Source organism: Thalassophryne amazonica, chromosome 4 (assembly GCF_902500255.1).
Source record: "Thalassophryne amazonica chromosome 4, fThaAma1.1, whole genome shotgun sequence".
In the NCBI taxonomy this organism is placed as follows: domain Eukaryota; kingdom Metazoa; phylum Chordata; class Actinopteri; order Batrachoidiformes; family Batrachoididae; genus Thalassophryne; species Thalassophryne amazonica.
In genome coordinates, this window is record NC_047106.1 from 133,911,909 (window position 1) to 134,056,087 (window position 144,179).

At 43.1% G+C, this 144,179-nt stretch overlaps 1 protein-coding gene and 1 pseudogene across 1 annotated transcript; both read left to right on the plus strand.

The window, feature by feature from the left end:
* Positions 1 to 50,577: 50,577 nt before the first annotated feature.
* wsb1 (WD repeat and SOCS box containing 1) lies at positions 50,578 to 74,332 on the plus strand. The gene is made up of 9 exons (XM_034168616.1): positions 50,578 to 50,902; positions 54,489 to 54,657; positions 57,174 to 57,457; positions 59,052 to 59,183; positions 61,099 to 61,199; positions 69,285 to 69,457; positions 69,580 to 69,693; positions 72,520 to 72,627; positions 73,253 to 74,332. The coding sequence occupies exons 1-9, from the start codon at positions 50,863 to 50,865 to the stop codon at positions 73,413 to 73,415; spliced, it is 1,284 nt and encodes a 427-aa protein (XP_034024507.1). The 5' UTR covers positions 50,578 to 50,862; the 3' UTR covers positions 73,416 to 74,332.
* Positions 74,333 to 76,710: 2,378 nt separating this feature from the next.
* On the plus strand, positions 76,711 to 113,196 carry LOC117509046 (annotated as a pseudogene).
* Positions 113,197 to 144,179: the final 30,983 nt, after the last annotated feature.

The following is a 144,179-nucleotide window of genomic DNA, read 5'->3' on the forward strand; positions in this document are numbered from 1 at the left end:
CCTGTGCCAGTGCTGCTAATTTAGCTTCAATCATTGTTTGACAGTGGTCTTTCTGTCTCTACAATTAAAGTTTATGTTGCTGCTGTCTGTGCTTGCCACGTTATGGTAGGTGGTCGATCAATAGGATCGCACCCTCTGATATGTCGTTTTTAATAGGTGCTCTTTGTCTTCGGCTTCCGAAGATTGCACGTGTACCATCCTGGGATCTTCAATTGGTTCTTGAGGGTTTATGCTCTTCACCGTTTGAGCCACTGGGTCCCAGTGACCTCAGATGGTTGTCAATTAAGACTGCAGTCCTCTTTGCTATTTTATCCGCAAAGCTTGTTGGAGAGCTCTATGCCTTATTGATTGCTGACAACTGCATGCCCTGGAATTCTGATGGGTCAGGGTTTACTCTATGGCCAAACCCCTCCATTTTACCAAAGACTATTTTACCATTCCATGCTAACCAGCCGGTTACCTTGGCTGTCTTTACCCCACAATCTACTGCAGAAGCTAATTCTAGCCTGTTGTGCCCTGTTCGTGCACTTAGATGTATATTGAATTGACAGCTGTGTTTCGCAAAAATGATGCTCTGTTTGTCTGCTATGGGAGCCCCAAGAAGGGCTGCACCTTGCCCAACCAAAGACTGGCGCAGTGAGTTGTTAAAGCTATATTGCAAGCTTACAGGAACGGCGACCGTCAACCTCCTCCAGTGAAATGTCATTGAACTCGAGGCATATCCACCTTCTGGGCTGCCCTGTGAGGTGTGTCACTGACTGACATCTGTACTGCAGCAACATGGGCTTCCTCCTCTACTTTTGCCCGCTTGTACAGAGTGAATTTAGCTGCTCCTCACCCTGTGGTGACGGCCACATTATCGGCCTCCTCGAACTGCAGCTGAGGTTGGTATAAGGTCATCCAGGTCCTAAAGCACCACCCTCTGGCGGTTAGGAGGAAGAGATTCAAGATTCAACGCTTTTATTGTCATATGCACAGTAGAGGCTGACATTTTTTCATGAATCCCACAGGTCACGGGATTCCCATGGGATTCCCACGGGATGGGACTCAACTTTGCTATTTATCACGTGATTGGGACGGTACGGAATTAAAAGTTCACGGGAGCAGACGGGCAGCTTTGCTTAAAGCCGTCTAAAATTAGGACTGGCTTCAATCGCTGCAGCCGTCTGTGTGTTTGTGCAGTGGGCTTGCTGCGAGTGGGGGTGAGAGCCGCTTCAGTCAGTGCAGAGTGAGAGCACGCGCGCTGAGAGCAGAGAGCAACAAATAAAACTGACAATACGTCCTGTTCACACCATGTGCGTGTGACGGTGAGATTAAATAAATGGTCAAAATTCCTTAAAAATAACAATATAGGAATGAACGTTATAAAATTCACACACACGTGTGTTGAAAAAAAAACCTGATGTGGAAAAATTCTGCAGTGATGTTCAGAAGCAGAAATCACATAAAGCAGCTGAGAACTCTGAACTTTAACAGGCTGTTATTTTCCAAAGATATTTATTTTAGATGACTTAATGTAGTTTTCTGTTCAAGCACAAAATGTGATTGAGGAGGAGAAAAAAGAGGAAATAAACTCTAGTCAGAAAAAAATATAAGCTGTTGATTTTTACGAGGTCTGTTAGAAAAGTATCGTACCTTTTTATTTTTTTCAAAAACTATATGGATTTGATTCATATGTTTTTACGTCAGCCAAGCTTGAACCTTCGTGCGCATGCGTGAGTTTTTCCACGCCTGTCGGTTGCGTCATTCACCTGTGGGCAGGCTTTGAGTGAACACTGCTCCACCCCTCTCGTCGTTGTTTCATTGCGAGGAAATGGCAGAATGATTTGGGCTTTTTTTTCATCACAATTTTTTCAGAAACTGTTAGAGACTCGAAAAATTTATCTGGCTTTCAGTGAAAATTTTACGGGCTTCAATAACACTCCGAAACGGAGGTGTTCCTTTGTCTCGCTTTATCAGCGAATCGGTCGTGACGCGAAGCCTCCGCGCGGCTTTCCATGACAAAATCTCTTGTTAAAAGTGAAATCTGCCGGACAATGGCTGATGTCCAGCTCTTGTGATAACCAGAGAAATTGCACACGACAGTCCCAGCTCCACACAGCCATCCGTTTAGAAATGATCTGGTGGTTTCTGCCTCTCGATGGCGGCTCGGAGCGCAGCGAGCCGTGCACCACTGTGGGCCGTCCTTAAAGCTGTAGTAACACTCCTTATTCTCTGTGAAGCCCGTAAAATTTTCACCGAAAGCCAGATAAATTTTTCAAATGGTTTCCAGCTGCCTGTCTCTAACAGTTTCTGAAAAAATTCTGATGGAAAAAAAGCCCAAATCATTCCGCCATTTCCTCGCAATGAAACAATGATGAGAGGGGTGGACCAGTGTTCACTCAAAGCCTGCCCACAGGCGAATGACGAAACCGACAGGCGTGGAAAAACTCACGCATGCACACGAAGGTTCAAGCTTGGCTGACGTAAAAACATATGAATCAAATCCATATAGTTTTTGAAAAAATAAAAAGGTACGAGACTTTTCTAACAGACCTCATAAATTAAATGCAGAACTGCAGCCTAATAACTTTGAAAAATAACATACGAGGTCTGTTAGAAAAGTATCGGACCTTTTTATTTTTTGCAAAAACCTGATGGATTAGAATCACATGTGCTTGCATGAGCAAACCTTGAACCTTCGTGCGCATGCGTGAACTTTTTCACGCCTGTCGATTGCATCATTTCCTGGTAAGCAGCCTTTGTGTGAGGACATGTGTAGTGCGCTTGATGGATTTTCATTTCAAGGAAAAAGAATGACTGGAGCAGCGCTACTGCATCAAATTTTGCCAGAAACTGGGGGACAGCCAGGTGGAAACTATTCGGAAAATTCAGACGGCTTTCAGTGATGATCCTATGGGCATCACACAGATTAAGGAGCGGTACAACCGGTTTAAAGACGGCCGCACAACGGTGGAGACCAGACCAGATCATTCCAAAGTGAACGCTGTGGTGATGCAGGACCGTCGTGTGACTGTCATTGCGGAAGAGGTGGATATCAGCACTTTTTTGGTACATTCCACTGTGACAGAAGATTTGGCCATGAAAAGAGTGGCAGTGAAATTCATGCTGCTGCTGACGGCGCAGCAAAAGCGCCTCCGTGTTGAAGTCTCACAGGACATGCTGTGACATGCCCACCTCTTCCACAATTTCTCGGATAGTCACACGACTGAAAAGTCACCGAAAGCCGTCTGTTGACGTCTTTCGGTGACTTTTCAGTGGAAGAGGTGGGCATCATTTTGCAGAGTCCAGCATGTCCTGTGAGACTTCAGCACGAAGGTGCTTTTGCTGCGCCGTCAGCTTTGGCATGAATTTCACCGCCACTCTTTTCATGGCCAAATCTTCTGTCACAGTGGAATGTGCTGAAAAAGTGCTGATGTCCACCTCTTCCGCAATTTCTCGGATAGTCACACGACAGTCCCGCATCACCACAGCGTTCACTTTGGAAATGACCTAGTCATTTCAGCATGTTGATGGCCGACCGGAGCGCGGCTCGCTCTCCACCGTTGTGCGGACGTCTTTAAACCGGTTGTACCACTCCTTAATCTGTGTGATGCCCATAGCATCGTCACCGAAAGCCGTGTGAATCTTCCGAATGGTTTCCACCTGGCTGTCACCCAGTTTCTGGCAAAATTTGATGCAGTTGCGCTGCTCCAGTCGTTCCGTCTTTTTCCTTGCAATGAAAATCTGACAAGAGCACAACACACATCCTCACACAAAGGCTGCTTGCCAGCAAATGACGCAATCGACAGGCGTGAAAAAATTCACGCATGCGCACGAAGGTTCAAGGTTTGCTCGTGCAAGCACACGTGACTCAAATCCATCAGGTTTTAGCAAAAAAAAAAAAAAAAGGTTCGATACTTTTGTAACAGACCTCTTAATGACTCCAAGTATAACATATCTAAGTGGAAAAAAGTGAAATAACACAAAATAAGCATGCTGGTAAGAACAATAGAATATAAAAAAGCAATGTAATACAAGAGAAATATGAAGTATAAGAAGGGAAATATAAAGTATACTTGTGTAATGGCCTATGTACATAATAGTGCAGTGTGCAACATTCACTGTTTTGTGCAACATTCAGCAATAAATGGTTTAGTGCAATTGAGCCAATGGATTCAAGTTAACAGGTATTCTAATGCAATAGAATAAAGTGACCGTAATATACTAAAGTGTCCAATGGAAGATAAAGTGACCAGTGATGGGGAGCTCTGTCCTTAAGGGGGGGGGGTCGTTCAGCTGTTTGACAGTCTAATGGCTGTGGGAAAGAAGGAGTTCTTGAAGCTGGTGGTTCTGCATCTAACAGTCCTGAACCTGCGGCCTGAGGGGAGGAGTGTGATTAGACCACGTTGGGGTGAGTGGGGTCTTTGATGATGAAGACAGCTCTCCTGTGGACTCTGCGGTCCCCCATGTTGGTGGTGATGATGGCTGATGTCCTTCTCCTGATCCTGACAGACTGTGGCCAGGAAGTTGAAAAGCCAGTCACAGAGGGAGGGGTGAAGTCTGAGGGCTAACAGCTTGTGGGTGAGTTTGTGGGGGACGACCGTGTTGAAGGCGGAGCTGTAGTCGATAAAGAGCATCCTAATGTAGGAGTCTTTATTTTCCAGATGGGAGAGGGAGATGTGAAGGGCAGTGGCGATGGCGTCGGATGTAGACTGGTTGTGCCTGGGTCGGTGGTGTCTGGGATGCTGTTATGAATGTGAGACAGTATCACTCTCTCAAAGCACCTCATAATGACTGAAGTTAGTGCTACTGGCCGGAAGTCATTCAGACAGGATGGGGAGTTCTTCTTGGAGAGGGGGACAGTGGTGGTGGTCTTGTAGCATCTCAGGACGTTGCATTGCCTGAGGTAAGGTTAAAGATGTCCAGAAGATCATGGGTTCAAATCCCCGCCTGACTGGAAATCACTAAGGGCCCTTGGGCAAGGCCTTTAATCCCCTACTGCTCCCGGTGTGTAGTGAGCGCCTTGTATGGCAGCACCCTGACATCGGGGTGAATGTGAGGCATAATTGTAAAGAGCTTTGAGAGTCTGATGTAGATGGAAAAGCACTATATAAATGCAGTCCATTTACCATTTAAGATGGAGGTGACAACATCAGCCAGCTCGATAGCACATACTCTGAGGGCGCGCCCTGGTACACTGTCTGGCCCGGCAGTCTTCCGGGGGCAGAAGCTCCTCAAAGCTTTGTGTACCTGGGCTGATGTGACAACTGGTGGGGGGAAGGGGGGTTGAGTGGCTGGGGTGTGTCTGTATTCTGTAGGGGTGGTGGGGTTGGGACTCTCAAAGCGGGTCTAGAAGACACCGAGGTCGAACGGCAGGCTGTCTGACAAGATGATGGTATTGGTTCTGGAGCTGGTCCTGAAGCCTGTAATGTGATCCAGACATTGCCATATTCTCCTGGGGTCAGCGTTAGAGTAGAAGTCCTCCGTCTTCTCTCTGTGCTGTCTCTTGGCCGCTCTTATAGCCTCCTCCAGTCTGTACTGTGCAGCCTTGTACTCAGCTTTGCTGCCAGATCTAAAAGTAGTAGCAGGCCCGGCGCCAGAAAAAAATATTAAGGCGGCGATGAGTTTATCACAGGGGGCGGGGTCGCCCCCCCCCCCCCCAAAAAAAGTGCGCACCGGAGGGTACCTGCCTCTGAGCATGCGTAATGAATTGGGTGCGCTCCTAGAAAGCTCGTGTATTTAGGCTACACCGTTGTAAGAGACTGACTAAGAGTAAGAGTAAAGAGTGATGACAGTATTTTTTTAATTATTATTTGAACTTATAGACCCTCGGTCAAGTGATCTCCTGCATACCACAAAACCAAACCAACAACTGATCTGAGAACAACATGAGACAGTAGATTAACCCCACAAACAGCCCTCCATCACAAGTGCAAACACAGCGCAATTGGGCATGACAGTCACACAACGGGTCAAAGATAAACCTTTCATGTAGATATACAGTGGTCCCTCGTTTATCGCGGGAGTTACGTTCTAAAAATAGCCCGCAATACGCGAAATCCGCGATGTAGACAGCATTATTTTTTACAATTATTATAGACATTTTAAGGCTGTAAAACCCCTCACTACACACTTTATACACTTTTCTCAAACAGGCATTAACATTTTCTCACTTTTCTCTCGTGTGTAAACACTCTCAAAGTTCAAACCTTAGTAGAAAAATAAGACCAACCTGTTTTCAGGCCCAAACATTTGTTTGAGAAATAAAAATAGAACATTTTCCTATAAATAATTATGATGGCTTTTAGAACTAACAAATTTAATTTTAACGATCAACCTACGAGGTTGGACACATAAGAAATTATTAATAGTGACTGACCAGTATTTCACAGTTCCTCTGATCGCGCCTCTTCGTCGTGGCGCCGCTCCGCTGAAGGCCTCGCTGCAGGTGTCTTTTTCCGAGTGAAGAACACAGTTATGGGTAGTTGTTGGCGCTCTTTTTTCTTCTGGGCGAGAAGATTCTTATAAACAGACACGCAGAACACAATGCACGTGCTCTCCCTTCGTGGTGCCGCAACAGGTGTCCCATCATCTTGACAGAACACCGGCCTGCCTGATGAGGACGCAGAGCACAATGCGCTGTAAAAAAAAAAAAGCATGCAAAATTGGACTAAAAAAATCTGCGAAACTGCGAGGCGCTATATTTTCCAGTATTTCTTTTTCTTTCTTTTTTATTTTTATTTTTGATAACTCACATCCAAGGGGGCGAGGTTGATGACGTGAGGGGGGCGTCGCCCCCAAACGCCCCCTCGTGGCACCGGCTCCGAGCAGTAGTGTGAGCACGCAGCAAGTGCAACACCTCTCTGTTTACCCAGGGCTTCTGGTTGGGGAACGTCCTCACTTGTATGGTAGGTATGATGTTCTCAACACAAATGCTGATGTACCCAGTCACATACTCAGCATAGTCTTCTACGCTGACGGAGGAGTCCTCTTGGGTGGCTGCAGTTCTAAAAACATCCCAGTCAGTTGTGGCAAAGCAGTCCTGTAGAGTGCTCTCAGCCTCTGGTGTTCATAGTTTGACCTGTCTGGTGACAGGGTTTGACTGCTTGAGTGCTTGTCTGTAGGCCAGGTACAGAAACAGAGATGTGATCTGGTCTCCAAAGGGGAGGAATGAAACAGAATGAGAGTTACGTATGCAACTACGGTTCTATGAATTCCGGACGACCGCCAGAGTTGGTTGTCACTCGGAGTCTAGGCGATAGATTCTAAAAGAACCGAATGCTGGGTAACGCGCACTCATATACTGTTGCTGACGTCACCCAGGTCACACCTACTGCCGTGACTTTGTTAGTATAAGACGTGACCTCTGCGCATGTGCGCATGGAATAATCCAGGTGCTAATGCACCGCCCTCTAGCAGTCATCCGGAATTCATAGAACCATATTTACATACGTAAATCTCGTTTTTTAATAACAGAACCTGTAGCCCATAATCTCACGCACGCCACTAGTTTATGGCAAGCTAAAAGTGGACACTCTCGTTTTGGCCCAACAACTATACATTTTTTTTTATATTCTGTTAGTATGCGCCTGCGGCCGACATGCCTGATGAATTCCTGTGCAAAACGTAGTTCCCAAACAATGCTGTATTTGCGATGACAGTGCGTTTTCATGGGTAACAAATCATAAGGAGTATATTTGGCACAAGAACTTGTGTATCTCTTGTGTTTTTAAGCCTAAATGATCATAAGTCAATACTCACACTCATCCAGCAGCATCTTCTCATGTCGGCACATTCAGGTGAAAGTAGTCCGGCGAACTATCCCACAATGCCAAAATAGTAGAGATATCGCTCCAACGAGAGCAGCACCCTGAACAGCGTGCCTGCAGCCACCACACATTGCTTTTCACTTTTTGTACCGTTCACATCACAACACAGTCCTCAGTAACACCGCCCTCATGTGGAAACGTAATTACAACTGATACGAGGTCTGTTAGAAAAGTTTCTGACCTTTTTATTTTTTTCTAAAGCTATATGGATTTGAATCATGTGCGCTTGCATCAACCAAGCTTGAACCTTCGTGCGCATGCGTGAGTTTTTTCACACCTGTCGGTTGCATCATTCGCCTGTGGGCAGGCTTTGAGTGAGCACTGGTCCAGCCCCCTCGTCGGATTTTCATTGTCAGGGAATGGCTGAGCGACTGCCGCTTTGCTCCATGAAAATTCTTTCAGAAACTGTGTGAGACAGCCAGGTGGAAACCATTCGGAAAATTCAGATGGCTTTCGGTGAAGATTCTATCGGCGTCACACAAATTAAGGAGGATTACAACCGGATTAAAGACGGCCCACAGCGGCGGAGGGTGCGCCGCGCTTCGAGTGGCCATCGACAGGCTGAAACGACCAGATCATTTCCAAAGTGAAAAAACTCACGCATGCGCACAAAGGTTCAAGCTTGGCTGATGCAAGCGCACATGATTCAAATCCATATCGTTTTTGAAAAAAATAAAAAGGTCGGATACTTTTCTAACAGACCTCGTAATCATATCCCCCTAAAGGACAAGTCTCACTTTTTTAACGTGCAGAAGCCCATCAGGACAAATTAGAGTCAGATCCATGTTTGGTGAAAACGTGAAAAGAAAAGCCTGTAAATGTGATTGAGGATACAGACTTAAGTGACACTTTGTTGTTGGTGTTAAGCAAATCCATTTTGTTATGAGTACAAACTTTATTGGCTCCGATATGTGAGAAAGTCCAGTTATATGGCAGATTTAAATGTTGGTGGTCCTGCAACCCTGTTGTCCATTTGGAGAATAATTTGGAGACTATTGGATGGGCTGCAGTATGAAACCTTAGCACTAGATGTCAGCAAAACCACATTTAACATTAGCATCCCCTTAAAGATGTCTTTTATGTTTGAACTTCTTGGATCATCTCAAGAATTGCAAGTTATCAAAAAATACAGACTGTAAAGGTGCAGTCAGATCCATAATTGTCTGAACAGTGACATTTTCTGTAACTTTGCCTCTGTACATCTCCACAATCACATTGACATGAAACAGGAAACTTCCTGCTTTAATCCCAGGGATTTAACAAAAATATCACATTAACTATTTAGGAATTGCAGCCATTAAAGTCTTTCCAGTTTCAGGGGCCATAAGTAAATGGACAGAAGAAATATAAGAATTGTTTCCTGGTTGCCAACATTTGAAAATTTTTGGTAACCCTAACCCTAATTAAAAAAAGAGGAAAAAAAAACAGCCCTCGTTTACTAATAAAAAATAATAATAGAAAGGGAACTGTGTTTGATTCCTCTCTTCTCCACATCCATCCTCCTTTTTTCCAAAATATTTCAGCAAGTTCATCTACAGGCATGTGAGAGACAAAGAAAAATGTTAAAATGGCTGGTGGTCAGGATGGTCCTGGTTGGGGGGGGTCTGCCCCCCGAAGCTGAAGGGTTTTTGCCATGTTAATGTTCCAGAATTTGCAAGGAGAGAGAGGGAGACAGCTATTTATCCAACTCTTTACAAGTTGGACAAAATCTGCATTCTTATGACACCAACTTCTGTGCTGTGTGAGTCTTCTCTCCAAAACTGGAAAGGAGGACTCAAGACTCAAGCCAGGAGGAAGACTCAAGCCTAAGACCACTGAAATGATCTTGTTTGAAATAAAAAAAAAAAAAAAAGCTTTGAAGCCTCCAAATCCCCTTCATTTTGTATTTCACAATTTATATCTCTGTTATAATATGGTAAATGGACTGCATTTATATAGCGCTTTTCCACCTGTATCAGACGCTCAAAGCGCTTTACAATAATGCCTCACATTCACCCCAATGTCAGGGTGCTGCCATACAAGGCGCTCACTACACACCGGGAGCAACTAGGGGATTAAGGACCTTGCCCAAGGGCCGTTAGTGATTTTCCAGTCAGGCTGGGATTTGAACTGAGGATCTTCTGGTCTCAAGCCCAACGCCTTAACCACTAGACCATCCCCTCCCCTGTTATATACAGTATTTTATGATGGCACAATCACATTATAACACAAGTATATTATTAATGTCTTTAAATGAAAATATAGTCAAAATTTTAAAATGAACATCAAACCTTTATTATTTAACATCCATAACAGTGCCTAATTGTTCAATGCAAGTGCTATGTTAAGGAATGGCCAGCAGATGTCGCCATATCAAATGCTTCAAATACTGAACCATTTCAACACAATTGCTTCTTCTTTCAGTGTTCAAAATACTTGGGTTTCTCCTTCACTAATAATTAGCAATAAAATACTTCAGTGACCACACGTTTTCAGCGCATGTGCACAGATAGACTTACAATCAGGAATTCTTGCTAACGAGGACATTTACCTGTTACATCTGTAGCCTACTGTGTCAACACACTGATTAGGCTATGTCTGACATCAGGGTGAATGTGAGGCATTGTTGTAAAGCGCTGTGAGCGTCTGATGCAGCTGGAAAAGCGCTATATAAATGCAGTCCATTTGCCATTTTCCTTCTTCCACAGTCACTCAGCTTTTGAGAACTGTCTACTCCACATAGATTTACCATAGAGTGCCATACTGTTTGTATTTCTTCATAACTGATGTAAATAAAGTCCAAGACATATTCAATGACTTGGAAATGTTCATGTATCCATCCCCTGACTTGTCTGAAGAAAACTGTCAATAAAACCTATTTTATTGTCACCTGATTATTTACAAGTGTGCCATTACTTATGCAAATCATCATCTTGGCTTTTAAATTTTTAATTAATTTATATCAAGTTGTAGAGATTTGGTTTGAGTTTGAGTTTAAGGACAAAAATTTTACAAATTTTAAATTTTTTGTAGTTTTTGTATTTCTTGTATTTTAAATAGCATAAACAAATTAAAATATGTGAAATACCAAGGGGCCAAATAATTTTGGACTGAACTGTATATGTCTGTCCAAAAAGTAACGGACCTTTTTTATTTTTTTCAAAAACTATATGGATTTGAATCATGTGCGCTTGCATCAGCCAAGCTTGAACCTTCGTGCGCATGCGTGAGTTTTTTCACGCCTGTCGGTTGCGTCATTCGCCTGTGGGCAGGCTTTGAGTGAGCACTAGTCCACCCCCCTCGTCGGCTTTTCATTGTCAGGGAAATGGCTGAATGATTTGGAGCTTTGCTGCATCAAATTTTTCCAGAAACTGTGAGAGACAGCCAGGTGGACACCATTCGCTAAATTCAGATGGCTTTTAGGGATGATTTTATGGGGATCACACAGATTGAGGAGTGTTACAGCCGGTTTAAAGACCGCCCACAGCGGCTGAGAGCACGCCGCATTTCGAGCGGCGATCGACAGGCTCAAACGACCAGATCATTTCCAAACTGAACACTGTGTTGATCCGGGACGTCGTCTGACTACCACAGAAATGGCAGAAGATGTGGACATCAAGACTTTTTCGGCACATTCCACTGTTACAGGAGTTTTTGTCATGGAAAGAGGATCGGAGGAATGCGCCACCGTACCGCGAATGGTGCAGGACAAAACCACAGGAATTTGCGCGTCAGGACGGAGCCGCATGGCGCAAAGCAACGCCGTGATGAAGCCTCACAGGACATGTTCTGGCATGTCCAGCTCGTCCACAATTTCTTGGATAGTCACACGACTGAAAAGCCACCGAAAGCCGTCCTGTGAGACCAACACAGAGGTGGTTTTGTGCCGCGCCATTCGCGGCACGGTGGCGCATTCCTCCGCTTCTCTTTCCATGAAAAAAACTCCTGTAACAGTGGAATGTGCCGAAAAAGTCTTGATGTCCACGTCTTCTGCCATTTCTGTGGTAGTCAGACGACGTCCCGGATCAACACAGCGTTCAGTTTGCAAATGATCTGGTCTTTGAGCCTGTCAATCGCCGCTCGGAACGCGGTGCGCTATCAGGCGCTGTGGGCGGTCTTTAAACCGGCTGTAACACTCCTCAATCTGTGTGATCCCCATAAAATCGTCCCTGAAAGCCATCTGAATTTAGCAAATGGTGTCCACCTGGCTGTTTCTCACAGTTTCTGGAAAAATTTGATGCAGCAAAGCTCCAAATCATTCAGCCATTTCCCTGACAATGAAAATCCGACGAGGGGGGTGGACTAGTGCTCACTCAAAGCCTGCCCACAGGCGAATGACGCAACCGACAGGCGTGAAAAAACTCACGCATGCGCACGAAGGTTCAAGCTTGGCTGATGCAAGCGCACATGATTCAAATCCATATGGTTTTTGAAAAAAATAAAAAGGTCTGTTACTTTTTGGACAGACCTCGTATTTGTAAAGATATTCATGTGCCCATTAAAGGATTTTTTTTCCCTTCTCTCTGCTAAAAATTCTTTTTGTCTCCTGTACTTTCTGTGTGTATATGTAGATGGAGGGGACTAATTTTTGGGGGGAGATACAAATATTTTAAACCTCCATGACTCAATCGTCCAGTAATAGTTAATGCTGAAGTGATACTATGATCATATAAAAACATCTTATGAAGCACTTTTATTTTTTTTGTGAGGTTAATGACCTGAAATAAGGTAACACAACCTCACAACAGACTGTGTTAACCAGCCAACTGTCCACGTGGGGAAACCAAGCACGTGTTCAGTGACATGGTTTAGTAATTTGGGTAAACATTATGTGATTGGTAATGATTGATGTGAAGCTTTTCCTGTCAAACATGCTGGAATTTAGCCTCTGATGCAGCTTTCAATAGCACAGGTCAAAACGTCATGGAAACTACAAAGTAATATAAAGTGGGAAATATGACGGGATGAGGAACAAATGGTTTTTAGGGATGAGCAGAGTGGATACCACCACCAACTGAGGAGTGTTGTTCACGTCCATGTCCAGCCCAGTCTCATTTTTTTTTTTTTCCCTTCATGTGCCCGTCACGAAATGAGTCAAATTTTCGTGAGTTACTTCTCCCAAAAAGGGCACCCGTCTGCAAAATTATTCCCAAAATAATTTAAAAGAAACACAGTAGGATATTTAACTTATATACTTATTTTTTGTTAACACAAACATTGCACATCTCATTACATAACTCAAATGATCAAATTTCCTAAATAAATTAAAAACAGGCAAAAAGAAGGCCATATTTTGCACGCTTTTTAATAACCAACCCATACATTAAATAATCATCAAAAAACATTCTAAGGTAAAACTATATATAAAAATAAATAAATAAATAAACCTGTGGTCTGAATAAATTAAATAAATGAAAATACTAAGGAGGTGAGGCTCTCTGCTGAGGTGACGGGAACAGGATGGTTCCAGTAGCATGTACATTAAGTAGATGCTTCACAGGAGTATCCTCCTTGGTGCTGTGATCTCTTGGAAGACTTTTATGACTTGACCGGGGTTTATTTGTATGTCTTGCTCAATGGCAGGCAGGATTAGGTCAGAGAGTCCGTCTTCCCCACAGAGACCCCTGAGTCTAAGATCTTCAGTTTTGAATATGATCTTTCCACTCAAGCTGTTGTCACTGGCAGTGTTGCATAGATTTTTACCAAGGATTTCTTGCAGGTTCTTCAAAGGAAAGCTGGAATGGAACACCTCTGTCTTCAGGTGGTCCTCATTTTCCTTCTCAGAGAACATGGATTTGGGGTGCTTGTCCAGTTGGCCCACACTGTTAGCTAGTGGAAGGAGTGCATGATTGTGCCAGCTGGACTTCCAGTGATGCTCCCCTGGAATCTTATCTTAGGGACCTCATAGTACCATATCACCCCAATAGAGCGCTTCGCTCTCAGACTGCAGGCTTACTTGTAGTTCCTAGGGTTTGTAAGAGTAGAATGGGAGGCAGAGCCTTCAGCTTTCAGGCTCCTCTCCTGTGGAACCAGCTCCCAATTCAGATCAGGGAGACAGACACCCTCTCTACTTTTAAGATTAGGCTTAAAACTTTCCTTTTTGCTAAAGCTTATAGTTAGGGCTGGATCAGGTGACCCTGAACCATCCCTTAGTTATGCTGCTATAGACTTAGACTGCTGGGGGGTTCCCATGATGCACTGAGTGTTTCTTTCTCTTTTTGCTCTGTATGCACCACTCTGCATTTAATCATTAGTGATTGATCTCTGCTCCTCTCCACAGCATGTCTTTTTCCTGGTTCTCTCCCTCAGCCCCAACCAGTCCCAGCAGAAGACTGCCCCTCCCTGAGCCTGGTTCTGCTGGAGGTTTCTTCCTGTTAAAAGGGAGTTTTTCCTTCCCACTGTAGCCAAGTGCTTGCTCACAGGGGGTCGTTTTGACCGTTGGGGTTTTTCTGTAATTATTGTATGGCCTTGCCTTACAATATAAAGCGCCTTGGGGCAACTGTTTGTTGTGATTTGGCGCTATATAAATAAAACTGATGATGATGATGAATCTCCTGTTGAGTTCTGCAGTGAAGGTGTCAATAAATGTGTAGCACACATTTGTCCTGTAGTATGACTCCACAGAGTTGACCTCATCACTCACTTGCGATGCAGTTGTGCTGTGTTTGAAACACACTGGCACTTTCCGTTTCCGTTCCTGACCAGGCACCACAGCAGGTAACGGAATGTTGAGAGTCTGCCTTCTCTGACACACCTTGAAATATCTCAGCAAGCATCTCCTCAGCCCTCAATGCTTGTATTGTGTGAAGTACACCATCAATGAGCTTGTCGGTTGTGGAGAGGTCCAGGCTTTCTTCTTGCAGAGAGTATGAGGTAAGAGCAGTGACTTTGAATGCCAGGGTGGTGATTTCCATGCAGAGGATGAATGAGAAGTTAATTGCATTTTTGAACATTTTGCATCCTCTCAGGCAGGTCAGGTGGACCTCTTTCACAGATCTCATTAAGGAGAATCATTATATCTTTCAGATTTCTGTGAAGGGCCTTCAGTGCTTGTTCCCTGCGAGCCCAACAGGTATCTGACAACCTTTTAAGTTCCACACTGTGTTCTTCTGCATTCAGTGACTGCTGCAGTCTAACTAAAGCAGCATGGCGCTTCGGGGAGCTGCTCCAAAAGGCACACAGCTTCTCCATGAGGTTGAAGAAGGTTACAAAGTGCTTATTTGACTTATTTGACTTTCAGGCTTGAAGTCCTTTGTGCCGCTTGTGTTGGCTGCTGCACACACACATTCTTCAGCTCCAGACCATTCTTCTGTGGAAAGGAGACAACATTATTAGCCCGCTCCTGACCTGTTGTTGCATCAATGTTGCAAAAATCTCTCCTTTATATGCATTTAATGTAGATATTACAGCTGTTCTTTGTGGGAAACAAAGACTTTGTGGGACCTGCTTGGATTTCTCTTTGGATCTCCCTCCTGATCTATGTACCCACTGAACTTGTCTAGTTTGTAAAAGAGTAAAACTGCCTTATCTGTCTGTCTGTTTGTCTGCAGTTTGCCCCCCCCCCCCCCCCCCCACATTAAACATGACAAACGTCATTAAACAGCTGGACAACGCTTTGAATCACATATGTCATGACTCATGAGGACAAAATGTGTAAGCTTTGCATGGATGCTTTCCACACACATTTATTCAAAACACACAGCAAACTATAATAAACAACTGTTTTGACACTTTATAAAGGTAATTTGAGGTCTTGTGTGAAAGACTGTACAAAAAAAAAAGTTCAAACAATAAACACAAATGCACATTTTGAACAATATATAGAAAATGGTCTATGCGTTTTGTTGTCCATTGATATGGTAAACAGTGATTTATGTCGAGAAAGCAACAGAGTTATCCAGTAACATTCACATGCAAAGTAGTGGAGCAATCCTGATAGTTACACACTCTTTGTTTGAGCACGTGAGATTGTCATCAGAGGATCTCGTCTGCTCCTGCTTTCACTGATCGCTGTGCGTAATGGCGTAGGGCACACTGGATGTACTCATTGGAGCACCCAGGGGGCTATTCAAACGGGCCAACTAGTAACATATCACTCCTGAAAACGATCTTTGGTTTTTCACGTGAGGTAAATCTGCCCTACGATTGGATTTTGGAAAACCATATGACGGTGAACCAATTCCAATTGGACACTCACATTGCGCATGTCATCACACAGCTTCTATGAGGAGTACAAAGATGGCCGATGACTGGCTTGAACGTCTGCGGAGTTAACTTTTCAGCAAAAAAAAGTACATTTCTATTTCATATCATTAAAAAATTATTTATAATTTAGTAAAGCTTGGTCTTAGTCGTCGTGTACGACGGAGTCAGCCCCAGAGGGATAAATTTGGTGGTTAATTTTGGACCAGGGATTGCAAAGACACTGACCTGTCTGTCTGATGCTGCGGCTCAGAGCGCTTTGACCTCTGGCCCTCAGCACTGCTAGAGTGGAGGAGATTGGGGCAGAATTCTCACAAGAACTCAAATAAATACCCGTCAGATATCAAAACATACTTTTTTGGGGGGGGCGGGGTGATGACAGAGAGGGTAATTTTTATTTTTGAATATTGCTAATTAAAAAAAGGGCTCCAGAAAGAGTGCTTTTCTCGTCCAGGGCAAAAGGGCAGGTGCTTGAACGCCACACGTTTTTTTTTTTTTTTTTTTGGTGCCCCCGTCATAAAAAGCGCCCCATTTTCATGACATGGTTTTTTATTTTGCTATTTATAATCCTCCCCTTCTCCTAACTCTAACCATAACCATAGCATAAGTGTCTACCCTTCCCTAACCCTAACCATAACACCCCCGGATCCCCCGTCACCCCACATTTCGTGCACCTGTCACAAAATGAATTTGTGCCATCGCAGTGGCGGTTTTTAGTACAAGCCATACAGGTTGGGGCGGCACCATGGGCACGAACACTGAAAAATTAAAAAATAATCTCCACTGCAAAATGTTTTTCTTGTCACTGTGTGAAGGTGAAAGAAACGGGGAGGGGCGCGCGGTGGACAGTTCACCTCTTTGTAATTGAAGGGATTGTGCTAAAGTCAGTTACACTTCAACTTTCTTCCAAATAACACACATATCATTCATAAGATTATAAATACAGGTCTATAATTCCTGGACGTTTTTTTTTTAATTGTGTGAAATGTCCTGCCGCACACGGAGAGAGAGGATTCGGTCCTCTCCGTGTGCGGCAGAACCCGGGGACAGGCGCTCTCCTGCCACACGGTCCGCGGATCATCCAGCAAAAACGAGGCAGGCAGTCTTTGAAAGCAGACAGACAAGGTGTAAGAACAGGTTTGAATGTCACCAGAGAAAACAAACTGCCCACTTGTGGAAAAAAAAAGTTTGCAGAAAGGAGAGTCTGCCTGTTTATAAAGACGGAACTTATGCTGTGTTCACATTACTAGCTGAAGTGACTGAATCTGACCCTTTTTGTGTGCCTGCAAGTGTGTGTTTTTACAATAATTTTCCAGCAACTGGCAACTCTTTTTAATGTCATGTACACTGACATAATAATAATAATAATAATAATAATAATAATAATAATAATGTTCAAAATGAGGCTTAGTTTCATAATTAATTGGTTTATTTGAGGGAGAAAAAGAATCACATTTGATTTCATTGGCATGGAAATGCTAGTAAGATTTCAGTTTAGAATTTCTTTTGACCCACAGATGAAGAGCAAAAATTAGGGAGAAAAAAGGCAAATACTACATGATCCAATTTCTGTCAAACCTAAAACGTTAGCAGATTAGTTAATGTTAAGTATTTACATATTTAGCCTAATATTTACAAACATCAAGCTAAATATTTAGCTAAATGTTGAGACGAATGTGCACCTTAATAAAAGACCTAATTGTTCTTCCCTGAAAGACAGATTTAAATAAAGTGTCTAATGACAGACATTTAACATGTAAGGGTGTGTTTATTGAAATTTGCAACTCATGGATGTTTTGAAATGGTAAATGGACTGCATTTATATAGCGCTTTTCCATCTGCATCAGACGCTTTACAGTGCTTTACAATTATGCCTCACATTCACCCCTTTTGAGCTCACCTCCTTTTGAGCTATTTTGTAGCCTACAGTCTTTTAATATCAATTTCAATTGAAGGGTCACTTGTAAAATATTAATAATAAAATAATAATTTTAAAAAATGGTTGTTTGTGCAAAATTTTGTGGTGGGGGAATGGGGGAGGCGCTCAGTGGGGGTCTTGCCCAAGGAGTAATTCAGTGTAGAACCGCCACTGTGCCTCCGTCACGAACCTGTAGATTAATGTGCTTTGCATAATGCCACCACAAACTGACGTGAGACTGGGTTGATCTTTACACGTGCCTGGGTGCGCATGTTACGGGTGAAACACTGAATAAACTAAACTTTAGCATCAAACAAATCTGTTACGACAAACAGATCAATGAACTATACCTGATCAACAGGATAAACATCCTGCACACACACACGCGCGCGCACACACACACAGAAATGGGAGTGTATGTTAATGGGCCGTGACTGACAGCGAGGCCCACACTGAGTTTGTGTTGCACAACTGCAGAAGATGTGAGGTGTTCAGGTCTAGCTGGGAGATATGAACGCAGAACCGTGCTGTGACTTTGTGGCCCCAAATATGAGGAACAAGTCTCACACATCTCATCTTTTTGATGCACAACAGCATCAAAAACAACACAAGTTCAGCATTCACACACAAACAGAAAAATTAAATTTCAGCACTCATCACTTGTTTTCATAGATGGTAAATCTTAAAAAATTAAGACATTTACTGTTAAACTTCATTAAAATGTTTTCTATTAAAAGATTGTTCACTGTTAATGTTAAAAGATTATTTCATTTTTCTGGTGAACTTAATGTTGTTATGCTTCTGTTTAGATACTTTTAATCGTAGTGACCTTGATTGTTCTCTTCAAAGTCTAAATACAACTACAGGCCGAGGATGTACATGGCCACCGGGTGGTCCTGTCTACCATGATGAGAATGTGCATGAAACCCAAAGAGGGGGGTAGGGCCAACGAGGTCCACATTAACATGATCAAACCTCCGCTCCAAGACCGGGAAGGGAGCCAGGGGAGCTTTAACATAGTGGTGGATCTTGGAGCACTAACAGTCGCCACAAGAGTCCACTCAGACACTAACATCCTTCTTGAGCCCATGCCAGACCAACTTGGCTACCACCAGCTTGTGTGATGGTTTCCTCCCTAGGTGGGAAAGACCATGCACAGCTTTAAAGGCACGCTGCTTCCATACGGCAGGGACAACGAGCTGTGGCCACCCCGTGAAGATGTCGCAGAGCAGCTTGGTGCCGCTCTTACCAAAGGTGATGTCTGTCCGATGTAATCCATTGTGTGCAGATCTGAGTGACTGCACCTCTGGCTCAGGAGAGGCAGTCAACAATGAAGTTTGTCTTGCCGGCGACATGCTGTAGGTCTGTGGTGAACTCTAAGATGTAAGCGAGCTGCCATTGCTGGTGGACGGAACAAGGTTCTAACACTTTGGCCATGGCAAAAGTCAGTGGTTTGTGGTCAACGAAAGCTTTAAAAAGCCAGCCCTCCAGTACTATGCGGAAGTGTTGGGCGGGAAGGTGAAGGGCGACCAGCTCCCAGTCAAATGTGCTATATTTTGCGTCGCAGGGGTTTAACTGCCAACTGAAGAAAGGAGTAGTGCCAGGCTCCATTTACCCACTGTTCATGTAACACACCCACCGCATAGTCCAATGCATCTGTAGTGATGGCTATGGGGGCGTTCAGCAATGAATGAGCCATATGACTGACATTAAATGTTGGATGGATGTGCATAGACCTGGAGAGATGGAGACGAACAGAGACAGGATTAATGATTTTGGAAACCGGGACGGGACCAAAGAACCTGGGAGCCAATTTCTTGGGCTATCCTCTTTGTGTAAGGTGGCATGTGGAGAGCTAAACTTTCTGTCCGGGAGTATATGGTGGCGCAGTGGACTTCCTTCAGTCAGCAGCAGTTTTGTAGACCACCATGGAATGTAACAAAGCCTTCCTAGCCCGCTCCCAGGTTCGTTGGCAATGGAGAATCAGGCTAAGAGCTGAGGAACAGAGGAGGTATGGTTAACAGGTGGAAACAATGAGGGTTGATGACCATAAATTACGTGAAAAGGAGAGTAACCGAAGGATGCTGAGGGTAAACTATTATGTGCTAACTCTATCCAGGGAAGTTGAGATGACCATGATGCTGGGTGTTGTGAGGCAAGAACCCGGAGACCCTTTTAAAGCTCTTGATTAAGCCGCTCAGTTTGCCCATTGGCCTGTGGAAGGTAGCCCAGAGTTAAACTGGACATGACCCTGAGAAGATGGCAGAACTCCCTCCAGAAATTAGAAACAGATTGCGGCCCATGATCATATATAATGTCTTGCGGTAACCCGTGCATTTTAAACACCTGTGACAGCATCGCCTCTGCTGTTTCTTTAGCAGATGGCAGACTTGGCAAGGGAATGAAATGACATCATCGTCAACAACCTGTCTACAACGGTCAAAACCACAGTATGACCCGTAAAGGACGGAAAACTGGCTACAAAGTCTAAAGAGCTGTGAGTCCACAGGCGAGTTGGTAGAGAAAGCGGCATTAAAGTGCCTGCGGGCGGGTGGTGGATGACGTATGCATTGTACATACATGGCAAGCATTAACATAGTCCAGGGGTAGGCAACCTGTTCCAGAAAGAGCCATGAGGGTGCAGGTTTTCTTTGCAGCCACTGACTCCACCAGGTGATTTTACTGATTAATATCACTTTGAGCAGATGGAATCAGTTAATCAGTGAAATCACCTGGTGGAGTCAGTGGCTGCAAAGAAAACCTGCACCCTCATGGCTCTTTCTGGAACAGGTTGCCTACCCCTGACATAGTCAGTGACATCTTTACATAACCATGGCCACCAGAATCTTTGCTGCACAATGAACATGGTCTTCTTGATCCCTGGGTGTCACGAAAATCGGCTATCATGGCACCAGTGAATCATGTCCCCCCTGAGAGCTACAGGAACATAGAGTTTTCCCTGCGTGCAACCATCGGGAACCCAGACCCAATTTAACCCTTGACTCTATATCCCATGTTAAAGCTGACACAAAGCATGATGCGGTAAAATGGTAATGGTAATGGTAAAATGGTCCCCAGATCAGCAGATGCATCAACCGGGTCTCCCTGATGAGACAACACATCCGGCTTACCGTTTTTGGTGCCCAGTCGGTAAGACAACACAAAATCAAAATGGCTGAAAAATATAGCCCATCTGGCCTGTTGGGAATTTAGACATTTGCAGTGCGTAAGTACGCTAGATTTCTGTGGTCAGTTTAGACAAGGAATGGAATTTGTGCACCCTCTAGCCAGTGCCGCCACTCATCCAAGGCCACTTTACCAGCCAACAGCTCGCGGTTGCCGATGCCATAATTACGCTCAGCAGCGCTCAGTCTTTTCAACAAAAAAGTATATGGATACAGCCTGTTGTCTGAAGGAAGTCTCTGTGATAGGACTGCTCCTGCACCCACATTAGAAGCATCGACCTCAACCACGGACTGATGAGCAGGGTCAGGAAGGAGCAGCACGGGGGCTGCGGTAAAGCGATCTTTTATGACTCTGAATGCCTCGTCACACTCCGGCGTCCATACGAACGGATGGAGGGACGAGATGATTTCATGCAGAGGAGCTGCGGACATGCTGAAGTTGCATATGAACTTACGATAAAAGTTAGCATAACTCAGGAATCTTTGTACTTCTTTACGGAAAGTGGGAACGGCCCAGTCCCACACCGCCGCTACCTTTTCCGGATCCATCTTAATTTCCCCCTCCGCAATAACAAAGCCCAGGAAGGACTATAGTCTATGGAATTCGCACTTCTCAGCTTTTACGAAGTCATTTTGTAGTAAAGTTTGCAGAACAGTGCATACATGCCGGGTGTGAGTCGCCAGATTGGGGAAAAAGATTAAGATGTCGTCTAAGTACAGAAACAAATTTGTTAAGGTACTCCTGTAACACATCATTCACTACATTCTGGAACACAGCAGGTGTGTTCATGAGTCCAAACAGCTTGGCTAAGTATTCGTAATGCCCAGTAGGCGTATTAAAGGCTGTCTTCCTTACATTTTTCTGTTTAATCTGGACTAAATGATAAGCGTTGAGTAAGTCGAGTTTAGTAAATATCGTGGCTCCTTCTAATAACTCGAAAGCAGAAGAGATAAGCAGCAGCAGATAACGGTTCTAACAGTGACATTTTTTAAGCCACGGTAATCTATGCAGGGGCGGAGGGACTTATCCTTCTTATCCACAAAAAAGAACCCCACCCCTGCTGGTGATGACGATGGTCTGATCAAACCGGCAGCTAGCGTCTCTTGGATGTATTCATTCAGAGCGTGGCATTCAGGGACTGACAGAGAAAAGACTTTTCCCTGAGGCAGACTCACACTGGGGAGGAGCTCAATGGCATAGTCGTATTCACAATGGGATGGTAAAGTTTTAGCTTTAGCTTTGCTGATTACGAGTGCAAGGTCATGGTAACATGTCGGTACCCCTACAAGGTCCGGGTTCAAACCTAGTGAAGGGCATTCAGATTTAGCTAAGCAAACATTAGTGCAAGCCGGTCTCCAGGAAATAATTTCACCCTTAGTCCAATGAAAATTGGGCCCGTAACGTTGTAACCAACTCACACTGTGTAATAAATGGTCTGACATCACCAGTCTCGCCAGAGAAGCGTGCTGGTTGTGACAACTGCTTGCAGATCACAGGTGCAGGTATGGAAGCCGATGAGGCTGCTAACAGCCCCGGTGGTGGTACACTGGAATTACCGGTGGCTGTGTCCGATGTAGCCCGAGGATTAAATCTTGACAGTAGTTGACTCATCTGTGCGCTTACTAATGACATGAAAGAGTCCTGGTGTTTAGCTAGCTCGCTAAACCCAGTGCTGAGTGCAGTGAGCTGGTCTTCCTGCTGTGTTATCTGCCGGCTGTGATGGCATACCACCAGCTGGAACGGGTCTGAGCCTGCTGTGTCCACTGTTGGCCAGATTGATCTGACAGGTGGGTTGGTCAAACGCGGTTGGACACAAATGCAAGGCTCACACAAACAACTGTGGTTAGTAAAAGGTTTTAGTGGTGTGGATAGCAGAGGCCAATACACGAGTAGGCAGTCCAAGAAACACAGCAGGACAAAAATCATCAGGCTTAAGGCGTGGTCATACAAACGGACAGGAGGTCAGGAAAAAACGAGGCAGGGAGGACTATGGAACACAAGAAACAGAGCTGGAAAGAAGGCATGAGGCGTATCAATCTGGCGAGGATCGACAGCACCCAGTGAGCTTATATAGCCCCAGGTGATGAGCAGCAAATTAGGAACAAGTGTGCGTGGAAAGCACCAGAACAAGGGTGTGGCCAGAGAGAGAGAAACGCCCACCACCAAGAACCCAGGGACAGACAAGAGAGATAGAGACAGACAGACCCAAGCAGAAAACCCAGCAAGAGAATGAACACACAGAAAACCAGTGAATCAAAGAAAATAACAAAACAGACCAAAAACAAAAAAACAGAAAACCAGAAACAAAGATTCAAACCCTGAAAGCTGGGTAACGTTCTTAAGACCAAACAACATTTTCAGAAGAGTCCAAAAGGCGTGATCATGCCAGTCGTGGGGTTATCCCTTGGGTGAACTAGCACTTGGTGGTAAAGTCCACCTTTGAGAAAATGACTGTGCCCGCCAGGTGCACTGAAAAGTCCTGGATGTGGGGCACTGGGGAGTCATTCGGTGTTGTGGTGTCAATAAGTCGGTGGTAATCGCCGCAAGGACATCATCCGCCGCCAGGCTTGGGTACCATGTGAAGGGGCAACGGCCATGGGCCTGCCGGAGCAGCAGATAATGCCAAGTTGTTCCATGCTGTCGAACTCCGCTTTGACAATTCTGAGCCTGGCTGTGTCAAGATGCATCGCCTGGGCATACACTGGCGGGCCCATGGTGGTGATGTGGTGCCCCATTCCGTGCTTGGCAGTGGAGGCTGAGAAGGTCCGGCTGTGGGAGTGCGAGGAATTCCCCAAGTAGGTAGTGAAACATGTCAGCTTGTAACAGCACACCAGACAGCCTAATGGAGTCCACGCTGATAAAGGTGCAGCCGTATGAGCAAAAGGTGGTGGCATTGATCAAACGCCAGCTCTTGACATCCACCAGCAGTCCGTACAAGCACAGAAAGTCCACACCCAGGAGGAGGACGGCAACATTAGCCGTGGTGAAGTCCCAGCTAAAACTCTGTCCACTGAAACACAAGTCCACGTGTCATGTGCCGTACACTGCATCTGCACATGTGCTGAAGAGTACATTGCGTGGGCTACAAATGCAATAATAATCACTCACTCATCTGATCCAGGTGTGAAAAATATCTGTGGGCGCCAACTGGTGGAGAAGCTAACACATGACACTGGTTAAAAAGACAGAGCTAAAACCAGGATCCAGGGAAAATCCTGACATTACCCCCCTCAACGGGAGCCCCCTGGCACCTTCCAATGGCTTATCCGGATGATGCCGGTAGAAATCCCTCAGGAGAGAAGGGTCCAGGATAAGGTTCCTCTTTACCCAGGAGTGCTCCTCTGGTTCATAACCCTCCAGGTCCACCAGATATTGGTAGCCCCAACCCCTGCATCGGACGTCCAGGATTTTAGTGACAGACCAGGCAGGTTGGCCATCAATGATCCAGGCAGGAGGAGTAACAGGTCAAGGACGACAGAGGTCACTGGAATGGACAGGCTTGAGTTGTGAAACATGAAAGACTGGATAAATCCTGAGGAACGGAGGCAGACGGAGCAGCATAGCAGTGGGATTTACTACCTTGTCAATGACAAATGGGCCAGTATACCTGGGAGACAATTTAGGAGACTCAGTTTGCAAGGGAATGTCACGGGAAGATAATCACACCTCCTGTCCGGGTTGGTAGTCAGGGGCCAGGGTTCTCCTCCGGTCTGCATGGCGGTGGGTCTGAACCTGTGTTTCCTTGAGTACTGACTGAGTTCGTTTCCATAGTTGGCAGTTGAAGGTGGTCCTGAACTGAAGGGACCGAGAGTTCCTCTTCTTGCTCTGGGAAGTGCGGGGTTTGATAACCGATCAAGGCCTCAAAAGGTGACAGACCAGTGGCAGAGGACACTTGGCAACTATGGGCATATTCAACCCAGGGAAGGTATGAGCTCCAGTCAGAGGGATGGTCAGCGGACACGCACTGTAGGACGGATTCAAGGTCCTGGTTGGTTCTTTCCGTTTTTCCATTCGTCTCTGGGTGGAAACCGGAAGATAAGCTGACCGAGGCCCCCAGGGCATCACAGAAGCACCTCCACACCTGCGAGGTAAACTGAGGGCCTCTGTCGGACACTATGTCCTGGGGTATGCCATGCAGCCGGAGGACGTGTTGAACCAGGAGGTCAGCAGTCTCCTGGGCTGAAGGTAGTTTCTCCAGGGCAATAAAGTGCACAGCTTTTGAAAACCGGTCTATGACTGTGAGAACCACGGTTTTCCCTTGGGAGGCCAGGAATCCGGTTATGAAATCAAGCCCTATGTGGGACCAAGGGCAGGCTGGAAGCAGAAGAGGTTGGAGCATGCTGGTGAGGGGCCGGTGAAGTGTCTTCCCACGGGCACAGACTGTACAGGCTTGAACGAAACTCCATACATTGGCTTGACAGGACAGCCACCAGTAGCGGCAGTGGATAAGGTGTACAGTCTTATGAATCCCTGGGTGGCATGCCAACTTGGAGGTATGAAAGAACTGGATTACAGCTGATCGGGCCTCAGGGAGCATGAAGATACGGCCAGGAGGTCCCCGGCCGGGCTCAGGATGGTGAGACAGAGCCTCTTGGACAGCTTTATCCACCTCCCACATCAGGGCTCCCTACAACTGTAGACTGTGGGACAATGGAGCCTGGAGTTTCTGAAGTTGTGGAGGTAGTGGGCAGGTAAATCCGGGACAGGGTGTCTGGTTTGCCTTTCCTTTTGCCTGGACCAAAGGTAATTGTGAACTGAAACCGGGTGAAGAACAGCACCCATGTGGCTTGTCGGGTTTTAAGTGTTTTGCTGTTCTGATGTATTTCAGGTTCTTTTGATCCATCCATACAATGAATGGGACTGCAGCTCCTTCCAGCCAGTGCCTGCATACTGACAGGACTTCTTTAACAGCTAACAAGTCCCAATTGCCTACATTGTAATTTTTCTCATCCAGTGTTAGGCAATGGGAGAAAAAGGCACATGGGTGCATCCAATTGTCCTCCACAGTCCTCTAGGACAACACTGCACCCACCCCTAGCTCTGAGGCATCAACAAAAAAATGTTTCTCAGGGTCAGGTTGAGCGAGTATTGGTGCTGTGGAGAAGTGGTGTTTGAGTGTATGGAATGTGTCTGCTGCAGGTGTCCGGTGGAAGGAGACTTTGGTGAGGTTAAGGCGGTGAGTCAAGTGTAGACACCCATGGTAGCACACTTCGCTCCACTGACTAACTGACTTGGACAACCAATTAGTGAAGCAAATAACTGAAACAATACTTCACATGGTGATACAAGCACCAAATCCAGCACAAATTCTCCTTAGACATTGCTTTTTTGAAAAACCGACGGGCCACTTGAACTCTATAGAATTCAGTCATAGATAGTCCAAAGTGTACCTTTTTGGAATCTTTACAATCAGATAAATAATGTGGTATAATTTTCAATATGACTGAAGCATTTTTATATTTTGACCCCTATGTAATTCTTCAATTGACCCCTACATGGCCGCCTATTGAAAATTCAAGTGGCCCCGTCGGTTTTTTCAAATGAGTAATATCTAAGGTGTACTTTTGCCAAATTTGGTGCTTGTATCACCATTTGAAGGATTCCTCTGTAAATATTCTGTTATTTGCTGTACTAAATCAATCCGGGAATTGTGTTACGGTCGGAGAACCGGGTTTGGATGGTTGACCCATATGCAGGAGCAGTAAGGCAGACAAAGAGGTTTAAACAGTGGAAGGACTAAAGGAGGATGGACCATGAGGACTTGACTGACAGGACAGACAGGGCAAAGAGACACTGACTGGAACCACAGAAGCAAACCTGCGTTGTTGCTGGGACTGGATAAACTGTGGGGGAGAATGAGAGGGCAGGTGAGATCGTGAAGGTACATTTGGGCACACATCTAGAAATGAAAAGTCAAAGCTAAACTCAATAATTAATTCTGAGGTTCAGTTCATTCAGGCTTTCAGTTCAGAATCAAAATCTCAGTTCATTCCGGATTGGAGTTTAGGTCAAAGTCCAATTCATTCAGGAGTCCAGTTCAGATCAAAGCTCAGGATTGAAGTCTTTGTTCATACAGGAATTCAGTTCTACATGACACACCCTAAAGGTGGGCACACGTGGCAGACAGGCGGAGTCAGGTGACAGCCCCCAAGTTCCAGGCATTGGTGCATGCAGCAATTTAGCAGAGCTAAAACTCTCTGGGTAACTGCACTCAGAGAAAACCACAGTTACATTAACTCAGGAACTTAGCAGCTGTGTGTGGATCACTCCAGACTGTCAGCAGATCAGATCACAAAATAACTTAACAGTACAGTCAGTAGAAAAACTGGATCACTGTGCACACTGTTCCTAAAACAGTGGAGACGCACACACACTCTGATCACTGAATAACCGCTGGTCACTAAGCAGAACGGACGGTGATAATAGTTGCTGATTAATGTGAGACATGGCAGGTGAAAAGACACGCCAGGCAGCTGACATATTACGTGAGAGTTTAAGCAGAAGGCAGGTGGGCGTGACCGTGGAAAACGCACAAATGATAATACAGAATAATATTTAGAGCTGTAACTTACAGAGCAACACGTGATAGGTGACTTTATCATTAAAGCCCAAAACCTTACACAGAAACACACGGGCAGTGGTGTCTGAACCAGGAATATTTGCAGAGGAAATAAAGATTGTAAATTAATCCTGATAGTTTAACAGGAGAAATCACCTTTAAGTTCAAGCCAAGGAAGCGCCACTCGGCAGGTTACTCACTAAAGCCTGGAAAATCCTGAGAGGAAAAACACGGTGGGTTACATACTGCGCCTGGAAGCGACAGTGGAAAAACAGTCAGATACTTTCATGGACATGGGAGCCCATAGTGGAAAAATACAGCAGGAAAAGTTAATGAGCTTAGAGGCTCACAGCGGAAAAAACTCAGGAAGTGACATTAGCTCTATCTGTGGTGGTAGGACACCAAACAAAGAACACTAAAACAAAACATAAGACCAGGTTACAAGCTGGGAGCGATGGCATGGCACAACTGGGATCCCAGACCCAGAGGAACGCGGAGGTTCTTCAGGGGGAAAGCAGCAGATGTAAGCTGTGGATTCTGGTCCCGAACCCATGACAGGTCTGGGGTTAAATCTGGAATGGTGAATAGACGAGATGAACATCAGCTGACAACATCCACTCAGTGGCAATCCTGATCAGCCATGAGACGCCGCTCAAACAATGCCACATGCTGTCTTGACAGATGGGGCGGAGCCCAAGTGCAGCTTGACAGCCGGGAGCAGAGCCCTGATGTCACACACAGCAGACGCACCAAGCCACCAGCAAATTCACCCAGGAGCTCCACCTCAGCTTCACCTGAAAACACAGACAACAACAGAAGCCAGCAGGTCAGGGAGGACCAGGGGCAAACCACAATAGATTGTGCTCAACAATCCAGGGGTGTCCCAGAACCACAGGTGAGGTGGAAGGAATTACAAAGAACTGTATTGGTTCTCGATGATTACCTGATACGGTAAGTGTGACCGATTCAGTCTGATGCGTGATGGATGGAAGTGGGGTTCCATCTAGACACGAGACAGATAAAGGTTCAGACAGAGGAAGTGTAGGAATGCGGGCCTTAGTAACGATCTTATCACTAAGGAAGTTACCCTCAGCCCCAGTGTCCACCAGTGCTGGAAACGAGACAGACGAGGTCCCGAACAGGATCGTCGTCGGGAGTTGGATGCGACCAGATAACCCACCCGTGAATTTAGCTTGACTCACCCATACCCCAGCATCTATGGATAAGCCTTCCCCTTTGGTCGAACCGGGCAGTGAATGCAGACATGTCCCTCAGTACCACAATAGAGACACTCTCCGGCTGCCAGTCTCCAAGCTCGCTGATCAGCGGTCAATTTTGCCCTTGCCATGCTCCATAGGCTCGTCAGCAGGGGGAGCTGGCAAGCCAGAGCGGGGAGACTCAGCGGAGCGTGGAGCAGATGGCCCTGGACAAGTATGGGGCGGAGTCCAAGTGGAACCGGACCTATCTGACCCACGACTTTTTTCTCTGCGTCTCTCTCAACCGGGTATCTAAACAGATTAACAAGGAAATGAATTTGTTGAGATCCTCAGGAACATCACGGGTGGCTGATTCATCCTTGAGAGGATCCGAGAGCCCCCTAACAAAAATACTCAGAAGAGCAGCCGAGTCCCATCCCACCTCTGCAGCGAGGATGCGGAAGTCGACTACAAACTCAGTCGCACTCCGGCGTTCCTGACAAAGACATAACAGACGTTGAGCTGCCTGTGTAAGCTTTGGTGGGATGGCCGAATACGAGGCAGAGCTCATGAGAGAAATTTTCAAAAACTGGAGATTTACTGCTCCACAGAGCAGTGGCCCAAGCACGAGCGTCACCACGCAGCAGATTCGTCACGTAAGCAATTCAGCTGCTGTCGGAGGCGTACTGCGAGGGTCGCTGGGAAAACACTAGCAAACACTGCATCATAAAGGCAGCACAGGTTTCAACACAGCCTGCGAATGGTTCTGGATGACACATGAATAGCTTGGGAGCTGAAGCTACACCTGCGGATGAAGGAACTATTTGCGGTGTGGAGGAATCTACTGAAGCTCTGTTGGCGGAAGCATCTGTGAGATGTGCGGCTAGCTGTGTGAGCTGAGTGATGCATGTGTCTACCTGTGTGACCTGAGCAGAAAGCTGAGAAATCAGGGTGTCTGGGTGCGTGACCTGAGAGAGTCTGGACTTGGGTTCCCATGACATCCATAGTTTGTTGGATTTTTTCCAAGGAATTGTCCTTGGTGATTGAGTGCCTGCTGGATGGGGTCTCCCGCTGGTTCCATCTTGTGGCCAGATACTTCTGTTATGGTTAGGGGTTCGGATGGAACCGGACCGTTTCAGGCAATGGACCCAAATGCAGGGAGCTGGATGCGGGAAGGAGTACAAAGGAAAAAAAATATATATAAACAATAAATAAAAGGTGCTGCACTGGGGTGCCTGCAGTATGGGGAGATGGCCCGGATCCTGGCGGTGAAAATAGGGAGCTGCAGTATCCCGAGCCAGTCTTGAAGGAGAATGATTACCAAGGTTCAAGGATGAGGACCAGGTGGAACACTCGCCTCCTATGGGGAATAAAGACACACAGGGTGAGTGAATGTACTCGTAATGCTGGAGCATCAACACTGTCAAAGTTCACAAAAGGCTTAACACACGTTGCTTCGGCGGTGAGGAAATAATGTTCTCTTCTTAAGAAATAAGGTTTACTGTTCAGGAATTGTTCACAGTTCATAAATTGTATCCAGAGGTCAAGTGCTGTGTGTTGTGATGCAGTTCCAATTAAGCAGGACTTGATACAGCTGGGTTCTTAATTGTTTGATATCAGAGTTCATGCAGTTCTTAGGGCCCTGTCCCACTGGCGTTTAGGAGGATTTGCGGATGGAATGCGCACAAAAGTGGCCCACATCCGCCAAACAACCGCAATAACCGTGTAACATTCCTGTATGAGTCGGCCGCCATCCGAACACGTCCATGATCATCCGCAGAGGCACACATGTCCGCAGCCAGGATTTTTGAGCGGCTCAAAAATCCTGCTGCGGATGAGATCCGCATCACTGCCTGAACACATACTGAAAACATACGCAGGATATACACAACCAACGCGCCGCATATCCCCTGTCATCCGCTGATATCCGCAACCGACGTGTTGCCGTGGCTTGGCGGCAGACCGGGACAGCGTGCAAAACAGGTATGACGCGTGCCCAGCACGGCCACATCACGGTCGCAAATGGTATGGCGCGCATGCAGACAGAGTGGGCACGGATGAAGCGAGTGCATCATGGCCGGTGTGCCCCTCATGGGGGTGCCTCCGCGGTCGCCTTCGCTTCTGTTCCCTGTTATATCCGCTTTTCTTCCTCATGTATTCGCTGATCCACCCCGGAACATTTGTCATTTCCGCCCACCTTTGTTGCGGACGCTCAGCTTTTGTCTCCTCAATTCATGTGCAAATCCTCCTAAATGGGACAGGGCCCTTAGGAAGAGTTCTTGGAACAGTTCTTTATCATAGCTGCAGTCACAAACAGGTACGAGTGAGAACGGGATCCCACTAAGACGAGGAGGAACTTAACTGGCGTGTAGCAGAGTCGTGCACTGAGCAGAGAGTCGAGGAGTTACAAAGTGACATAGCTGTGCAGTTAGCCAGAAACCAGGAGCCAGGGCAGCATGGGAGCCATGCAGGAATTGTCTGGAACACCAGGAAAGACAGTTTGCTCTAATACGGGAATTAGAGGGGAGGCCAGGTTACCTGTTTAGCTGTGGGAAGCTCTCTCTGGTGTCTTAAGCACACAACAGGAAGACGGGGTCAAGGTCACAGAGAGGCAATTAGATTTGGTCCTCTTGGTAACAGTCTGGATCATGGATCGTGGCTCTGGAAGAACCTGGAAGGTCTGCAATAATCTGGCAAAGTCTGGCAATGCTCACAAGCATCTGGCAACTACTGAACAGAAAGTCAGGGTTTAAATAATCCATCAGAGAAATCCTGACACAAAACATTTTTAATAGTATCAGGTTTTCTAGAGTTAAAATCCTGACAGCTGCAGATTTAAAGCATGTGTTATGGAGGCCAGCAGGAGTCTTGTGCATATGGTAGTCAATAAGTTTCACTCCCTTGACAGCCAGAGGAATCCTCACATTTTTGGTTGACTGGTCAGAGCACCCGCCAACCATGTCAGAGGTCGTGAGTCCTGAGGGGAGTGAGTGGGAGGAGTCGAACACACTGCACAAAGCAGAGCAAGCTGCTACACACACAGGAACGGTAAAGGCTACAAGAGACATATGAGCAATTTTCAGCACAGTGGATCCAAGTGAAAACCAGAAGTCTGTAAACAGTATAGTTGGGAACAGATCAAAAAGGCAAGCAGTATTTTTTTCTGTATTATTCAGTTTGCCACAGCACACCAAGCAAGATGGTGTCAAAATCAGTAAATGTCAGTTTTCTATCTGCAGTAAAGTCTACTTCAGCCATAGGATCATTCAGTCTGATGAAAAAATAGCTGGGATATAAGAAATCTTGGGCTGTAAATGGAGAACAGCTTATAGTTGTCTTTGAAAAAGTTAGGCCACAGTGTCAAACAGGAATTTTGGATTATGCTCATTTTTATGAATTAAATCAGAATAATAAGCCCATATTGCATTGCCATTTACATTCCAGACTCCGACATTTATGCTTGGGACATTGTAGGTTCATGTTAAACCAAGGTGATTAGTTAGTCTTTACTCTCCTCTTCTTGGTACGTCCTGTCCTGGTATTTGCAATTTTGTGTTCAGAATGTCCTTCATGTGCTGGCTTATATGTGGAAGGCTCAGTTATCCATTAATCTGTCCAGTTTGCTATATCATTAACTCAGAGTGTCTAGCCTTTAAGCCAGGAGCTTAGAAACTGGCACCTCAGTATACTGTTGGTACTGCACGTTCTCAGCGTTCCTGTTTTCTGGGAATGGTGGATTTTTCCCTCAGAAAGGAACTGTGTTTTTGCTGTTTGCTGGGGGTTCACACACCCACTGTAACCTGTTTGTTCTTCCTGCCAGCAGTACCGGATCTGACAGCTGGAGGCAGTGGCCACCTGGGGACTCAGGACTTGGCGGCTCCGGTGTGTTGCAGGTCTCCGTTGGCAGTGGAACCGTGTGGGGCCCGGCTCTTCTCTGGACAGGCGTCTCCTATCCTCGAGCCTGCCCACACGTCACCTTTGACATTGATTGACTGTTCTTAAATGCAGCATTTGTATTCAGTTGTGCACCTTTTCACAACATTAAATTGTTACCTTTTGGCATCTCCATTGTCCGTTCATTTACGCCCCCTGTTGTGGGTCCGTGTCATTCACTTTCCCAACAGACATAATCTACTAAAAAAAAAAAAAATCCAGAAATCACAATGTATGATTTATTAAAATAATTTATTTGTATGTTACTGCTGCAAATAAGTATTTGAACACCTACCAACCAGCAAGAATTCTGGCTCACACAGACCTGTTAATTTTTCTTTAAGAAGCCATCTTATTCTGCACTCTTTACCTGTATTAATTGCACCTGTTTGAACTTGTTACCTGTATAAAAGACACCTGTTCACACACTCAATCAATCACACTCCAACCTGTCCACATAGCCAAGACCAAAGAGCTGTCTAAGGACACCAGGGACAAAAATGTAGACCTGCACAAGGCTGGGATGGACTACAGGACAGCAGGTAAGCAGCTTGGTAGAAGACAACAACTGTTATGATTATTTATTAGAAAGTGGAAGAAACACTGCCAATCTCCCTTGGTCTGGGATTCCATGCAAGATCTCACTTTGTGGGGTAAGGATGATTCTGAGAAAGCTCAGAACTACACAAGGAGGACCTGGTCAATGACCTGAAGAGAGCTGGGACCACAGTCACAAAGATTACATTAGTAACACATGATGCTGTCATGGTTTAAAATCCTGCAGGGCAGCAAGGTCCCCCTGCTCAAGCCAACACATGTCCAGGCCCGTTTGAAGTTCACCAGTGCCCATCTGGATGATCCAGAGGAAGCATGGGAGAAGGTCATGTGGTCAGATGAGACCAGAATAGAGCTTTTTGGAATCAACTCCACTTACCATGTTTAGAGGATGAGAACAACCCCAAGAAAACCATCCCAACCCTGAAGCATGGGGGTGGAAACATCATACTCTGGGGGTGCTCTTCTGCAAAGGGGACAGGACGACTGCACCGTACTGAAGGGGGGATGGATGGGGTCATGTATTGTATGCCTCAGTAAGAGCATTGAAGATGGGTCATGGCTGGGTCTTCCAGCATGACAATGACCCCAAACACACACACTGCCGTACGTACAGTAGTGTTCAGAATAATAGTGTTCAAATACTTATTTTCCTCACTGTATACGAGGTCTATTAGAAAAGTATCCGACCTGTGGCCGGGGAAAAAAAACTGGCTTACCTAATCACCCTCGAAGTACACTCCTTGGGATTCCACACACTTCTCCCAGCGGTGTCGCTACTGTTGGAAGCATTCCAAAAACGCCTCTTTCGGGATGGCGCGCAGCTCCGCCGTTGTTGCATCCATGATGTCCTCCCTCGTCTCAATACGCATTCCTTTTAATGGTCTTTTAATTTTGGGGAACAGCCAGAAGTCGCAAGGGGCCATGTCAGGAGAGTAAGGAGCTGTGGAACCACAGGAATTTGGTTTTAGACAAATAAGTCCGAATCAAGTTGGATGAATGAGCTGGCGTGTTGTCGTGGTGGAGGCGCCAATTTCCTGTGGCCCACAACTCCGGTCTCTTGCGCCGTACAGCTTCACGGAGGCGACGGAGGACATCCCTGTAATACTCCTTCGTTATTGTTTGACCCTGTGGTGCGTACTCGTGGTGTACCACAATGCAGGAGTAAAAAAAAACAGCATCACCTTAATGTTGCCGCACACTTGGCGCGCCTTCTTCGGTCGTGGAGACGTGGAATGCTTCCATTGTGACGACTGGAATTTTGTTTCCGGGTCGTACCGTACACCCAGGACTCATCCCCAGTGACAATGGTGTCCATAAAGCTGGGATCAGTGTGAATGGAGTCCAGCATGTCCTGTGAGACTTCCACACGGACGTGCTTTTGCTCCGCCGTTAGCAGCCTTGGCACGAACTTCGCAGCCACACGCTTCATGCCCAAATCCTGTGTCACGATGGAATGTGCTGAAAAAGTACTAATGTCCACTTTCTCGGCAATTTCTTGGATGGTCACTTGACGGTCCCGCATCACCACAGTGTTCACTTTGGAAATGATCTCGTCTTTTCGGCACATCGATGGTCGGCTGGAGTGCGGCTCGCTCTCCACCATTACGCGTCCATCTTTAAACCGGCTGTACCACTCCTTAATCTGTGTGGCACCCATAGCTTCATCCCCAAAAGCCGTCTTTATTTTTCGGATGGTTTCCTTTTGGCTGTCACCAAGTTTCTGGCAAAATTTGATACAATAGCGCTGCTCCAATTGTTCCGCCATTTTCTTTGCAAAAAAAATCCGCCGAGCGCACAGACCCACTCCTCACACAATGGCTGCTAAAAGGCGAATGAGGCAGCCGACAGGCGGGACAAAACTCACGCATGTGCACTAAGGTTCAAGGTTGGATGACGCAATCTCACGTGACTCAGATCCATAAAGTTTTTTTAAAAAATAAAACGGCCGATTACTTTTATAAAAGACCTCGTGTGTGTATATATATATATATATATATATACACAGTGCCACTGGACAATGGCTTCTAAGGGTGAGGTTGCTACAGTGCAACAGTTTCCTCACCTTAATCCAAGTAACAGCACAGGTTTGTTCTGCTACTCTCATGTCAAAAGCTCAGCGGTGATAGGGGAGGGACGAAGCAATAGGTAGTGGTTACTACTGGTAGTCGTAGCCCCAATCCTGCACGTTGGCGGCCTGGAACCGATGGTCGTTCTTTTGTCCACAGGGCACAGACGAAGTCCGGCAGCATTCCAGGTGTCTGAGCAGCCCTATTCAGGAACGCACTGCTCACCCTCGAAAAAGGGAAGGGACTAGAAAAGGTGTCCTAAACATTGTGTGCCCTACCCCAAACTGGCCAGCTAGCCGCGGCTGGCAGTTAACCCTCTTTGCGGTAAGAATCAATCAATTCAATCAATTTTTTTATATAGCGCCAAATCACAACAAACAGTTGCCCCAAGGCGCTTTATATTGTAAGGCAAGGCCATACAATAATTATGTAAAACCCCAACAGTCAAAACGACCCCCTGTGAGCAAGCACTTGGCTACAGTGGGAAGGAAAAACTCCCTTTTAACAGGAAGAAACCTCCAGCAGAACCAGGCTCAGGGAGGGGCAGTCTTCTGCTGGGACTGGTTGGGGCTGAGGGAGAGAACCAGGAAAAGACATGCTGTGGAGGGAGCAGAGATCGATCACTAATGATTAAATGCAGAGTGGTGCATACAGAGCAACAAGAGAAAGAAACAGTGCAGCTGGGATAGGGTGTCTGTCTCCCTGATCGAATTGGGAGCTGGTTCCACAGGAGAGGAGCCTGAAAGCTGAAGGCTCTGCCTCCCATTCTACTCTTACAAACCTAGGAACTACAAGTAAGCCTGCAGTCTGAGAGCGAAGCGCTCTATTGGGGTGATATGGTACTACGAGGTCCCTAAGATAAGATGGGACCTGATTATTCAAACCTTATAAGTAAGAAGAAGAATTTTTAATTCTATTCTAGAATTAACAGGAAGCCAATGAAGAGAGGCCAATATGGGTGAGATATGCTCTCTCCTTCTAGTCCCCATCAGTACTCTAGCTGCAGCATTTTGAATTAACTGAAGGCTTTTTAGGGAACTTTTAGGACAACCTGATAATAATGAATTACAATAGTCCAGCCTAGAGGAAATAAATGCATGAATTAGTTTTTCAGCATCACTCTGAGACAAGACCTTTCTGATTTTAGAGATATTGCGTAAATGCAAAAAAGCAGTCCTACATATTTGTTTAATATGCGCTTTGAATGACATATCCTGATCAAAAATGACTCCAAGATTTCTCACAGTATTACTAGAGGTCAGGGTAATGCCATCCAGAGTAAGGATCTGGTTAGACACCATGTTTCTAAGATTTGTGGGGCCAAGTACAATAACTTCAGTTTTATGTGAGTTTAAAAGCAGGAAATTAGAGGTCATCCATGTCTTTATGTCTGTAAGACGATCCTGCAGTTTAGCTAATTGGTGTGTGTCCTCTGGCTTCATGGATAGATAAAGCTGGGTATCATCTGCGTAACAATAAAAATTTAAGCAATACCGTCTAATAATACTGCCTAAGGGAAGCATGTATAAAGTGAATAAAATTGGTCCTAGCACAGAACCTTGTGGAACTCCATAATTAACTTTAGTCTGTGAAGAAGATTCCCCATTTACATGAACAAATTGTAATCTATTAGACAAATATGATTCAAACCACCGCAGCGCAGTGCCTTTAATACCTATGGCATGCTCTAATCTCTGTAATAAAATTTTATGGTCAACAGTATCAAAAGCAGCACTGAGGTCTAACAGAACAAGCACAGAGATGAGTCCACTGTCCGAGGCCATAAGAAGATCATTTGTAACCTTCACTAATGCTGTTTCTGTACTATGATGAATTCTAAAACCTGACTGAAACTCTTCAAATAGACCATTCCTCTGCAGATGATCAGTTAGCTGTTTTACAACTACCCTTTCAAGAATTTTTGAGAGAAAAGGAAGGTTGGAGATTGGCCTATAATTAGCTAAGATAGCTGGGTCAAGTGATGGCTTTTAAGTAATGGTTTAATTACTGCCACCTTAAAAGCCTCTGGTACATAGCCAACTAACAAGATAGATTGATCATATTTAAGATCGAAGCATTAAATAATGGTAGGGCTTCCTTGAGCAGCCTGGTAGGAATGGGGTCTAATAACATGTTGATGGTTTGGATGAAGTAACTAATGAAAATAACTCAGACAGAACAATCGGAGAGAAAGAGTCTAACCAAATACCGGCATCACTGAAAGCAGCCAAAGATAACGATACGTCTTTGGGATGGTTATGAGTAATTTTTTCTCTAATAGTTAAAATTTTGTTAGCAAAGAAAGTCATGAAGTCATTACTAGTTAAAGTTAATGGAATACTCAGCTCAATAGAGCTCTGACTCTGTCAGCCTGGCTACAGTGCTGAAAAGAAACCTGGGGTTGTTCTTATTTTCTTCAATTAGTGATGAGTAGAAAGATGTCCTAGCTTTACGGAGGGCTTTTTTATAGAGCAACAGACTCTTTTTCCAGGCTAAGTGAAGATCTTCTAAATTAGTGAGATGCCATTTCCTCTCCAACTTACGGGTTATCTGCTTTAAGCTAAGAGTTTGTGAGTTATACCACGGAGTCAGACACTTCTGATTTAAAGCTCTCTTTTTCAGAGGAGCTACAGCATCCAAAGTTGTCTTCAATGAGGATGTAAAACTATTGACGAGATACTCTATCTCCCTTACAGCGTTTAGGTAGCTACTCTGCACTGTGTTGGTATATGGCATTAGAGAACATAAAGAAGGAATCAGATCCTTAAACCTAGTTACAGCGCTTTCTGAAAGACTTCTAGTGTAATGAAACTGACTTCCCCACTGCTGGGTAGTCCATCAGAGTAAATGTAAATGTTATTACAGAAATTATCAGACAGAGGGGATTTTTCAGGGAATACTGTTAAGTCTTCTATGTCCATACCATAAGTCAGAACAAGATTCTAAGATATGATTAAAGTGGGTGGGTGGACTCATTACTTTTGGCAGCAAAGCCAATAGAGTCTAATAATAGATTAAATTGCAGTGTTTGAGGCTGTCATTCTCAGCATCTGTGTGGAATGTTTAAAATCGCCCACTATAATTATCTTATCTGAGCTAAGCACTAAGTCAGACCAAAAGGTCTGAAAATTCACAGAGAAACTCACAGTAACGACCAGGTGGACGATAGATAATAACCAACATAAAACTGGTTTTTGGGACTTCCAATTGGATGGACAAGACTAAGAGACAAGCTTTCAAATGAATTAAAGCTCTGTCTGGGTTTTTGATTAATTAATAAGCTGGAATGGAAGATTGCTGCCTAATCCTCCGCCCCGGCCCGGGCTACGAGCATTCTGACAGTGTGACTCGGGGGTGTTGACTTCATTTAAACTAACATATTCATCCTGCTGTAACCAGGTTTCTTTAGGCAGAATAAATCAATATGTTGATCAGTTATTATATCATTTACTAACAGGGACTTAGAAGAGAGAGACCTAATGTTTAATAGACCACATTTAACTGTTTTAGTCTGTGGTGCAGTTGAAGGTGCTATATTATTTTTTCTTTTTGAATTTTTATGCTTAAATAGATTTTTTGCTGGTTATTGGTGGTCTGGGAGCAGGCACCGTCTCTACGGGGGATGGGGTAATGAGGGGATGGCAGGGGGTAGAGAAGCTGCAGAGGAGGTGTGTAAGACTACAACTCTGCTTCCTGGTCCCAACCCTGGATAGTCACGGTTTGGGAGGATTTAAGAAAATTGGACAGATTTCTAGCACTTGAGAGCTGCTCCATCCAAAGTGGGATGGATGCCGTCTCTCCTAACAAGAACCAGGTTTCCCAGAAGCTTTGCAATTATCTATGAAGCCCCACCTCATAATAAGAATAAAAGAATCTTTTGACTCTTGGTGCGTGGAATGTACGCACCCTCCTTTGACAGGGGGAAAATACAGTTAGACCACACAGAACGGACAGCGCTGATAGCAAGGAGAGCTTGAGTGCTATGGAATCGACATCGCTGCCTTAAGTGAGACAAGGCTTGCTGACGAGGGTTCCATCTGTGAACCCAACGGAGGATACACCTTCTTCTGGAAAGGTAAAGAACAACAGGATGACAGAATTCACGGTGTTGGCTTTGCCATTCGCAATACCCTTCTCTCAAAGCTCCCTGAAGTCCCAGTGGGTATCAATGAACGCCTGATAAAGCTCCGTATCCCGTTGTCTCATGCTCGTCACCTAACCATCATCAGTGCATACGCCCCCACACTAAACAGCTCAGAAGATGATAAAGAGTCATTTTATGAAAACCTTGACTCCATTGTGAAAGCCACACCCCAAGAGGACAAACTGATCATCCTCGGAGACGTTAACCGCAAGAGTGGGGCAAGACCACGGAGAGCTGGGAGGACGTACACCGAACCCAGAGTGTTGGAAAAATGAACAGCAATGGTCTTCTTCTTCTGACCATGTGTGCAGAGAACAGACTTACGATCACAAACACACTATTTAGGCTTCCGACCAAGTACAAAACCTCGTGGATGCATCCCCGGTCCAAGCAATGGCACCTTATTGATTATGTCATTGTTTGAAAGTAAGGCATCAGGGACGTTCACATCACAAGAGCCATGAGGGGAGCTGAGTGTTGGATGGACCATCGACTTATCAGGTCCACATTCTGCCTGCACATCGTACCAGTGCATCGCAAAAAAACGAAGTCTGTAAGAACAAACAAACATACCTCCAAGCTTAAGCAGCTGGCTGTCAAAGAGCAATTCCAGTTAGAACTCGAGAATGCTGTATCTGCCCATGGACCACTTACTGGAACTCCAGCAGATAAGTGGAACCAACTCAGAGTCATGTTTACTGAGGCGGCTGAGCACATTCTTGAACCCCAAACAAGATGGCTTTAAAAATCTGCAGAGTAAAGTTCAAAGGGAGCTACGCAGAATGCAAGACGCCTGGTGGGACAACAAAGCCGATGAGGTTCAACACTATGTTGACACAAACACTCTAAAGAGCTGTATAGATCGCTAAAGCATATACGGTCCTCAGAGGCCAACTACCATCCCATTACTCACATCTGATGGTACAACCCTACTCAAGGACAGTGAAAGTATCACAGAGCGTTGGAGAGAGCACTTTGTGAACCTCCTAAACAGGCCTTCTACCGTCGACTCCACTGCTCTTGATAGAATCCCACAGAAACCCATTCTGGCAGAGTTAGAACTTCCCCCATCCTTCAGGAAATGAAGAAGGCGGTGGAGGAGACCAGTGTTGAAAGAGCTGCTGGTGCAGACAACATTCCAGCTGAGCTCTTTAAGGCCGCAGGCCCAGAGGCGTTAATTGCATTCCATGGTGTATTAACTAGCATCTGGGTGGAAGAAACTATGCCTGAAGAGTTCCGTGATGCCACCATTATATCATTTTTCAAAAACAAAGGCAGCAAAGCAGACTGTGGGAACTATCGTGGAATCTCCCTCCTGTCAATCGCCGGTAAGATACTTGCCCTGATCATTTTAAATCGTCTAATTACCACCATATCTGAAGAGACACTTCCTGAAACGCAATGTGGTTTTAGGCCTAACCGAAGTACCGTGGACATGATCTTCTCGATAAGACAGATACAGGAGAAATGCACCGAGCAGCACCTTGACCTGTACATGGTCTTCATTGACCTTACTAAAGCATTCGACACTGTCAACAGAAAAGCCCTTTGGCTAATCCTAGAGAAGCTCGACTGCCCGAACAAGATGATCCGCATCATCCGCCTCTTTCATGATGGCATGGTCGGCTCTGTTTTAACCAGAGGCGGTACCTCAGCCCCGTTCGCAATATCTAACGGGGTAAAGCAGGGCTATGTCTTTGCCCCAGTGCTGTTTATCCTCTTCTTCTCCTGCGTTTTAAGCCGCGCCCACTGTGATCTCAATAATGGGGTGTATCTAAGGTACAGGTTGGATGGATCCCTCTTCAATTTATGAAGACTGGGGGCCAGCACGAAGACTACTACCAAGCTGATACAAGAAGCCCTCTTTGCGGATGACTGCGCTTTGATGGCGTATACAGAATCAGACCTACAAACCCTAACTGAGAGCTTCTCCCACGCTGCATGCCTGTTTGGTCTAACCGTCAGCCTTTCCAAGACCAAAGCTCTTCACCAACCTGCGCCCGGATCGACAGCCCCTTCACGATAATCACCATTTGATGGCCATAAACTAAAGGCTGTCGACCAGTTTTACATACCTAGGGAGTGTAATCTCAGCTGATGGATCCCTAGATAAGGAAATAGCGGCCAGAATCAGCAAGGCCAGTCAATCCTTCGGACGCCTCTCGATCCCGTGTGTTAGCCAACCGAAACATTAAAATGCCACACCAAAATCAAAGTGTACAGTGTCATCGTCCTATCCAGTCTCGTGTATGGTTGTGAGTCCTGGACCCTCTACAAGAGGCACCTGAAGCAGCTTGAGCGATTCCATATGAAATCGTTGCGAACTCTGCTTGGAGTAAAATGGCAAGACAAAGTGACCAACCTTGAAGTCCTGGAACGGACTGGCCTCGTCAGTATTGAGGCCATGGTCCTTAAGGCTCAGCTCCACTGGACAGGCCACGTCCTCCGAATGGACAGCTCAGGGCTTCCACGCCAGCTTCTTTATGGTGAGCTTGCACAAGGAACACGATCAGACAGACGCCCAAAGAAACGGTTTAAGGACGCCGTAAAGGACTACCTGAAACTGTGCAGCCTGGCTCCAAATGAACTTGAAGCCTATGCTTCAAATAGAACTGAATGGAGGTCCTTTGTAGAGAGGGCCCATGCAAACTGTGAGACTGCACGATGGGACCGTATTGCCAGCGCCAGGAGTAGGCGAAAAGCAGGGACTCCTAGACCTGACTCTCAACTATTCCAATGCCCTTTGTGCTCTAGAGTCTGTGCATCAAGAATTGGAATGAACAGCCACACAAGGGCCCACCAGAGAAAGAACTGACATCATCGATGACGATGGTCAACCGACCATATATATATATATATATATATATATATATATATATATATATATATATATATATATATATATATATATACTCAACAAAAATATAAACGCAACACTTTTGGTTTTGCTCCCATTTTGTATGAGATGAACTCAGAGATCTAAAACTTTTTCCACATACACAATATCACCATTTCCCTCAAATATTGTTCACAAACCAGTCTAAATCTGTGATAGTGAGCACTTCTCCATTGCTGAGATAATCTATCCCACCTCACAGGTGTGCCATATCAAGATGCTGATTAGACACCATGATTAGTGTACAGGTGTGCCTTAGACTGTCCCCAATAAAGGCCACTCTGAAAGGTGCAGTTTTATCACACAGCACAATGCCACAGATGTCGCAAGATTTGAGGGAGCGTGCAATTGGCATGCTGACAGCAGGAATGTCAACCAGAGCTGTTGCTCGTGTATTGAATGTTCATTTCTCTACCATAAGCCGTCTCCAAAGGCGTTTCAGAGAATTTGGCAGTACATCCAACCAGCCTCACAACCACAGACCACGTGTAACCACACCAGCCCAGGACCTCCACATCCAGCATGTTCACCTCCAAGATCGTCTGAGACCAGCCACTCGGACAGCTGCTGAAACAATCGGTTTGCATAACCAAAGAATTTCTGCACAAACTGTCAGAAACCGTTTCAGGCAAGCTCATCTGCATGCTCGTCGTCCTCATCGGGGTCTCGACCTGACTCCAGTTCATTGTCGTAACCGACTTGAGTGGGCAAATGCTCACATTCGCTGGTGTTTGGCACGTTGGAGAGGTGTTCTCTTCACGGTATGGACGAAGAACACAGGTGCGTTTTATTGATGGCATTTTGAATGCACAGAGATACCGTGACGAGATCCTGAGGCCCATTGTTGTGCCATCCAAGAACATCACCTCATGTTGCAGCAGGATAATGCATGGCCCCATGTTGCAAGGATCTGTACACAATTCTTGGAAGCTGAAAATGTCCCAGTTCTTGCATGGCCGGCATACTCACCGGACATGTCACCCATTGAGCATGTTTGGGATGCTCTGGACCAGCGTATACGACAGCGTGTACCAGTTCCTGCCAATATCTTGGAGTCATTTTTGATCAGGACATGTCATTCAAAGCGCATATTAAACAAATATGTAGGACTGCTTTTTTGCATTTATGCAATATCTCTAAAATCAGAAAGGTCTTGTCTCAGAGTGATGCTGGAAAAAACTAATTCATGCATTTATTTCCTCTAGGCTGGACTATTGTAATTCATTATTATCAGGTTGTCCTAAAAGTTCCCTAAAAAGCCTTCAGTTAATTCAAAATGCTGCAGCTAGAGTACTGACGGGGACTAGAAGGAGAGAGCATATCTCACCCATATTGGCCTCTCTTCATTGGCTTCCCGTTAATTCTAGATAGAATTTAAAATTCTTCTTCTTACTTATAAGGTTTTGAATAATCAGGTCCCATCTTATCTTAGGGACCTCGTAGTACCATATCACCCCAATAGAGCACTTCGCTCTCAGACTGCAGGCTTACTTGTAGTTCCTAGGGTTTGTAAGAGTAGAATGGGAGGCAGAGCCTTCAGCTTTCAGGCTCCTCTCCTGTGGAACCAGCTCCAATTCAGATCAGGGAGACAGGACACCCTCTCTACTTTTAAGATTAGCTTAAAACTTTCCTTTTTGCTAAAGCTTATAGTTAGGGCTGGATCAGGTGACCCTAAACCATCCCTTAGTTATGCTGCTATAGACGTAGACCTGCTGGGGGGTTCCCATGATGCACTGTTTCTTTTCTCCTTTTGCTCTGTATGCACCACTCTGCATTTAATCATTAGTGATCGATCTCTCTGCTCCCCTCCACAGCATGTCTTTTTCCTGGTTCTCTCCCTCAGCCCCAACCAGTCCCAGCAGAAGACTGCCCCTCCCTGAGCCTGGTTCTGCTGGAGGTTTCTTCCTGTTAAAAGGGAGTTTTTCCTTCCCACTGTAGCCAAGTGCTTGCTCACAGGGGGTCGTTTTGACCGTTGGGGTTTTACATAATTGTTGTGTGGCCTTGCCTTACAATGTGGAGCGCCTTGGGGCAACTGTTTGTTGTGATTTGGCGCTATATAAAAAAATTGATTGATTGAATATCCAGCAACTTCGCACAGCCATTGAAGAGGAGTGGACCAACATTCCACAGGCCACAATTGACAACCTGATCAACTCTATGCGAAGGAGATGTGTTGCACTGCATGAGGCAAATGGTGGTCACACCAGATACTGACTGGTATCCCCCCCCCCCCCCCCAATAAAACAAAACTGCACCTTTCAGAGTGGCCTTTTATTGCGGGCAGTCTAAGGCACACCTGTGCACTAATCATGGTGTCTAATCAGCATCTTAGTATGGCACACCTGTGAGGTGGGATGGATTATCTCAGCAAAGGAGAAGTGCTCACTATCACAGATTTAGACTGGTTTGTGAACAATATTTGAGGGAAATGGTGATATTGTGTATGTGGAAAAAGTTTTAGATCTTTGAGTTCATCTCATACAAAATGGGAGCAAAACCAAAAGTGTTGCGTTTATATTTTTGTTGAGTGTATATATACACAGTAGTGTTCAGAATAATAGTAGTGCTATGTGACTAAAAAGATTAATCCAGGTTTTGAGTATATTTCTTATTGTTACATGGGAAACAAGGTACCAGTAGATCCAGTAGATTCTCACAAATCCAACAAGACAAAGCATTCATGATATGCACACTCTTAAAGATATGAAATTGGGATATTAGTAAAAAAAAAAAAGTAGAAAAGGGGTATTCACAATAATAGTAGCATCTGCTGTTGATGCTATAAACTCAAAACTGTTATGTTCAAACTGCTTTTTTAGCAATCTCGTGAATCACTAAACTAGTATTTAGTTGTATAACCACAGTTTTTCATGATTTCTTCACATCTCCGAGACATTAATTTTGTTGGTTTGGAACCAAGATTTTGCTCGTTTACTAGTGTGCTTGGGGTCATTGTCTTGTTGAAACACCCATTTCAAGGGCATGTCCTCTTTAGCATAAGGCAACATGACCTATTCAAGTATTTTGACATATCCAAACTGATCCATGATACCTGGTATGCAATATATAGGCCCAACACCATAGTAGGAGAAACATGCCCATATCATGATGCTTGCACCACCATGCTTCACTGTCATCACTGTGAACTGTGGCTTAAATTCAGAGTTTGGGGGTCGTCTCACAAACTGTCTGCAGCCCTTGGACCCAAAAAGAACAATTTTACTCTCATCAGTCCACAAAATATTCCTCCATTTCTCTTTAGGCCAGTTGATGTGTTCTTTGGCAAATTGTAACCTCTTCTGCACGTCTTTTATTTAACAGAGGGACTTTGCGGGGATTCTTGCAAATAAATTAGCTTCACACAGGCGTCTTCTAACTGTCACAGCACTTACAGGTAACTCCAGTCTGTCTTTGATCATCCTGGAGCTGATCAATGGGTGAGCCTTTGCCATTCTGGTTATTCTTCTATCCATTTTGATGGTTGTTTTCTGTTTTCTTCCACGGGTCTCTGTTTTTTTTTTTTGTTGTTTTTTGTCCATTTTAAAGCATTGGAGATCATTGTAGATGAACAACCTATAATTTTTTTGCACCTGCGTATAAGTTTTCCCTCTCCAATCAACTTTTTAATCAAACTACACTGTTCTTCTGAACAATGTCTTGAACGTCCCATTTTCCTCAGGCTTTCAAAGAGAAAAGCATGTTCAACAGGTGTTGGCTTCATCCTTAAATAGGGGATACCTGATTCACACCTGTTTGTTCCACAAAATTGACGAACTCACTGACTGAATGCCACACTATTATTATTGTGAACACCCCCTTTTCTACTTTTTTTTTTTACTAATAGCCCAATTTCATAGCCTTAAGAGTGTGCATATCATGAATGCTTGGTCTTTTTGGATTTGTGAGAATCTACTGAATCTACTGGTACCTTGTTTCCCATGTAACAATAAGAAATACGAGGCTGTCAATAAACTATCGGTCCTTTTATTTTTTTTCAAAAACTATATGGATTTCATTCATATGTTTTTACGTCAGAAATGCTTGAACTCTCGTGCGCATGCGTGAGTTTTCCATGCCTGTCGGTGACGTCATTCGCCTGTGAGCACTCCTTGTGGGAGGAGTCGTCCAGCCCCTCGTCGGAATTCCTTTGTCTGAGAAGTTGCTGAGAGACTGGCGCTTTGTTTGATCAAAATTTTTTCTAAACCTGTGAGGCACATCGAAGTGGACACGGTTCGAAAAATTAAGCTGGTTTTCTGTGAAAATTTTAACTACTGATGAGAGATTTTGAGGTGATACTGTCGCTTTAAGGACTTCCCACGGTGCGAGACGTCGCGCAGCTGTCCCAGGCGCCATCGTCAGCCTGTTTCAAGCTGAAAACCTCCACATTTCAGGCTCTATTGATCCAGGACGTCGTGAGAGAACAGAGACGTTTCAGAAGAAGTCGGTTTCAGCATTTTATCCGGATATTCCACTGTTAAAGGAGATTTTTTTAATGAAAGACGTGCGGACGGGTCCGCGCGTCGGGACGCAGCCGGCGCGGTGCGGCAGCACAGGAAAACACCTCCGTGTGATAACCATTTGTAAAATCCAGGCGGCTTTTTGATGTGGCTTTCAGTGGAGTGAGTATATGAGAAATTGTTTAACAGCTGGACATGTTCCAACTTGTCCTTAAGGCTTCCACAGAGGGTGTTTTTCCTGTGGCGGGTAGCGTCGCAGCGGCGGCGAACCGACGCTGCAATCCGTCCGCACATCTTCATTAAAAAAAAATCTTTAACAGTGGAATATCCGGATAAACATGCTTGAAACCGACTTCTTCTGAAACTTCTCTGTTCTCTCAAGACGTCCTGGATCGACAGAGCCTGAAATGTGGAGGTTTTCAGCTTGAAACAGGCTGACGACGGTGCCTGAGAGCGCTGCGCGACGTCTCGCACCGTGGGAGAGGTCCTTAAAGCGACAGTATCACCTCAAATCTCTCATCAGCCGTTAAAATTTTTCACCAAAAACCAGCTTAATTTTTTGAACCATGTCCACTTCGATGTTGTCTCAAAGGTTTAGAAAAATTTTGATCAAACAAAGCGCCAGTCCTCTCAGCAACTTCTCAGACAAAGGAATTCTGACGAGGGGCTGGACGACTCCTCCACAAGGAGTGCTCACAGGTGGAATGACGTCACCGACAGGCATGGAAAAACTCACGCATGCGCACGAGGGTTCAAGCATGTCTGACGTAAAAACATATGAATGAAATCCATATAGTTTTTGAAAAAAATAAAAAGGACCTATACTTTATTGACAGACCTCGTATACTCAAAACCTGGATTAATCTTTTTAGTCACATAGCACTACTATTATTCTGAACACTACTGCATGTATGTATGTATATATATATATATATATATATATATATATGTGTGTGTGTGTGTGTGTGTACACATGTAAGTCGCTTTGGAATGTAACTGGCAGAACCTCCCAAACTAGTAAGAAGAAGAAGAAAAAACATGACATCTTCTCCAGAAAATACTGAACATTAATTAACATAGATGTCCATAAATTACACGTTTCTAACATTAAAGGGATAATTCAGTGATGGTTTAGGTAAATAAAATCACTGTGTCTGTGCAGGCATAAAAGATCTTTCTCATTGTTTTTGTTTTTTTTAATAAATGTTGAATTTCCTCAGTACATTAAGGTTTACTATTTTTAATTAATTTTTAAACTATGGATCATTGCATAATGTGAACAAAATTATCAATGTGAACCAAGTACAAGATCTTCTGAAGAAGACCAATTCAAGTCACCCGTCCCCAGTGAAACTCAACCAAGAATACTTAAAGATGCATGGATGCACAACCCTAAATCAGAAAAATGTTGGACAATATGGAAACTGCAATAAATACATAGAATGCAGTGATTGTTACATTTACTTTTTCTCTTTCATTGCAGACCATTTGAAATCCAAAATATATTTTGTCACCTTCATTTCATTTGTCAATGTAATCCATTCCTACATTTAAGGCCTGCACCACATTCCAAAAAAATGGTAGAAAGGGGCAGTTTCTTTTAAATATAAGGATTAAACCATCACTTTTACAGCCAGTCATCGTGTGACCAGTCATGAACATTTCCAAGTAACTGAATCTGATTCTGTCACTGAATCAGTGTTGGACTTCATCAATCACTGAGAAATATAAATATAAATAAATCTGTGTCAAGTAGGTTGTTCTCAAAAACTGAAGGCATATGCTGGAAGGAGAATTGTGAGGGAAGCCACCAAGATATCCGTGACAACTCAAAAGGAATTATAAACTTCTGTGGATGTGAATGGAGAAACTGGGAATGGCGCAACATTTCCCTATTGCACCCCCACTCACAGCTGTATGTCTGCGTGGAGTACAGAAAGACTATAAAACAGGAAAACTGATCAAATCTAAGTGTTATGTGTCGACGCGGGTTGAGGAGCGGACCTGCGTCTGACGGAACCCAGCGCTAAAATAACCAGAAAGCGGTTCCAATAACAAAACAATTTATTTTTTCACCCTCTGGTGCATAACAAAGTGTATGAACAAAAGATGCGTCAGTCTGGTGGAGTGAAGACTGGCACGCTCTCCAGTGCCTAAAAGGATCGAAGCCCGGCGCTTCTGGACTCACTTTACCGCCAAACACCCCCCAGGTGGACACGACAAACCGACTCTCTGCGAAGGATAGAAAAGGTGAGGTAAATCAGCAGCTACAATCAATATCCTTCAAAAGGCGCACACTATCAGCAACACATTCAGGTCTATATTTAAGCTTTATGTAAATGAGCAGCTTCTCACAACAGGTGGAGGATTACCACTCCGCACGCCACGGCAGTGAGAAGCGAGCTGCACAATTCTCATCACAATTCAAATCTACTGCGTAACAAAATACCAAGTTACTATCAACAATTAGTCAAACAATTAATCACCTCAGATGTGTGCTGACAGCATGTGTCCCTCACCCTTCTTCCTTCACAGGCACGATGTGTCAAACCCAGACGCGGTCCTCAGCGTCTCACAAACGAACATCACAAGGTCGAGTTCCCGGCAATTCTGCTTGAATCACACATGGCTTAAATGCAGAACGCCATCTAATTATCTGCTTCAGCTGAAAGTCTTTAAGGTTGCACGTGAGCACCATCCACAGGTGCTGCACATAACGTTGATGAGGGTGAAGGACTCTTCAGCCAGCACCTTCTCCACAGACAAATCAGTTTTCATACCACCTGGAGAGCAAAGAAAAGAAAAGAACACCAAAATGTCCAGCCAAACCCCCCAACACACAACACTAAGCTCGGGTTTCCCATGTGCCTTCTGACATAGTAAATGTAATAGTCACTGTGTTTTTGTTTTTTACATTTTCCATATTGTACCAACTTTTTCTGATTTGGGATTGTACATGGTTGTATTTCATCAGCTATTGATGATTTGACTAGACTCATCTTTTTCAGATCTTCAGCTTGATTCCTCTGTACTGTAGCAGGGAAAGGCTCGACAAATTATCTTAGTCCTATATTCATATTTTGTACACGGTGTAATTTTTCCCTGGAAAGGTTAAAAAAAAATTTTTCTTAATTTATTTAACTAGATAAAATTCCATTGAGATCGAGACCTCTTTTCCAACGGTGACCTGGAAAAGAAAGGTAGCAGCATACGTCATAATAGGCAGGTTAACGTCATCAAAAATAAATTACAATCCAATCATCTTGGTCATTGTGAGATGTAAAGATGTGTGTGTGTGTGTGTGGGGGGGGGGGGGGTAGATTAGAATTTAAAGACAGGCATTGTGCAAAAGAATTCCATTCATGATTTCTTAAAACAGAGTGGAAAAATACCTCATGAGTACCTCGTTGCTGTTGTAAAAATTAAAATCAGACACGTTTAAAGCCACACCCGGGGTAGAGCAGGGGAGGAGGGAGGAGTCGTGGGGCAAAATTTAAATAATATAATAATAAAAAATTAAAAGGGTGGTGGGGGCGGTGTCGAAGGCTGTTACCATAGAAATAGAGCTGACATCAAAGCTCCGCCCACATTTGGGGTGGACGCTGTGGGCGGACCCTCCTCTCGCTTTAAGTAGCAGATCAGAAACATTTTTACTTACACTCGTAAAGCGTTTCTTATCATTGATACTATTTCATTTGCCATATTAGTAGAGAGCGATCATTGAGATAATTTTTTTTTTTAGGTCTACTATCCACCAAAGATCCATTTTTTTTTGTCGAGGAGGTAAAAGGAAACCTTTCAACAGGGACTATTTTTTACCCTGTAGGACAAGACTATACGCCGAATTTGGCGGAAGGATTGGATCTGTTTGTGCATCGTGTGATTGTCTTCATTATTCCATTTTTTTCTTTCCACGACGTTCGACCTTTTTTCTCTTCGGATTCTGTCTTTATTTAGATGGCAAGCTTTCCAGATTCTGTAAACGAAAATGATTTAGGTAAGTAAAACTTACACGGCAAAAATAACTCAAGAGTAGACTGTAATTTGTTCGTTTATCTCTAACGATGCAAATAAAATATCCAAAACTTATACCCAAAGCTGACTGCCTGCCAAGTGCTAAATAAACGCAACAATTAATTTCAGCAAATATGGTTTAACGCATTGTGTGTGGTAATGTTTGTTTTGCAGTTGCATCCGTTAATGGTTAGCTCGGTGTATATGCTCTTAATGAAGTCGGGCTCACATTGTGTCTACACGGCGTTATTTAATGACGCTAATAAAATTAAGCCGAAATAATACAGTGGCGCGAGTAGTAGACAGTAGATTAGACTGTGTGTGGGTGTGTATATATATATATATATATATATATATAAAATGTATGTAGTGTTGGCTGGGTCGTAAACCTTCCCTCCCCCACCCTGAATGGCGGTCTGGCTCTTGCGTACGTGCGCGCGCCGTCATTGTGAGATGGCTGCGTGGCGCTGCGTCCATCCGGTTAACACTTCTCCAGGTTTATGTGTCCGTATTATCTCGCGTTTATGTTCGCAGTACAGACATGCGAAAACTTGACGATGGAAAAAGGCTAATGTCAGTCTTCTGACTTAAAACCAGAAAAAGTTAATTTTGCTTAAAAAAAAATTCTTGGGTGAAAACGACAAACTGTCAAACTTTTTTTATGGAATTTCCTTTTCAAAGGCCAAATGTTGAATAATTCTATTTGAAATAAAACTGACATACGAGAAAAATGCATTGCTGGGTCTCAAGGGGATAATACAAAACTTTATTTGTACATAGTGCTTCTGTGGTGGTTTGAATCATATTTATCTAATAGATTACAATTTGTTCATGTAAATGGGGAATCTTCTTCACAGACTAAGGTTAATTATGGAGTTCCACAAGGTTCTGTGCTAGACCAATTTTATTCACTTATACATGCTTCCTTAGGCAGTATTATTAGACGGTATTGCTTAAATTTTCATTGTTACGCAGATGATACCCAGCTTTATCTATCCATGAAGCCAGAGGACACACACCAATTAGCTAAACTGCAGGATTGTCTTACAGACATAAAGACATGGATGACCTCTAATTTCCTGCTTTTAAACTCAGATAAAACTGAAGTTATTGTACTTGGCCCCACAAATCTTAGAAACATGGTGTCTAACCAGATCCTTACTCTGGATGGCATTACCCTGACCTCTAGTAATACTGTGAGAAATCTTGGAGTCATTTTTGATCAGGATATGTCATTCAAAGCGCATATTAAACAAATATGTAAGACTGCTTTTTTGCATTTACGCAATATCTCTAAAATTAGAAAGGTCTTGTCTCAGAGTGATGCTGAAAAACTAATTCATGCATTTATTTCCTCTAGGCTGGACTATTGTAATTCATTATTATCAGGTTGTCCTAAAAGTTCCCTGAAAAGCCTTCAGTTAATTCAAAATGCTGCAGCTAGAGTACTGACGGGGACTAGAAGGAGAGAGCATATCTCACCCATATTGGCCTCTCTTCATTGGCTTCCTGTTAATTCTAGAATAGAATTTAAAATTCTTCTTCTTACTTATAAGGTTTTGAATAATCAGGTCCCTTCTTATCTTAGGGACCTCATAGTACCATATCACCCCAATAGAGCGCTTCGCTCTCAGACTACAGGCTTACTTGTAGTTCCTAGGGTTTGTAAGAGTAGAATGGGAGGCAGAGCCTTCAGCTTTCAGGCTCCTCTTCTGTGGAACCAGCTCCCAATTCGGATCAGGGAGACAGACACCCTCTCTACTTTTAAGATTAGGCTTAAAACTTTCCTTTTTGCTAAAGCTTATAGTTAGGGCTGGATCAGGTGACCCTGAACCATCCCTTAGTTATGCTGCTATAGACTTAGACTGCTGGGGGGTTCCCATGATGCACTGAGTGTTTCTTTCTCTTTTTGCTCTGTATACACCACTCTGCATTTAATCATTAGTGATTGATCTCTGCTCCCCTCCACAGCATGTCTTTTTCCTGGTTCTCTCCCTCAGCCCCAACCAGTCCCAGCAGAAGACTGCCCCTCCCTGAGCCTGGTTCTGCTAGAGGTTTCTTCCTGTTAAAAGGGAGTTTTTCCTTCCCACTGTCGCCAAGTGCTTGCTCACAGGGGGTCGTTTTGACCATTGGGGTTTTTTACGTAATTATTGTATGGCCTTGCCTTACAATATAAAGCGTCTTGGGGCAACTGTTTGTTGTGATTTGGCGCTATATAAATAAAATTGATTGATTGATTCTGTCTACGTCATGTGATTTTTTTTTTTTTTTTTTTTTTTTTTTTTTTTTTTTAAATAAACCACCAAGTGGTAAGCTTCAATGGTCTCATGTGAAGCCCACCTGGCAGAAAGCTAAAAACTGATTGGTGGTGATATTTTTTTAACACCTTTGTTCGTCATACACAGAGTAACTCCGGTTCCACATCTTTATCCGTTTATGGTTTTGCCGTGACCTACAGTTCAGTCCAAAAGTATTTGCTCATTTGGTATTAGATAAGGCAAAGAACCAACACAACTCTAAATTGACGGAAATTCTTCTTTATGTAACGAGAAAGACCATTTTGGATTTCTGGTGACAGCCCTACAATTGAAGACTGGTACGCAGATGTTCTGAAGATGATCTCGCTTGAGACACTCGTATATTCTTCATGACAACATCAATAGACTTTTGGACATTTGGCAACTGGTTCTAAGCGAAACACATTTCACATAAACTAAAATGCCCTCTGACTTGTTCATATTCCTGTGATTTTGGACTGTGGTGGACCTAAATTGTCAGTCTGCAACAGTGGCGTCTCACTGTGCATGTAAACAATAACTAACGAGGACGTGGATGGTGCCGGGCCAGCGAGTTCGTTGGCGATGATGATGATGATACGTTCTCTAAGTTGAGAGGGTTATCTAGAGGAGGTGTAGCCCCTGTGATGGACTTCTACCATGCCCCGATGTTGTCTTGTTGTCCACACTTCACAACATTTCTTTACATTGCACCCTGAACCGGAACTCTGCTTAAACTGATCCGTCACGTGAGTCACGGACCGCTAGATGGCGCGAGTTTCACAACTGTGAAATGCCAAATTTTTTTTCCGAACTCTCCATCTTCTGGCTGTAACATAGGCAGTTAGCATGGCTACAGCCAGCAGCTAAAAAAAAACAAAACAAAACAGACACCCACAGTGAGCTTAAAAAAAAATACCACGTTGCTGTTTTTGCTACATTCCATTTGATTGTGGCAGGTCACAAACACTTTGTCCTGCCTCAGTTTGACAGTGAGCCAAAAATAATTTTCCATTCTTGTAAAAGATTTCTAACATTGTGCATCAGCAAAGTGTCTCTTAAGCCTCTTGTGCAGATGAAGTGGATTATTATACATCAGAAGTGGTATTTGGGAAGTGTTGTTGAAATTTGATATGTAACAATCTGATATTTGCAGAATTATTAAATTATCTCAGTCCCTTCACTAATGCTGTATGTTCTGCTGCCTGTTCCGAAAAAGTGTATATAACATACCAAGCTAACGTCAACTAATTAGCATTTTATTTTACTATCTCCCCCCCCCCCCCCCCCCAGGTAAGGCTAAGTTCATTGGTGAACTCCTAGTCCCTGCTGCTCCCTTTGACCGGAAGTCTGCACAGGAGACATGGACTGTGGCTTTTGCTCCTGATGGTTCCTACTTCGCTTGGTCTCAAGGGCATTGCATTGTCAAGCTCATTCCCTGGTCAAAATGTCTGAAGAACTTGTAAGTTTTATTTGAAGGGGAAATGCACTCTCTTGCTGTAGTGTTTCCACTCTGCTACAGTGTTGCTACAGTGAGTGTTGTCACTGTTGTTAAACTAAAAACACAGTTTCAGACCTGCGATGCATAACAGACACTGCCCCCCCCCCCCCCCCCAAAAAAAAGTGCCTAAAATCTCTTTTAGAGGATGGCATGAAATAAAGGCGCTGATAAAACCCTTTTTCCTTTCAGTCACATCATGTTTTCCACATAAATACACATTCTTAATTGTTCTGCTCAGAGACTGCAAATGTGAACCGGGGCAAATCCAAAGGGAAAGAGGGTGCTGTTGGGGAGATGTGCCAGGCTCCATAACACCCTTTGATTAAAGGTCCACTTTTGAAGACATTTTTCATACTACTAGTAATAGTGATTATTAATTTTAACAACTAAAATGTTTCAATCAGTAAAACTCTGGGCCTAAGCTTTACTATAGTTCTGGGCCAAGTTGAACCATATAAAAATAAGATTACTTACTTCGCATTACTGGGTCAGTTAGGATGAGGGAAGCCAAAAGTATAAAAATGATTATGGCTCTTGTGGTTAGTAATCTTATCAAACATGTAAGTAGGTTGTGATGACAATTTTGGTTAAAGGCAAAGAAAAGGTGAAAATGTGCAAAAGAAAATACAGATACAACACACATTAAGCAGTATAACTAATTTGGGGGCAGGGGTGCATAATGATGAACATTTTCTGGAAATTACCAGAAATCTTTTTTTTTTTTTTATAACTCAAGTGGTGAATGTTTCTGGGTTATTTTTGGTAGCATACGTCAGAATCCATTCATTCAGTTCCACGACCAAACAGGTGGTGGCAGTAATGCACAATGTTGGTTTGCAAGCTGCCAATCTCAAAAGAAGTGTTATTTTGTTTTGGGAGTTTTTAAGTTGTTTTTGTGGACTGCACAGTGATTCTCCTAACAGTTTATTTTGTTGTGGACATCAATTATGAGCTGCGTATGTCTTCCAGTAATGATACATTAAGTGCAGCTAATCAGCAAAGCTTCCAGCTGCTAAAAAGGCTAATACTGATAGTATTTGGACGAGAGTTTAACTGTCTGCGAGTCAAAAAGCACAACATTGAGTTTGAGCAATTGGCAAAAATTTGTCTGAGGTGAGTGAGTAATTGAAAATAATCTGTGACGTTGGTGCCCTGCAGAAGTTTATAAGCTAATGTTAGCCTTTTAGCTGCAGGAAGTTAAATCAATCACTGTCGAGCTGAGTGAACGTTTTATATATTTGACCTATTTTTATTTTTACCAAATAAAGCTACACAGTTTAATTGTTACTGCCATAACTGCAAGAAAAGTCTCAACTTTAAATAACTTGGATTTTTTAAATGTTTTTTTGTACCTATCAAGTAATCAAAGAAAATAGCACAGTGCTGTTTTGTATTTTTATTTCATGTACTCATTATTTTTCATACCATTTTTTATGGCAGTCCAAAGCTAGTGCACAGTATCACAATTTGGACTTTAGCAGCGGTGGAACACCAAAGTGTAAGTCCCTTTTCTGTTTTATAAAGTAATAAAATATCAAATGACAAGGATCTATTTTAGCCGTTATATAAAACAAATAATGAATGTTTTTACATTTTTTCAATGGAACGAATATTTAATTCGGTGAGAGCTGGCACATTGAATGCTGTGTTTCAGCTTTCACCTCATGAAATATTTGTACCATTGAACTCATAAACATTCATTATTTTTATATTAATTTACAGACAAGTTTTCTGTAGAATCTTTTTTATTATTAGAACATTTAAAAAATGTACAGTAATCAGAAATTAATCTTGAAGTAAAAACACAAGGCTTTTAAGGTGGCCAAGAATTTGAAAATAAAGATTAGTAGCTCCAAAGCTCCTGCCAAAACTAGGAAAACTGAGAAGTGAGTCAAGGTTTGAACAAGTTGATGCATTAATGTGCCATAAATACTCCAGTTGTTGCATTTGAATTGATACCCATGATCAGGGGAGGTGATGGTCTAGTGGATAAGTGTTGGGTGTGAGACCAGAGGATCCTCTGTTCAAATCCCAGCCTGACCGGAAAATCATTAAGGGTGTGTAGCGAGTACCTTGTATGGCAGCACCGACATCAGGGTGTGTAGCGAGTACCTTGTATGGCAGCACCGACATCAGGGTGAATGTGAGGCATTAGTGTAAACTGCTTTGAGTGTCTGATGCAGATGGAAAAGCGCTATATAAATGCAGTCCATTTATACGTAAACTTATTATTTTTGAGTTCTTTGAATTGTCACTGTACTTTTCTGAACCACTGTTTTTTTTTTTTTTTTTTTTTTAAGGCTGGTTACACAATACAAATTGTATGAAAAGATGGGTGGAAAACTTGACCTGACCCAACAAAAAATGTAAACATTTTTTGAGATTGAGATTTAACCAAAAAAGACTATATGCAATATGTACACCTATAATACTTCAGTTGTTTCATGTCTTTCTTCGTCTGTTTACCAATTTTGCAGCTCTTTAGGCCAAGCAGGAGAGAGTCCAAATGCTTCAGGTCCACGCCACATGTCCAATCAGATCAATGATGGCAGCCAACTTATTTCAGTGGCCACTGAACCACCTGAACACACCATAGACTGTGGTGCCATCGTATGGGGCCTGGCCTTTGGCTCATCTGTGCCAGAGAAACAGAGTCGTTGCGTGAACATTGAGTGGCACCGGTTCAAATTTGGCCAGGACCAGCTGTTACTTGCAACCGGACTCAACAATGGTCGCATCAAGATCTGGGATGTTTACACTGGTGAGGATAAATTCTGTTCAAAAGGCTGACATGTATGAAATGTACACACAATTTGAAAAGATGCTCTTTGCATAGTACTTTGAACAGTAAATTTTCCATTATTAAATGTAAATGAAGGGAGAACAAATTTAGGAACTCTGTGTATACACAGACATCTTGACAAGTTCAACACTGGGTATATTTTCATTCAAATTATAGCCACCTCAGGGCAGACCCAAAGATGGGGTCGGATTCCCCTCCTTTGGCGGCAGGGGTCTGTGAATTTTACACCCGGTGTTTCCAAGTGATCTCCCAGCCAAGTGCTAATCAGGACCTACTCTGCTGCACTTCTGAGATCTAATAAAATCAGGTTCACACAAAGCAGCATGGATGTGCACCCCCTCTTCAAAGTTGAACTCCAGGCACCCTGCTGAATCAGGTCAAAAGTGTCCTGTAGGCTGCAAATTGGCAACCCTGTTTTGCAGTAGTAACGAGTTAACGATTCTCTGTCACTGTCAGAACAAAAGTAGAGCGCTGTTCACATTAACAAATTGCCTTCAGCAACAGCAATCTAGTGTGCAACAGGTGTTATTGAAAAGCCCTTTCACCAGCACTAAAGGATTACACACCCCATGAGGGAGCATTTCATGAGAAAGGGGGTTTGCAGTGCAACATGTATTCCAGGAAGGAGGTGGTGTGGGTCACTCATATCAAAATTCTGTTGAGTAGGTGTCAGGTTCTGAAGTGTGATAGTCTGACTGCCAAATTGAATTGGTTTTGGACAGTAGGCTGCTTAACTGGAGTTATTTATCATGGTTATCAAATTGAACCAGTAATATTAGCCACCTGGAATGTAGTCATAATATTCTTTGAAATATGTAGGGAGGAGGAGGGGGGGCCCCGGGGAAGACCCAGGACACGCTGGAGGGACTACATCTCTCGGCTGGCTTGGGAACACCTTGGGGTCCCCCCGGAGGAGCTGGGGGAGGTGTGTGTGGATTGGGAGGTCTGGGCAGCTTTGCTTGAGCTGCTGCCCCCGCGTCCCGACTCCGGATAAAGAAGAAAATGGATGGATGGATGGATGGATGGATGGATGGATATGTAGCATTTCATCTTAACCAATACTTGGGTATCAAGATAAAATTTAATGCTGGCCCACTGAATGGCATGATGAATGACCTCTGCCTGTGGCCTGGACGCCTGCATGGACTTCTCATCAAATTCATCTTTTGTTCTGTTTTGTAAAACTTTACAGCATCTTGTAACTTAAAATGGCCTAAGCAGTGGGTCACCCCTCTGATTTGGCACTATATAAACTAAATAAATTCAATGCTGCAAGGAATTCAGTGGAGGCGAGTGTCATGTTCAAGTTTCACTTAATTCATCCATAAAAAGGAAATTTAGTGTGCAGCAGGATGTACAACAAAGCACCACCAGACGCCGACAGCAATTGTACACACAAGACTCAATGTGTAGGTCGTATGTACATGTATAGGTCGTACGTACACAATGGCATGCACCTTTTTATCTAAATTCTGGGGTCTAATTTGCAGTGCATTAGACACTTAAAGTGGTTCCATCCTACAAACCAGATTGTTTTGTTGTCTTGTTACAGGAAGGTTGTTGCTGAATCTGATGGATCATACTGATGTAGTGAGAGACCTGAATTTTGCTCCTGATGGCAGCCTCATGCTGGTCTCTGCATCACGAGATAAGACCCTCCGTGTGTGGGACCTTAAAGATGATGGTATGTGGAGGTGTCCTTAATGGACAAATGTTTTCCTTAACACTCTAGGGGCCAGGGGTATTTTCTTGTTTTTACTATACATTCAGTAATTCCCCCTCAGTGTACTTTAAGTATAATGCTTGTATCAAAAAATGTTCACAACAGTCTGACTTCAGAATGTCGCGTATTTGTCTAGAACTCAATCTGTTGAAGTAATTTGGCCTAAAGATGACAACTTGAAATGTTCTTAGAAAATTTGGTCTTCATTTTGCACGTCCACTTTGAGCTTGTTTGCTGTTAATTCCTCCAATTCAAACCATCAGTGTAATAAAATTCGCTCAGAGAATGGCCGCGCATAATTTCTTCACTTTGTTTTGTTTTATTTCGCATAGTGAAAATTGTGAACAAAGTCGCAAATCTGATATGCAGTGTGGACCATTTGTCTGATATGGGAAAATATCAGACCGGAAATTGGCCAGCGTGCGCGTACTGTCGTAACCATACGAGGTCTGTTAGAAAAGTATCAGACCTTTTTTTTTTTTTTTTTTTTTTTTTTTTTTTTTTTTTTTTTTCCAAAAACCTGATGGATTTGAATCACGTGTGCTTGCAGGAGCCAACCTTGAACCTTCGTGCGCATGCATGATTTTTTTCACGCCTGTCGGTTGCGTCATTTGTCTATGAGCAGGCTTTTGAGTGAGCACTGGTCCACCCCCCTCGTCTGATTTTCATTGCGAGGAAAATGTCTGAACGATTGGAGCAGCGCTGAATCAAATTTTTCCAGAAACTGTGAGAGACAGCCAGGTGGAAACCATTCGGAAGATTCAGACGGCTTTCGGTGGCTTTTCAGTCGAGTGAGTATCCGAGAAATTGTGTAAGAGCTGGACATGTCACGTGTCCTGTGAGACTTCCAACACGGAGGTGCTTTTTGTTCTGCGCCATTAGTGGCTCCATCCCGACGCGCGAACCCTCCGCCTGTCTTTCATTACAAAATCTTTCACAGTGGAATGTGCCGAAAAAGTTCTGATGTCCACCTCTTCTGCAATTTCTCTGGTAGTCAGACGACGTCCCGGATCAACACAGCGTTCACTTTGGAAATGATCTGGTCGTTTCAGCCTGTCGATGGCCTCCGCCATTGTGCGCCATCTTTAAACTGGTTGTAACACTCCTTAATCTGTGTGATGCCCATAGGATCGTCACCGAAAGCCGTCTGAATCTTCCCAATGGTTTCCACCTGGCTGTCTCTCACAGTTTCGGGAAAAATTTGATCCTTTCCTTGCAATGAAAATCCAACGAGGGGGGAGGACCAGTGCTCACACAAAGCCTGCTCACAGGCAAATGACGCAACCGACAGGCGTGAAAAAATCACGCATGCACACGAAGGTTCAATGTTGGCTCATGCAAGCACACATGATTCAAATCCATCAGGTTTTTGAAAAAAAAAAATAAGGTCTGATACTTTTCTAACAGACCTCATATAGTAAATATGTGTATAGTATTTGGTTGTAACCCTTTTAAAAAGGTGTTTTTAGACCATTCTTCAGTAGAGCATAGAGTTAATTGAAACTCTGGTGTTATGTGCACGTATTTTGGAACATCTCACATCATCTGAAAGCACAAGCACGTAATGCAATTCTTTGTTTTAGAGTTGGATTATATTTCATATTTCCTGACAACATTTTAAACAATATACATGTAGAGGTCCAGTCTTGCAGCCACACCACATGGAAAATGTATAATGCATAACTAAATCACAGATTTCTCTAAATGATCGTACTGTTTTCAGTTGTGTGTTACTATTTCAAGTTTGGCTAAAATCAGCTGTCACTAACAGGTCTTAACAAATCAGAAAAATACTTCACTGTGTTGCTCGGTTTTTGTGTATGTGTGTGAGAAGACTGCATGGTATATTGCCTTGTTAAGAGTCATTTGTTTGTAGGTAACATGGTGAAGGTATTGCGGGGGCACCAACACTGGGTGTACTGCAGCGCCTTCTCCCCCGACTCCTCCATTTTGTGCTCTGTTGGTGCTGGCAAAGCGGTATGTAAATGTTTCTTTAAACTCCTTTTTGGGATTTTTATAGCCAAACTTTGTGTGATTGCATGTGCCTAATTATCTTCAATGAACCATTCAAGTAAAACACTTTCCATCTGCCCTGCTCTACCATTTCCACCTTACAAGAAACTTTGCTCGGTGTCATGATAAGACATGCTACCTGTGTCTGTTTGGTTTGTTTGCAGTGTTCTGATATTTGCACGCAAGAAGCAAAAAATGTTAATCATTTGTTTTTCAAATGAGCTGTAATATATTCATGTTTTAGACTGGGGGTCAGTCAGATTTAAAATGAAAGTTTAATTGCTGCAAGCAAATATTAAATTCACCACTTGACAAATTTTGCCCATTGACTTAAAGTGAAGTTGGTGGTGGTAGCTTTGTTAGGTTGTGTGTGTCCCTACAGTGTATGTCTTGCTTTTCCTGTCACAGGTGGTGGCAGAGCTCTCTGTGTGTGGTTGGTATTGAAGGGAGCGCCGCGCTGATAGTTTGAGCAGCCGGTGTAAACCAGGGACGCCCAGTGCTCTGGCCAGGGTCCCCCTGGCACCTGACCTGCAAGGTCATTCAGTACGTAGGTGCGGCTCTGTGTCTGTCTACCTCTGCTGTTGCAGTTGCTCTATTTTTATATACATTTCATTTTAAACATAATAAAATGTTCTTTCATCCCTCTTCATCTTCCCTCCACCTTGAACCCACCTACACCTCTCCCCCACCCACCCTCGACTCAGATTGGCACAGTCCACTGAACAGAAAAGCTTTGATTAGGATTTCCATTTGGCACACATTGTATCCAGGGATGTCATGGTCTTTGTCTTCACAATCCTGATCAGATACACTATCATGTTTGTTTATTTATTTTAAAGCTTGTTTTTCTTCGCTGTAAAGCTGTACTGAATAGTTCCTGCATAAAATTTGTAAAGTTATTTATAAATATTTGAAAACTGAATTCCTCCACATAAGAGAAATTAAGCATGCATCGTTCCTTTTGTTCACTCTTTTGCGGTTTTATTTAATATCGACTTGTGATATGTGGCATTTACTGTAGGGCTGAAACCACTGAGAAGAGTTGTTACAAATAACTAATGAATTTCATTATTTAATCTGTTCGCTGATATCTAAAATAGAGCATCACGGGGGGGGGCAAAAGGCGCTTGAAGCGTGACTGTAGCTAAAATTGGATGCTTTTTAGCTCTGTTGTGATTTGATTAATCATGTTGAACTAGTTAATGAAAAAGGCAGTGTGACGAACCAGAGATTTGAGGAAATTGAGTTCACGAACTGAGATTTTTTTTTTTTAATTAATTTTTTTTATTTACTAGGAGTACTGTAGCCTGTACGACTGTACTCTTCCAAAAAAAAAATTTAGGAGCACATGCAAAAAATGTAGGGGGACACGTTAGTTCTGTTGGAAACATTTTCTTACCCATTTTGCAAAACCAGGGTTTTCTGAATCAGATTTGTTTGCTCCTCTTCCCCCCAACCTCTTTGACCTCAAGGGTTTGTTGCTGTAGAGCCTGTAGGCCTGGCTCTGGTACAGCAGGAACTGTATTTGAGAAAATGAGTCACTTCATTTCGCTATTGTTGACTGTGATGCTCAAAGCAATGACTGCAAGGCACTCAGATTACAGTTGTCACCCGTGCAGTTGACTCATCACTCTCGCACACATTAAGCCATGGCTGTGCTATATGGAAAAAAAACTTCATAAGGACATGTCATTTCATATATTCAGTTGGAATTTAAACAGTAAAAACTGAGACAAACTGCTGTGAGGAAGAAAGACAGAATTAGTGTCTGAGGCATGGGAGGGGGAGACTATTCAGTGAATTCTACTTATTTTCTCAATGTTTCACGGCTGTTGGTTTCAGCCCTTGTAAGAAGCGTCTGTTTTTTTTTCTTTTGGTAAAGCGATGTCTGAAGGTTACAATGGCGTTCATGGCTTCACTTGCTGTTTTCGGAGAGAGAGCCCCAGTGACAGTTTGCTGTGGCATATCAGAACAGCAGCGCTCTGAAATTTGACACTGACGAGTGATGCAGAGAGATCCTCCCTGTTCCTAACAACCTTCTGTCAGTTAAAAAAAAAAACTCAGAAAAGGTCAACATTCATTATTTGACAGTTTCTCATTTTGAACATTTAAAGCTTCTATATAATCTCTAAAATGGGACCTAATGATTTTACATTTTAATATTTTATTAATATATATACTTAATGCAAATGATTTATTAAAAAAAAAAATTGCAATCAGTAACTGAGTAATCAGTTGCCACCCTAGTATTTATTGTAGCTAGTGGAAAGAAGGCGTGTGGAACCCTTTTGGTTTGGACAGCCTCTTTGTTAATCATTTCTGTAAGCCACACCATGACCTTTTGTCCCACTGTAACACATCTCAGAAACTGTGTGCAAAGAACAGAGCTATAGATTTTACATAACTAATACAGAGCTGTCGTGAAGGGCCCAGATAGTGACTTACAGAGTAACTCAACCTGGTTATTCTTGACTCGTTTTCATTAAACCAAAGAATTCCAAATATTTTCCCAATTACTTTTGCTTCTTACATTCTTTAAATGGTACATGGCCTGAAATAAAAAATGGACAAACCTGGTATTAATGTTTTTTTTTTTTTTTTTTAAAGCACTTGGTAGGGCTGAAGTATTAATTTTGTAATTTTAAAATGGCAATTTGAAATTATGTAATTTCAAAATGTCACAAGACAAATTTTTAGGTTTAATATAATAAAATATAAAGAGGCATATTGCTATACAGATTGATCATACTTAAGACTGTTTGGTCTTCTTGATCATGTAGACAAAGTACAATGTTATTGAATGAAATTTTAAAATTGTTTGCTAGTTTTAATATCTTTGGAGGTTTTTGATTGGTCAAGAGGTTGACCAGTTTAATTCAGGTATTTCATTACAAAAGATTTACTACCACTGACGTATAGAATAAACTTTGTCTGTCCCACAAAGGTCACAGAAATTCTTCAACAACTGGCTCCTAAAACACACAAAATACTCACACAAAACTTCACTGAAAAAAATAATAATAATAATTGATTGATTGACAGTACAAACATCATAATACATGAAAGTAACTAGTATGGCAGAACATTTTGTCAGCTCAGCTTCCTTGTGTTTTTTGGAGTAACAGGTACATGGTGAATTGGATCTTCAAATGAGAAACGAATAAAATATTGCCTGCCACAGGCATATGCTTAATTTTAGGGATGCAAGACGACTCAAAATAGTCGACTACGACTAGCTAACATCCAACTAGTTTAATTTTTTATTAGTTGACTAGTTAAGCCATTTATGAAGTTCATTTAACCCTTAAAAGAATAGACCTGCTGGAGCTACCAGGTGAATTAGTCAGCTCAAACAGGTAGTCTATGCCTAGTAAATTAATGTAGGTATGGTCTTCAACCTAATGCTCTTTTTTTATATTTGTGATTTTGTGCTTATATTTGTTAAAATAAATGTCACATTTGAGTTTTACCAAGAAGATTTGAAATTGGCTCAATTCATTCAATGTCAAATTTAGTTGCAGACTAGTCTATAACTAATGGTACCCGACTAGTCAACTAATGATTTTCATTAGATGTCCCAATCCCACTTAATTTGCCATCTCACCACATGCATTTCAAAACCACGCCCCTCCACAGTTATTAACAGTATTGGGATGCTGTTTAGAACCTTGAATGTCTGAAATGCATTTAGTTATGTGGTGTAATGATTTAGTTCATTCACAGTGACTTCAGTCTGTAGCAGTAGGCCATGCAGCAGCACTAGATTCTAAATGGAATTGGTTAAAATTTTAAATATGTGAAAGGGTGCACATTTCTTCAGTTTCATTTTCCCAAATGTTTAAAGAAACTACTCCCCTATTGGGAGAACACTGGCTGCAGGCACTTGTGCACCCTTAGCTGTATTTAATTCAATTTCAATTTTCAATTTTTTTTTATATATAGCGCCAAATCACAACAAACAGTTGCCCCAAGGCGCTTTATATTGTAAGGCAAGGCCATACAATAATTATGTAAAACCCCAACGGTCAAAACGACCCCCTGTGAGCAAGCACTTGGCTACAGTGGGAAGGAAAAACTCCCTTTTAACAGGAAAGAAACCTCTAGCAGAACCAGGCTCAGGGAGGGGCAGTCTTCTGCTGGGACTGGTTGGGGCTGAGGGAGAGAACCAGGAAAAAGACATGCTGTGGAGGGGAGCAGAGTTTGATCACTAATGATTAAATGCAGAGTGGTGCATACAGAGCAAAAAGAGAAAGAAACAGTGTATCATGGGAACCCCCCAGCAGTCTACGTCTATAGCAGCATAACTAAGGGATGGTTCAGGGTCACCTGATCCAGCCCTAACTATAAGATTTAGCAAAAAGGAAAGTTTTAAGCCTAATCTTAAAAGTAGAGAGGGTGGTCTGTCTCCCTGATCAGAATTGGGAGCTGGTTCCACAGGAGAGGAGCCTGAAAGCTGAAGGCTCTGCCTCCCATTCTACTCTTACAAACCCTAGGAACTACAAGTAAGCCTGCAGTCTGAGAGCGAAGCGCTCTATTGGGGTGATATGGTACTACGAGGTCCCTAAGATGGGACCTGATTATTCAAAACCTTATAAGTAAGAAGAAGAATTTTAAATTCTATTCTAGAATTAACAGGAAGCCAATGAAGAGAGGCCAATATGGGTGAGATATGCTCTCTCCTTCTAGTCCCCGTTAGTACTCTAGCTGCAGCATTTTGAATTAACTGAAGGCTTTTTAGGGAACTTTTAGGACAACCTGATAATAATGAATTACAATAGTCCAGCCTAGAGGAAATAAATGCATGAATTAGTTTTTCAGCATCACTGAGACAAGACCTTTCTAATTTAGAGATATTGCGTAAATGCAAAAAAGCAGTCCTACATATTGTTTAATATGCGCTTTGAATGACATATCCTGATCAAAAATGACTTCAAGATTTCTCACAGTATTACTAGAGGTCAGGGTAATTAGTACAACTAAAGCAGTATTTAGACTGCTTTAGTTGTATATGGGGAGAGAAAAACATGACAGGAAACTCATTTTTATGGCCAGTTTACACCGGGTATGAAATACTTGTGTAAATGACATTTGCCTGGCTTCCCAATAAATTGGCTTGATGCACTGCTGTCACCCCTCAAAAACCACCAGGACCCTACACATTTTTTCTTTCCCCCTCTGTAATATGCGTTTTCCACTGTGCTGTCTGTGTGCCATGTGAACGTGCTAAAGCAGAGCAGCTGGTCTTCAGACCTCGCATGCAAATAGTGTCTAACAAATTGCCTCTTCAAGTGCTTTGATACTGTGGAAAGTTCCTTTTCTGTAGGATATGACAGAATATTGACAGGTGTCTAGTTGCATGGGATAAGTGTAACTGGAGATAATTTCTCAAGATTGTTTTAGAAGGTTAAAGTTGCTGAAATCTTTACTGATCCAAGAGAGTGCACTCTAAAAATTTAATTAAAAACTAGTCAACTCCAAAAAGAGTTTGGGTTAGTTTTAACACCACCTAATTGAGTTTAGTGAGGATAAGCGTAATTTTTTTTTTTTTTTCAGTTCTGATGTTTGGAAAGACTGTGCTGTTCCAGTGCAGGAACAAGTGTTTTCCTGAGGGATCAGTGCTGCAGCGAAATGTGCACTATGGGCAAAACAAAGAGCAACCAGAATAAGCGAAGTGCGCATCTCAGGCCGCGTGGTGCATTATGGGCAGGCTAAAGTTTTCAGCTACCAACCCACAAGCTATGGCGGCGAAAAGCAGCGAGGAGTGCTGTGATTTGGATCATTTCAGCCGCTGGAAAGTTGACGATTTAAAGCATTTTTGTAAGCGCCGCGGATTGCCTGTTACAACCAGGACTGCGTATGGCAGTGGACAGAAATGGAAAGAGCTGGTTGTGCTTGCGTGTGCTGCATCTGTACAAAAAGTATCGTTAGTGCCAACAAAGGAGGAAGAGCGCGCTGCTGTCGAAAATGACCCGTGCTTGTTGATAGTTGGAGAAAAACAAATTTCTAACCCCTTGAAGGCAACTGACGGATGGTTAGACGAAGTCCAGAGGACTGAATCTGTGGATATTGCAGAATATTTGCTAAGCAGGGATGAGAAATCGCAACTCCGCCGGCTTCATAATGACGACAATGACGGTGAGTCTCACATATAACCTCTTTGGTGTCACGTTTGTTTTGATAAGTTGACAGACATACAATGATATGTGCATGCATGCAGTTTGTTTATAGAACATGTCAATTTTACAATATTACGCGCCACGTCATGGTGCGAGATTAGTCATACGCCGATGCACAAAAACAGCGGCATGGTTTCAGGATATTGACAAAATGTGTGTAAGAAACTTACAGTTTTAGTCCGACTTTTACGTCCGTCTGGATCTTTCTTTTCTGTGGCGAAATTGTGTAATGAACGGAGGTTTACGACCACATTTCTTCTTCTTTCCGTCTTTGTTTGGACTCGGTGGAGGTTTGCAATCATGTGTTTTCAGCCAACTTTCAAGCCTATAAATTCTGTTCAAGCATTTGAAAACGGCACAATGCGCCCCTGTCATTATTGTATGTGTCGCTTAAGACTTAAAGCCTTTGAAACAATCCCTGTAAAAGCCTTAACTTTTACAGTCCGCTAATGCTACTCTATACGAAATTCAATGGGAGCAGTGTGAGTTTGGTAGCTGGGATTTTTTGCCGCAGTTTGACCTACGCATGCGCAGGTGCGATGTGCACTTCGCTTATTCTTCATGTTGAAAAGGTTTGGGGCGGGGGTCATGTATAAATGGTTGAGTTGACTACGTGATGATTAACACAGGTGTAGCTGAGGCTAACATAGGTCCAGGACTTTGTCCTCTGTAAAGCTAATGTTAGCTCATCCCGTCAGTGTTTGATGTAATGGTGGACTTTTCTACTAAAGCACGGCAATGTGACGCCACTGTATTGGGCAACACACTCTGCTCTACTCAACACTCAGACTTAATTTATCATCCATTTAATAGATTTAATCTTTAAATAAAACACCACTTTCCAGTGTTAGCGATGGTTGACTTTTCTCTAACAGATTAAAAAAAACATGTTTAAGCACCTCATTGCATCTTTTTTTTTTTTTAATGGAACCAAAAGTTTGCTCATGCCACAGATGCTCTTCTTTAAAATAAATAAAATACACACACTGTTCAGCCTTACCCAGTGGCCCAAAAATACATCAAGTATATGTTCAGTTTTCCGTGTCCAGTTCTTATGTGGCTGTGCCAATGACATTCAGTGTTTCTGCTGTTCAGTAGTGGGGAAGGTAGAAAAAGAGGGAACGAACTGGTGCAAGGCAGAAGAATGCAGCGCAAACTAACATTAGCATTTCTGTGAATGGTGTGACACACAGTAGGGGGCAGGAGTGATGATTGTACATTTTGTCTTTTGATAATTGTATGCTGTTAAAACATAGTTATATGGTGTGTGTGTAAATGTGTTATGCATATTTGTGCTTTGCCAGAGGTATCAACCCTTTGGCCATAAAATATTCTTTTCTCTTGCAGTATCTGTGTCTCTTCGTAGGCTTCTGCCGGAGGTGGGAGCCTATTGTAAACACAGTGAACTAAAACTGAAAGGGGAACCAGTGGAGTAACATTATGTTACCTTAAGTTACTGTTTATTTTTCTCTTTGTGTAGACTTTTTTTATTTTTGTTGATGTTAAAAGAATTCAAGTATTCATTCCAAAAGCTATGTAGCATAATTAAAGTATAGAAATGTAATGTATAATAATGTGTAATAATTTTGACATAGTTTAGACCATGTTAGTTACAATGTTCAGGTGAAGTGTTGTATTTTGCCATAGCACTGCTGCTTGTGTAGCATGCACTCATTTCTTTGTGTGGCCTGGTTTAAGATTAGAAAGCCTTACAATGACACTGAGCAGAACTTTCTCTATTAATTCAGGTGTAATTGCTCAATTAAATTTCTAAACATGATGTGTGTAGATTAGTGTTAATTCTTAAATTACACATTTAATCTCTCACTAGGCCGCTACACAAGCTATAACGAAGCCTCTTGTCACTTTGCAGGTGTTCCTATGGAACATGGATAAGTATACATTGATTCGGAAGCTGGAAGGGCACCACAATGATGTAGTGTCTTGTGAGTTTTCACCAGATGGGGCGCTGCTGGCTACCGCCTCTTATGACACTCGAGTTCTTGTATGGGATCATCACAAAGCCACCATTTTGCTGGAGCTAGGGTGAGACTGAAGAACTAGTAGCAGGACCTGTCACCCAGTCCCCAACAGTTATGTTCATAACTTGTTAGTGAATGTTTTGACTGACGTTTAACATTTAAATACTCTTTGTGACTCTTTTGCAGGCACCTCTTCCCCCCTCCATCACCCATTTTTGCTGGAGGATCTAATGACCGATGGGTTCGTTATGTGAGCTTCTGCCCCAACGGTCGCCATATTGCCAGTATTACAGACGACAGGTAAACACTTATGAAGCCCTAAACTCTATCTGTATGTATCCATTCAGTCATTCCAGACATTCTGGTTGTCGGCAGAACCAGATTTTCTTCCATGGCAACATCTCTGAAGGAATTGAAAAATTTTGAAAGCTGTTTTCTGTGTCAGTCTTGAAAAGTCCCTCATTTAAAACAGAGATTGTGCTTTAGTATAGTGGGACAAATTTTTAATTCTAGAATGTTCTTCCAAAGTTTGAAAATTAGGGTGTAATGATGCATCGTGAATAGCCATATCAGACCCGTGTTGAATTGTGTGTGGGTGTTTTTTGAGTATCGTGATACCATGAAAGTCAACTATGTCGCAGAAGAAATGATCACCTCTTGCAGAAGAATCATAAACTATTTATAAAATATACAAATAAATTACAGTTTATATTTCAGAATAGTGTGTTATTGCATCCCTATTGGAAGTGTTCAGCCATATGAGCCACTTGTACTTACACATCATTGACAGTACTTTAGTTTCAAACTTGTGACCTCAGTCAGTGTCAGTATCCGTCTTCACAACTGATCATTTTATTAATTCTCTAAAGCCAAATCTTCTTCTGGCTAGTCAAAATTGGAGTAAAAAGGAGAAAGGTGTCACTGCTTTCTGCGGTTTGTTTTTCCACCAAGTCTTACTGGAAGTCATGGGTTTAATTTGGGCGTGAGTAAAGAACTAATGTTTGCAGAGCTACGTGGCTGTCACAAGGGAGCTATTAATGTGGCTTTCCAGTTGAATAGCAAATACAGCATGACAGTGGGAGCCAGATACTGGTGCTGTTTCTCTTTCCCTCACAAGATACGATAGCATAAAGCAGGGCTGTGAAGGATCCGCGGAATTTGGCACGTTTTGTTGGGGGTGGGCGGTGTTGTATTCTGCCAATGGTCTGTAATCATGATAGTCAGTTAGTTTTGCTTATCATGCATAATTTGAGGCTTGTTTGGCTTTGACTGTGGTACCCCCCCCCCCCCCCTTTTTGCTGTAGCGCTCTAAGCTGCTCAGTCATCCTTTGAGAGAGAGAGAAATATCTGAATGCCATCTTGTTTTACAGTGCATCCAGAAAGTATTCACAACACTTAGCTTTTTCCACATTTTATTATAGCCTTACTCCAAAATGGAGCAAATTCATTTTTCCCCTCAAAATTTTACGCAAAATACCCCATAATGACAAGAAAAAAGGGTTTTTTGAAATTTTTGCAAATTTATTAAAAATAAAAAAACTAAAATCACATGTACACAAGTATTCACACACTTTGCTCAATACTTTGCTGATGCACCTTTGGCAACAATTACAGCATCAAGTCTTCTTGAAAATGATCCTACACACTTGGTGCACCTATCTTTGGGCTGTTTTGTTCATTCCTCTTTGCAGCACCTCTCAAGCTCCATCAGGTTGGATGTGAAGTGTCGGTGCACAGCCATTTTCAGATCTCTTCAGAGATGTTCAATCAGATTCAAGTCTGGGCTCTGGCTGGTCCACTCAAGGACACATTCACAGAGTTGTCCTGAAGCCACTCCTTTGATATCTTGGCTGTGTGCTTTGGGCCATTGTCTTGCTGAAAGATGAACTGTCGCCCCAGTCTGAGGTCAAGAGCGCTCTGGAGCAGGTTTTCATCCAGGATGTCTCTTTACATTGCTGTATTCATCTTTCCTTCAATCCTGACTAGTCTCCCAGTTCCTGCCACTGACAAACATCCCCACAGCATGATGCTGCCACCACCATGCTCACTGTGGTGTCTGTTTTTTTTGTTTGTTTGTTTTTTCCCCCAAACATGCCGCCTGAAATTTACACCAAAGAGTTCAAGCTTAGTGTCGTCAAACCAGAGAATTTTGTTTCTCATGGTCTGAGAGTCCTTCAGGTGCCTTTTGCAAAACTCCAGGTGGGGTGCCATGTGCCTTTACTAAGGAGTGGCTTCCATCTGCCACTCTACCATACAGGCCTGATTGGTGGATTGCTGCAGCGATGGTTATCCTTCTGGAAGGTTCTCTCTCCACAGGGGAATGCTGGAACTCTGACCAAGTGACCATCAGGTTCTCGGTCACCTCCCTGACTTAGGTCGTGCTGAATTTAGACCGGCAAACCAGATCATGGAGGCCACTTTGCTCATTGCGACCTTCAAAGCATCAGAAATGTTTCTGTACCCTTCCCCAGATTTGTGTCTCGAGACAATCCCATGTCAGAGGTTTGCAGACAATTCCTTTGACTTCATGCTTGGTTTGTGCTCTGACATATTGTCAACTGTGGGACCTTATATGTAGACAGGTGTGTGTCTTTCCAAATCATGTCCCGTCAACTAAATTGACCCCAGTTGGACTCCCAGTACGCTGTAGAAATATCTGAAGGATGATCAGTGGAAACAGGATGCACCTGAGCTTCATGGCAAAGACCGTGAATACTTATGTACCTGTGAAGTCTTAGTGTTTTTTTTTTGTTGTTGTTTTTTTTTTTGTTTAATTTTATTTAAAAAAAAATTTGCAAAAATCTCAAAACAACTTTTTTCACATTGTCATTATATGGAGTATTGTGTGTAAAATGTTCAGAGAGAAAAAATTTTTTTTATCCATTTTGGAATAAGGCTGAAACATAAAATGTGAAAAAAGTGAAGCACTGTGAATACTTTCCGGATGCATTGCATCTGGCAAGAAAGACTTAATGATAATATGATAATGATAATTTGTAAATGGATGAACAAAGACAAAAGAAATGGCAGAAGAAAGGGAGTTAGTTGCACTGTTTTTTTTTTTTTGTTTTTTTTTGTATGTTGAGCAGTGAAATTGTGTGACAGCGTTGTTCTGTTTGTGTTCAGGCTGGTGCGTTTCTGGAGCATTGAGGAAAGAGCTCCTGAGGCCATCGGTCCTCTTAACGATGGCCTCTGTTGTGCCTTCTCTGCTGATGGAAGTGTTCTCGCTGCCGGGTAAGTCCACATGTCCACTCAGGTGCAGGTACTCGTGTTGTTTGCTTGTTTGGTCAGTTATTCTGGAGTTGGGTTGATCCATCTGGGAAAAGAAACCAGTTGTGTGCTCTTTTTTTTTTTTTTTTTATTCCACTAGTCAAAACAATTTTTCTTGCATCGAGTTTTTCCAATGGATTTTTGGGTAATTTAGGGCCCCTGAATCTGGGGTTAGTTCTTGCCAATCACATCATGTTTTTGAGATATGAAAACATATTTCTTGTATCCAAGCACTGAAGCAAAAGCTGCAGTCTGGCACACCTCTGCGGCTCCATAAATATTACTTTTGTTCACATTTTGCGAACCTGTTTTGCAACACTATGCAACCAGCTCTGTCTCAGAGGACAGCGAGCAGTTTTTAATTTATGTCAGTAACAGCGCAGCAGCTAGCACAGGGGTTCCACTCAAATTTGAACAGCCAAATTCTGAAGAACTGTGCTGAAGTGGCAGGACAAAAAGATTAATTAGTTCTGGACAACACAGAAACATCAATCAAAAGTTCTGCATTCTCACCCACCCCACCCCCCACCCACTTCGGTATGACTAATATGGATGTGTGAGGTGATTGTGTCTGCCTGTTTTTTGGTAGGACTCGCGATGGCAGTGTGCATTTCTACGAGTGTCCTCGTAGCGTTGCCACTCTGCAGCACATGTGCAGGATGGCTCTCCGCAGAGTGATGACCACCCAGCAGGTGGAGGCGCTGCCCATTCCCAGCCCTCTCTGTGACTTCCTGACCTACAAAGTGATCTAAGCCACAGACACACCCACACCTACTGCATACTGGAAAACCAGCACGTCTTCTTTCCAAAAGACATTTTCAACAGAAGCCTCTTAGGGGGAAATGTTTGTTTTGTTTTGTTTTTTTTATCAGAGCTGTGTTCTTACACCACACTGACCAGAACTCTCCTGCTGACACGTGTGTGTGTGTGTGTGTGCGCTATGTGCTGGTGTTCTGTTAAACCAGTTTTGGTTCACACTTCTCTCTGCTTTTACTCTGACTTAAATCAGCTGTTGCACTTAGGAGACATTTGGTAAAAGTGTGTTTTAAGTGGATGACAATAAGGGAAGAGAGGCTTTCAATGTGTGGATAAAATTGTTCCCGAGTGGTGACCCTGTAATCCAAATAGAGTATTTACCAAGCATAGCCTTTCTTTGGTAGTTTTAATCAGCTTTTAATGACATGCTATTGAGCAAATGGAAAATTTTTAAATGTTATTTAGGACACAAGAACATCCTCAGCTTCCCCCCAAAAATGAAACGCGATACTCATCCTAAGGCATAGGGAAGCTGCTTTTTGTTTTGTGTACTCTTGGCTAAAGTTAACTATTAATTACGTTTTGGTATTTCTATGAAGCTTTTCCCTTTCAGCTCAAAGTTGCAGTAGTTTTTGGATTTGTGATCAATATGAGTCTTTCTCCATAATGAAAATGGCGTATTATTTAAAGTTCACATAACATCACAAAACTAATCGGTAATCTTGCAGTATCATGACTCCTTAAAATGTTTGCTGCGTTCATGTGGTTACAGTATGAACCAGTGAAACTGTTGAGAAGCGAAGGCTTGGTGTAATTTGTTAAATTGCTCTACAAAAAAAAACTAAAACGTGCCACACATTCTACCATAGGTAGTGCAGCTCAGCAGTGTGTAAATGGTTAATGTCCCCACTTTTGGAAAACCCACATCTCATTCAGCAGTCACTGGTGGGAGTGGGTCTTGACAGTGTAGCACACCCAAGTTTCACCCACCAAATCTCCAGTAGGCAACACAATCGGCAGCAGATTGTCTGTGTGTGTGTTTGTGCCTGCGGGGCAGTATGATGCCTTAAACAGTGTTTCAAATGTCGTGCTGATGAAAAGCATCTCTGCTGCTTCTCTGTATTGTACATTAAGAAATATTTCATGTCATATTTGTAATATGTCTATAAACTTGATACTTTTGTTTTTGTTCATTCAGTGCTTTGTTTAAACATTTGTGTTTATGTATTCTCTACTTTCAATGTGAAACAAGCTGTGCTATTGATCAGAGCAGAGTGAAGATGTTACTTATAAATTGTTGGCGTTTCAAATAGTGCTTGTGTGCTGTCAGTCAAAAATGCTGCGGTAATTCACCTTCTCCCAGCCTCCAATCTCAATGTTCTCAGACTGATAAAATATGCACTCAGCTATCCAAACAGGACTCAGCATTTTCTATCGTGCTTCAGCAGATGTTCAGGTTGTGTATTTGAGTTTGTGTGCGCCTGACGGAAGTCCAAAGGGAAAGTGAACTTTGACTATTTAAGCAGTATTTGTGTCAAAGTTTTGGCTGTTATTCTTTGCAATAAGGTCTGCGACAACTGCTGCTGCTGATGCCAAAGTTTGCCCTGTTTATTGGAAGTGTTTGAATCGTGCAGTGTTTTAAACCGTGGTGGCTGGATTGTTTGTGTACCTGGAAGCATTGTAATTGCTTAAAGCACGGTTCTGCTTCATTTAGAAGTAGTATAAAGTGGTCAATATTAAATATATATGAATGTATAAAGTTTTTGCAATTTTATTGGAATATTTTCTTTTTGTAATTTCAATAAAGGCTTTTTGAAAATAAGTGAACTAGTGTCATGTTTCCGGAGAACTGGTACCACTTGATGGTCTGAGGTTTTTCTTCCAAAGTTCATGCATCAGTGTAACCAACCATGTGTGTAACATCTACACGGACCTGGCTTTTAAGAGTAGTCAACAAATTTTCAACAGGGTTGATGGGGCTTTGGGGAGACCATTCCAGAAGCTGGTCTGGTTTATTTAACCCACAACCTGTTTTGATGTGAGTTGGGATCGTCTTGTTGGAACACCCAGTTGTGGCCAAGTTTTTAAACTAGCTGTTGATTTAAGGTGACGTAGAAGAATTTGGATGTAGTCGTCCACCTTCATTATTCCACTTTGTGCAATGCACCAGTACCACTGCCAGGAAAACAGCCCCCAGAGCATGATGCTGCCACCACCATGCACAATAGTTGGTACAGTGTTCTTAGGTTTGAAAGTCTCACCTTGACTCCTCATCATTGTGGACAAATGGCTCAATCTTTCTCATTTGACCATGAAATCTTGGGCATAGGAAAATTCTCTTTTACAAAAAATGAGAAAGTAAAACAAAACTCAGATTACCCAATTTAGTGTGGCCGAAAGGGTGTGGGCTGAAGCAGAAGCTTATAACGTCCACTCCTTAAACCAGTTACGACACATGAAAATACACTCATAGCAACAAATACCAATCAGTGAAATAAAACGTCTGAACACAGTGAAACCAACAGTAATACAACAGACACAGAAAAATAGCCACAAAGTGTTAGAGCACCATATACAGGCCTGGTTTATATAGTATATTGTTTTCACTGAATTCATGTGTACGTACAGTAGTGTTCAGAATAATAGTAGTGTTATGTGACTAAATTCTTCAGGTCACAATACCCCATCTGAGTCCAGACATTGTCACAAGATGAGAAAATAAAGCAGGAAAAGTTTCTTGCTGGATGTCCACACAACCAGACTTTACGTGTGACCTGCTCCATTTGAAAAGAGCAGGTCTTCTGTACGATTTCTAGACGGCCTGCTCCACTGCCGACCTGCACTGACCGAGCTGCTCCACTTTCTAGGACGACCCGCTCCACTTCTCAGTTGAAAGAATCACTTATTTAACGATATAACACTTACTAACCAACATGACTGAGTGAACATGACATTGTGCACTGCAGATGACGTTTTTATATAATTTAACGTTTGTATATAAGAAAATGGCGAATTTTGCTAATGCACTAATTTCTTCTCGGTGCTCTGAGATTATTTTCTTTGTTAGCAGCTGTTTCAGAAACCTCAGCTGTTGTACGTTTTGCGATAACTTCGTCCTTTCTCCCGTTTGCTATCGTTTTTGTCGCTCGACACCATTTAAGAAACATTTCAGGCGTTTACAGAGTGAATTTTAACTTATTTCTAGTCGTTTTCAACCTTTCCAGCTAACTAGCGGTCCGCTTCAGAGGAAACTCACTCCCCTTCCCAGGATGACTTGCTCCAATATCTAGGATGACCCGCTCCGCTTTGCGAGTGGAGCGGGTCATGCAGAAAACCGGAGCGAGTCGGCCAGCGTGGGTCGGCAGTGGAGCAGGTTGACCACACACCTTCTGTACCACAGTCTGAAGCAAACCTTTCAGTTCCAGTGTCGGTCTTCCTTAATTATTACCTCCTGCTTCGAGTGAAAGTCCAGTTTAGAAAATTGTTTCAATTTGGATATGTAATCCCTCCATTCTGAAGTAAAGTCCAGGCGAGAGGAAAAAATAAATGAACGGCTGCTCTTGTACCTTGCTGTCACTTATTCTGCAGCTGAGGAGTTGTTGCAAGAAGAATCCCTGGGCTCATTAGTGCCCCTTACCATGAGGCAGGAGAACTGCATGCCTCACCTAGTGCCTTTTTCCAGTTGTTTTATGATTGCTACAAAGCAAAGACAAAATGAGGGCTTACTAAAAAAATTATTTGCATACAAGTCTCTGATAGCTCTACCAGTGTCATTATCTTGGCAAATTTGATCTATAACGTCCTCCTCCACAGCCATTCTTGGGGGCCTTTCGTGTCTCAGGCAGGAGATGTTGTGAAGCACTACACAGGTAACAGTGATGTCGCAGGCCCTTTGTGGTATCACCTGAAGGTGCTTCAGGCACTGGAACCTCGACTTGATCAGCCCAAATGCCATCTCAATATGGGCCCTGATGTGAGTGTGTGCAACGTTGTAATTACGCTGTGTGTCTGTCTTGGGGGAGTCCTTGATATGGCGTGAGGAGATGAGGCAGGCAGGCATATCCCTTGTCTCCAAACAAAACCCCAGAATACAGACTATAGGCCTGGCCAAAATGAAAAGAAAAAGCCAATTGACCAGGGTCTATTTGTAATGTTAACATCAGGCTGTTTCTAATAGTACAAACCTACCTGATGAAAGGCAGCTGATGGGAAATTGAGCTCTGAAATATTTCACTCGTGCACAGAGCTAGGCCACTTTGCTTCCAAATTTATCATGCACTATGCATCACAGGTCATCTGAAAAAATGAACAATGTACGTCATTAGACTGGAATGGAAATGCCTTAACAGGGTGATGTGGGCTGCTTGAAACAACTGATCAAACTGATTAAAATGTGGCTCAAGATTGAAGTGCTTCAATCACTAATGAGAGGTGATGCCGGTAACATGTTATTCTAATCTGAACGCTTTTTCCAGTAATGAGTAATATAACGCGTTAATCTTTCCAAATCAGTAATCAGATTAAAGTTACTTCTCCAAGTCACTGTACGTTACTATTATTTTTGCACTGCAGGTTGATCGCAGCGTTAAACTTGTCCCGTGGACAGGGGGTCGGGGTGTGACTGAACTGACTACTTTTCAGCGAGCTGCGAGCTTTTCCTCCGCAGTTTTCTGCAGCAGCTCCAAGTTGAAAAAACAGTCGTCATCTCTCAAAGTGTGGCAACGACGGCACACCTGCGCTGAGCTTTAAGACTCGTTCCCACCTGTTAGGTTCTTTTATCACGGTGAGATCTCCAAAAATAATTGGACAGGAAACAGACTTCAAAGATTAGATGTTGTATTGTAAAGAGTTGTTACACTGATACAGAGTTATCTCAGCACTGGGATCTTGAAACCGGCCGCACGCAAACACCTGGAACAAAGGACCCAGATTTTCTTCTTCACTACTTTTTGTTCTTTCAGCCTAAGCCACCCCATATGGGCGTCCTTACCCTGGCTTGAATCAGTGTCTATGTGAGATGGCTGCAAAGTGTAGTGAAAATAGGTGCAGTCTGTTCGTGGTGCGTTCATGTTGTTATGAAAAAAATCTTATAGTTTACATATGTATGTAGTGTAATGTCACGCAATAAAACATCATGCTGATTGGTTTTATCAATTAAACATCTATAAAAGATCAGATGGTTTTATCAGTTAGACAGCTTTGAAAGGATCTGATAGTTTTACCAAATACAAGGACAGTTTTGTGCATCAGCCATTTTGTGTTATGCATCATGGAAACACTCTTACACACCGAATAATAAGCCATGAATAATGAGCCACGCATGGGTGTGTCAGCAATTATTTGAAGAATGATCTACGTTTTAAGCCATCATGTATCTGCTACTAAGGCACCTCTATGTGCCTCCCTGTACCTCGCATGTGCCACGTATCAGCCTTTAGTGAGCCATGAATGACCTATCATTTGAGCCCTGTCCAGCCTCGAGTGGCTCGTGTTGCCTCCATATGATCCACGTCAAGCCACATATGATCCGTGTAGCGTCATGTAACGCGACGTTGGTGCACATTAAAGCATGGGTTTGGTCCAAACCTTCAGCCCTCCCACACTTGGTTTTCAATTCACAGCATTCATTCAAGATGTCACATTTTTAAAACGCAGTCCAACCCGTGTGCGCATCTGTGCGTCAGGTGTTCCAGAGTCATTAAATGCAGCAATTCTGTGTGTTCACCCAGCTCTCTGTGACCAAAAAACAATGACACCACAATGTGTCATTTTGACACCGGTGATCCAACTTTTAACTTGTGTCATCCATTATTGTCTGCAAAATTGCTCTTTTGCACACTGCCATTCTGTGTAAATGTCATCTGAGCGCGAGTCAGAGCTCATCTGATCGATTATAACAAGATGTTAAATCTATCATAAACATACTTTTACAGCTGCTTATAAAGAAAGAATGAACATGCAACTGTTTTACCAAGCTGTTACAATATAAACATTACAAATAATTAGCTTTTAAGCTATTCCAAATATGTTCTCCACCTCAGTGCACGGGAGAGAGAGAGAGAGAGAGGGAAAAAAGCTCCAAATGTCCTCTGTGATTCCAGAAGCAATTACAGGTGTTTTCAACATCCAAACTGACAGAAAATGATTAATCCACTAAAAAAAAATTATTCATATACAGTGTCCGGTGCACAATGCAGATGGGATTGTCATGATGAAGTACATGAGACGGTGGAGCCAAAATAGCCTGTCCTGTCCTCGTAGCCACCAGGTGCTCGGTATGGGCTTTTACAGCCTCGTCCTCACTACAAATATGCCTGTAAAATCCTTGTTTGTCCTCGTAGTAGTTTGTACACAACTATTCATCCTTCATATTCGGTGGGACCAGGGCTTTACAAAGATATTTTAACACTTTTTTCCCTTTATTTAAAACTGAGAGCTGAGTCGCTCTGTGTGTCCCTCACTAAAAACAGCTGATCCGCAACGCGTGAATTAACACTTTTTTCCACCCAAATGCAACTAAACTCTTTCTGATGGCGATGTAAAAATGCAGAGTAAAACTTTCGTACCTGTCAATCTGGTTGTTTTTTCTGCATGAATAAATGTTATCTATTCTTCCTGCTCAAACAACCAAAGCAGTTGCAAATCCAGACAGAAAGGGGGCATAGGGCAGGGCAGGGACGTGGCCCCCCACAACACCCCTAGATTAAAGGTCCACTTTTGAAGCCTTTTTTAGTACTACTACTAATACTACTTATACGAGCTTTGTGCCGTTGCGTGGTGCAAAGCTGAGGCTTGGTCAAACAAAAAGGCTAAGGTCAAAATACAAGGCGTGGTGGCAATCAGAGTCAAAGACGTGGTCGAGGGCAAAACGAGGTCAAATACCGGCAGGCTGAACAAAAGGCAAAACAAGACAGGACATGAGGGCTGGAAAGTGTAATAATTTAACAATCTGGTGAGGGACTGTGAGACCTGTGAGGGCTTAATGCTAGTGGACTAATCAGGGTATGAAATGAAGGTGTGCAGAAGGTTCTGGAAGGGGTGTGGCTGACAAATACAAAGGCGGGTGCAAGATAGTGCAGTGGGATGGAAAGCAAAGCAAACTGTGGCAAGATGATCATTGACAGAAAAAAAAAAATCAACAGTGAAGAAATGTGACATGCCCAACAAACAATAATTAACATGAACAAAACAAAAGGGGAAACTGGGAAATGATGTGACTAATCAAAATACAAGAGGACAAGAGGAGAAACAAGAGGATCAAAGATTATAATAGAAACTAGAACTGGACTGACCCAGATCAAAGTATAAAATAAATGCAACAACTGATAAGCAGAAAATAAATTACATAAACCAAAACCAGTGACCAGACAACACAAAATAAATGATAAACAGAGAATGCAATAAATACTAAAAGGAACACAACTGAACAAAAACAATGAAGATAAATACTAAACAAAACCAGTAACTAAAGCATAATAAAGCAACACAAAATAAATGACAGAATGCAATAATACTAAATGGAACACAACCAGAACAGGAAAACCTTGAAGGTAAATAATAACCCAAACCTGTGACCAAAGCTAATACACAAAATGTGATAAACAGAAACTAAACTAACTACAGCAACTTAAGAGTGAACAAATACAAGGATGATGAACAGAAACAAAACCACTGATAACATGAGCATGGAAACCTGACATGAACATGAAACAAGACACCAACATAACCTAAGGATGAGTATGATACATGGCGTGACATGCTAAAAAAAAAAAAGGCTCAGAGCACAAATGTGGAAAAAAGTTCAGAATCATAACAGCTCCAGTCCAAAGGGCTGGATCATGACACCACCGGGACTCATCCCAGAGCTGGCCGCCCGTCTGAACTGAGCGATTGGCGGAGAAGGGCCTTAGTCAGGGAGGTGACCAAGAACCTGATAGTCACGCTGTCAGAGCTCCAGCATTCCTGTGTGGAGAGAGGAGAACCATCCAGAAGGGCAAAAATCCTGCAGCAATCCACCAATCAGGCCTGCATGGTAAAGTGGCCACATGGAAGCCCCTCCTTAGTAAAAGGCACATGGCAGTGCGCCTGGAGTTTGCCTAAACTTATTTTCCCTTTCATATGGCTAGCATACTGGTATAGTTTGTTTTACGCTTTTTACTCTTTTAATTCATTTTATTAGGCCTCAACTTTACCTAAATTGTGGCTAGTGGCCGGCGATCACTGTAGTATTTCCTGTTTTCTTGTTTAATGCTGGCAAATTATACAGTATTTCTTGTCTTTCTGATGCCTGATTCTGTTTTTTCTCTCTGTTTAAGGTGCAGCTCCATCCAGAGATGGGAGTTGTATTTGTGTTGGCGACCCTCCTGTCCTGTGCACCAACAGCATTTCCTGTATATTTGTTTTGTGAATTGTTTCTGTGAATTGTTCTGTAATTTATGTCTGTAGCATGGCCCAAGCAGAGGGTCACCCCTTTGAGTCTGGTCTGCTTGCGGTTTCTTCCTCAGAGGGAGTTTATCCTTACCACTGTTGCTCTGGGGTTTGGTAAGATTAGACCTTACTTGTGTGAAGCGCCTTGAGACAACTCTGTTGTGATTTGGTGCTATATAAATGAAAATAAATTGAAAAATTGAAAATTAAAGACACCTGAAGGACTGTGTTGCCACATCAGTTCATAGTGCAGCAGATAGGCAAAATAATTGTGCATTTTTGTGAATATAGCATGAAATTTGGCACACATATTCTAAATTAATGAATTTCAGTTTATTTTCAGATGTGGAGGTATCCTGGAGCTGACCTCTAATGACCTACAGGGGTCAGTGAAGAATTACAAAAGGTCAATTTAAAAATGTTCCAGTCATATTGAAAGGTTTACCATATTATTTGTCTGATCATAACGATTCCAAAAAAGGTATAGTTTAGATCAGGGGTGCTCAAGTTCGGTCCTCGAGAGCTACCTTCCTGACACTCTTAGTTGTCTCCCTGCTCCAACACACCTGAATCCATTGAAAGACTCATTAAAAGCCTCCTAACGAGTCTTTCATTGGATTCAGGTGTGTTGGAGCAGGGAGACAACTAAGAGTGTCAGGAAGGTAGCTCTCGAGGACCGAACTTGAGCACCCCTGTGTTGTGGGCTGGGGTGTTTGGCTGGCTTGGTTTTTGTTTTCTGTTTCTCCCACCAGGTGGTATGCATTCAGGACTGAGTGGCTGAGCATTAGGACCTCACCCTGAACACCTGAGGCTTGTTTTCACGTGCAGGTCATCAGGACTCACAGCTGTGGTGTATTTTGTCTTGATCAGAGATTGCTGCATTTAAACCTTGAATGCACAGTGTGTGATTGCCAGAGACTCGACCTTGTGAGCAGACGTGTGAGATCGACGTCAGGAGAACAATCTCACCATTACGGATGCAGAGGACCGCTCCAGGTTTGACGCCACAGTCTGTGAAGGAGGATTGGGTGAGGTCTCACGCTCTTCAGCACACTTCCTGAGGTAATTTGGTTTTGGTGACTTTTATGAAGTAATGGACAGTGGATTTGGTGTCCGTCACACCTTGTGTTATTGAGCCTGTCACGTTATGCTAATTGTCTAATCAGCTTCTGCTGCAGTGGAGATTTGAACTGAGTTGTTCCGTGCCTGCAGGGTGAGAAGCTGATGTATAGATTTAAGCCAGGAAGTGTTTGCTGATTGCGTGCACCTTTGAGTTGTGTCTCTCTGTGTGGAGTTGGACTCACCTCCATGTTTTCTTCTTCACAGACTTGGTTTGTCGCGGCCACCTGGGGGGTGTCGGCAGGGTCCCTGGGTCCGAACTGCTGTGGCTCCGGACCGTTTGCGCTGTTGAGAGCGCGCCGTGTTTCCACCTCACCAGACCGCGGACTTTTTAGTTGTTTAGCACTTCACCCACTGTTATGTTTATTAAATTCTGTTACCTTTTGAACCGTGCTCTGCTTATTTTATGCTGGGTCCTTTCAACGCTGGGGTCGGTGCTCCAACCGCGTCCGAAACATAACACCCTGGTTTAGATTATTATTTGATCAAATGTTATGGAGTTACAGGGTAAAAACAGCAAAAAAAACCAGTGACAAAGGTCAATTTCAGTTGGGGTCAAAAGTTAAAGTTGCTCCAGTTTTGGTAAAAAAAAAAAAAGTGGTGCAAATTATTGGTCATGCTAATAGGATTATAAATGGAATAGGTTTGTCTGTGTTGAAGGTTTGGTCTCCAAAGTAAAGGTCAAACAAGGTCAACGTCCATTGGATTGTATGACATACGAGGTCTATTAGAAAAGTATCCGACCTTATTATTTTTTTCAAAAACCATATGGATTTGAATCACATGTGATTACATCAGACATGCTTGAACCCTCGTGGGCATGCGAGAGTTTTTTCACGCCTGTCGGTTACGTCATTCGCCTGTGGGCAGTCTTTGAGTGAGGAGTCGCCCGCCCTCTCGTCAATTTTTCCATTGTTTAGGAATGGCTCAGAGACTGCTGCTTTGTTTGATCAAAATTTTTTCAAAACTGTAAGGCACAACTGAGTGGACACCATTCGATAAGTTCAGCTGGTTTTCGGTAAAAATTTTAACGGCTGATGAGAGATTTTGGTCTGGTAGTGTCGCTTTAAGGACGGCCCACGGCGCCTGATGGCGAGCTGCGCTTCGAGGCGGCAGCGTCTCACCGTTTCAAGTTGAAAACTTCCACATTTCAGGCTCTGTTGATCCAGGAAGTCGTCAGAGAACAGAGAACTTTCAGAAGAAGTCAGCATGAGGAGTTTATTCGGACATTCCGTTGTTAATGGACATTTTGTAATGAAAGAACGTGTGGACAGAGTCGCATGTCGGGCCGGACCCGACCGCGGGGGGTCGTGACAGGAAAAACACCTCCGTTGGAAACCTTAACGGGCAAGTTGGAGCATGCCCAAGCTGTTAAACAATTTCTCAGTTACTCACTTGTTGAAAGCCATCAAAAGCTGCCTGAATTTTACAAATGGTTTTCAACACCGAGGTGTTTTTCCTGTCGCGGCGCACACAGATTTGCCGAGTCGTCACGGAAACAACTCGGCGAATTTGCGCGCACCTCTTTCATTAAAAAATGTCAAACAGTGGAATGTCCACATAAAGTCCTCATGCCGGCCTCTTCTGAATCTTCTCTGTTCTCTCATGACGTCCTGGGTGAATTAAGCCTTAAATTAGGATGTTTTCAGGTCGAAACAGGCCAACGACGGCGCCTGGAAGCGCTGCACGACGTCCTGCTCTGTGGGATGTCCTTACAGCGACAGAAACACCCCATAATCTCTCATCACCGAAAACCAGCTTAATTTCTCGAATAGTGTCCACTCGGATATTCCTCACAGGTCCAGAAAAAATGTTGATAAAGCAACGCGCGCCGTCTCGAGCAGCGTGTGAAACAAAGGAATTCAGTCGAGAGGGCGGGACCACATCTCATTCAAGGCCTGCCCACAGGGAAATGACGTCACCGACACGTGAAAAAACTCACGCATGCGCACGAGGGTTCAAGCATGATTGGTGTAATCGCATGTCATTCAAATCCATATAGTTAAAAAAAAAAAAAAAGGGTTGGTTTATTATCTAATAGACCTCGTATGTTACCCCATAATATAACTAAGCAAGGCAGATGGTATTTTTAAAACCCTATTAACCAATAATTCGCATCACGTTTTACCAAAATTGGAGCAACTTTAACGTTTAACTTTTGTACAAACTGAAGTTGACCGTTGTCATCCTTTTTGCTGTTTTTAACACTGTAAATCCATAACATTCAGTCATAGATAGTCCAAACTATACCTTTTTGGAATCTTTATAATCAGACAAAAAAATATTGTATACCTTTCGAATGAAACATTTTTAAATTTTCACCCCTGTGAAATTTTACATTGACCTCTTTAGGTCACTGGAGGTGCCAAAAATATTTGTGCCAAATGTGCTGCTTTAGTCACAAGATGAACCATTGTTATAGAAGTTTCAGCAATAATACCTCCACTGATATTTTCTAAATGATAACAGCGTTTCCGTTCTAATCAGAGTAATGATTTCTTATCACTTTGTTCCTGATCAACAATGTGTATTTGACACACATTTATTCTTGTTCATTCTAACAGCATGTACTCGATAGTGGTTTATGGCCCCGCCTACTTCACACAGGCTCCGCCCACAGACACGAGTTTTTTGGATTCTTCTCAAAAAGGGACTCAGTGTTGAGTCCAACCTGTAACACATTCCTTCTCCACAGTCACACACCACGGACTGTTAATTATTCTACAGCTTCTACACGTTCTGAGTCTGACCATAAACTGCAAGAAATAACACTTTAAACAATAAAACGTGAGAAGAAGGCCGTTCTTCCTCCTGTCCTGAAGACTCACATCCTGTATTTTTATTTTTTATTGGGTCTCATGTTCAGTCACATGATGACATTCCAGAGATAACATCAGAAATCTCTAAAGGAAAACTGGTTTGGTCACTCATATTTTATATGAGCAAAGTGGAAAAATAACACAAGAAGAACATCTTTAGGAGAAATACCCAGAAACACCAAGACTGAATATTATTCATTCAGCTGTTTGAAATATAAAATGGCCAGAATTGTTGATAAGCTCATTTGTGCACCACCATCCACCAACTCATGCACAAGCTTTGGATCCCAGCTGACCAAGCACACAGACATAAGTGACGTCCATCCTTATTTCCACAAGTAATGACCTGCCAGCTGCAGCCAGCTGCTCCATGCATGTGCCTTTGGCCTGCTCGCCGTGCACACGCATGCTGGACCATCATCAGGAAAATCCCCCACATGGTTGCACTGTTGCCGCCGGCACCATTTCACAATGTATGAAATAGGCTTCAACTTAGTCTCTTAAGCTTTCATTTTAATCAAAGTCCTTCCGGTGATAACAACAATGAATTCTCCAGACAGAGCAAATACTGCAGACCCCAAGTCATCATTTTGGGTCAGTGGCTCGTGTTCAGCCGTCACAATCAGAGTAAGATCAAACAGTCCAGGATGGAAGTCAAAGAAAGCTGAGATGTTAGTTTTGATCCAGGATAGTCACAAAACAGACTCCTCACCCTGCTTATCACGTGACCCAACCAGGATTGACACTGATTTCACAAACATCATTGCATCATATGTAAAGCGAAGGTCAGTGAATCTTTCCTTTTGCCTACAAAAGCACCCAGGCCACTGAACTCCAGCCTCCAACCCAAGTAACAGACAAATGCTTTATAAAATTAAATGCGTTGCAAATCAGCCTCATCAATATTCATGTTGTGTTCAATGAGAACCCACAGAGGTAGAATGCGGTTAATGGTTGGCGTTGTGGGTATGAACCCAGACTGCTGTGGTTACTGATCAGCAAGCAGCTGGCATTGGATCATGCCCAACATTATACCAATGCAGTCATTACAATCAGCTTTTCTTTTTAAGAGAGGAATAACAGGACTACTTTAGTCCAGATGATGATGATGATACCTGTCTCTCAGATCCCATCCACAGTAATCTGGGGCCTCATGTACAAAGACTTGAGTGGATTTACTGAAACATGGCGTACACTAAAACCCAGAAGCTGTCATATGCACAGAAATATTCAGATGCATCAAAGTGTGTGTATGCATGGATCCAAGCATGTACCATTTGTACATCCCAATCAATGTGGAATTGAGCGCACATACAGATGTACTAAACTCCTCCCTTTCCACACTCTATTTAAATATGCAAATTCATGTAAATATGCCCTGGGAGTTGGGATTCCCACTCCATCAGATTAGTCGACATAAACACAGAAAAGAAATTCCACCAGGTGTGAGCTACACATGATGGAAATGACATGGAGGCATGCAGGGATAGTTTATTTGGTACCCTGTGAAACAGAATAAACATGAAATGGAAAAAATGTTAGCATGCGTATGTGTGTGAGGACATAAACGCTGTGGGCTCAGAGCAGCATGCACACACTGAAGTAAAACAATGAGGTGTGCCACAGCTGATAGTGTGTGACATCCACAACTTTACACATGTTTATTGACAAATACTGAACAACCTCTAACCTCCTCCCAATCCAACCTAATACATTTGCGCATCACATATGATCTGAACATTGATGGAATGAAAAGGTTTCCTATTAACAAAAACAAGGTTGACTGGCACACTCCTGACCGATCAGCCAACTCCCACTGGAATGCCCATGATGCCAGGATGCCCAGCGAGGTCAGCACCTTTGTGGGCAAAGACAACCCCTGGCTCCTCGCTGTATAGCGTTCTGGGCTGGCTGCAGTTCTGTGCACAACTCCAGTAACACTAACCTTGCTAATCAAAATCGGCTTATGAGGCATCCATCCATCCATCCATCCATTTTCTTCCACTTTATCCGGAATCAGGTCGTGGGGGCAGCAGCTCAAGCAAAGCCGCCCAGACCTCCCGATCCACACACACCTCCCCCAGCTCCTCCGGGGGAACCCCAAGGCGTTCCCAAGCCAGCCGAGAGATGTAGTCCCTCCAGTGTGTCCTGGGTCTTCCCCAGGGCCTCCTCCCAATGAGACGTGCCGGTCGAGAACCATGGCCTCGAATTTGGAGGTGCTGATCTTCATCCCGGACGCTTCACACTTGGCTGCAAACCGCCCCAGTGCATGCTGAAGGTCCTGATTTGACGAAGCCAACAGAACCACATCGTCCGCAAACAGCAGAGACGAGATTCTGTGGTTCCCAAACCAGACCCAATCTACACCCTGGCTGCGCCTAGAAATTCTGTCCATAAAAATAATGAACGGTGACAAAGGGCAGCCCTGGCAGAGGCCAACGTGCACTGGAAACAGGTTTGACTTACTACCGGCAATGTGAACCAACCTCCTGCTGTGGTCGTACAGGGACCGGATAGCCCTTAGCAAAGGACCCCGTACTCCCGGAGCACTCCCCACATGGTTCCCCGAGGGACACGGTCGAACGCCTTCTCCAGATCCACAAAACACATGTGGACTGGTTGGGCGAACTCCCATGAACCCTCGAGCACCCGATGGAGCGTGTAGAGCTGGTCCAGTGTGCCGCGACCAGGACGAAAACCACACTGCTCCTCCTGAATCCGAGGTTCGACCATCGGTCGAATTCTCCTCTCCAGTACTCTGGAATAGACCTTACCGGGGAGGCTGAGGAGTGTAATCCCCCTATAGTTGGAACACACCCTCTGGTCCCCCTTCTTAAACAGAGGGACCACCACCCTGGTCTGCCAATCCAGAGGCACTGTCCCCAATCGCCACGCGATGTTGCAGAGGCGTGTCAGCCAAGACAGTCCCACAACATCCAGAGACTTAAGGTACTCAGGACGGATTTCATCCACCCCAGGAGCCTTGCCACCGAGTAGCTTTCTAACCACCTCGGTGACTTCGGCCGGGGTAATTGATGAGTCCGCCTCTGAGTCCCCAGTCTCTGCTTCCTCTTCGGAAGACGTGAAGATGGGATTGAGGAGATCCTCGAAGTACTCCTTCCACCACCCGACAACATCCCCAGTCAGGGTCAACAGCTCCCCCCCGCACCGTAAACAGTGCTGGTGGAGAGCTGCTTCCGCCTCCTGAGGCGTCGGACGGTTTGCCAGAATCTCTTCGAGGCCGACCGATAATCCTCCTCCATAGCCTCCCCGAACTCCTCCCAGACCCGAGTTTTTGCCTCTGCGACCGCACGGGTTGCGGCACGCTTGGCCTGCCGGTACCTGTCAGCTGCCTCTGGGGTCCCACCTACCAACAAAGATAAGTAGGACTCCTTCTTCAGCTTGACGGCATCCCTTACTTCCGGTGTCCACCACCGGGTTCGAGGATTGCTGCCGCGACAGGCACCAGAGACCTTGCAACCACAGCTACGAGTGGCCGCGTCGACAGTGGAGGTGGAGAACATGGTCCACTCGGACGCCATGTCTCCAACCTCCCCCGGGATCTGGGAGAAGCTCTCCCGGAGGTCGGAGTTGAAGACCTCGCTGACAGAGGGTTCAGCCAGTCATTCCCAGCAGACCCTCACGATAAGTTTGGGCCTGCCAGGTCTGACCGGCTTCCTCCCCTCCCAGCGGATCCAACTCACCACCATGTGGTGATCGGTCGACAGCTCTGCCCCTCTTCACTCGAGTGTCCAAGACACGCGGCCGAAGGTCAGATGATATGACTACAAAGTCGATCATCATGCCCAGAGGATCGTCACTGAAAGCCATCTGAATAGTCCGAATGGTTTCCACCTGGCTGTCACCCAGTTTGTGGCAAAATTTGATGCAGTCGTGCTGCTCCAGTCGTTCCGCCATTTCCTTGAAATGAAAATCCGCCGAGCGCACTGCACATGTCCTCACACAAAGGGTGCTTACAAGCAAATGACGCAACCGACAGGCGTGAAAAAATCACGAATGCGCACAAAGGTTCAAGGTTGGCTCATGCAAGCACACGTGATTCAAATCCATCAGGTTTTTGAAAAAAATAAAAAGGTCGGATACTTTTCTAACAGACCTCGTATATATATATTTTTTTTTAAAGATTCTGTCTCTCAGTTGAAGTGTAGTGGGAAAAGGTGCAAAATCGAGAGTGGATCAAATACTTATTTGCCTCACTGTAGATGTCTTGTGTATTTGCAGTAAAACTCACTGAAAGATGTTGAAGTTTGAAGTTGCACACAAAGAGTGGCGGCGAAATTCATCGGCATGAAGCTGAGGGCGCAGCAACAGCGCCTCCATGATGAAGCCTCACAGGACATGTTGTAACATGTCCAGCCTGTCCACAGTTTCGCGGATAGTCACACGACTGAAAAGCCACTGAAAGCCGTCTGAATCTTCCGAATGGTTGACGAGCTGGGCATGTTACAACATGTCCTGTGAGACTTCAACATGGAGGCACTGTTGCTGCACCATCAGCTTCGTGCTGATGAATTTCGCTGCAACTCTTTTCATGACAAAATCTTCTTTCACAGTGGAATGTGCCGAAAAAGTGCTGATGTCCACCTCTTCTTTCTCGGATAATCACACGACGGTCCCACATCACCACAGCGTTCACTTTGGAAATGATCCTGTCGTTTCAGCGTGTTGATGCCGATCGGAGCGCGGCGCACCCTCCACCGTTGTGCGGCCGTCTTTAAACCGGTTGTACCACTCCTTAATCTGTGCGATGCCCAGAGGATCGTCACCGAAAGCCATCTGAATAATCCAAATGGTTTCCATCTGGCTGTCGCCCAGTTTGTGGCAAAATTTGATGCAGTCATGCTGCTCCAATCGTTCCACCATTTCCTTGAAATGAAATCCGCCGAGCGCACAGCACATGTTCTCACACAAAGGCTGCTTACAAGCAAATGACGCAACCGACAGGCATGAAAAAAAAAATCACGCATGCGCACAAAGGTTCAAGGTTGGCTCATGCAAGCACACGTGATTCAAATCCATCAGGTTTTTGAAAAAAATAAAAAGGTCGGATACTTTTCTAACAGACCTTGTATCTATCAGAAAATCACATTATATGATTTTTAAAGAATTAATTTGCATTTTATTGTATGAAATAAGCATTTGATACGATATAAAAACAGACTTTAATATTTGGTACAGAAATTTGCAATTACAGAGGTCAGATGTTTCCTGTAGTTCTTGACACAGTTTTCACACTGCATCAGGGATTTTGGTCCACTCCTCCATACAGATCTTCTCCAGATATTTCAGGTTTTGAGTTTCAGCTCCATCCAAATATTTTCTATTGAGTTCAGGTCTGGAGACTGGCCAGGCCACTCCAGGACCTCGAAATGCTTCTTAAGCCCCTCCTTAGTTGCCCTGACTGTGTGTTTCAAGTCATGCTGGAAGACCCAGCCATGACCCATCTTCAATGCTCTTACTGAGGGAAGGAGGTTGTTTGCCAAAATCTCATGACACATGACCCCGTTCATCCTCCCTTCAATACGGTGCAGTCGTCCTGTCCCCTTTACAGAAAAGCACCTCCAAAAATGATGTTTCCACCCCCGCTTCACGGTTGGGATGGTGTTCTTGGGGGTGTTCTCATCTTCCAAACACGGTGAGTGGAGTTGATACCAAAAAGCTCTATTTTGATCTCATTTGACCACATGGCCTTCTCCCATATCCCCTGGATCATCCAGATGGTCACTGGTGAACTTCAAACAGGCCTGGACATGTGCTGGCTTGAGCAGGGAGACCTTGCTGCCCTGCAGGATTTAAAACCATGATGTAGTGTGTTACTAATGTAATCTTTGTGACTGTGGTCCCAGCTCTCTTCAGGTCATTGACCAGGTTCTCCTGTGTAGTTCTGGGCTTCTCAGAGGAAGGACAATTGACAGTCATCTCGTGTTTCTTCCATTTTCTAATAATTACACCAACAGTTGTTGTCTTCTCACCAAGCTGCTTGCCTGTTGTCCTGTAGTCCATCCCAGCCTTGTACAGGGCTACAGTTTTGTCCCTGGTGTCCTTAGACAGCTCTTTGGTCTTGGCCATGGTGGATAGGTTGGAGTGTGATTGATTGTGTGGACAGGTGTCTTTTATACCGGTAACGAGTTAAAACAGGTGCAATTAATACAGTTTAAAGAGCCAGAATTCTTGCTGATCAAATACGTATTTCATGCAATAAAATGAAAATTCAGTTGTTTTTTTTTTAGATTCTGTCTCTCACAGTTGAAGTGTAGCTATGATAAAAATGACAGACCTCTCCATTCTTTGTAGGTGGAAAACTTCAAAATCGACAGTGGATCAATACTTATTTGCCTCCCTGTGTATACTAAGAGACAATTGTGTGTGTGTGTGTGTCCAAATGGCACCTTGGAATTCTGCCAAATTTGGCAGACATTTACTTTGACATATGGGAGTGACACAGGCTGTTGAGCACTTTATCATTCGTAGTAGCTGTAGTAGTAGCAGTTAAAGTGAGAGACACTTTTGTGCTGCAAAATTAAGCCAAACTTAACGCACATATACTTTGATATGCAGGGAGTGACACAGGCTATTGAGTACTTAAGTAGAAGTAATAGAAGTAGTGGTAGTAGTACCTAACGGGAGAGACACATTTGTGCTGCAGAATTGAGCCAAATTTGGCAGACATATACTGTCAGGACTGGTGGTGGCTTGACACAGGAAACGGGAGGAGACCAATGCAGACTCTCAGGCATGGTTGGTTTAGATATGTAAATGTCTTTATCTGATGACCAGGCATGGAGTTCGGTACACAGGTAGTCAGACTACCTGTGGACAGTCAGCGGTATCAGACTTTGTGCAGGCTGGGTCGTGGTCCAGAAATGAGCAAAGTTCATACAGATGGCGTCGAGGAGTTAAATAGGTAAAACAGAGGCAGAGTCAAAAACAGGCTGAGTTCAAGGCAACGGCAAAGTGGGGGTCGGAGTACACAAGGAAGGTCAAAAAACACATGCAAACTGGACAGGAACGAGAGGCAGGAAAGTGAGCAGAGTCAACAATCGAGCATGAGTTGTGGAACTGTGAGGGCTTAAATAAGGAGCAAACTAATGAAAGGTGATGTGAAGCAGGTGTGTGGAAGGTTCTAGAAAGAGGTGTGGTCTTATGAAACAAAGCGGTGCAAAGCAGGAGAAGTAAGTGACAGAAAAACTGACTGAATAACGTGACGTCTTCCAGACAAATAATAATGCATGGGCAAAACAAAAGGGGCAGAACGAAGAAACACTGTGACAAGTCAAAAGGGGGAAAGATCAAGAGATCTAATAATAAACCAAACTAGGACAGAGCTGATAGTGGCTGAGACATAAAAGAGAATACAAACAATGATGCTGACATAAACTACTGGTACAGAAATAAACAAACTCTGCATTTAATCATTAGTGATCGATCTCTGCCCCCCTTCACGGCATGTCTTTTTCCTGGTTTTTGCCCTCAGCCCCAACCAGTCTCAGCAGAAGACTGCCCCTCCCTGGGCCTGGTTCTGCTGGAGGTTTCTTCCTGTTAAAAGGGAGTTTTTCCTTCCCACTGTGGCCAAGTGCTTGCTCATAGGGGGTCGTTTGACCGTTGGGGTTTTTCATAATTATTGTATGGCCTTGCCTTACAATATGGAGCGCCTTGGGGCAACTGTTTGTTGTGATTTGGCGCTATATAAGAAAAAAGTTGATTGATTGATTGACTACCGAATTATGCACTAAATAAAACAACTGAAAAACTGAGAATACAATAAATGACAAATGGAACATAATCTGATGAGCAACACTGACGATAATAATAACAAAAACCTGTGACTAAGCATAATACAATAAATGTGATTAACAGAAAAAAACTAACATAACTTAAAGGATGATGAGCGAACAAATACAATAACCAACTACAGAATAAAGCAATGGATGGATGGACGAGATTTATTGTCATTGTCATTACACAGTGCAACAACAACGAGATTACGTTGTCCACACTCCAATTACCACAGACAAGATACTCAGACTCACTTTTATTGTCACTTGACCCTTACAGGCAGAACAAAATGCAGTTTCTCCAGGTCTCGGTGTAAACTGGGACAATTTTTTTTTAACCTAACCTATTGTATAAACTTTTACAATATAGACTTTTGCAATGTACAATATGCACACCCCTGTGGCCATAGAATATATATACAAGGCACAGGGTCGGCAGCAGCAGCGTTAGAGTATTAAGTATTAGTATTAAGGTGACAATGTGCATGTAGTGCAATGTTCACAGTTTAGTGGTGGATGTTGAACTGTTTAACAGTCTGACAGCATTCAGGTAGAAGCTGTTTTTCAGTCTGGACGTTTTTGCCCGGATGCTGCACAGCCTCCTTCCAGAGGGAAGGGTGTGAACAGACTGTGTGCAGGATGGGTGGAGTTTTGGAGGATGCAGGTGGCTTTGTCTCTACATCTGGAGATGTAGATGTCCCCAATGGGTGGTAAGCTGCATCCGATGGTGCAGACTTCACCACCCATTGCAGCGCTTTCTTCTCCGCCACCATGGAGCCACCATACCACACAGGGAGGCAGCAGGACAGGACACTCTCCACTGCACAGCTGTAGAAGGCCCTGAGGATCTCAGTGTTCAGTCTGACCCTTCCCAATTTCCTAAAAAAATAGAGATGTTGGTGGGCTTTCTTGAAGACAGCCGTGGTGTTGGTGTGCCAGGTGAGAGTGCTGGAGAGGTGGACTCCAAATACCTGATGGAGGAGACGATCTACACAGCAATACAGCAATTAATCCACAATTATTACTTGTTTACTGTAAAAATGGCACACATTAGAATTAAAGACAACACATATACATTTTACATTGTTTATATGCACTAAACTTTGAAACAGTCCATTTTCCGAATTAAGGCGATGTGAGTGTGGGGTGGGGGCAGTCACGTCGCCGCCGGCTTGGGGCAGAATGGGGAGCTACAGCAGCTAAAACTGCGTGGCACCCCGGAGGGGGAAGGGATGGCATGAGCGGGGGCCGGGATGAGGTGGTGGATGGGGACAGGAGGGATGTAGGGGGATGGGAGCATGCTTTCAGTCTCTGTCCATATGTGAGTGGCAAATGAGTCAGTTTCTGTCCGTGTGTGCTGGAGTTGCTGAAAATAAGAAAGAAGGCAGTCGCATAGTTCACCAAGGCTGAAGAAATTCTTCTGGAGGAAAACATCGGGGCATTTTGTCCTTCAGAGGCTGATAAGCCTGCCATGTTCATGGTTGAGCAGTGAAAAACACCTTATAGCTCACATGAACAACGAGATCCAATTATGAATATTCCCTGGTCTCCGACATCTTCCTTTGGAAGGCTGCATTTGCGCTGAGATGTTATCCAATTTGCGTCTGAGTTCAAGAGTTAACGCAGTCTGAGAATGTATCGCCTTGCCCAACTCATTAATCATGACGGACAGGTCATCGTTCTGGTTGCAGCCGTCTTGCCAATTCTCCAGTAGGTCAGGGCAGCACATAAACCAATAAGTACCAGCCCTATTACAATAAAACCAAATATAAAAAATCCTTGACATCCTGCACGAGAATGTCACAAAGCATGCGACATGCCATGTCTCCCAGGATTCAAGAACATAGCCCACAGGGTAGGTTCCATCTGGGCACGCAGGGTCCCCCGGCCCCAATTTCCTTGTTGAAAAAATGGTGTCAATAGCGTTCAGAGACCAGCTGACCAATTCCATGGTTAATCCAATATAGTCTGAAGAATCCACAGTCTGGTGAAGTAGGGGACTTAAAGGTTGGAGCAGAGATAGAGGAAAGAGGAGATGCACCTGCCCTCGCCGGAATCTCAACCTGTATGAGTAACTGACACACGATGAATGACAACAGAAAGTAAAACCAAAGACTAACAGAACACAATCTGACAATAAGACACTGAAGATAAATAAAGCAAAACCAAGGAATATATAACTACTAAAGACCCTGAATAATTGATGACTGCAAACTAAATGATGTATGACTTCAGTTGTTCAACAGTCCGGGGTCTCCGTTGTCGTATTTTGCGCTTCATAATGCGCCACACATTTTCAATGGGCGACAGGTCTGGACTGCAGGCAGGCCAGTCGAGTACCAGCAGTCTTTTACTACAACCCTGGCAAAATTATGGAATCACCGGCCTCAGAGGATGTTCATTCAGTTGTTTAATTTTGTAGAAAAAAAGCAGATCACAGACATGACACAAAACTAAAGTCATTTCAAATGGCAACTTCCTGGCTTTAAGAAACACTATAAGAAATCAGGAAAAATAATTGTGGCGGTCAGTAAGGGTTACTTTTTTAGACCAAGCAGAGGGAAAAAAATATGGACTCACTCAATTCTGAGGAAAAAATTATGGAATCACCCTGTAAATTTTCATCCCCAAAACTAACACCTGCATCAAATCAGATCTGCTCGTTAGTCTGCATCTAAAAAGGAGTGATCACACCTTGGAGAGCTGTTGCACCAAGTGGACTGACATGAATCATGGCTCCAACACGAGAGATGTCAATTGAAACAAAGGATAGGATTATCAAACTCTTAAAAGAGGGTAAATCATCATGCAATGTTGCAAAAGATGTTGGTTGTTCACAGTCAGCTGTGTCTAAACTCTGGACCAAATACAAACAACATGGGAAGGCTGTTAAAGGCAAACATACTGGTAGACCAAGGAAGACATCAAAGCGTCAAGACAGAAAACTTAAAGCAATATGTCTCAAAATCGAAAATGCACAACAAAACAAATGAGGAATGAATGGGAGGAAACTGGAGTCAACGTCTGTGACCGAACTGTAAGAAACCGCCTAAAGGAAAAGGGATTTACATACAGAAAAGCTAAACAAAAGCCATCATTAACACCTAAACAGAAAAAACAAGGTTGCAATGGGCTAAGGAAAAGCAATCGTGGACTGTGGATGACTGGATGAAAGTCATATTCAGTGATGAATCTCGAATCTGCATTGGGCAAGGTGATGATGCTGGAACCTTTGTTTGGTGCCGTTCCAATGAGATTTATAAAGATGACTGCCTGAACAGAACATGTAAATTTCCACAGTCACTGATGAATGGGGCTGCATGTCAGGTAAAGGCACTGGGGAGATGGCTATCATTACATCATCAATAAATGCACAAGTTTACGTTGATATTTTGGACACTTTTCTTATCCCATCAATTGAAAGGATGTTTGGGGATGATGAAATCATTTTCAAGATGATAATGCATCTTGCCATAGAGCAAAAACTGTGAAAACATTCCTTGCAAAAAGACACATAGGGTCAATGTCATGGCCTGCAAATAGTCCGGATCTTAATCCAATTGAAAATCTTTGGTGGAAGTTGAAGAAAATGGTCCATGACAAGGCTCCAACCAGCAAAGCTGATCTGGCAACAGCAATCAGAGAAAGTTGGAGCCAGATTGATGAAGAGTACTGTTTGTCACTAAGATCTGGATGTTTACACTGGTGAGGATAAATTCTGTTCAAAAGGCTGACATGTATGAAATGTACACACAATTTGAAAAGATGCTCTTTGCATAGTACTTTGAACAGTAATTTTTCCATTATAAATGTAAATGAAGGGAGAACAAATTTAGGAACTCTGTGTATACACAGACATCTTGACAAGTTACAACACTGGTATATTTTCATTCAAATTATAGCCACCTCAGGGCAACCCAAAGATGGGGTCGGATTCCCCTCCTTTGGCGGCAGGGTCTGTGAATTTTACACCCGTGTTTCCAAGTGATCTCCCAGCCAAGTGCTAATCAGGACCTACTCTGCTGCACTTCTGAGATCTAATAAAATCAGGTTCACACAAAGCACATGGATGTGCACCCCCTCTTCAGTTGAACTCCAGGCACCCTGCTGAATCAGGTCAAAAGTGTCCTGTAGGCTGCAAATTGGCAACCCTGTTTTGCAGTAACGAGTTAACGATTCTCTGTCACTGTCAGAACAAAAGTAGAGCGCTGTTCACATTAACAAATTGCCTTCAGCAACAGCAATCTAGTGTGCAACAGGTGTTATTGAAAAGCCCTTTCACCAGCACTAAAGGATTACACACCCATGAGGGAGCATTTCATGAGAAAGGGGGTTTGCAGTGCAACATGTATTCCAGGAAGGAGTGGTGTGGGTCACTCATATCAAAATTCTGTTGAGTAGGTGTCAGGTTCTGAAGTGTGATAGTCGACTGCCAAATTGAATTGGTTTTGGACAGTAGGCTGCTTAACTGGAGTTATTTATCATGGTTATCAAATTGAACCAGTAATATTAGCCACCTGGAATGTAGTCATAATATTCTGAAATATGTAGGGAGGAGGGGGGGCCCCGGGGAAGACCCAGGACACGCTGGAGGGACTACATCTCTCGGCTGGCTTGGGAACACCTTGGGGTCCCCCCGGAGGAGCTGGGGGAGGTGTGTGTGGATTGGGAGGTCTGGGCAGCTTTGCTTGAGCTGCTGCCCCCGCGTCCCGACTCCGGATAAAGAAGAAAATGGATGGATGGATGGATGGGATGGATGGATGTAGCATTTCATCTTAACCAATACTTGGGTATCAAGATAAAATTTAATGCTGGCCCACTGAATGGCATGATGAATGACCTCTGCCTGTGGCCTGGACGCCTGCATGGACTTCTCATCAAATTCATCTTTTGTTGTTTTGTAAAACTTTACAGCATCTTGTAACTTAAAATGGCCTAAGCAGTGGGTCACCCCTCTGATTTGGCACTATATAAACTAAATAAATTCAATGCTGCAAGGAATTCAGTGGAGGCGAGTGTCATGTTCAAGTTTCACTTAATTCATCCATAAAAAGGAAATTTAGTGTGCAGCAGGATGTACAACAAAGCACCACCAGACGCCGACAGCAATTGTACACACAAGACTCAATGTGTAGGTCGTATGTACATGTATAGGTCGTACGTACACAATGGCATGCACCTTTTTATCTAAATTCTGGGGTCTAATTTGCAGTGCATTAGACACTTAAAGTGGTTCCATCCTACAAACCAGATTGTTTGTTGTCTTGTTACAGGAAGGTTGTTGCTGAATCTGATGGATCATACTGATGTAGTAGAGACCTGAATTTTGCTCCTGATGGCAGCCTCATGCTGGTCTCTGCATCACGAGATAAGACCCTCCGTGTGTGGGACCTTAAATATGATGGTATGTGGAGGTGTCCTTAATGGACAAATGTTTTCCTTAACACTCTAGGGGCCAGGGGTATTTTCTTGTTTTTACTATACATTCAGTAATTCCCCCTCAGTGTACTTTAAGTATAATGCTTGTATCAAAAAATGTTCACAACAGTCTGACTTCAGAATGTCGCGTATTTGTCTAGAACTCAATCTGTTGAAGTAATTTGGCCTAAAGATGACAACTTGAAATGTTCTTAGAAAATTTGGTCTTCATTTTGCACGTCCACTTTGAGCTTGTTTGCTGTTAATTCCTCCAATTCAAACCATCAGTGTAATAAAATTCGCTCAGAGAATGGCCGCGCATAATTTCTTCACTTTGTTTTGTTTTATTTCGCATAGTGAAAATTGTGAACAAAGTCGCAAATCTGATATGCAGTGTGGACCATTTGTCTGATATGGGAAAATATCAGACCGGAAATTGGCCAGCGTGCGCGTACTGTCGTAACCATACGAGGTCTGTTAGAAAAGTATCAGACCTTTTTTTTTTTTTTTTTTTTTTTTTTTTTTTTTTTTTTTTTCCAAAAACCTGATGGATTTGAATCACGTGTGCTTGCAGGAGCCAACCTTGAACCTTCGTGCGCATGCATGATTTTTTCACGCCTGTCGGTTGCGTCATTTGTCTATGAGCAGGCTTTGAGTGAGCACTGGTCCACCCCCCTCGTCTGATTTTCATTGCGAGGAAAATGTCTGAACGATTGGAGCAGCGCTGAATCAAATTTTTCCAGAAACTGTGAGAGACAGCCAGGTGGAAACCATTCGGAAGATTCAGACGGCTTTCGGTGGCTTTTCAGTCGAGTGAGTATCCGAGAAATTGTGTAAGAGCTGGACATGTCACGTGTCCTGTGAGACTTCCAACACGGAGGTGCTTTTTGTTCTGCGCCATTAGTGGCTCCATCCCGACGCGCGAACCCTCCGCCTGTCTTTCATTACAAAATCTTTCACAGTGGAATGTGCCGAAAAAGTTCTGATGTCCACCTCTTCTGCAATTTCTCTGGTAGTCAGACGACGTCCCGGATCAACACAGCGTTCACTTTGGAAATGATCTGGTCGTTTCAGCCTGTCGATGGCCTCCGCCATTGTGCGCCATCTTTAAACTGGTTGTAACACTCCTTAATCTGTGTGATGCCCATAGGATCGTCACCGAAAGCCGTCTGAATCTTCCCAATGGTTTCCACCTGGCTGTCTCTCACAGTTTCGGGAAAAATTTGATCCTTTCCTTGCAATGAAAATCCAACGAGGGGGGAGGACCAGTGCTCACACAAAGCCTGCTCACAGGCAAATGACGCAACCGACAGGCGTGAAAAAAATCACGCATGCACACGAAGGTTCAATGTTGGCTCATGCAAGCACACATGATTCAAATCCATCAGGTTTTTGAAAAAAAAAAATAAGGTCTGATACTTTTCTAACAGACCTCATATAGTAAATATGTGTATAGTATTTGGTTGTAACCCTTTTAAAAAGGTGTTTTTAGACCATTCTTCAGTAGAGCATAGAGTTAATTGAAACTCTGGTGTTATGTGCACGTATTTTGGAACATCTCACATCATCTGAAAGCACAAGCACGTAATGCAATTCTTTGTTTTAGAGTTGGATTATATTTCATATTTCCTGACAACATTTTAAACATATACATGTAGAGGTCCAGTCTTGCAAGCCACACCAAATGGAAAATGTATAATGCATAACTAAATCACAGATTTCTCTAATGATCGTACTGTTTTCAGTTGTGTGTTACTATTTAAGTTGGCTAAAATCAGCTGTCACTAACAGGTCCTTAACAAATCAGAAAAATACTTCACTGTGTTGCGCGGTTTTTGTGTATGTGTGTGAGAAGATGCATGGTATATTGCCTTTTAAGAGTCATTTGTTTGTAGGTAACATGGTGAAGGTATTGCGGGGGCACCAACACTGGGTGTACTGCAAGCGCCTTCTCCCCCGACTCCTCCATTTGTGCTCTGTTGGTGCTGGCAAAGCGGTATGTAAATGTTTCTTTAAACTCCTTTTGGGATTTTTATAGCCAAACTTTGTGTGATTGCATGTGCCTAATTATCTTCAATGAACCATTCAAGTAAAACACTTTCCATCTGCCCTGCTCTAACATTTCCACCTTACAAAAACTTTGCTCGGTGTCATGATAAGACATGCTACCTGTGTCTGTTGGGTTGTTGCAGTGTTCTGATATTTGCACGCAAGAAGCAAAAATGTAATCATTTGTTTTTTTCAAATGAGCTGTAATATATTCATGTTTTAGACTGGGGGTCAGTCAGATTTAAAATGAAAGTTTAAATTGCTGCAAGCAATAATTAATTCACACTTGACCAATTTTGCCCATTGACTTAAAGTGAAGTTGGTGGTGGTAGCTTTGTTAGGTTGTGTGTGTCCCTACAGTGTATGTCTTGCTTTCCTGTCACCGGTGGTGGCAGAGCTCATCTGTGTGTGGTTGGTATTGAAGGGAGCGCCGCGCTGATAGTTTGAGCAGCCGGTGTAAACCAGGGACGCCCAGTGCTCTGGCCAGGGTCCCCCTGCACCTGACCTGCAAGGTCATTCAGTACGTAGGTGCGGCTCTGTGTCTGTCTACCTCTGCTTGTTGCAGTTGCTCTATTTTTATATACATTTCATTTTAAACATAATAAAATGTTCTTTCATTCCCTCTTCATCTTCCCTCCACCTGAACCCACCTACACCTCTCCCCCACCCACCCTCGACTCAGATTGGCACAGTCCACTGAACAGAAAGCTTTGATTAGGATTTCCATTTGGCACACATTGTATCCAGGGATGCATGGTTCTTTTGTCTTCACAATCCTGATCAGATACACTATCATGTTTGTTTATTTTATTTTAAAGCTTGTTTTTCTTCGCTGTAAAGCTGTACTGAATAGTTCCTGCATAAAATTTGTAAAGTTATTTATAAATATTTGAAAACTGAATTCCTCCACATAAGAGAAATTAAGCATGCATCGGTCCTTTTGTTCACTCTTTTGCGGTTTTATTTAATATCGACTTGTGATATGTGGCATTTACTGTAGGGCTGAAACCACTGAGAAGAGGTTGTTACAAATAACTAATGAATTTCATTATTTAATCTGTTCGCTGATATCTAAAATAGAGCATCACGGGGGGGGGCAAAAGGCGCTTGAAGCGTGACTGTAGCTAAAATTGGATGCTTTTTAGCTCTGTTGTGATTTGATTAATCATGTTGAACTAGTTAATGAAAAAGGCAGTGTGACGAACCAGAGATTGAGGAAATTGAGTTCACGAACTGAGATTTTTTTTTTTAATTTATTTTTTTTATTTACTAGGAGTACTGTAGCCTGTACGACTGTACTCTTCCAAAAAAAAATTTAGGAGCACATGCAAAAAATGTAGGGGGACACGTTAGTTCTGTTGGAAACATTTTCTTACCCATTTTGCAAAACCAGGGTTTTCTGAATCAGATTTGTTTGCTCCTCTTCCCCCAACCTCTTTGACCTCAAGGGTTTGTTGCTGTAGAGCCTGTAGGCCTGGCTCTGGTACAGCAGGAACTGTATTTGAGAAAATGAGTCACTTCATTTCGCTATTGTTGACTGTGATGCTCAAAGCAATGACTGCAAGGCACTCAGATTACAGTTGTCACCCGTGCAGTTGACTCATCACTCTCGCACACATTAAGCCATGGCTGTGCTATATGGAAAAAAAAACTTCATAAGGACATGTCATTTCATATATTCAGTTGGAATTTAAACAGTAAAAACTGAGACAAACTGCTGTGAGGAAGAAAGACAGAATTAGTGTCTGAGGCATGGGAGGGGGAGACTATTCAGTGAATTCTACTTATTTTCTCAATGTTTCACGGCTGTTGGTTTCAGCCCTTGTAAGAAGCGTCTGTTTTTTTTTCTTTTGGTAAAGCGATGTCTGAAGGTTACAATGGCGTTCATGGCTTCACTTGCTGTTTTCGGAGAGAGAGCCCCAGTGACAGTTTGCTGTGGCATATCAGAACAGCAGCGCTCTGAAATTTGACACTGACGAGTGATGCAGAGAGATCCTCCCTGTTCCTAACAACCTTCTGTCAGTTAAAAAAAAAAACTGAGAAAAGGTCAACATTCATTATTTGACAGTTTCTCATTTGAACATTTAAAGCTTCTATATAATCTCTAAAATGGGACCTAATGATTTTACATTTTAATATTTTATTAATATAGATACTTAATGCAAATGATTTATTAAAAAAAAAATTGCAATCAGTAACTGAGTAATCAGTTGCCACCCTAGTATTTATTGTAGCTAGTGGAAAGAAGGCGTGTGGAACCCTTTTGGTTTGGACAGCCTCTTTGTTAATCATTTCTGTAAGCCACACCATGACCTTTTGTCCCACTGTAACACATCTCAGAAACTGTGTGCAAAGAACAGAGCTATAGATTTTACATAACTAATACAGAGCTGTCGTGAAGGGCCCAGATAGTGACTTACAGAGTAACTCAACCTGGTTATTCTTGACTCGTTTTCATTAAACCAAAGAATTCCAAATATTTTCCCAATTACTTTGCTTCTTACATTCTTTAAATGGTACATGGCCTGAAATAAAAAATGGACAACCTGGTATTAATGTTTTTTTTTTTTTTTTTTAAAGCACTTGGTAGGGCTGAAGTATTAATTTTGTAATTTTAAAATGGCAATTTGAAATTATGTAATTTCAAAATGTCACAAGACAAATTTTTAGGTTTAATATAATAAAATATAAAGAGGCATATTGCTATACAGATTGATCATACTTAAGACTGTTTGGTCTTCTTGATCATGTAGACAAAGTACAATGTTATTGAATGAAATTTTAAAATTGTTTGCCTAGTTTTAATATCTTTGGAGGTTTTTGATTGGTCAAGAGGTTGACCAGTTTAATTCAGGTATTTCATACAAAAGATTTACTACCACTGACGTATAGAATAAACTTGTCTGTCCCACAAAGGTCACAGAAATTCTTCAACAACTGGCTCCTAAACACACAAAATACTCACACAAAACTTCACTGAAAAAAATAATAATAATAATTGATTGATTGACAGTACAAACATCATAATACATGAAAGTAACTAGTATGGCAGAACATTTTGTCAGCTCAGCTTCCTTGTGTTTTTTGGAGTAACAGGTACATGGTGAATTGGATCTTCAAATGAGAAACGAATAAAATATTGCCTGCCACAGGCATATGCTTAATTTTAGGGATGCAAGACGACTCAAAATAGTCGACTACGACTAGCTAACATCCAACTAGTTTAATTTTTTATTAGTTGACTAGTTAAGCCATTTATGAAGTTCATTTAACCCTTAAAAGAATAGACCTGCTGGAGCTACCAGGTGAATTAGTCAGCTCAAACAGGTAGTCTATGCCTAGTAAATTAATGTAGGTATGGTCTTCAACCTAATGCTCTTTTTTATATTTGTGATTTTGTGCTTATATTTGTTAAAATAAATGTCACATTTGAGTTTTACCAAGAAGATTTGAAATTGGCTCAATTCATTCAATGTCAAATTTAGTTGCAGACTAGTCTATAACTAATGGTACCCGACTAGTCAACTAATGATTTTCATTAGATGTCCCAATCCCACTTAATTTGCCATCTCACCACATGCATTTCAAAACCACGCCCCTCCACAGTTATTAACAGTATTGGGATGCTGTTTAGAACCTTGAATGTCTGAAATGCATTTAGTTATGTGGTGTAATGATTTAGTTCATTCACAGTGACTTCAGTCTGTAGCAGTAGGCCATGCAGCAGCACTAGATTCTAAATGGAATTGGTTAAAATTTTAAATATGTGAAAGGGTGCACATTCTTCAGTTTCATTTTCCCAAATGTTTAAAGAAACTACTCCCCTATTGGGAGAACACTGGCTGCAGGCACTTGTGCACCCTTAGCTGTATTTAATTCAATTTCAATTTTCAATTTTTTTTTATATATAGCGCCAAATCACAACAAACAGTTGCCCCAAGGCGCTTTAATATTGTAAGGCAAGGCCATACAATAATTATGTAAAACCCCAACGGTCAAAACGACCCCCTGTGAGCAAGCACTTGGCTACAGTGGGAAGGAAAAACTCCCTTTTAACAGGAAAGAAACCTCTAGCAGAACCAGGCTCAGGGAGGGGCAGTCTTCTGCTGGGACTGGTTGGGGCTGAGGGAGAGAACCAGGAAAAAGACATGCTGTGGAGGGGAGCAGAGTTTGATCACTAATGATTAAATGCAGAGTGGTGCATACAGAGCAAAAAGAGAAAGAAACAGTGTATCATGGGAACCCCCCAGCAGTCTACGTCTATAGCAGCATAACTAAGGGATGGTTCAGGGTCACCTGATCCAGCCCTAACTATAAGATTTAGCAAAAAGGAAAGTTTTAAGCCTAATCTTAAAAGTAGAGAGGGTGTCTGTCTCCCTGATCAGAATTGGGAGCTGGTTCCACAGGAGAGGAGCCTGAAAGCTGAAGGCTCTGCCTCCCATTCTACTCTTACAAACCCTAGGAACTACAAGTAAGCCTGCAGTCTGAGAGCGAAGCGCTCTATTGGGGTGATATGGTACTACGAGGTCCCTAAGATGGGACCTGATTATTCAAAACCTTATAAGTAAGAAGAAGAATTTTAAATTCTATTCTAGAATTAACAGGAAGCCAATGAAGAGAGGCCAATATGGGTGAGATATGCTCTCTCCTTCTAGTCCCCGTTAGTACTCTAGCTGCAGCATTTTGAATTAACTGAAGGCTTTTTAGGGAACTTTAGGACAACCTGATAATAATGAATTACAATAGTCCAGCCTAGAGGAAATAAATGCATGAATTAGTTTTTCAGCATCACTGAGACAAGACCTTTCTAATTTTAGAGATATTGCGTAAATGCAAAAAAGCAGTCCTACATATTTGTTTAATATGCGCTTTGAATGACATATCCTGATCAAAAATGACTTCAAGATTTCTCACAGTATTACTAGAGGTCAGGGTAATTAGTACAACTAAAGCAGTATTTAGACTGCTTTAGTTGTATATGGGGAGAGAAAAACATGACAGGAAACTCATTTTTATGGCCAGTTTACACCGGGTATGAAATACTTGTGTAAATGACATTTGCCTGGCTTCCCAATAAATTGGCTTGATGCACTGCTGTCACCCCTCAAAAACCACCAGGACCCTACACATTTTTTCTTTCCCCCTCTGTAATATGCGTTTTCCACTGTGCTGTCTGTGTGCCATGTGAACGTGCTAAAGCAGAGCAGCTGGTCTTCAGACCTCGCATGCAAATAGTGTCTAACAAATTGCCTCTTCAAGTGCTTTGATACTGTGGAAAGTTCCTTTTCTGTAGGATATGACAGAATATTGACAGGTGTCTAGTTGCATGGGATAAGTGTAACTGGAGATAATTTCTCAAGATTGTTTTAGAAGGTTAAAGTTGCTGAAATCTTTACTGATCCAAGAGAGTGCACTCTAAAAATTTAATTAAAAACTAGTTCAACTCCAAAAAGAGTTTGGGTTAGTTTTAACACCACCTAATTGAGTTTAGTGAGGATAAGCGTAATTTTTTTTTTTTTTTCAGTTCTGATGTTTGGAAAGACTGTGCTGTTCCAGTGCAGGAACAAGTGTTTTCCTGAGGGATCAGTGCTGCAGCGAAATGTGCACTATGGGCAAAACAAAGAGCAACCAGAATAAGCGAAGTGCGCATCTCAGGCCGCGTGGTGCATTATGGGCAGGCTAAAGTTTTCAGCTACCAACCCACAAGCTATGGCGGCGAAAAGCAGCGAGGAGTGCTGTGATTTGGATCATTTCAGCCGCTGGAAAGTTGACGATTTAAAGCATTTTTGTAAGCGCCGCGGATTGCCTGTTACAACCAGGACTGCGTATGGCAGTGGACAGAAATGGAAAGAGCTGGTTGTGCTTGCGTGTGCTGCATCTGTACAAAAAGTATCGTTAGTGCCAACAAAGGAGGAAGAGCGCGCTGCTGTCGAAAATGACCCGTGCTTGTTGATAGTTGGAGAAAAACAAATTTCTAACCCCTTGAAGGCAACTGACGGATGGTTAGACGAAGTCCAGAGACTGAATCTGTGGATATTGCAGAATATTTGCTAAGCAGGGATGAGAAATCGCAACTCCGCCGGCTTCATAATGACGACAATGACGGTGAGTCTCACATATAACCTCTTTGGTGTCACGTTTGTTTTGATAAGTTGACAGACATACAATGATATGTGCATGCATGCAGTTTGTTTATAGAACATGTCAATTTTACAATATTACGCGCCACGTCATGGTGCGAGATTAGTCATACGCCGATGCACAAAAACAGCGGCATGGTTTCAGGATATTGACAAAATGTGTGTAAGAAACTTACAGTTTTAGTCCGACTTTTACGTCCGTCTGGATCTTTCTTTTCTGTGGCGAAATTGTGTAATGAACGGAGGTTTACGACCACATTTCTTCTTCTTTCCGTCTTTGTTTGGACTCGGTGGAGGTTTGCAATCATGTGTTTTCAGCCAACTTTCAAGCCTATAAATTCTGTTCAAGCATTTGAAAACGGCACAATGCGCCCCTGTCATTATTGTATGTGTCGCTTAAGACTTAAAGCCTTTGAAACAATCCCTGTAAAAGCCTTAACTTTTACAGTCCGCTAATGCTACTCTATACGAAATTCAATGGGAGCAGTGTGAGTTTGGTAGCTGGGATTTTTGCCGCAGTTTGACCTACGCATGCGCAGGTGCGATGTGCACTTCGCTTATTCTTCATGTTGAAAAGGTTTGGGGCGGGGGTCATGTATAAATGGTTGAGTTGACTACGTGATGATTAACACAGGTGTAGCTGAGGCTAACATAGGTCCAGGACTTTGTCCTCTGTAAAGCTAATGTTAGCTCATCCCGTCAGTGTTTGATGTAATGGTGGACTTTTCTACTAAAGCACGGCAATGTGACGCCACTGTATTGGGCAACACACTCTGCTCTACTCAACACTCAGACTTAATTTATCATCCATTTAATAGATTTAATCTTTAAATAAAACACCACTTTCCAGTGTTAGCGATGGTTGACTTTTCTCTAACAGATTAAAAAAAACATGTTTAAGCACCTCATTGCATCTTTTTTTTTTTTTTAATGGAACCAAAAGTTTGCTCATGCCACAGATGCTCTTCTTTAAAATAAATAAAATACACACACTGTTCAGCCTTACCCAGTGGCCCAAAAATACATCAAGTATATGTTCAGTTTCCGTGTCCAGTTCTTATGTGGCTGTGCCAATGACATTCAGTGTTTCTGCTGTTCAGTAGTGGGGAAGGTAGAAAAAGAGGGAACGAACTGGTGCAAGGCAGAAGAATGCAGCGCAAACTAACATTAGCATTTCTGTGAATGGTGTGACACACAGTAGGGGGCAGGAGTGATGATTGTACATTTTGTCTTTTGATAATTGTATGGCTGTTAAAACATAGTTATATGGTGTGTGTGTAAATGTGTTATGCATATTTGTGCTTTGCCAGAGGTATCAACCCTTTGGCCATAAAATATTCTTTTCTCTTGCAGTATCTGTGTCTCTTCGTAGGCTTCTGCCGGAGGTGGGAGCCTATTGTAAACACAGTGAACTAAAACTGAAAGGGGAACCAGTGGAGTAACATTATGTTACCTTAAGTTACTGTTTATTTTTCTCTTTGTGTAGACTTTTTTTATTTTTGTTGATGTTAAAAGAATTCAAGTATTCATTCCAAAAGCTATGTAGCATAATTAAAGTATAGAAATGTAATGTATAATAATGTGTAATAATTTTGACATAGTTTAGACCATGTTAGTTACAATGTTCAGGTGAAGTGTTGTATTTTGCCATAGCACTGCTGCTTGTGTAGCATGCACTCATTCTTTGTGTGGCCTGGTTTAAGATTAGAAAGCCTTACAATGACACTGAGCAGAACTTTCTCTATTAATTCAGGTGTAATTGCTCAATTAAATTTCTAAACATGATGTGTGTAGATTAGTGTTAATTCTTAAATTACACATTTAATCTCTCACTAGGCCGCTACACAAGCTATAACGAAGCCTCTTGTCACTTTGCAGGTGTTCCTATGGAACATGGATAAGTATACATTGATTCGGAAGCTGGAAGGGCACCACAATGATGTAGTGTCTTGTGAGTTTCACCAGATGGGGCCTGCTGGCTACCGCCTCTTATGACACTCGAGTTCTTGTATGGGATCATCACAAAGCCACCATTTTGCTGGAGCTAGGGTGAGACTGAAGAACTAGTAGCAGGACCTGTCACCCAGTCCCCAACAGTTATGTTCATAACTTGTTAGTGAATGTTTTGACTGACGTTTAAACATTTAAATACTCTTGTGACTCTTTTGCAGGCACCTCTTCCCCCCTCCATCACCCATTTTGCTGGAGGATCTAATGACCGATGGGTTCGTTATGTGAGCTTCTGCCCCAACGGTCGCCATATTGCCAGTATTACAGACGACAGGTAAACACTTATGAAGCCCTAAACTCTATCTGTATGTATCCATTCAGTCATTCCAGACATTCTGGTTGTCGGCAGAACCAGATTTTCTTCCATGGCAACATCTCTGAAGGAATTGAAAATTTTGAAAGCTGTTTTCTGTGTCAGTCTTGAAAAGTCCCTCATTTAAAACAGAGATTGTGCTTTAGTATAGTGGGACAAATTTTTAATTCTAGAATGTTCTTCCAAAGTTTGAAAATTAGGGTGTAATGATGCATCGTGAATAGCCATATCAGACCCGTGTTGAATTGTGTGTGGGGTGTTTTTTGAGTATCGTGATACCATGAAAGTCAACTATGTCGCAGAAGAAATGATCACCTCTTGCAGAAGAATCATAAACTATTTATAAAATATACAAATAAATTACAGTTTATATTTCAGAATAGTGTGTTATTGCATCCCTATTGGAAGTGTTCAGCCATATGAGCCACTTGTACTTACACATCATTGACAGTACTTTAGTTTCAAACTTGTGACCTCAGTCAGTGTCAGTATCCGTCTTCACAAACTGATCATTTTATTAATTCTCTAAAGCCAAATCTTCTTCTGGCTAGTCAAAATTGGAGTAAAAAGGAGAAAGGTGTCACTGCTTTCTGCGGTTTGTTTTTCCACCAAGTCTTACTGGAAGTCATGGGTTTAATTTGGGCGTGAGTAAAGAACTAATGTTTGCAGAGCTACGTGGCTGTCACAAGGGAGCTATTAATGTGGCTTTCCAGTTGAATAGCAATACAGCATGACAGTGGGAGCCAGATACTGGTGCTGTTTCTCTTTCCCTCACAAGATACGATAGCATAAAGCAGGGCTGTGAAGGATCCGCGGAATTTGGCACGTTTTGTTGGGGGTGGGCGGTGTTGTATTCTGCCAATGGTCTGTAATCATGATAGTCAGTTAGTTTTGCTTATCATGCATAATTTGAGGCTTGTTTGGCTTTGACTGTGGTACCCCCCCCCCCCCCTTTTTGCTGTAGCGCTCTAAGCTGCTCAGTCATCCTTTGAGAGAGAGAGAAATATCTGAATGCCATCTTGTTTTACAGTGCATCCAGAAAGTATTCACAACACTTAGCTTTTTCCACATTTTATTATAGCCTTACTCCAAAATGGAGCAAATTCATTTTTTCCCCTCAAAATTTTACGCAAAATACCCCATAATGACAAGAAAAAAAGGGTTTTTTGAAATTTTTGCAAATTTATTAAAAATAAAAAAACTAAAATCACATGTACACAAGTATTCACACACTTTGCTCAATACTTTGCTGATGCACCTTTGGCAACAATTACAGCATCAAGTCTTCTTGAAAATGATCCTACACACTTGGTGCACCTATCTTTGGGCTGTTTTGTTCATTCCTCTTTGCAGCACCTCTCAAGCTCCATCAGGTTGGATGTGAAGTGTCGGTGCACAGCCATTTTCAGATCTCTTCAGAGATGTTCAATCAGATTCAAGTCTGGGCTCTGCTGGTCCACTCAAGGACACATTCACAGAGTTGTCCTGAAGCCACTCCTTTGATATCTTGGCTGTGTGCTTTGGGCCATTGTCTTGCTGAAAGATGAACTGTCGCCCCAGTCTGAGGTTCAAGAGCGCTCTGGAGCAGGTTTTCATCCAGGATGTCTCTTTACATTGCTGTATTCATCTTTCCTTCAATCCTGACTAGTCTCCCAGTTCCTGCCACTGACAAACATCCCCACAGCATGATGCTGCCACCACCATGCTTCACTGTGGTGTCTGTTTTTTTTGTTTGTTGTTTTTTCCCCCAAACATGCCGCCTGAAATTTACACCAAAGAGTTCAAGCTTAGTGTCGTCAAACCAGAGAATTTTGTTTCTCATGGTCTGAGAGTCCTTCAGGTGCCTTTTGCAAAACTCCAGGTGGGGTGCCATGTGCCTTTTACTAAGGAGTGGCTTCCATCTGCCACTCTACCATACAGGCCTGATTGGTGGATTGCTGCAGCGATGGTTATCCTTCTGGAAGGTTCTCTCTCCACAGGGGAATGCTGGAACTCTGACCAAGTGACCATCAGGTTCTCGGTCACCTCCCTGACTTAGGTCGTGCTGAATTTAGACCGGCAACCAGATCATGGAGGCCACTTTGCTCATTGCGACCTTCAAAGCATCAGAAATGTTTCTGTACCCTTCCCCAGATTTGTGTCTCGAGACAATCCCATGTCAGAGGTTTGCAGACAATTCCTTTGACTTCATGCTTGGTTTGTGCTCTGACATATTGTCACTGTGGGACCTTATATGTAGACAGGTGTGTGTCTTTCCAAATCATGTCCCGTCAACTAAATTGACCCCAGTTGGACTCCCAGTACGCTGTAGAAATATCTGAAGGATGATCAGTGGAAACAGGATGCACCTGAGCTTCATGGCAAAGACCGTGAATACTTATGTACCTGTGAAGTCTTAGTGTTTTTTTTTTGTTGTTGTTTTTTTTTTTGTTTAATTTTATTTAAAAAAAAATTTGCAAAAATCTCAAAACAACTTTTTTTCACATTGTCATTATATGGAGTATTGTGTGTAAAATGTTCAGAGAGAAAAAATTTTTTTTATCCATTTTGGAATAAGGCTGAAACATAAAATGTGAAAAAAGTGAAGCACTGTGAATACTTTCCGGATGCATTGCATCTGGCAAGAAAGACTTAATGATAATATGATAATGATAATTTGTAAATGGATGAACAAAGACAAAAGAAATGGCAGAAGAAAGGGAGTTAGTTGCACTGTTTTTTTTTTTTTTGTTTTTTTTTGTATGTTGAGCAGTGAAATTGTGTGACAGCGTTGTTCTGTTTGTGTTCAGGCTGGTGCGTTTCTGGAGCATTGAGGAAGAGCTCCTGAGGCCATCGGTCCTCTTAACGATGGCCTCTGTTGTGCCTTCTCTGCTGATGGAAGTGTTCTCGCTGCCGGGTAAGTCCACATGTCCACTCAGGTGCAGGTACTCGTGTTGTTTGCTTGTTTGGTCAGTTATTCTGGAGTTGGGTTGATCCATCTGGGAAAAGAAACCAGTTGTGTGCTCTTTTTTTTTTTTTTTTATTCCACTAGTCAAAACAATTTTTCTTGCATCGAGTTTTTCCAATGGATTTTTGGGTAATTTAGGGCCCCTGAATCTGGGGTTAGTTCTTGCCAATCACATCATGTTTTTGAGATATGAAAACATATTTCTTGTATCCAAGCACTGAAGCAAAAGCTGCAGTCTGGCACACCTCTGCGGCTCCATAAATATTACTTTTGTTCACATTTTGCGAACCTGTTTTGCAACACTATGCAACCAGCTCTGTCTCAGAGGACAGCGAGCAGTTTTTAATTTATGTCAGTAACAGCGCAGCAGCTAGCACAGGGGTTCCACTCAAATTTGAACAGCCAAATTCTGAAGAACTGTGCTGAAGTGGCAGGACAAAAAGATTAATTAGTTCTGGACAACACAGAAACATCAATCAAAAGTTCTGCATTCTCACCCACCCCACCCCCCACCCACTTCGGTATGACTAATATGGATGTGTAGGTGATTGTGTCTGCCTGTTTTTGGTAGGACTCGCGATGGCAGTGTGCATTTCTACGAGTGTCCTCGTAGCGTTGCCACTCTGCAGCACATGTGCAGGATGGCTCTCCGCAGAGTGATGACCACCCAGCAGGTGGAGGCGCTGCCCATTCCCAGCCCTCTCTGTGACTTCCTGACCTACAAAGTGATCTAAGCCACAGACACACCCACACCTACTGCATACTGGAAAACCAGCACGTCTTCTTTCCAAAAGACATTTTCAACAGAAGCCTCTTAGGGGGGAAATGTTTGTTTTGTTTTGTTTTTTTATCAGAGCTGTGTTCTTACACCACACTGACCAGAACTCTCCTGCTGACACGTGTGTGTGTGTGTGTGTGCGCTATGTGCTGGTGTTCTGTTAAACCAGTTTTGGTTCACACTTCTCTCTGCTTTTACTCTGACTTAAATCAGCTGTTGCACTTAGGAGACATTTGGTAAAAGTGTGTTTTAAGTGGATGACAATAAGGGAAGAGAGGCTTTCAATGTGTGGATAAAATTGTTCCCGAGTGGTGACCCTGTAATCCAAATAGAGTATTTACCAAGCATAGCCTTTCTTTGGTAGTTTTAATCAGCTTTTAATGACATGCTATTGAGCAAATGGAAAATTTTAAATGTTATTTAGGACACAAGAACATCCTCAGCTTCCCCCCAAAAATGAAACGCGATACTCATCCTAAGGCATAGGGAAGCTGCTTTTTGTTTTGTGTACTCTTGGCTAAAGTTAACTATTAATTACGTTTTGGTATTTCTATGAAGCTTTTCCCTTTCAGCTCAAAGTTGCAGTAGTTTTTGGATTGTGATCAATATGAGTCTTTCTCCATAATGAAAATGGCGTATTATTTAAAGTTCACATAACATCACAAAACTAATCGGTAATCTTGCAGTATCATGACTCCTTAAAATGTTTGCTGCGTTCATGTGGTTACAGTATGAACCAGTGAAACTGTTGAGAAGCGAAGGCTTGGTGTAATTTGTTAAATTGCTCTACAAAAAAAAAACTAAAACGTGCCACACATTCTACCATAGGTAGTGCAGCTCAGCAGTGTGTAAATGGTTAATGTCCCCACTTTTGGAAAACCCACATCTCATTCAGCAGTCACTGGTGGGAGTGGGTCTTGACAGTGTAGCACACCCAAGTTTCACCCACCAAATCTCCAGTAGGCAACACAATCGGCAGCAGATTGTCTGTGTGTGTGTTTGTGCCCTGCGGGGCAGTATGATGCCTTAAACAGTGTTTCAAAATGTCGTGCTGATGAAAAGCATCTCTGCTGCTTCTCTGTATTGTACATTAAGAAATATTTCATGTCATATTTGTAATATGTCTATAAACTTGATACTTTTGTTTTTGTTCATTCAGTGCTTTGTTTAAACATTTGTGTTTATGTATTCTCTACTTTCAATGTGAAACAAGCTGTGCTATTGATCAGAGCAGAGTGAAGATGTTACTTATAAATTGTTGGCGTTTCAAATAGTGCTTGTGTGCTGTCAGTCAAAAATGCTGCGGTAATTCACCTTCTCCCAGCCTCCAATCTCAATGTTCTCAGACTGATAAAATATGCACTCAGCTATCCAAACAGGACTCAGCATTTTCTATCGTGCTTCAGCAGATGTTCAGGTTGTGTATTTGAGTTTGTGTGCGCCTGACGGAAGTCCAAAGGGAAAGTGAACTTTGACTATTTAAGCAGTATTTGTGTCAAAGTTTTGGCTGTTATTCTTTGCAATAAGGTCTGCGACAACTGCTGCTGCTGATGCCAAAGTTGCCCTGTTTATTGGAAGTGTTTGAATCGTGCAGTGTTTTAAACCGTGGTGGCTGGATTGTTTGTGTACCTGGAAGCATTGTAATTGCTTAAAGGCACGGTTCTGCTTCATTTAGATGTAGTATAAAGTGGTCAATATTAAATATATATGAATGTATAAAGTTTTTGCAATTTTATTGGAATATTTTCTTTTTGTAATTTCAATAAAGGCTTTTTGAAAATAAGTTGAACTAGTGTCATGTTTCCGGAGAACTGGTACCACTTGATGGTCTGAGGTTTTTCTTCCAAAGTTCATGCATCAGTGTAACCAAACCATGTGTGTAACATCTACACGGACCTGGCTTTTAAGAGTAGTCAACAAATTTTCAACAGGGTTGATGGGGCTTTGGGGAGACCATTCCAGAAGCTGGTCTGGTTTATTTAACCCACAACCTGTTTTGATGTGAGTTGGGATCGTCTTGTTGGAACACCCAGTTGTGGCCAAGTTTTTAAACTAGCTGTTGATTTAAGGTGACGTAGAAGAATTTGGATGTAGTCGTCCACCTTCATTATTCCACTTTGTGCAATGCACCAGTACCACTGCCAGGAAAACAGCCCCCAGAGCATGATGCTGCCACCACCATGCACAATAGTTGGTACAGTGTTCTTAGGTTTGAAAGTCTCACCTTGACTCCTCATCATTGTGGACAAATGGCTCAATCTTTCTCATTTGACCATGAAATCTTGGGCATAGGAAAATTCTCTTTACAAAAAATGAGAAAGTAAAACAAAACTCAGATTACCCAATTTAGTGTGGCCGAAAGGGTGTGGGCTGAAGCAGAAGCTTATAAACGTCCACTCCTTAAACCAGTTACGACACATGAAAATACACTCATAGCAACAAATACCAATCAGTGAAATAAAACGTCTGAACACAGTGAAACCAACAGTAATACAACAGACACAGAAAAATAGCCACAAAGTGTTAGAGCACCATATACAGGCCTGGTTTATATAGTATATTGTTTTCACTGAATTCATGTGTACGTACAGTAGTGTTCAGAATAATAGTAGTGTTATGTGACTAAAATTCTTCAGGTCACAATACCCCATCTGAGTCCAGACATTGTCACAAGATGAGAAAATAAAGCAGGAAAAAGTTTCTTGCTGGATGTCCACACAACCAGACTTTACGTGTGACCTGCTCCATTTGAAAAGAGCAGGTCTTCTGTACGATTTCTAGACGGCCTGCTCCACTGCCGACCTGCACTGACCGAGCTGCTCCACTTTCTAGGACGACCCGCTCCACTTCTCAGTTGAAAGAATCACTTATTTAACGATATAACACTTACTAACCAACATGACTGAGTGAACATGACATTGTGCACTGCAGATGACGTTTTTATATAATTTAACGTTTGTATATAAGAAAATGGCGAATTTTGCTAATGCACTAATTTCTTCTCGGTGCTCTGAGATTATTTTTCTTTGTTAGCAGCTGTTTCAGAAACCTCAGCTGTTGTACGTTTTGCGATAACTTCGTCCTTTCTCCCGTTTGCTATCGTTTTTGTCGCTCGACACCATTTAAGAAACATTTCAGGCGTTTACAGAGTGAATTTTAACTTATTTCTAGTCGTTTTCAACCTTTCCAGCTAACTAGCGGTCGCTTCAGAGGAAACTCACTCCCCTTCCCAGGATGACTTGCTCCAATATCTAGGATGACCCGCTCCGCTTTGCGAGTGGAGCGGGTCATGCAGAAAACCGGAGCGAGTCGGCCAGCGTGGGTCGGCAGTGGAGCAGGTTGACCACACACCTTCTGTACCACAGTCTGAAGCAAACCTTTCAGTTCCAGTGTCGGTCTTCCTTTAATTATTACCTCCTGCTTCGAGTGAAAGTCCAGTTTAGAAAATTGTTTCAATTTGGATATGTAATCCTCCATTCTGAAAGTAAAGTCCAGGCGAGAGGAAAAAATAAATGAACGGCTGCTCTTGTACCTTGCTGTCACTTATTCTGCAGCTGAGGAGTTGTTGCAAGAAGAATCCCTGGGCTCATTAGTGCCCCTTACCATGAGGCAGGAGAACTGCATGCCTCACCTAGTGCCTTTTTCCAGTTGTTTTATGATTGCTACAAAGCAAAGACAAAATGAGGGCTTACTAAAAAAAATTATTTGCATACAAGTCTCTGATAGCTCTACCAGTGTCATTATCTTGGCAAATTTGATCTATAACGTCCTCCTCCACAGCCATTCTTGGGGGCCTTTCGTGTCTCAGGCAGGAGATGTTGTGAAGCACTACACAGGTAACAGTGATGTCGCAGGCCCTTTGTGGTATCACCTGAAGGTGCTTCAGGCACTGGAACCTCGACTTGATCAGCCCAAATGCCATCTCAATATGGGCCCTGATGTGAGTGTGTGCAACGTTGTAATTACGCTGTGTGTCTGTCTTGGGGGAGTCCTGATATGGCGTGAGGAGATGAGGCAGGCAGGCATATCCCTTGTCTCCAAACAAAACCCCAGAATACAGACTATAGGCCTGGCCAAAATGAAAAGAAAAAGCCAAATTGACCAGGGTCTATTTGTAATGTTTAACATCAGGCTGTTTCTAATAGTACAAACCTACCTGATGAAAGGCAGCTGATGGGAAATTGAGCTCTGAAATATTTCACTCGTGCACAGAGCTAGGCCACTTTGCTTCCAAATTTATCATGCACTATGCATCACAGGTCATCTGAAAAAATGAACAATGTACGTCATTAGACTGGAATGGAAATGCCTTAACAGGGTGATGTGGGCTGCTTGAAACAACTGATCAAACTGATTAAAATGTGGCTCAAGATTGAAGTGCTTCAATCACTAATGAGAGGTGATGCCGGTAACATGTTATTCTAATCTGAACGCTTTTTCCAGTAATGAGTAATATAACGCGTTAATCTTTCCAAATCAGTAATCAGATTAAAGTTACTTCTCCAAGTCACTGTACGTTACTATTATTTTTGCACTGCAGGTTGATCGCAGCGTTAAACTTGTCCCGTGGACAGGGGGTCGGGGTGTGACTGAACTGACTACTTTTCAGCGAGCTGCGAGCTTTTCCTCCGCAGTTTTCTGCAGCAGCTCCAAGTTGAAAAAACAGTCGTCATCTCTCAAAGTGTGGCAACGACGGCACACCTGCGCTGAGCTTTAAGACTCGTTCCCACCTGTTAGGTTCTTTTATCACGGTGAGATCTCCAAAAATAATTGGACAGGAAACAGACTTCAAAGATTAGATGTTGTATTGTAAAGAGTTGTTACACTGATACAGAGTTATCTCAGCACTGGGATCTTGAACCGGCCGCACGCAAACACCTGGAACAAAGGACCCAGATTTTTCTTCTTCACTACTTTTTGTTCTTTCAGCCTAAGCCACCCCCATATGGGCGGTCCTTACCCTGGCTTGAATCAGTGTCTATGTGAGATGGCTGCAAAGTGTAGTGAAAATAGGTGCAGTCTGTTCGTGGTGCGTTCATGTTGTTATGAAAAAAATCTTATAGTTTACATATGTATGTAGTGTAATGTCACGCAATAAAACATCATGCTGATTGGTTTTATCAATTAAACATCTATAAAAAGATCAGATGGTTTTATCAGTTAGACAGCTTTGAAAGGATCTGATAGTTTTACCAAATACAAGGACATTTTGTGCATCAGCCATTTTGTGTTATGCATCATGGAACACTCTTACACACCGAATAATAAGCCATGAATAATGAGCCACGCATGGGTGTGTCAGCAATTATTTGAAGAATGATCTACGTTTTAAGCCATCATGTATCTGCTACTAAGGCACCTCTATGTGCCTCCCTGTACCTCGCATGTGCCACGTATCAGCCTTTAGTGAGCCATGAATGACCTATCATTTGAGCCCTGTCCAGCCTCGAGTGGCTCGTGTTGCTCCATATGATCCACGTCAAGCCACATATGATCCGTGTAGCGTCATGTAACGCGACGTTGGTGCACATTAAAGCATGGGTTTGGTCCAAACCTTCAGCCCTCCCACACTTGGTTTTCAATTCACAGCATTCATTCAAGATGTCACATTTTTAAAACGCAGTCCAACCCGTGTGCGCATCTGTGCGTCAGGTGTTCCAGAGTCATTAAATGCAGCAATTCTGTGTGTTCACCCAGCTCTCTGTGACCAAAAAAACAATGACACCACAATGTGTCATTTTGACACCGGTGATCCAACTTTTAACTTTGTGTTCATCCATTATTGTCTGCAAAATTGCTCTTTTGCACACTGCCATTCTGTGTAAATGTTCATCTTGAGCGCGAGTCAGAGCTCATCTGATCGATTATAACAAGATGTTAAATCTATCATAAACATACTTTTACAGCTGCTTATAAAGAAAGAATGAACATGCAACTGTTTTACCAAGCTGTTACAATATAAACATTACAAATAATTAGCTTTAAGCTATTCCAAATATGTTCTCCACCTCAGTGCACGGGAGAGAGAGAGAGAGAGAGGGAAAAAAGCTCCAAATGTCCTCTGTGATTCCAGAAGCAATTACAGGTGTTTTCAACATCCAAACTGACAGAAAATGATTAATCCACTAAAAAAAAATTATTTCATATACAGTGTCCGGTGCACAATGCAGATGGGATTGTCATGATGAAGTACATGAGACGGTGGAGCCAAAATAGCCTGTCCTGTCCTCGTAGCCACCAGGTGCTCGGTATGGGCTTTTTACAGCCTCGTCCTCACTACAAATATGCCTGTAAAATCCTTGTTTGTCCTCGTAGTAGTTTGTACACAAACTATTCATCCTTCATTATTCGGTGGGACCAGGGCTTTACAAAGATATTTTAACACTTTTTCCCCTTTATTTAAAACTGAGAGCTGAGTCGCTCTGTGTGTCCTCACTAAAAACAGCTGATCCGCAACGCGTGAATTAACACTTTTTTCCACCCAAATGCAACTAAACTCTTTCTGATGGCGATGTAAAAATGCAGATTAAAACTTTCGTACCTGTCAATCTGGTTGTTTTTTCTGCATGAATAAATGTTATCTATTCTTCCTGCTCAAACACCAAAGCAGTTGCAAATCCAGACAGAAAGGGGGCATAGGGCAGGGCAGGGACGTGGCCCCCCACAACACCCCTAGATTAAAGGTCCACTTTTGAAGCCTTTTTTAGTACTACTACTAATACTACTTATACGAGCTTTGTGCCGTTGCGTGGTGCAAAGCTGAGGCTTGGTCAAACAAAAAGGCTAAGGTCAAAATACAAGGCGTGGTGGCAATCAGAGTCAAAGACGTGGTCGAGGGCAAAACGAGGTCAAATACCGGCAGGCTGAACAAAAGGCAAAACAAGACAGGACATGAGGGCTGGAAAGTGTAATAATTTAACAATCTGGTGAGGGACTGTGAGACTGTGAGGGCTTAATGCTAGTGGACTAATCAGGGTATGAAATGAAGGTGTGCAGAAGGTTCTGGAAGGGGTGTGGCTGTCAAACACAAAGGTGGGTGCAAGATAGTGCAGTGGGATGGAAAACAAAGCAAACTGGGACAAGACAATCATTGACAGAAAAAAAACAATGGTGAAGAAATGTGACGTGCTCAACAAACAATAATTAATGTGAACAAAACAAAAGGGGAAAACTGGGAAATGACGTGACAAATCAAAATAGGGGAACTGAGAGGATCAAAGATTATAATAGAAACTAGAACCGGACTGACCCAGATCATAGTATAAAAATAAATGCAACAACTGATAAGCAGAAAATAAATTACATAAACCAAAACCAGTGACCAGACAACACAAAATAAATGATAAACAGAGAATGCAATAAATACTAAAGGAACACAACTGAACAAAAACAATGAAGATAAATACTAAACAAAACCAGTAACTAAAGCATAATAAAGCAACACAAAATAAATGACAGAATGCAATAAATACTAAATGGAACACAACCAGACAGGAAACACTTGAAGGTAAATAATAACCCAAACCTGTGACCAAAGCATAATACACAAAATGTGATAAACAGAACTAAACTAACTACAGCAACTTAAGAGTGAACAAATACAAGGATGATGAACAGAAACAAAACCAATGATAACATGAGCATGGAAACCTGACATGAACATGAAACAAGACACCAACATAACCTAAGGATGAGTATGATACATGGCGTGACATGCTAAAAAAAAAAAAAGGCTCAGAGCACAAATGTGGAAAAAAGTTCAGAATCATAACAGCTCCAGTCCAAAGGGCTGGATCATGACACCACCGGGACTCATCCCAGAGCTGGCCGCCCGTCTGAACTGAGCGATTGGCGGAGAAGGGCCTTAGTCAGGGAGGTGACCAAGAACCTGATAGTCACGCTGTCAGAGCTCCAGCATTCCTGTGTGGAGAGAGGAGAACCATCCAGAAGGGCAAAAATCTCTGCAGCAATCCACCAATCAGGCCTGCATGGTAAAGTGGCCACATGGAAGCCCCTCCTTAGTAAAAGGCACATGGCAGTGCGCCTGGAGTTTGCCTAAACTTATTTTCCCTTTCATATGGCTAGCATACTGGTATAGTTTTGTTTTACGCTTTTTACTCTTTTAATTCATTTTATTAGGCCTCAACTTTACCTAAATTGTGGCTAGTGGCCGGCGATCACTGTAGTATTTCCTGTTTTTCTTGTTTAATGCTGGCAAATTATACAGTATTTCTTGTCTTTCTGATGCCTGATTCTGTTTTTTCTCTCTGTTTAAGGTGCAGCTCCATCCAGAGATGGGAGTTGTATTTGTGTTGGCGACCCTCCTGTCCTGTGCACCAACAGCATTTCCTGTATATTTGTTTGTGAATTGTTTCTGTGAATTGTTCTGTAATTTATGTCTGTAGCATGGCCCAAGCAGAGGGTCACCCCTTTGAGTCTGGTCTGCTTGCGGTTTCTTCCTCAGAGGGAGTTTATCCTTACCACTGTTGCTCTGGGGGTTTGGTAAGATTAGACCTTACTTGTGTGAAGCGCCTTGAGACAACTCTGTTGTGATTTGGTGCTATATAAATGAAAATAAATTGAAAAATTGAAAATTAAAGACACCTGAAGGACTGTGTTGCCACATCAGTTCATAGTGCAGCAGATAGGCAAAATAATTGTGCATTTTTGTGAATATAGCATGAAATTTGGCACACATATTCTAAATTAATGAATTTCAGTTTATTTTCAGATGTGGAGGTATCCTGGAGCTGACCTCTAATGACCTACAGGGTCAGTGAAGAATACAAAATGTCATTTAAAAATGTTCCAGTCATAGTGAAAGGTTAACCATATATTTGTCTGATCATAACGATTCCAAAAAAGGTATAGTTTAGATCAGGGGTGCTCAAGTTCGGTCCTCGAGAGCTACCTTCCTGACACTCTTAGTTGTCTCCCTGCTCCAACACACCTGAATCCATTGAAAAGGAACTCATTAAAAGCCTCCTAACGAGTCTTTCATTGGATTCAGGTGTGTTGGAGCAGGGAGACACTAAGAGTGTCAGGAAGGTAGCTCTCGAGGGACCGAACTTGAGCACCCCTGTGTTGTGGGCTGGGGTGTTTGGCTGGCTTGGTTTTTGTTTTCTGTTTCTCCCACCAGGTGGTATGCATTCAGGACTGAGTGGCTGAGCATTAGGACCTCACCCTGAACACCTGAGGCTTGTTTTCACGTGCAGGTCATCAGGACTCACAGCTGTGGTGTATTTTGTCTTGATCAGAGATTGGCTGCATTTAAACCTTGAATGCACAGTGTGTGATTGCCAGAGACTCGACCTTGTGAGCAGACGTGTGAGATCGACGTCAGGAGAACAATCTCACCATTACGGATGCAGAGACCGCTCCAGGTTTGACGCCACAGTCTGTGAAGGAGGATTGGGTGAGGTCTCACGCTCTTCAGCACACTTCCTGAGGTAATTTGGTTTTGGTGACTTTTATGAAGTAATGACAGTGGATTTGGTGTCCGTCACACCTTGTGTTATTGAGCTGTCACGTTATGCTAATTGTCTAATCAGCTTCTGCTGCAGTGGAGATTTGAACTGAGTTGTTCCGTGCCTGCAGGGTGAGAAGCTGATGTATAGATTTAAGCCAGGAAGTGTTTGCTGATTGCGTGCACCTTTGAGTTGTGTCTCTCTGTGTGGAGTTGGACTCACCTCCATGTTTTCTTTCTTCACAGACTTGGTTTGTCGCGGCCACCTGGGGGGTGTCGGCAGGGTCCCTGGGTCCGAACTGCTGTGGCTCCGGACCGTTTGCGCTGTTGAGAGCGCGCCGTGTTTCCACCTCACCAGACCGCGGACTTTTTAGTTGTTTAGCACTTCACCCACTGTTATGTTTATTAAATTCTGTTACCTTTTGAACCGTGCTCTGCTTATTTTATGCTGGGTCCTTTCAAACGCTGGGTCGGTGCTCCAACCGCGTCCGAAACATAACACCCTGGTTTAGATTATTATTTGATCAAATGTTATGGAGTTACAGGGTAAAAACAGCAAAAAAAACCAGTGACAAAGGTCAATTTCAGTTGGGGTCAAAAGTTAAAGTTGCTCCAGTTTTGGTAAAAAAAAAAAAAGTGGTGCAAATTATTGGTCATGCTAATAGGATTAATAAATGGAATAGGTTTGTCTGTGTTGAAGGTTTGGTCTCCAAAGTAAAGGTCAAACAAGGTCAACGTCCATTGGATTGTATGACATACGAGGTCTATTAGAAAAGTATCCGACCTTATTATTTTTTTCAAAAACCATATGGATTTGAATCACATGTGATTACATCAGACATGCTTGAACCCTCGTGGGCATGCGAGAGTTTTTTCACGCCTGTCGGTTACGTCATTCGCCTGTGGGCAGTCTTTGAGTGAGGAGTCGCCCGCCCTCTCGTCAATTTTTCCATTGTTTAGGAATGGCTCAGAGACTGCTGCTTTGTTTGATCAAATTTTTTCAAAACTGTAAGGCACAACTGAGTGGACACCATTCGATAAGTTCAGCTGGTTTTCGGTAAAAATTTTAACCGGCTGATGAGAGATTTTGGTCTGGTAGTGTCGCTTAAGGACGGCCCACGGCGCCTGATGGCGAGCTGCGCTTCGAGGCGGCAGCGTCTCACCGTTTCAGTTGAAAACTTCACATTTCAGGCTCTGTTGATCCAGGAAGTCGTCAGAGAACAGAGAACTTTCAGAAGAAGTCAGCATGAGGAGTTTATTCGGACATTCCGTTGTTAATGGACATTTTGTAATGAAAGAACGTGTGGACAGAGTCGCATGTCGGGCCGGACCCGACCGCGGGGGGGTCGTGACAGGAAAAACACCTCCGTTGGAAACCTAACGGGCAAGTTGGAGCATGCCCAAGCTGTTAAACAATTTCTCAGTTACTCACTTGTTGAAAGCCATCAAAAGCTGCCTGAATTTTACAAATGGTTTTCAACACCGAGGTGTTTTTCCTGTCGCGGCGCACACAGATTTGCCGAGTCGTCACGGAAACAACTCGGCGAATTTGCGCGCACCTCTTTCATAAAAATGTCAAACAGTGGAATGTCCACATAAAGTCCTCATGCCGGCCTCTTCTGAATCTTCTCTGTTCTCTCATGACGTCCTGGGTGAATTAAGCCTTAAATTAGGATGTTTCAGGTCGAAACAGGCCAACGACGGCGCCTGGAAGCGCTGCACGACGTCCTGCTCTGTGGGATGTCCTTACAGCGACAGAAACACCCCATAATCTCTCATCACCGAAAACCAGCTTAATTTCTCGAATAGTGTCCACTCGGATATTCCTCACAGGTCCAGAAAAAATGTTGATAAAGCAACGCGCGCCGTCTCGAGCAGCGTGTGAAACAAAGGAATTCAGTCGAGAGGGCGGGACCACATCTCATTCAAGGCCTGCCCACAGGAAATGACGTCACCGACACGTGAAAAAACTCACGCATGCGCACGAGGGTTCAAGCATGATTGGTGTAATCGCATGTCATTCAAATCCATATAGTTAAAAAAAAAAAAAAAAGGGTTGGTTTATTATCTAATAGACCTCGTATGTTACCCCATAATATAACTAAGCAAGGCAGATGGTATTTTTAAAACCCTATTAACCAATAATTCGCATCACGTTTTACCAAAATTGGAGCAACTTTAACGTTTAACTTTTGTACAAACTGAAGTTGACCGTTGTCATCCTTTTTGCTGTTTTTAACACTGTAAATCCATAACATTCAGTCATAGATAGTCCAAACTATACCTTTTTGGAATCTTTATAATCAGACAAAAAAATATTGTATACCTTTCGAATGAAACATTTTTAAATTTTCACCCCTGTGAAATTTTACATTGACCTCTTTAGGTCACTGGAGGTGCCAAAAATATTTGTGCCAAATGTGCTGCTTTAGTCACAAGATGAACCATTGTTATAGAAGTTTCAGCTAATAACCTGCTCCACTGATATTTTCTAAATGATAACAGCGTTTCCGTTCTAATCAGAGTAATGATTTCTTATCACTTTGTTCCTGATCAACAATGTGTATTTGACACACATTTATTCTTGTTCATTCTAACAGCATGTACTCGATAGTGGTTTATGGCCCCGCCTACTTCACACAGGCTCCGCCCACAGACACGAGTTGTTTTGGATTCTTCTCAAAAAGGGACTCAGTGTTGAGTCCAACCTGTAACACATTCCTTCTCCACAGTCACACACCACGGACTGTTAATTATTCTACAGCTTCTACACGTTCTGAGTCTGACCATAAACTGCAAGAAATAACACTTTAAACAATAAAACGTGAGAAGAAGGCCGTTCTTCCTCCTGTCCTGAAGACTCACATCCTGTATTTTTATTTTTTATTGGGTCTCATGTTCAGTCACATGATGACATTCCAGAGATAACATCAGAAATCTCTAAAGGAAAACTGGTTTGGTCACTCATATTTTATATGAGCAAAGTGGAAAAATAACACAAGAAGAAACATCTTTAACAGGAGAAATACCCAGAAACACCAAGACTGAATATTATTCATTCAGCTGTTTGAAATAATAAAATGGCCAGAATTGTTGATAAGCTCATTTGTGCACCACCATCCACCAACTCATGCACAAGCTTTGGATCCCAGCTGACCAAGCACACAGACATAAGTGACGTCCATCCTTATTTCCACAAGTAATGACCTGCCAGCTGCAGCCAGCTGCTCCATGCATGTGCCTTTGGCCTGCTCGCCGTGCACACGCATGCTGGACCATCATCAGGAAAATCCCCCACATGGTTGCACTGTTGCCGCCGGCACCATTTCACAATGTATGAAATAGGCTTCAACTTAGTCTCTTAAGCTTTCATTTTAATCAAAGTCCTTCCGGTGATAACAACAATGAATTCTCCAGACAGAGCAAATACTGCAGACCCCAAGTCATCATTTTGGGTCAGTGGCTCGTGTTCAGCCGTCACAATCAGAGTAAGATCAAACAGTCCAGGATGGAAGTCAAAGAAAGCTGAGATGTTAGTTTTGATCCAGGATAGTCACAAAACAGACTCCTCACCCTGCTTATCACGTGACCCAACCAGGATTGACACTGATTTCACAAACATCATTGCATCATATGTAAAGCGAAGGTCAGTGAATCTTTCCTTTTGCCTACAAAAGCACCCAGGCCACTGAACTCCAGCCTCCAACCCAAGTAACAGACAAATGCTTTATAAAATTAAATGCGTTGCAAATCAGCCTCATCAATATTCATGTTTGTGTTCAATGAGAACCCACAGAGGTAGAATGCGGTTAATGGTTGGCGTTGTGGGTATGAACCCAGACTGCTGTGGTTACTGATCAGCAAGCAGCTGGCATTGGATCATGCCCAACATTATACCAATGCAGTCATTACAATCAGCTTTTCTTTTTAAGAGAGGAATAACAGGACTACTTTAGTCCAGATGATGATGATGATACCTGTCTCTCAGATCCCATCCACAGTAATCTGGGGCCTCATGTACAAAGACTTGAGTGGATTTCCTACTGAAACATGGCGTACACTAAAACCCAGAAGCTGTCATATGCACAGAAATATTCAGATGCATCAAAGTGTGTGTATGCATGGATCCAAGCATGTACCATTTGTACATCCCAATCAATGTGGAATTGAGCGCACATACAGATGTACTAAACTCCTCCCTTTCCACACTCTATTTAAATATGCAAATTCATGTAAATATGCCCTGGGAGTTGGGATTCCCACTCCATCAGATTAGTCGACATAAACACAGAAAAGAAATTCCACCAGGTGTGAGCTACACATGATGGAAATGACATGGAGGCATGCAGGGATAGTTTATTTGGTACCCTGTGAAACAGAATAAACATGAAATGGAAAAAATGTTAGCATGCGTATGTGTGTGAGGACATAAACGCTGTGGGCTCAGAGCAGCATGCACACACACTGAAGTAAAACAAATGAGGTGTGCCACAGCTGATAGTGTGTGACATCCACAACTTTACACATGTTTATTGACAAATACTGAACAACCTCTAACCTCCTCCCAATCCAACCTAATACATTTGCGCATCACATATGATCTGAACATTGATGGAATGAAAAGGTTTCCTATTAACAAAAACAAGGTTGACTGGCACACTCCTGACCGATCAGCCAACTCCCACTGGAATGCCCATGATGCCAGGATGCCCAGCGAGGTCAGCACCTTTGTGGGCAAAGACAACCCCTGGCTCCTCGCTGTATAGCGTTCTGGGCTGGCTGCAGTTCTGTGCACAACTCCAGTAACACTAACCTTGCTAATCAAAATCGGCTTATGAGGCATCCATCCATCCATCCATCCATTTTCTTCCACTTTATCCGGAATCAGGTCGTGGGGGGCAGCAGCTCAAGCAAAGCCGCCCAGACCTCCCGATCCACACACACCTCCCCCAGCTCCTCCGGGGAACCCCAAGGCGTTCCCAAGCCAGCCGAGAGATGTAGTCCCTCCAGTGTGTCCTGGGTCTTCCCCAGGGCCTCCTCCCAATGAGACGTGCCGGTCGAGAACCATGGCCTCGAATTTGGAGGTGCTGATCTTCATCCCGGACGCTTCACACTTGGCTGCAAACCGCCCCAGTGCATGCTGAAGGTCCTGATTTGACGAAGCCAACAGAACCACATCGTCCGCAAACAGCAGAGACGAGATTCTGTGGTTCCCAAACCAGACCCAATCTACACCCTGGCTGCGCCTAGAAATTCTGTCCATAAAAATAATGAACGGTGACAAAGGGCAGCCCTGGCAGAGGCCAACGTGCACTGGAAACAGGTTTGACTTACTACCGGCAATGTGAACCAACCTCCTGCTGTGGTCGTACAGGGACCGGATAGCCCTTAGCAAAGGACCCCGTACTCCCGGAGCACTCCCCACATGGTTCCCCGAGGGACACGGTCGAACGCCTTCTCCAGATCCACAAAACACATGTGGACTGGTTGGGCGAACTCCCATGAACCCTCGAGCACCCGATGGAGCGTGTAGAGCTGGTCCAGTGTGCCGCGACCAGGACGAAAACCACACTGCTCCTCCTGAATCCGAGGTTCGACCATCGGTCGAATTCTCCTCTCCAGTACTCTGGAATAGACCTTACCGGGGAGGCTGAGGAGTGTAATCCCCCTATAGTTGGAAACACACCCTCTGGTCCCCCTTCTTAAACAGAGGGACCACCACCCTGGTCTGCCAATCCAGAGGCACTGTCCCCAATCGCCACGCGATGTTGCAGAGGCGTGTCAGCCAAGACAGTCCCACAACATCCAGAGACTTAAGGTACTCAGGACGGATTTCATCCACCCCAGGAGCCTTGCCACCGAGTAGCTTTCTAACCACCTCGGTGACTTCGGCCGGGGTAATTGATGAGTCCGCCTCTGAGTCCCCAGTCTCTGCTTCCTCTTCGGAAGACGTGAAGATGGGATTGAGGAGATCCTCGAAGTACTCCTTCCACCACCCGACAACATCCCCAGTCAGGGTCAACAGCTCCCCACCCGCACCGTAAACAGTGCTGGTGGAGAGCTGCTTCCGCCTCCTGAGGCGTCGGACGGTTTGCCAGAATCTCTTCGAGGCCGACCGATAATCCTCCTCCATAGCCTCCCCGAACTCCTCCCAGACCCGAGTTTTTGCCTCTGCGACCGCACGGGTTGCGGCACGCTTGGCCTGCCGGTACCTGTCAGCTGCCTCTGGGGTCCCACCTACCAACAAAGATAAGTAGGACTCCTTCTTCAGCTTGACGGCATCCCTTACTTCCGGTGTCCACCACCGGGTTCGAGGATTGCTGCCGCGACAGGCACCAGAGACCTTGCAACCACAGCTACGAGTGGCCGCGTCGACAGTGGAGGTGGAGAACATGGTCCACTCGGACGCCATGTCTCCAACCTCCCCGGGATCTGGGAGAAGCTCTCCCGGAGGTCGGAGTTGAAGACCTCGCTGACAGAGGGTTCAGCCAGTCATTCCCAGCAGACCCTCACGATAAGTTTGGGCCTGCCAGGTCTGACCGGCTTCCTCCCCTCCCAGCGGATCCAACTCACCACCATGTGGTGATCGGTCGACAGCTCTGCCCCTCTCTTCACTCGAGTGTCCAAGACACGCGGCCGAAGGTCAGATGATATGACTACAAGTCGATCATCATGCCCAGAGGATCGTCACTGAAAGCCATCTGAATAGTCCGAATGGTTTCCACCTGGCTGTCACCCAGTTTGTGGCAAAATTGATGCAGTCGTGCTGCTCCAGTCGTTCCGCCATTTCCTTGAAATGAAAATCCGCCGAGCGCACTGCACATGTCCTCACACAAAGGGTGCTTACAAGCAAATGACGCAACCGACAGGCGTGAAAAAATCACGAATGCGCACAAAGGTTCAAGGTTGGCTCATGCAAGCACACGTGATTCAAATCCATCAGGTTTTTGAAAAAAATAAAAAGGTCGGATACTTTTCTAACAGACCTCGTATATATATATTTTTTTTTAAAGATTCTGTCTCTCAGTTGAAGTGTAGGTGGGAAAAGGTGCAAAATCGAGAGTGGATCAAATACTTATTTGCCTCACTGTAGATGTCTTGTGTATTTGCAGTAAAACTCACTGATGAAGATGTTGAAGTTTGAAGTTGCACACAAAGAGTGGCGGCGAAATTCATCGGCATGAAGCTGATGGCGCAGCAACAGCGCCTCCATGATGAAGCCTCACAGGACATGTTGTAACATGTCCAGCCTGTCCACAGTTTCGCGGATAGTCACACGACTGAAAAGCCACTGAAAGCCGTCTGAATCTTCCGAATGGTTGACGAGCTGGGCATGTTACAACATGTCCTGTGAGACTTCAACATGGAGGCACTGTTGCTGCACCATCAGCTTCGTGCTGATGAATTTCGCTGCAACTCTTTTCATGACAAAATCTTCTTTCACAGTGGAATGTGCCGAAAAAGTGCTGATGTCCACCTCTTCCGCAATTTCTCGGATAATCACACGACGGTCCCACATCACCACAGCGTTCACTTTGGAAATGATCCTGTCGTTTCAGCGTGTTGATGCCGATCGGAGCGCGGCGCACCCTCCACCGTTGTGCGGCCGTCTTTAAACCGGTTGTACCACTCCTTAATCTGTGCGATGCCCAGAGGATCGTCACCGAAAGCCATCTGAATAATCCAAATGGTTTCCATCTGGCTGTCGCCCAGTTTGTGGCAAAATTTGATGCAGTCATGCTGCTCCAATCGTTCCACCATTTTCCTTGAAATGAAATCCGCCGAGCGCACAGCACATGTTCTCACACAAAGGCTGCTTACAAGCAAATGACGCAACCGACAGGCATGAAAAAAAAAATCACGCATGCGCACAAAGGTTCAAGGTTGGCTCATGCAAGCACACGTGATTCAAATCCATCAGGTTTTTGAAAAAAATAAAAAGGTCGGATACTTTTCTAACAGACCTTGTATCTATCAGAAAATCACATTATATGATTTTTAAAGAATTAATTTGCATTTTATTGTATGAAATAAGCATTTGATACGATATAAAAACAGACTTTAATATTTGGTACAGAAATTTGCAATTACAGAGGTCAGATGTTTCCTGTAGTTCTTGACACAGTTTTCACACTGCATCAGGGATTTTGGTCCACTCCTCCATACAGATCTTCTCCAGATATTTCAGGTTTTGAGTTTCAGCTCCATCCAAATATTTTCTATTGAGTTCAGGTCTGGAGACTGGCCAGGCCACTCCAGGACCTCGAAATGCTTCTTATGGAGCCCCTCCTTAGTTGCCCTGACTGTGTGTTTCAAGTCATGCTGGAAGACCCAGCCATGACCCATCTTCAATGCTCTTACTGAGGGAAGGAGGTTGTTTGCCAAAATCTCATGACACATGACCCCGTTCATCCTCCCTTCAATACGGTGCAGTCGTCCTGTCCCCTTTACAGAAAAGCACCTCCAAAAATGATGTTTCCACCCCCACGCTTCACGGTTGGGATGGTGTTCTTGGGGGTGTTCTCATCTTCCAAACACGGTGAGTGGAGTTGATACCAAAAAGCTCTATTTTGATCTCATTTGACCACATGGCCTTCTCCCATATCCCCTGGATCATCCAGATGGTCACTGGTGAACTTCAAACAGGCCTGGACATGTGCTGGCTTGAGCAGGGAGACCTTGCTGCCCTGCAGGATTTAAAACCATGATGGTGTAGTGTGTTACTAATGTAATCTTTGTGACTGTGGTCCCAGCTCTCTTCAGGTCATTGACCAGGTTCTCCTGTGTAGTTCTGGGCTTCTCAGAGGAAGGACAATTGACAGTCATCTCGTGTTTCTTCCATTTTCTAATAATTACACCAACAGTTGTTGTCTTCTCACCAAGCTGCTTGCCTGTTGTCCTGTAGTCCATCCCAGCCTTGTACAGGGCTACAGTTTTGTCCCTGGTGTCCTTAGACAGCTCTTTGGTCTTGGCCATGGTGGATAGGTTGGAGTGTGATTGATTGTGTGGACAGGTGTCTTTTATACCGGTAACGAGTTAAAACAGGTGCAATTAATACAGTTTAAAGAGCCAGAATTCTTGCTGATCAAATACGTATTTCATGCAATAAAATGAAAATTCAGTTGTTTTTTTTTTTAGATTCTGTCTCTCACAGTTGAAGTGTAGCTATGATAAAAATGACAGACCTCTCCATTCTTTGTAGGTGGAAAACTTCAAAATCGACAGTGGATCAAATACTTATTTGCCTCCCTGTGTATACTAAGAGACAATTGTGTGTGTGTGTGTGTCCAAATGGCACCTTGGAATTCTGCCAAATTTGGCAGACATTTACTTTGACATATGGGAGTGACACAGGCTGTTGAGCACTTTATCATTCGTAGTAGCTGTAGTAGTAGCAGTTAAAGTGAGAGACACTTTTGTGCTGCAAAATTAAGCCAAACTTAACGCACATATACTTTGATATGCAGGGAGTGACACAGGCTATTGAGTACTTAAGTAGAAGTAATAGAAGTAGTGGTAGTAGTACCTAACGGGAGAGACACATTTGTGCTGCAGAATTGAGCCAAATTTGGCAGACATATACTGTCAGGACTGGTGGTGGCTTGACACAGGAAACGGGAGGAGACCAATGCAGACTCTCAGGCATGGTTGGTTTAGATATGTAAATGTCTTTATCTGATGACCAGGCATGGAGTTCGGTACACAGGTAGTCAGACTACCTGTGGACAGTCAGCGGTATCAGACTTTGTGCAGGCTGGGTCGTGGTCCAGAAATGAGCAAAGTTCATACAGATGGCGTCGAGGAGTTAAATAGGTAAAACAGAGGCAGAGTCAAAAACAGGCTGAGTTCAAGGCAACGGCAAAGTGGGGGTCGGAGTACACAAGGAAGGTCAAAAAACACATGAGAGCAAACTGGACAGGAACGAGAGGCAGGAAAGTGAGCAGAGTCAACAATCGAGCAGTGAGTTGTGGAACTGTGAGGGCTTAAATAAGGAGCAAACTAATGAAAGGTGATGTGAAGCAGGTGTGTGGAAGGTTCTAGAAAGAGGTGTGGTCTTATGAAACAAAGCGGTGCAAAGCAGGAGAAGTAAGTGACAGAAAAACTGACTGAATAACGTGACGTCTTCCAGACAAATAATAATGCATGGGCAAAACAAAAGGGGCAGAACGAAGAAACACTGTGACAAGTCAAAAGGGGGAAAGATCAAGAGATCTAATAATAAACCAAACTAGGACAGAGCTGATAGTGGCTGAGACATAAAAGAGAATACAAACAATGATGCTGACATAAACTACTGGTACAGAAAATAAACAAACTCTGCATTTAATCATTAGTGATCGATCTCTGCCCCCCTTCACGGCATGTCTTTTTCCTGGTTTTTTCCCTCAGCCCCAACCAGTCTCAGCAGAAGACTGCCCCTCCCTGGGCCTGGTTCTGCTGGAGGTTTCTTCCTGTTAAAAGGGAGTTTTTCCTTCCCACTGTGGCCAAGTGCTTGCTCATAGGGGGTCGTTTTGACCGTTGGGGTTTTTCATAATTATTGTATGGCCTTGCCTTACAATATGGAGCGCCTTGGGGCAACTGTTTGTTGTGATTTGGCGCTATATAAGAAAAAAGTTGATTGATTGATTGACTACCGAATTATGCACTAAATAAAACAACTGAAAAACTGAGAATACAATAAATGACAAATGGAACATAATCTGATGAGCAACACTGACGATAAATAATAACAAAAACCTGTGACTAAGCATAATACAATAAATGTGATTAACAGAAAAACTAAGACTAACATAACTTAAAGGATGATGAGCGAACAAATACAATAACCAACTACAGAATAAAGCAATGGATGGATGGACGAGATTTATTGTCATTGTCATTACACGAGTGCAACAACAACGAGATTACGTTGTCCACACTCCAATTACCACAGACAAGATACTCAGACTCACTTTTATTGTCACTTGACCCTTACAGGCAGAACAAAATGCAGTTTCTCCAGGTCTCGGTGTAAACTGGGACAATTTTTTTTTAACCTAACCTATTGTATAAACTTTTACAATATAGACTTTTGCAATGTACAATATGCACACCCCTGTGGCCATAGAATATATATACAAGGCACAGGGTCGGCAGCAGCAGCGTTAGAGTATTAAGTATTAGTATTAAGGTGACAATGTGCATGTAGTGCAATGTTCACAGTTTAGTGGTGGATGTTGAACTGTTTAACAGTCTGACAGCATTCAGGTAGAAGCTGTTTTTCAGTCTGGACGTTTTTGCCCGGATGCTGCACAGCCTCCTTCCAGAGGGAAGGGGTGTGAACAGACTGTGTGCAGGATGGGTGGAGTTTTGGAGGATGCAGGTGGCTTTGTCTCTACATCTGGAGATGTAGATGTCCCCAATGGGTGGTAAGCTGCATCCGATGGTGCAGACTTCACCACCCATTGCAGCGCTTTCTTCTCCGCCACCATGGAGCCACCATACCACACAGGGAGGCAGCAGGACAGGACACTCTCCACTGCACAGCTGTAGAAGGCCCTGAGGATCTCAGTGTTCAGTCTGACCCTTCCCAATTTCCTAAAAAAATAGAGATGTTGGTGGGCTTTCTTGAAGACAGCCGTGGTGTTGGTGTGCCAGGTGAGAGTGCTGGAGAGGTGGACTCCAAAATACCTGATGGAGGAGACGATCTACACAGCAATACAGCAATTAATCCACAATTATTACTTGTTTACTGTAAAAATGGCACACATTAGAATTAAAGACAACACATATACATTTTACATTGTTTATATGCACTAAACTTTGAAACAGTCCATTTTCCGAATTAAGGCGATGTGAGTGTGGGGTGGGGGCAGTCACGTCGCCGCCGGCTTGGGGCAGAATGGGGAGCTACAGCAGCTAAAACTGCGTGGCACCCCGGAGGGGGAAGGGAGTGGCATGAGCGGGGGCCGGGATGAGGTGGTGGATGGGGACAGGAGGGATGTAGGGGGATGGGAGCATGCTTTCAGTCTCTGTCCATATGTGAGTGGCAAATGAGTCAGTTTCTGTCCGTGTGTGCTGGAGTTGCTGAAAATAAGAAAGAAGGCAGTCGCATAGTTCACCAAGGCTGAAGAAATTCTTCTGGAGGAAAACATCGGGGCATTTTGTCCTTCAGAGGCTGATAAGCCTGCCATGTTCATGGTTGAGCAGTGAAAAACACCTTATAGCTCACATGAACAACGAGATCCAATTATGAATATTCCCTGGTCTCCGACATCTTCCTTTGGAAGGCGTGCATTTGCGCTGAGATGTTATCCAATTTGCGTCTGAGTTCAAGAGTTAACGCAGTCTGAGAATGTATCGCCTTGCCCAACTCATTAATCATGACGGACAGGTCATCGTTCTGGTTGCAGCCGTCTTGCCAATTCTCCAGTAGGTCAGGGCAGCACATAAACCAATAAGTACCAGCCCTATTACAATAAAACCAAATATAAATAAATCCTTGACATCCTGCACAGAGAATGTCACAAAGCATGCGACATGCCATGTCTCCCAGGATTCAAGAACATAGCCCACAGGGTAGGTTCCATCTGGGCACGCAGGGTCCCCCGGCCCCAATTTCCTTGTTGAAAAAATGGTGTCAATAGCGTTCAGAGACCAGCTGACCAATTCCATGGTTAATCCAATATAGTCTGAAGAATCCACAGTCTGGTGAAGTAGGGGACTTAAAGGTTGGAGCAGAGATAGAGGAAAGAGGAGGAGATGCACCTGCCCTCGCCGGAATCTCAACCTGTATGAGTAACTGACACACGATGAATGACAACAGAAAGTAAAACCAAAGACTAACAGAACACAATCTGACAATAAGACACTGAAGATAAATAAAGCAAAACCAAGGAATATATAACTACTAAAGAAGACCCTGAATAATTGAATGACTGCAAACTAAATGATGTATGACTTCAGTTGTTCAACAGTCCGGGGTCTCCGTTGTCGTATTTTGCGCTTCATAATGCGCCACACATTTTCAATGGGCGACAGGTCTGGACTGCAGGCAGGCCAGTCGAGTACCAGCAGTCTTTTACTACAAGCCCTGGCAAAAATTATGGAATCACCGGCCTCAGAGGATGTTCATTCAGTTGTTTAATTTTGTAGAAAAAAAGCAGATCACAGACATGACACAAAACTAAAGTCATTTCAAATGGCAACTTCCTGGCTTTAAGAAACACTATAAGAAATCAGGAAAAATAATTGTGGCGGTCAGTAAGGGTTACTTTTTTAGACCAAGCAGAGGGAAAAAAATATGGACTCACTCAATTCTGAGGAAAAAATTATGGAATCACCCTGTAAATTTTCATCCCCAAAACTAACACCTGCATCAAATCAGATCTGCTCGTTAGTCTGCATCTAAAAAGGAGTGATCACACCTTGGAGAGCTGTTGCACCAAGTGGACTGACATGAATCATGGCTCCAACACGAGAGATGTCAATTGAAACAAAGGATAGGATTATCAAACTCTTAAAAGAGGGTAAATCATCATGCAATGTTGCAAAAGATGTTGGTTGTTCACAGTCAGCTGTGTCTAAACTCTGGACCAAATACAAACAACATGGGAAGGCTGTTAAAGGCAAACATACTGGTAGACCAAGGAAGACATCAAAGCGTCAAGACAGAAAACTTAAAGCAATATGTCTCAAAAATCGAAAATGCACAACAAAACAAATGAGGAATGAATGGGAGGAAACTGGAGTCAACGTCTGTGACCGAACTGTAAGAAACCGCCTAAAGGAAAAGGGATTTACATACAGAAAAGCTAAACAAAAGCCATCATTAACACCTAAACAGAAAAAAACAAGGTTGCAATGGGCTAAGGAAAAGCAATCGTGGACTGTGGATGACTGGATGAAAGTCATATTCAGTGATGAATCTCGAATCTGCATTGGGCAAGGTGATGATGCTGGAACCTTTGTTTGGTGCCGTTCCAATGAGATTTATAAAGATGACTGCCTGAACAGAACATGTAAATTTCCACAGTCACTGATGATATGGGGCTGCATGTCAGGTAAAGGCACTGGGGAGATGGCTATCATTACATCATCAATAAATGCACAAGTTTACGTTGATATTTTGGACACTTTTCTTATCCCATCAATTGAAAGGATGTTTGGGGATGATGAAATCATTTTTCAAGATGATAATGCATCTTGCCATAGAGCAAAAACTGTGAAAACATTCCTTGCAAAAAGACACATAGGGTCAATGTCATGGCCTGCAAATAGTCCGGATCTTAATCCAATTGAAAATCTTTGGTGGAAGTTGAAGAAAATGGTCCATGACAAGGCTCCAACCAGCAAAGCTGATCTGGCAACAGCAATCAGAGAAAGTTGGAGCCAGATTGATGAAGAGTACTGTTTGTCACTCATTAAGTCCATGCCTCAGAGACTGCAAGCTGTTATAAAAGCCAGAGGTGGTGCAACAAAATACTAGTGATGTGTTGGAGCATTCTTTTGTTTTTCATGATTCCATAATTTTTTCCTCAGAATTGAGTGATTACATATTTTTTTTCCCTCTGCTTGGTCTAAAAAAGTAACTGTTACTGACTGCCACAATTTTTTTCCTGATTTCTTATAATGTTTCTTAAAGCCAGAAAGTTGCCATTTGAAATGACTTTAGTTTTGTGTCATGTCTGTGATCTGCTTTTTTCCTACAAAATTAAACAACTGAATGACCATCCTCCGAGGCCGGTGATTCCATAATTTTTGCCAGAGGTTGTATGAAGCCACGCTGTTGTAACACGTGCAGAATGTGGCTTGGCATCGTCTTGCTGAAATAAGGAGGGACGTCCCTGAAAAAGACGTTGTTTGAATGGCAGCATGTGTTGCTCCAAAACCTGGATGTACCTTTCAGCATTGATGATGCCATTACAGATGTGTAAGTTGTCCATACCATGGGCACTAACACACCCCCATACCATCACAGATGCTGGCTTTTGAACTTTGCGCTGGTAACAATCTGGATGGTCTTTTTCCTCTTTTGTCCGGAGGACACAACGTCCATGATTTCCAAAAACAATTTGAAATGTGGACTCATCAGACCACAGCACACTTTTCCACTTTGCGTCAGTCCATTTCAAATGAGCTCGGGCCCAGAGAAGGCGGCGGTGTTTCTGGATGTTGTTGATGTATGACTTTCACTTTGCATGGTAGAGTTTTAACTTGCGCTTGTAGATGTAGTGATGAACTGTTAACTGACAATGGTTTTCTGAAGTGTTCCTGAGCCCACGTGGTAAGATCCTTTACACAATGATGTCGGTTTTTAATGCAGTGCCGCCTGAAGGATAGAAGGTCATGGGCATTCAATGTTGGTTTTCGGCCTTGCCGCTTACATGTTGAAAGTTCTCCAGATTCTCTGAATTTTCTGATTATATTATGGACTGTAGATGATGGAATCATTAAATTCGTGTTTATTTCGTCTTTGGTCTTTGGTTTTGCTTGATTTAACTGCTGCCTTCAACACAGTGGACCATAACATTTTATTATCTTGACCACATTACTTAGCAGGCCTCAGTGGCACTGCACCTGAATGGTTTAGGTCTTTTCTGTGCATATTCACAGTTCAAAATCATCTGCAGCTTCAGTGTTATGTGGCATCCCACAGGGTTCAAATCTAGGGCCACTGCTTTTTTCATTGTATTTACTACCTCTGGGTTCCATCCTTAGACAGAATGGGATTTAATTTCATTGCTATGCTGGTTATTGCCAAATTTACCTGCTCCAGAGCGTTCTTGACCTCAGACTGGGGTGACGGTTCATCTTTCAGCAGGGCAATGACCTTAAACACACAGTCAAGATATCAAAGGAGTGGCTTCAGGACAACTCTGTGAATGTCCTTGAGTGGCCCAGCCAGAGCCCAGACCTGAATCCAATTGAACATCTCAGGAGAGATCTGAAAATGGCTGTGCACCGATGCTCCCCATCCAACCTGATGGAGCTGGAGAGGTGCTGCAAAGAGGAACGGGCAAAACTGCCAAAAGATAGGTGCACCAAGCTTGTGGCGTTAGGGTCTATCAATTTCTTCAGATTTTCAAAAATGTCAGAATTCATAACTGTTCTAGTGAAAAAATACGATATTTTGGGGTGCTGAATTCAAATATGGCATCAAAAATTAAACCAAAGTAGGCCGAGATGCAGATATTTTAGGCTGAAGATGGGATAAAATGTGGAGCATGGACTGAAAGGTGTCAAACTGAGAAACCTGAAGAAGATTATGGAGTTCATAGTGGGTGTGTACATACCCACCTGGTTCAACATCAAGATCAGCCCTAGATGGTTTGAGGAACCAAACCAGCTACCAGCTACACCTACTCAGAAGCCAGAAGAAGGAGGTGATGGACCTTGTCATGCCCACTGTGAGGAGGTCAGCCTGGTATGCCCACAGTGAAGCTGTTCTCCACACCATGCTCTATAGCCCTGATCAGTCTGTGAGGAGGAAGGCAGTCAACAAGATCCTGGAGATCAGAGGCAATGGTGCCAGCGCAGCCTCCACATCTGGAAATAAACATTACTACATTTAGAACATTTGTGCCAAATGTCCTGCTTTAGTCACAAGATGAACAATTGTTATAGAAGTTTCAGCTAATAACCTGCTCCACTGATATTTTCTAAATGATGTGTTTCCGTTCTAATCGGAGTAATGATTTCTTATCACTTTGTTCCCGATAAAGTGTGTATTTGACACACTTTTTTTTGTTGTTGTTTATTCTAACATGTACTCGATAGTTGTTTATGGCCCCGCCTACTTCACACAGGCTCCGCCCACAGACACGAGTTGTTGTTTTGGATTCTTCTCAAAAAGGGACTCAGTGTTGAGTCCAACCTGTAACACATTCCTTCTCCACAGTCACACACCACGGACTGTTAATTATTCTACAGCTTCTACACGTTCTGAGTCTGACCATAAACTGCAAGAAATAACACTTTAAACAATAAAACGTGAGAAGAAGGCCGTTCTTCCTCCTGTCCTGAAGACTCACATCCTGTATTTTTGTTTTTTATTGGGTCTCATGTTCAGTCACATGATGACATTCCAGAGATAACATCAGAAATCTCTAAAGGAAAACTGGTTTGGTCACTCATGTTTTATATGAGCAAAGTGGAAAAATACCACAAGAAGAAACATCTTTAACAGGAGAAATACCCAGAAACACCAAGACTGAGTATTATTCATTCTGTCATGTTCCTGCCCATGATGGGTTCATGTCTTAAGTTGTGGGTTCTCATCGGCCTCCAGGTTCAGAGCCTTCTATATCATGTCAGGTTGTCGTGGTCATGCTTTAGTTATGATTGGTTTTGTTTCATTTATTCTCCGTGTATCATTTCCTTGCACGTATTTAGTTTTGCTTTATTGTTTGCTTTCACTCTTGGTCCCTTATGTTGCTTTAATCAGTTTAATTCTGTTTATCACATTTATTGTACAACCCCAATTCCAATGAAGTTGGGGCATTGTCTAAAATGTAAATAAAAACAGAATACAATGATATGCAAATCCTCTTCAACCTATATTCAATTGAATACAACACAAAGACAAGATATTTAATGTTCAAACTGATAAACTTTATTGTTTTTGTGCAAATATGTATTTGCTCATTTTGAAATGGATGCCTGCAACATGTTTCAAAAAAGCTGGGACAGTGGTATGTTTACCACTGTGTTATATCACCTTTCCTTATAACAACACTCAGTAAGTGTTTGGGAACTGAGGACACTAATTGTTGAAGCTTTATGGGTGGAATTCTTTCCCACTCTTGCTTGATGTACGACTTCAGTTGTTCAACAGTCTGGGGTCTCCTTTGTCGTATTTTTTGCTTCATAATGCGCCACACATTTTCAATGGGCGACAGGTCTGGACTGCAGGCAGGCCAGTCTAGTACCTGCACTCTTTTACTATGGAGCCACTCTGTTGTAACACGTGCAGAATGTGGCTTGGCATTATCTTGCTGAAATAAACAGGGACGTCCCTGAAAAAGACGCTGCTTGGATGGCAGCATGTGTTGCTCAAAAACCTGGATGTCCCTTTCAGAATTGATGGTGCCATCACAGATGTGCAAGTTGTCCATGCCATGGGCTCTAACACACCCCCATACCATCACAGATGCTGGCTTTTGAACTTAGTGGTGGTAACAATCTGGATGGTCTTTCTCCTCTTTTGTCATCGATGTCTATGATTTCCAAAAACAATTTGAAATGTGGACTCATCAGACCACAGCAAACTTTTCCACTTTGCCTCTGTCCACTTCAAATGAGCTCAGGCCCAGAGAAGGCGGCGGCGTTTCTGTATGTTGTTGATGTATGGCTTTCAGTTTGTATGGTAGAGTTTTAACTTGCAGTTGTAGATGTAGTGACGAACTGTGTTAACTGACAATGGTTTTCTGAAGTGTTCCTGAGCCCATGTGGTAAGACCCTTTACACAATGACGTTGGTTTTTAATGCAGTGCCACTTGAGGGATCGAAGGTCACGGGCATTCAATGTTGGTTTTTGGCCTTGCTGCTTATGTGTAGAAAGTTCTCCAGATTCTCTGAATCTTCTGATTATATGAAGACTGTAGATGATGGAATCCCTAAATTCCTTGCAATTGAACGTTAAGAAACATTGTTCTTAAACTGTTGGACTATTTTTTCACACAGTTGTTGACAAAGTGGTGATCCTTGCCCCATCTTTGCTTGTGAACGGCTGAGACTTTTGGGGATGCTCCTTTTATACCCAATCATGACACTCACCTGTTTCCAAACAGGTGTTCTTTGAGCATTCATCAACTTTCCCAGTCTTGTTGCCCTGTCCCAACTTTAAAAGTCAGATACTTTAAGACTTTTACTGAAGTAATATTTTTAAAGGAGACTTTAACTTTTACCAAAGTAATTTTATACCAAGATACTTGTACTTTCACTCAAGTATCACTTTGAGGTACTTTATACAAGATTGAAAACGTGTCTCTGAGAATGGAAAGGCAGAAGGCTCTTGGCGGTACACTGCATGCTGTATCTTTCGGGGACTTCTACAGATCCATCTGTAACTGCTTCAACCAAAAATGACCTGCATCGACAGGTCTGACTCCTGCTTGCTCCTTCACCACCCTTCTCATCTTATGCTGCATTTGTGTTGTTTGCCTTTGCTCATTCACACACACACACACACACACACACACACACACACACACACACACACACACACACCAAGCTTTATCCCTTTTAGAAGACAGCTTTATAGCTCATTTTTAATCTTATTGGTGCCACATCACCACCTTGAGTTACCACACATTACTGCAGGCTCACAACAAGCTATGATTTCCAGGCATCTTACCTGCAGAGACGGTGACAAAAAAACATTAGTCTTAAGGTCTGTGTTGCTTCGCATCACTCGCACTCTGACGTCTCAATCTTACAGTTTTCCCCAATGGCTAAAACACATTTCTCCCCCTATATTCTCAAAACCTTAAGCACAAATCCAAAAATTCAAACTACATTCACAAAACCCAAGACTCTTCTATTAAAAAAAAAAAAAAAAATCAAACTATCACCTCCAAATGAGTTATCCTGAGATCAAAACTAAATGTGTTCAGATCGTACACACAGCAAGCAAAAATAGAGCATTCATTAGACACGACATAAAATAACTTGGAACACAGCATCCAGGGCATGTAGGGAACTGGACATGTTGATTGTAAATGTATTTAGCAAAAATTATTATAGTCAATGTGATACTGTGTCAGTAGCATGGCCCAAGTAGAGGGTTGCCCCTTTGGGTCTGGTCTGCTTGAGATTTCTTCCTCAAATCATCAGAGGGAGTTTTTCCTTACCACTGTCACCTGTGTGCTTGGTCTAGGGGTTGGTAAGGATAGACCTTACTTGTGTGAAGCGCCTTGAGGCAACTTTGTTGTGATTTTGTGCTATATAAATCAAATGAAATGAAATATCTACATTCAGCAATGTCACAACAAAAAATAATAAAATGAAATAAAAAGCACATCACTGCACAAAGTCACCGAGATTCGTTCTCCAACATCCTGTCTTTGTGCGTGGTCTGGCCAGAGGACTTCATCCACATTACAGGCAATATGTTCCCTGGCCAGGCAAAGGGGGGAAAACCCCTCTGGTGTGCTGAACCCAACCTTGACTAGACTCCAGTCAGATCATCACAGGCCGGTTCCACTGCCTCCAGTAAAGTTGTCCTGATGTCGGGCTGTGGGTCACAGACCTTCCATGGCCACGCATCGACAAACTCCTCTACTGGGTTCAGGAAGGGGCTGTAAGGTGGAAAGAAAACCTTTATGAAAGTGCTGGTTAACGACACGGTGAACGCCCACATTGTCCCAAACTATGACACATAACGGATGCAGTGCTGCTGAATATCATCAGTAATGATTGTTCTTGTTCTTCCTCGTCTCCTTCCACCTCATCCGCCACCACTCACATGAACTCTTCCTCCTCTGTCTCTGTATGTTTCTGTCCACGGTAGACGGGTGCACCTGTGCATTCTGACCAGACGTTTATCCTGGTCTGATCACATCATTGGAAACATGTGTGTTCAGTTGTGAGATGTGTGTAAACGCTGACAGCTGTGTTGGAGTTGTGTTCACATTTTGCAACACAAGTGTCACGTTGTGTTAAGTGAATGAGAATGTATTTAGAGTTTCGAAAAAAAGTGTGTATAAGATCTGTAAATGCTGTCTAACGAGGTGAAAACTGCTTAAGGTTTTGCCAAAAGGGTTGTTTGATTCAAGAAATGAGTCCAGGCTACTGTGAATTTGGTTCATGGAATGTTGTTTAAGTCAGCAATTCAGAAAAATTGTGGTGAGTGGCATCCTGATACTTAATTCACACAGCTCCACCTACTGGCCACGTTTTGCAACTATGTAAACTGTAACCAGACCTGCTAGAAAATTAATGAAATCACACAGAAAATACAAATACAGTAATTTTAACGTTTTAAAGTCCTTGGCTGTTTTTCATGGGGGCAAGATATTTTGATTAAGTCTTTTTAGTCAAGTGTTTGAAAACACTTTTGATGGCTCTAAAAATTATTTTTAACTGACGCCAACATATGGCTTCGGTATTGCGTAGACCTGCTGTCCGTCCGTCCGTCGGTGTTCAGCATAAGTCCAATTCTATTACTGCCACAGTCTTCAAATTCACAAAGAACATTCTTGGGACACAGACCTTGGACAAGTTCAAAGATGGCTAACCTTGACATATTTCAAGAAGTCACATTCTGTTTGAATGTGTTCTGCTTTGTTTTTGAGTGCTGGGGGATGACTGCCAGTCAGAGTAGAGCTGTACTGTGACATCAATGGCTGGTCTCTTCAAAACAGATTTGTTTTGTGTTTATATGTAGTTTATATGTATATTTGTGGAACCTAATAACACCTCTGAACATATTTTGTGGATGTTAGCATGGTGACCTCACAGGCTGTTTGCTAGCTGCAAAACTCTTTTTCCATTTGTG

Coding starts and splice junctions, on each gene's coding strand:
- wsb1 (XM_034168616.1), top strand. CDS start 50,863: ATGGCAAGCTTTCCAGATTCTGTAAACGAAAATGATTTAG. Junction 57,458..59,051: donor GATCTGGGATGTTTACACTG/GTGAGGATAAAT, acceptor GTCTTGTTACAG/GAAGGTTGTTGCTGAATCTG. Junction 72,628..73,252: donor GGAAGTGTTCTCGCTGCCGG/GTAAGTCCACAT, acceptor GTTTTTTGGTAG/GACTCGCGATGGCAGTGTGC.